Consider the following 144,179-nt stretch of genomic DNA (forward strand, 5'->3'; position numbering starts at 1 on the left):
AGGTCTTTTCCAACCTTTATGATTCTGTGATTCTTTGATTCTGTAACTGGGCACCAGAGAAAACCAGAGAGAGTACCAATACTCCTGATTCCAGCAGTGTCCACTTTGCACAGTTTTGGAGAAGGGCAAGAAAAACTGAACCATAGAGGTCACTTTTTTCCAGGAAAGTTTATTCCTGAGTTAACAAAAATCACTTTTACAGTATTTGTTATTACACAGTATGTCCTTCCCAGCTACTTTCCTTCACATGAGAGCGTGGTACAGGCCTTCAGAAGACTTTCTAAACTCTTGGGGTAATTCAGATGACCAGATTAGATGCCTACATTTAAAGGGCTAAATTTAATCAAGCAGAAAAGACATCTGGGCCATTCAGATGCAATACAGCAACAAGAAAAGAAGGCAGCCTATGATGACTTCATACAGAATGAAATTTGGTTGAGGGTCAGTAAGTTCTCAGGAGAGAAACCAAGATGTTCAGACTATTTTATCTAGATATTGATGGTTTGTTGCCTAATGTGAAGGTGAAACTTGGCTTCAGAAATCCTCCAGCAGCCTCCAGATTCTGTTTCTCTCATTCCTCTCATTTGAAGCCTCACTATACAGAAAAATCTTGTACAATTGGAGTTTATACTATTCATGAGATAAATGACACAAGAAACTAATTCAGAACAAAATCTCTCTTCCACAGAAACTTTTCTCGTTATTTATATATCAAAAAGACAAGTGTCTGTCTCAGTGGGGGTGTAGTTTGTCTAGTCAGATGTTGCAGCAATTTTGGAAGACTGGGTATAAATTAACTCCACAGAATTATTTTCATAAGTGTCAGGATATGTATTTAAAGTTAGGAGATATGCTAGTGTAGAATAAGTTCAGATACTGGTCCATTTTAATCATGACTTACAATGGAATGTTTATGTATACAGATGTATTTTTAAAAAAATAATGCTTCAGAGGATACGATAATCTGTTTCATCTAGCACAGTATTATCTTGAAGGCTTAATTTTAACAATCTCAAAAAGGAAAAGCTTTTTTTTCTGAGACTACACAAGTAGAAAAATATGAATTCTGCATTTTTTTCTCAATTTTTTTTCCTAAATCTAATTCAAAATACAGGATGCATTAGACATGTTCAAAGAAAAAAACTCTCTAAAGGCAGCAGGTAATGAGGGGATCCCAGTTACGTTTTCTGCTGTTCACAGTTTGTTGAATATGCTGAAAAAATTAACTCATCAATTTTGAGGAGACGTATTAGATTTTAATGTCCTCTTTTTAAAACAATCATGAACTAATAGACACTTTTATTTCTGAATATTTGCACAATGGACTAAATCACCAGAGTACCTCTGGTCAATTATTTTGCATTCTGCTATCCACAAAATAGTAAGTTATTTTCAGGAACAGACTACATATTAACGTTTTCATGGAAAATTGATAAGAAGAAAAAGTATTTTTAGATTTTTTTTTTTCACGGCTAATTAATCTGGTTTGAGCAATCTACTTACATAAGTAGGAGGCAGCTAATCACCCTTCTGAAGCAGAAAGTGCAAGTTTGGTAACAGGCATCCACTTGTCAAAATGAACCATGCACCTTTGAAACACAGCCTTATTTTTAAAGCTGACAAGAATCACAGAATCACAGAATCAACTAGGTTGGAAAGGACCTTGAAGATGATCTAGTCCAACCATTAACCTAACACTGCCAGTTCCCATCTACACCATATCTCTCAGCGCTATGTCAACCCGACTCTTAAACACCTCCAGGGATGGGGACTCCACCACTGCCCTGGGCAGCCCATTCCAACGCCTAATAACCCGTTCTGTAAAGAAATACTTCCTGACATCTAGTCTAAACCTTCCCTGGTGCAACTTGAGGCCATTCCCTCTTGTCCAATCACTCATTACTTGGTTAAAGAGACTCATCCCCAGCTCTCTGCAACCTCCTTTCAGGCAGTTGTAGAGGGCGATGAGGTCTCCCCTCAGCCTCCTGTTCTCCAAACTAAACAACTACAGTTCCCTCAGCTGCTCCTCATAAGACATATCCTCCAGACCCTTCACCAGCTTCGTTGCCCTTCTTTGGACACGCTCGAGTAATTCAATGTCCTTTTTGTAGTGAGGGGCCCAAAACTGAACACAGTAATCGAGGTGCGGCCTCACCAGTGCCGAGTACAGGGGTAAGATCACTTCCCTGTCCCTGCTGGCCATGTTATTGCTGATACAAGCCAGGATGCCATTGGCCTTCTTGGCCAGCTGGGCACACTGCTGGCTCATGTTCAGCCGGCTGTCAATCAACACCCCCAGGTCCCTCTCTGACTGGCAGCTCTCCAGCCACTCCTCCCCAAGCCTGTAGCGCTGCTGGGGGTTGTTGTGGCCAAGAGGATCAGAAGAGGGACAGCCCTGAGCCCTCTAACTAAAATACATGAAATTGAAAATAAATCCAAATGTAGTTCACCTAAATAAAGTGTCCAAATCTCTGGAACCCCAGTCTCATCACTTTCTACATCTCTATTACTCTGAAAACTTCCAATTTAAGGAGATCAAACCAGAAATATTTGCTGGTTTTTTAAGAAATGGAAATGTCCATAGCTTATTGCCTAATTTACCATGTAACAGGATTAATGTAGCTTTTTGTACTGTGTAATGTTGACATAGACAAAAAAAGTACATAGATGTATTTATCAGGATTTGAGGGAAATCTCTGAATATACCAACGGCATCTGCCTTCAAGGGGTGGGTGGATTATATTCACAAAAATTACATATGTTCAAGTAAATAAATAAAAATCAGGTTTCACATAAGCTTCTGATTTCAAAAAGTTTTTCTTTTTTAGCTTTCCTGAATTTCTGTACAAAATCCTATTATCACTATGAAAAGAAACACTATCTTTACTCAGAAGGTTTCATGTCTCTTATGTATGGACAGTGAGCGCGTACATACCTCCAACAAGGAAAATGTTTAAGATACCGTGCAATTGGCCAGATAGATATAAAAAGCGGTATGAATTTCAGAATCTGAAAAGCAGAAAGAAATGCTCAACTACCATATACTTTTTAATGTGATCTCCTATATTACAGGTATAGTTTATTGTTTAGCAAATAACTTGTCCGTAACTACAGCAGAAATGTAAAAATTATTAGAGTATTGATGTTTTGAAAAGGGATATTGAGACAAATGAACCCAATCTGTTTGACCTCTCATATACCTGCATCTTACACTGCAGTACCTCTTGCAAATTTAAAACAGTAGAAAAGAGTAATTCTTCAAAACCCAAGTGTATGGATAAAGAGAGTGCCTGCCATCTTAACAGATTAAATGACAGAGAAGAAAGAAGATTGAAAATACTGACTAGAACAGCTGATTCTCAACTGTATTAGAGCTTTGTAAATACTGAATAATGAAGATTTCTGTAGTGAGAACATGGCACCTTTTCTATCCATTTTTCATTAAAAAGTGGTATATGGAACAATTTCAGGGATAACACAATCCCTGTAGCCACAAAGTGTTAAACAATAGCAAGGGAGATTTTTATCTAAACAGATGACTTACGTTGTTTTCCTTAGTGGCCATATCTGATGACTCCAGTGGTATATGTCTTCAACTGCTTAACTTCTGTCGTCTTAACAGAATAGAATTGTTCAGACACTATAGTGTGATATTTGAAACATGAGGCAAGCTGAGTCATACAATTACTAATATACTCCAGGCACTGCCTGGAAAATTTCCTAAAGAAGCCTACTAAATATTTGCCCTTGATTTTGTTGGGTTTATTCTTCTTTGGTTTTCAAAGGGTTTATATGAAAATCTTTTTTACACTCTGCCATGAAATACCTCATTTGCTTTAGACTGGATTTTCTTTTGTGATACGCTAAATGGAATTTGAACAAGTTGTGCATACCAATCTTAAACTTTGATCTTCTTTGTTACAATGATTGCAGATTAAATTTTGAGGGTTTGGGGATGAGTGGCAACTAATTAACTAGTGTAAGTATTGTATTTGGATGCACTGCGAAGTAATATCTGTCAATGACAGGCTTTGATTTGTTGGTCCTGTGGTAGCACAATTTGCATCAATATTGCTCAATAAAGTCCCAACATGTTCCAGAAATACAATTTAGTGAAAATGTCCTTTTTCAAAATGAATCAATCTTCATAAAGTCATTTTTTTTAAACAAATGTTGAATGCCTCGAATTTCCCTACCCTGTGGTATTACTGAATGATGTTCATGCCTTTGTTGTTTTTGGTTTGGTTTTTTTTTTTTTTTTTTAATTCAGTAAAGCCAGAGGTTTCTTTATTATAAAAATAGTAAATGATTGAACTTTGAGAACTTGCAAAATTTGATATCAATATTGGAGTGTGGAAAAGTAGTCATGCAGACACAAATGCAGGTGGGATATAGTGAAATGGTATCATAGAAAAAGGGGCAAGAGATTTCAAATATCAGAAGAATATTTCAGACAAGTCTACTCTGAGTTTTATATAATTTTTTTTAGATAAATAACATAGTATTAAATAACAATCTGTTTAAAGATTTCTGTTCCTAAGTTATGGAAAAAATCAACTAAAACAAAATCTAAAAATTTCTTCCCTCTTTCTTCTAAACATGAGTAATGACAGTTTCCTAAAACCGTGAAGAGATATATAGTTGAATGAAAAACAATGAAATTCTAATAGATTCCCCACTTGAATCATAGTTGTCTGTGATTAAAATATTAATATTTTGTCAAGAATTTTTCCCAAAGGGGAGGTATGAGTTAGTATTATGAAATTTGCATTTGTCCCCAAAACTCTCAGAATTTCTATCAGGAGAAAAAAATAAAATCCTTTCAGAAAAATTAAAAACAATCTGATATGACTTGTTAATGCCAATCAAATAACTTTTTCATCCAATTCAACTTTTACTTCTGTGTTCTGCCAGGTTGAGTTTCATTTACATGCAACACAGGCAACACAGCCTGGAAGTCGTGTCATCATATATCCTCTACTGGATGCTTAATGCTGACGCAGGTACTACACCCAGGGATATCACGTACAACACCCAATGACAATTTTCTTCTGCCCCTTTCCAAGCAGAAAGGATAGTACTCACTTCTCTCATAGCTGCTTTTATTTATCAGAAATAGCTGCCTATGCAATTAGATTTTCCCAGTGTATTTTCCCTAGAAGCAGGACCACATATGGTCTATGTAAGCAATCAGCCGTTATATTAACTAACTGTAGCAGCTAGGACATCTTTCCTTACTGCAATGTAAGTGATCTGGACTGAAGTTTCATTATGTATACAGAATAACCTCCAAATGCCACCAACCTAAGCTACAGTTTTCTTGTGCACTGTTTCCTTAAGGCAAATTCTATCCCACTGTCTTCTAAATAAGAAGGGATGCATGGACCTCAGAAATTTTCAATTTATTGTTGCCTATTTCTAATGGCTTGATTCTAGAACACTGTTGACCAATGTCATGTCATTTCCCCACCATATATGGCAAATGTTTTCAGTTCTTCCACTGACAGAAATTGTTAGGTAGTTCATTTTATAGACAGATAAGAAAGATATTTTATTACTTAGACTTAGTTGTGAACAAAAGTATTTCATTAGGATCATAATCGGAATAAACCACAGTAGAATTTTAGGGGAGAAATGTCTATTCAGACAAAGAAGTGAGCATGATTAATCTTTTTTCAATGCATGAGATCAGATTAAAAGAAGAATGGTTATTGCTTATAACAGACAAACTGCAGATTAGACAGTAAGTGCAGAATCTCACAATTTCCTTCTTCAACAGCTAAGTAAAAATTGAAGAGAACCTGATAGAAAACAGTCTTCTTTATGTTTTACTTTCAAACAAGCAGTTTAATCACTACAATTTATGTATCAAGGTTGTACTATGATTTCACTAACATGAGGAAGACTGAAACAATTGTTCTTCTGTCTCAATCAATGGATGAGAGTAGTTTCAAAAATATAGTTATTTATACATCAAAAAGTACCAATAAACTAAAGTAAATTCAATGTATAACAAAGAGATCAAATGTGCGTTAATGTCCCCCTGTCCCTTTTTGTCTCCTTGTCTAGTTATTGAAGGAACAGATTGCATCTGTCTGCAGTAATGAAATAGGAATACTAGCACACAAGTTAGGCAGTCATAGTCCAAACAAAAGGTCTTTTCAACATACTAAAATGTAAGCATCCATGATGCTTTGCAACTTACAAAGGCAGACTTACCTAAGGAATAAATCTTGTGTTTTCATGCAAAAGTTCCATGACCTTCCCCACACAGAAAGGCACCAAACTAGAAAGTCTCACCTATCTATTGCAGCTAATTCCGGATCGTTGGCTTAACTTTTTAGTTCCCAAGAGCTGTTCTTCAAACATTGCTTTAAAGCAAAACAAAATATATAAAAGATTATTAGATAACCAAGTGATCTAACTTAAAGAATAGTATTTTCTGAACTATAAGCACATTGACCAATTATGCAGTTTAATGAATCTGCCACCCTGCATCAGCATTATTTTCTAAATGAAGTCATATTCAGTATAAAAGCCTATTATTATTCAGAACACTTCTCAGCTACAGCTGTAAGATTTGATTAAATCAGTATGTGCCTACTAGGAACAGCTTGTTGAAGGAAAGCAGTGTGAAAATACATGCAATGTTCACAGTGCAAGAAGAACAAAATGCCAGGCTAAATTCCACTGGTAAAGTCAGAGTATGTATTAAACTCTACCTTTCTGAGACTTTGCCTCTATTACAGCAAAGTTTTTCATGACTATAAACTGCTAAAGCTAGAAAAATTAATCTAAATGTTTGAGATTACTATGCATATATTCCTGCAATAGTCTCTCTGGCTGGTTTTGCTTCTTGCATACCAAAGTATGTAAGGTGATTTAAATTAAAACATAATACGTGACAAATCAGAAGTCATAGAATCATCAAATGGTTGAGGTTGGAAGAGACCTCTGGAGGTCATCCTGAACAAAATCTCTTCTCAAGCTGGGCCATTTGGATCAGGTTGCTCAGGACCACATCCAGACTGCTCTTGAATATTTCCAGGGAGGGAGACTCCACAACCTCCCTGGGCAACTTCTGCCAGTGTTCAGTCACCCTCACAGTGAAAAAGGGTTTCCTGATGTTCAGAGGGAATCTCCTGTATTTCAGCCTGTGCCCGTTGTCTCTTGCCTGGTCACTGGACACCATTGAAGAGATCCTGGCTCTGTCTGGCTTCTTTGCACACTCCCTTCAGATATTTGTACACAATCATGAGACTCACCCCCCAAGCCTTCTCTCAGCTAAACAGTCACAGTCCTCTCAGCCTTTCTCCATATGAGAGATGCTCCAGGCCCTTCATCATCTTTGTGGCCCTTTGCTGCACTCTCTCCAGTATGTGCATGTATTGTACTGGAGAGCCCAGAACTGGACACAGCATTCCAGATGTGGTCTCATCAGTGCTGAGTAGAGGGAAAGGATCACCTTCCTTGACTTACTGGCAACACTCCTCCTAATGCAGCCCAAGATACCATTAACCTTTCTTGTCACAGGGCAGATTGGCGGCTCATGTTCAACTTGGCAACCACCAGGACCCCCCGGTCCTTATTTGCAAAGCTGCTTCCCAGCTGGTCAGCCACCAGCACATGGGGGTGTATGGGGTTTTTCCTCTGCACGTGCAGAACTTTGCACTTCCCCTTGTTCAACTTCATGAGGTTCCTGTCAGCCCATTTCTCCAACCTGTCAAGGTCCTTCTGGATGTCAGCATGACCTTCTGACATATCATCCACTCCACCCCATTTTGTGTCATCTGCAAAAGGCCAATGCTCATGTATGACAGTAAAAGCACACAAAATAAACATGAATTTAGTATGAAGAGACAACAGTTTTTATAAGCACTGTTAGAATTTTATTTTGATCTGCAGAAGTTTTCTTATCATTTATGTCACACATGTTGGGAAGGTGCAGTTTCTGACATTTACTGTACAAAATAGAATTTCAGATCAACAGGAACTACAACATGTATTCCTAAAAGATCAGCATCCACAAAATGGAAGTTACAATTTTGCTAAGAATGGCTTATGAAAGTACTCTTCTAATATGCCTTAGAATCTTTTCCAAACTGGGTATGTATTTTTCCAATCATTATGCAGGCATTGTTATGAAATGGATGTATATTCTTTCCATGTTCACCACTTTTGTGACTCCTCTATTTTACTGTTAAGTTGCCTTACACACTAGAAATTAAAGTCAAACACAAAAGAAACATGGGATGGGTATTACAAATGTCAGATGATAAAGCAGCATCCAACTCCCTACACATAGATAAGATACATAGATAAGAATGTATCTGGAAAAATATTTTTGTTCAGATTGAAAGATTAAAAAAAAAAAAGAAAAATAAAGGAAACAGGCATGATTTGATATTAACATAAATTATACATCAGATGATCACTTTTTGGTTAGTATTTCCAAAGGCCCCATGAAATCCAAAAGAGATTACAACAGCAAATGGTTTATAGCATTTCTAATGAGCAGAGATTGCTGAGATCTGGGAAGTTACCCACAGTAACAGTACAAGTATTAATGAGATAGATGTTCATTGCTTTCCTGCCCCAAGCAAGAGGGTTCTGCGTCAGGAAAAGGAGGTCTTTGGAAATCAATTCAAGATGCAGGATAACACCTTGGCATGGCCTGCTGATGCAGTGGGAGAAGCAGAACTGCTCAGATGCACTACAGACACTGTTTTACGTCATGATTCTATAAATGCTTCACCCTGTTCCTCAGGACATATTATCTGGAGCATTATAAATGCAATAAAGTCAATTAATATGAACTATTTCTAGGTAGACTGCTCTTAAAAATAACGGATTTAAGTCTCACATGATCTAATGTCTACTTTTGCAGATCATGATCTCCTTTGTATCAGAGATAAATAACTGAATCTGACACAAACCAGGGAGTTAGTATTCTATTTTTAAATTCAAGCCTATTTAAAAAATGTAACCTCCAGCAACTCTACTGTCACTACAATCAATGAAAGTGATAGCCTTTGAACTGCAAACAATTTCCTCAGTCACATCTGCTACTGCAATATTTATGAATTGCTTTCCTCATCATAATAATTTAACTGCTAGTGTTATTACAGAGACAATAGGGCAAGAGCATGTCTAACACCAGTTATCATAATTAATATACAAAATTGTTAATCAAATGCAATGTACACATGTGAAAACTATAGTGATCATAAGTAATCACTGCCTCCAAAAAACCCCAGCTATTATCAAAACATTTTAATTGCTCTTGAGTTATAAAACATATGAACTATTTTTAAAGTATGTTACAATTGATTAAACACACACAGGTACATGCACATATATCTATGTGTATTTCTTCTACCAGCTAAAGGTCCATGCCTTTTTTAAGCTAAAAACACTCCACAGTCCTCTCTAATCAAGGAGGATGTGTGCAATGTTGTCTCCCCATTTTACATGTTAGAACAGATGGGAAGGAAAGCAATGCTCTCTGTCATAAACACAACATTTGTATTAACTCCACAATACCATCCAGCAGTTAGGGCTGCCTTCTGGGAAGGACTCAATTGCCTCCAAGCCCAGGGATGCAAATCCTAAATGCTTTGTGTCTGGTCCTTGGGGAGGGTTTCAAAGTCTGAATAGAACCTCCCTCTAAAACACACAAACAGACCACAAGAACTGGGACCCACCTATATCTGGCCAGCAGGAAATGCACAGGGCTGCTCCTAGGTTTCATGCTTGTGTACGTGCCTGACGAGCTGTGAACTAAAGATATGACCAGAAGACATCCTGAGCTCAGAATCCACTCCTGGGATAAACACTTGACAGCTCGGATGTTTTGCAGCATAGTTTTGAGCCTAGTCATCTAAGCTCTATCTAGGTTTAATCTTAGATACATCCCTTTTTTTTTTTTTTATTTCTTGAATCTGTCCATCATTTATTTGCAGGTCTTGGAGAAAACTAACAGAAATCCCACACTGATCTTAGAGCCATTCATGATTTCCAGTGAGTATAATTTCCATTATTTATAAGCCATTTGTGGAAGTATTTACATGCAGTTAGCTGAATAAGAATTTCACTAGAGCTGCCTCTTGCATCTTCTTGTTGGATGTTATTATTTAAACGTACATAAGCAAAACAAAGACTGATCTGTGGCTTAGGCTTCAGTGGAATAAATCGTGGTTAATTCTCAGTGTCATTGCAGCTATTGGACATCTCAGAAAGAACCCAGACAAAGAATGGGCATTGCAGCTCTCTTGTGATCAAATTCACCTTTGTCAGACTTTTGTAAATTATAACATCGAGATCCTATACCTGGATTGAACACAGTTATAAGTGCTGTTAAGACAGTACAGGCTTCAGGCCTAATTTCTTCCTTTTTTAATTTACTCTTATTTCTTTGGAATTGCTTATAGCTACACAGACAGCTTGACTGAAATCCAAAAGAGTCAGTAAAATGACTTGAATCCATACATAAATGTTTCTGTCTCTTTAAAACTTTGATTCCAGTGCTTTAGCTCTAGCCTAACACAAACAATACTGTTGTGTGAATTCAAACAAGAGCCAGGAAGTGAATTCAAAACTTGAGTGCCATCCTCATTATGCTCTGTTCACATGAAAATCATACAGGCAGAGAAACAAGGCTCCCTGTGAGATTGGCTGCTGCACCTGAAGTTTAAACTTGAAAGCCTAAATTTAAGGAGGCTGCAACAGTTCCACTCTTTCTTCTGGGGTTAAGCATATTTAGACACTGATGACTGTCCCTTTGAGAGCAGTCCCTGAAGTACCAGTCTTTTTTCATTTGCCATAAGTAATATGATATGTAGTATGATATATAAATACCACCCTGGAATAATCATTTAGTTATTAAAGTTGATTTCGTATTATCTGCCTGTACATAGGCAAGATCCCTCTGCCCCCAACTTTATATGCTCTTGCTTTTTTTCAATAGATGTTGAAAAGATGGCAGCTTTAAAATCTCATTAATGCACTACGTGATGGAGCCTGAAGGAAGCTGTCTGACAGATTTACCAGTTCATTTCCCTCTCAAGACCTTGTTGAACAGAGAAAAGCAGTCTGCTTTTTGAAACTATGTAACTTACAGTTCAACCAATACGGTAGCTACTACTATGCTTTTATAAACTAGAGAATATTATCTAGCCTAGTCTTGATTCATAAAAAATAATGAGCAGTCATAAGCAGAAAACTATCTCCTTGCTTTTTTCAAGTAGGGAATCTTAGCTTATAATTATTACAAAAATTGTTATGAAATCAGAATGATATGAAGGGCATAAAGTGCACAATGAATATCCCATATAATTATAAATTTACCAAGGAATTGTAAGTTATTTTTTCTAGTCTTTGGGAACAATAAAAGGAAGTTGGTATGTTTTAAAATTTGCACCTGGAAAATTATTTACTGCTTTTTGAAAGAAACGGAAACACATTAAAAATTTTTGCTAGAGAACAACTACTTCTCTGTATACTACAGTGTTCAAGACATAGGCTGGGATTTTTTTAGAACCCTGAGGGAGTTAACTGTACAAATTCCCTTGGAGTTTGTATTTCCATTAATTTTCTACAGCCTAAATGCTTAATGTGTTTCATGTTAATCAGTCTTTCCCATCTGAGACATTTAGATCTTTATTGAAAAAATATGTTTTTACTTAAATTTCATTTGTTATTGACTCTAATGATAATAACAGAAAGGTCCTCTGGCTGATCTGTGTTCTTTCCAGAATCCTATGATCAGTGAGAATGTGGTTTAAAGTTAAATTTCTATAAATAAACCTGGAGATGATTCAAATGCTGCTGTAGTTTAAAGACCCCTCTCGATTTCTTTATGCCAGCTGCAACAATCTGATCTCTACTAGATGTTCAATTTGCTGGTTTGCAATGTCAGGATTCTGTGAAATTTTCTACAATATTTCAATTTCACATTTTCTTATGCTCCTCTAATTCAAGAACATTTGTATGGTACCTGCACAAAATGATCAAAATTGGTCCTTTAAGTTCTGGAAGAAAAGTATACATTCTAAGTAGTTAGTGCTGTAAAGCCAACACTGATATTTCACCACCAAGTACTTACCTATACTAATCATTATAGTGGTGGCAATATTTATAAGATATAATTATAATTTTCTAATTTCTAGAGAGAGAGATGTTTCCTGGAAAACTCTGGAAATCTGCTCTTCATATACTGTGTAGTCATATCACAATCAGACAGAACAAAGAAAAAGAACCCATTTCTCCTCATTTCTGCCTCAGTGCTTGTAAGGAGCTGAAGTAATGCCTCAAACATTCATTGACACAGAAAACCTCAAAGACAAGCTGTGGCCTTTGTGATTAGTCTAAGGAATGTCACCCAAGGAAGCAGGAGTGTATCGAACGATACACCCCTCAATCCCTTGCAGTTGTATTGACAAACTCCTTAGATAAGCCTCAAAGGGGGGAAATGTGGACTGAGTGAAACCAAATGTTTCTCATCAAGCACAAGGACTGCTGATCACTGACTCCATTGTGTACCCAAAGAGGTGACAAGGCCTGACAAGAGGTGAGCATTTCTGCCCCAGAAGCCGGATGATTTCTCAAGAAGCCAGCAAAAATCTATGGGAACAGAGGAAAAAACAAAGGTGGGCAGGGTGAGTACGACCACCAACTCAATTGCACAAAGGGTGGTGCACCCCATTTCCCCCTCAATGCATGTACAGAACACATGCTCCACCTTTTTCCTCATCTGTGGTGGAAATGAGTTCATGGAATACCTGCCCCTCCTCATCTGGTATGCTAATCACCTGATAAGATGAACTTAAAAGACGACAGAAAACTTTGCTGTGTGTGCACCCACCACCCAAGATTACTGGACCTGAGACAATGCTGGATCCAGGGGTGGTGATCTGGATATCTTTGACTCTTTTTCTCTCCTTTCTTTTTCTTTCGTTTCCTTTCCTTTCTTTTCTTTCTTATAGATTTATAAGAGACCGCGTTGCCTATTACCCTTTTCCAAGTTTAAATTGTTTTCTACCACAATTTTAACTGGTTGTTTGGTGTCGTTTCACCTTAATTTAACCCAAGGGGATCACAGAACAGTTGCGACTCGCTGGGCTTCCAGTCCAGGTCACGACAGTGCTCCACATGTCTATTTGCTGAAGACTCATAATAATAACCTTTTGTTCAACACAGTTGACAAAACATTTGTTACCACTGTTGCTAAGTTTCAGCCCTTGAAGAAAGTGATGCCCTAATTCTCTTTTGAAAAAAAAAAAAAAAAACCCAAAAAAAACCCACCAAACCCAAAGGAATGTTAAGTATAATTTTGGGGAAGAAAAATATCAATTGTTATAGAAATACACATCGTTGATAGTATCACTTAAATATCCAATCTTTAAACAGTTATTATCAGAACTTCCAGTGAAGTAACTAGCTCTTCTGCCCAAGACTGAACTAGTTATTTGTTCCTTTGTAGTTCATAATTATATTAATCAATTGTGCTTAATGAAAAGGGAGTTTCTTTACATACCTGCCGTTTTGCATGTGCTCAGTTTGATTGTGATTTGGCAAAGCATTTCAGCACTTTCTTGTGAACATATCCTTATAGTTCAAGATGATCTTTGGCATTGCATCAAATACCTTTTATTTTTAAGCATATTCTGTAAAGCAGTTGTGAAGTGACACTTGACAAGGCAGGTATTCTAATTTAGTGTAAAATTTTTTGGTAGTAATAGTAAACTAATGTTATTTTCCTACATACTTTCAAAAAGGTTAAATTCAGAGTTCTCGTATTTCTAGCTCTTGGCTATTTTGACAATCTTGAAGTATAAATGTCTCAGAAGCCCCAAAAACATGAGTGACCATGCTAGATTTACTAACGTATTTCCCGTACTGATAAATATGGTATAATAAAGCCAGAAAAATGTGATAGGTCATCTAAAATACATACTGAAAATAGAAAATAAATCACCAATGCAAAGACATCAAGCTTTTACTTTCTGTCTTGAATGCCTCAAAGGGGTAAAAATAGTTTTATAAAAGGAAGCGGTTATTTGGGTTACACAAAGATAGAAAGTGTCTGAAACAACTAGTGTGGGGCTCAAGGAAAAAAAAATTAAAATTTAGTTACATTGCTATTTTCTGTTCATCACTTTTTCAGTTCTTACATTCAATTGTTTTTCCTCAGCATGCAGCTGTCTAACACCACTGCTGTCTTGGAGAACACTTTGACATGCAGTATTACAGCCCATTGAAAGGAGCAATTCTGACAATTTTGGTGGCTCCAGAAAAAGAAATACAACTTTTTGTATGCACAGGTAAAAGCAAAAAGTTGTACGTCATCCTTTACTGTTTGTTACATACACATAAATAGATACCTGCAAGGAAACAAAACAGAAATATGAAAGAATGAAATATATGACTTTTTGCTTTTACTGTGCAACTTCTATCTCTTTGCAATATGGAATATCATATACACAGGTGCATACATACATGTAAAAGAAGAGGATTTCTGAACCTACATACTTCACCTCTTCTGTATTGGTATTCCCAGAAAATTTACTGCTAGAAGAGTTAACACAATACAGACTTAAGGTTGAATCCAAAGACACTTTTCCTTCTTTCAATGTTCGTAGGGCACCTAACAAAACACAGACATGTTTAGGTCCACCAGATGCTGTCATAATATTAAACAGAAGCAACTGTTTGTACCATACAATGCAACACCTACTAACAAAAAATCTGTGAAGCAGTTTAGAAAATTATGCAGTGCTATTCCCACCTGACATTTATTTTTTTAAAAAAAAACTTAAAAACCACTGACATTTTCTAATAATGTTTATCTAGCCATAATTTTTAGTTCCCTTTGTCTAGCAACTGTTAAAATGGGAATGCTAAATTTTCAGCTTTAGGCAATTCCATCTGACTTCAAATACAGATATATATGTGCCTGAAAAAAATGAGTCATTGTGCTAAATTTGTCTATCTGATTTCCCCCTGGGTTCAGAGTTCCCAAAACTTGAGAGCGTTCCCTCTCAGCAGTATCTAAATTTAAATTATTTTAATTCTATGGGATATGTAAATTACGAAACATAGAGGTTATTCATAGGTTTTCAGCCTTTATAAGTTTTCCTTTACTGTGAAAGACTAGTTTGAATGTCTATTGTAGAATTTACAGTGATAAAAGATGATTTCAGTCTTGGAAAATCTGTGGTCAATTTGCCTTCCTCATCCTTGTTGGCAGTGACATCTGGGATACTTTCTTTATCTTCCAGAATTAACCTATATAGTTAGTACACTGAACTTGAATCATACATCCTTCAATTGTGAGATACTTTTTCCACCAGCGTAAAAGCTTGCATATACCAACCATCAGCAGATTAAGACTCATTTACCTACCAAGCATAAGACAATTTTCAGTCCCACTTCATGCACCAGTACTTACATATTCAGTTCCACCTGTCATAACAAGACACAGATATATTAATAGGATGTCTGTGAATTATAGCTTTTTGCACAAATAAATATAAACATATATTTTTCTGCTTTCCATGTCAGACTGCTTAAAGAAGCATCAAAATTTATTCCTGGTAAATCAATGAGTGAAGCTAATAGACAATAGTAATAAAAAGTACTAGAACACAGGAAAAGACATCTTCTTTAGCATCACGACATCTAATTGGAAATCACACAATAAAATAGAGGTGTCAAGTCAGTTATGTTTGTAGTAATTTGAAAATTCTTACTACCTATCAGTTCTTGACTGACAATAAGTACAAAATAGAAGAATCGGTATCTAGCATATTATTTTAAAAATATCACACATTGTGTGGATTTTTAATGACATTTAATACAAATTTTCATTACTGTTTTCATGGAAATTTGTGATTCTTCAGTGCAATTAAGATTAAAAATAAAATCCCTTATATTTATTTACTTTTTGTACTCTAATTCAAAAACATAAATGTGAAAATATATTCTTCCTGAACTATGACAATCAAAATATATATCAGCCTGATAAGAATCCTATTTTGACAGTTCACTAATTACATTTGAAATAAAACCAGGATGTGTTAGTTATCAGAGAAGTTACTCTTTAGGTTGCGGTTTGGCTATGCAAATGCCAAAATTAATTACTTTTTGAAAGGTATAGGGGAAAAATTAATCAGTCATGGTAGGTAGAGAGCAACAGCTTCTTCTTTATTTACTAAATTCTGTCATAAATCACTGGAAAGCATTTTCATTTCTTTACAGAAAATCGAGAAACTATGACTACATCTAAGAATTAGGGTATGCTTGTCTTTTCAGAAAACTATCAAACTGTTTTACTTGCCTTACAATCTGAATTGAAGCAGGAGGAATTTGTATCTTTTCCTAGCTATAAATTGTTTCTACATACTACTTTACCAGAGGTTTTGCCACAAGGGAAATAGACATAAACATGAAAGAAATCCCAGCAATGAAACACCTGCTTAACAAATAAGTCATCAAATGCTTTTTTCACCTTTAACAGCATTACACAACTTTTACAGAGACTGCTCCTGAGTAGCCCAGATCCATCATTTGGCCTCCAGTGGATGATAGGAACAGAAATGATAGAGTTTAGCTAAACAAATGTAGAGTTGATTGATAATGGACATAGGTGGTTTGATCAATTTATGAGAAGATGGAGCGTTTGAGGTATCTCAAAAAGAAATATTTTCTGCAAGAAAACTCCAAGTGGTTTACAGAACTGTGAATACTGGGGGCTGTATTTCCTACTGTATCATACAACGGATTTTACAGACATTTTACTTGAAATAGGAAATGTATGGAGCTGGTGCAGAAGCAAATAAAGAAGGTTGCTTTGGAAGTGGCCCATATAAGGATTTTAAAGCTCCTTTCCCTTGTTTTCATATCTATACCATTAATTAAAACATTAAAATTTATCTGTCCAAAACTATACTTTCTGGAAAACTATACAACCACTTTCCTTGTCTCAACACTTCCTTTATCTGACTATCACCATCTGTTCTTTATTCAGCTCCTCACTCATTTAATAATTTTTCAGCTAGTTCCCACTTTCTCCAGCTTCAGAGTAATTTCCTCATATGTCATTACAGTATATATATTTTACTACTCAGACATAGTACTACATACTACATAAACTCTGCCTAGCTGTCTGTGGCAGGTGCATCCGCCCAATGAAAGCAGAGCTTCTTGGCTGCTGAAGTGCAGCAGCTCCTGGCTGCCTTTGTTCTCAGCAAAGATAGTATAAAAGCAAAAATAACAATTTAACACAAATGCTTCCTTGCATATCAAATTCTCATTTTACCTAGCCTAACTGATATGCGATTTCATGAATAAATGTGAGGTGTGAAAATATGTTCTTATAGCCCTCATCAATATGACATGCAGTTAGTTTTTTAGAAGTGTTTTTTTCTACTTACTTTATTTCTGAGGGTTTGATGTATCTCCTTTTTCCTGTTTGACATTATTTTTGTTGGCTGTGTAAAGTTAAATCAAAGAGGGCTTTTAGCCATAACAAGGAGAAAGCAAAGTAATGTCATCATTAGGATCTCTTCAGTCAGAATACTGGAAGTCCTCGGGGGAAATAATCGATGAACCATTCAGTAAGAAATATCTTTCACTAGCCCATTTCTCAAGGTTAGAAAGACCACTGAACTGTTAAAGACCTCATTCTGGAAGAAAATAGAGGGGAATGTGCAGCTGAAAGAGTCACAGTATTGAGGAGTCTGTCTCTCTGTGCCAAGTTAGACAGAAACTGTTGCAACGGTGTGGTACGGAGCTAAAGCCATTTCCCAAGACTTCAAAACTCGACTATGTTGCAATAGGTGATGCCCAGGCTGTATACATCCTATGTACTTTTGGATGAATAAACAGTACATCAATTTAAAAGATGTTATTATGTGTCTCTGTAATTAGTCACATGTCCAAGGCTCCTGAAGAAAAGTGTCTTCTAACATTACACTCTCTTGCAGTCAGAGCATTTCAAACACATCAAAGAACTCCATATCAAGACTGAAAAATTTGTGAGGATCCACAAAGAAAGATTTGAATATAGTAAGAACTGATATCTACAGATTGTTACTTCTTTTAACAAACCACAAGGAAAGAGTACAAAGCCCTTTTCACCCCTAATCAGACTGTGAGGACAAGCAGTGTTATCATCAAGTCATCTCCCTGGGTTAGAAAGTTAACCCTGGTAAGAGAACCCCCAGGACAGAGTCTAGGAGAGAGCTCAAAGGTGCAATTTACCCATAATCAGTCAAAAGCAAAAAAAAAAAAAAGTGAAAAATGAATGATCTGATATGAAATATTTTGACACCAGTGAAATGAAATCAAAAAGAAAAAAAAAAATCATTGTGACACATGCCTGTCAAAAAGAGTATTAGAATTGATGAAGTCCCACAAGATGGTTCAGTTTTCTTTAGAAAATGCAGTTTTGTCAAAATTATTCAGTGTGATACTTTTCATCCAGACTTACAGCTGTGGCAGTAACTTCCTCTTGTTATCAGTAACATTCTTCCATAGCATCTATAAATCTCAAGATGCTTCACTATGATAATAAATATCATCACTAAATAACATCATTTTTGCCCTTGTATTACAGATGGAAAGAAGAGATACATAAGTGGGGACACAGGTTATCTTATTTACACCAGGGTGCTTCATCAGTGGAAACAGGAAACATAATGTATGTGTTGTACCTAGAGGACTAGGACCATGGAGGACTGCCACAGCTGCCCCATGGACAAGCCACCTATGCCACAGAGACTGTTTACTCTGCATGCACCTACACACTACTGTGGCTTCCATACTCACCAGGAACTTAAAGACCTCTGGCTACAACCCTTGTTACATGAGCCAGCTACTCCCTCACTCCTTAAGTAAGGGTACAAATATAAACTATTAGTAACTTTTGGTTTACAAAATAAACAACCTGTTTTCATAATGAGGAAAAGGAAGAAGACATCCTTACCAATAACAGCAAAGGTCACACAGAGACATGCATCATTCCCCTTAGTCCTATAAATTAAACACAACAGAGGAAGTATTGTTGAGATACATAAAACATGGCATCTCCTACTAACCATCTTCCCATCCATCCAACTCTACAATACCCCAAAGGTGAAAACTCCCAGTTACACTTGAGGAGTTCATGCAAGTGCTGGTGGTCAGAGGCTGGGACCACGCTAAGGCCAAGACCAGATTAAATTTCTAACAATTTACCTGTGTGAAAAAACATATAGCAGACCAAGGTGACATCTCCTGGCACTATTTGCTAGTGCAGAGCACAAGAAGAACAAGTTTCTTTCCATACTTCTTTTCTGTTAGAAAAACTCTCTAAAGTCCTTACTTTTCTAAAACACAGTTTATTTGTGGACATGCCTCAGCTTTCCGTGCTGAAATCCCAAGATGGGCTTAATATATCTCTGGTTTTATTCCACTTTTTTCTATTTAGACTGAGCCATGATATGCACTTAAATGGTGCATTGAGCTATGCAAGCCCAAACTCAGCAAAGCCCAACAGAGTTACTTATAATACTATTAGCTATTACTTTGATGATATTGTGTCTTAATTGACTGTATTAAATGAGAGATTTATTTTTTTCTACAAAAAATTATTTTTGTGACCTTTCTTCCAAGGCCCAAGAGATACTTCTATCTATTTCACAAATTTTATGTGTACTAGCCAAACCAGATCAAGATACTGTTTTTAGCAACTCCAACTTTGTTTTCCTCTTGATACCACTGTTTGGTTGATCTGTAAATAAATGTTCTAGCACAGCTTTTCTCTTTGGAATAAAACAAGATCAAGTTTAAACCATATCAGAAGTTTAAAAATATAAAATTAAGAGTATCACATTACAGTAGCTGAGAGTTCTGTTAAAATCAAGAACATGTTATAAATTGTTCTAGAATGTACAATTTTACAATTTCACTTCTCACTGAGAAAAGGCTGGTATGCCATTACTGGAGACAGCAGGAAGTACCAGACACTGCAAAGTAAAAAATGTGGAACAGCAAATAGCAAGACTTCAAATAGCACAAGGCAAATGTGTATAGAAGTGTCAAATGAAACTCCAGAGAATACTGTATTGAATTCTGAATTCTTTAATAGCATGATACCTATAAGACAACATAAAAAAGCATGGGAAAGTTAGACAAGCTAAAACATTCTGGGAGGTAAGGGAGTAAGAAAGATCGTACACTAAATATATTTGACTACTCTTTTCATCTTCTTGATAATATTAATATCTGACAACCTTGTAATTCTTTTCAGTTTATGCAATCATAAAATCTGTTGCAGTAATCATCTTCAGTGAGGACTCTGAATCATTGTCTTTTTGGATGGTGCCATTAGTGTTGGTCTCATTTGTGTCTAGAAATGTTTTGGTTGCTAAGGAATACAATGCGTTAATTAGAAATTCCACTCCCAGTTACAGTGGAAAAGATCTGGTCTTTACTACAATGATTCAGAAAAGAACTTGGAAAAAAAAAAAAACAAAAACCAAAAAACAAAACAGAAAGCAATTAAAAATGAAAAACAATCCAGCATTTCTCAAATTGCAGTTCCTTAAGATCTGCTTTACTAAATTGACTGCTTTATTTTGAAAGGCCTTTCTAGAAGGGCTGAATGCTACATACATCAAAGGACGTGGTGCCAGTTCAGTCAGCATGCCATTGTAGGCTTCTTCCTCACCAGAATCTGCCACAGGCAGCACAGAAAATGCACAAAAGCTGACCTTTGCATCGGGAGTACTGGAATGTCACCCATCACATCTAGGTATCTAAAAAGAAGTTTAGCTGCCTGAAGCATAGTTTCGGCAGAAGGCTCTTAAACAGAAGCTGTGATCTGAAAGCCCCTGTTCATGAATGTCACCAATGCTCAGCATGCACTCATAGCAGAGATCAGACACTGTTTCCCTCGTGTGTTGGAGAAAGGATTAAGAACCTAGGTCTGTCTTTCTCTCTGGAAATCAGGCTGATCACTAGGCTTCAGCATCATTTTCCCTGTCTCAGAAAATCAAATTATTTGTTGAAAAAGGCTCAGTCGTACCAGGATAGTTCAGCTCTTCTGGGTTAGGTTACTCTCCTGAAAGAGAAAATGTGAGTTTTACCTCAGTCAGAGAAGACACTGAATATTCATCTTCCACACCTTGTGGCAATTATGAAGCTAAAAGCAAAAAGTGAGCTCTGGTCAGTTATTTGAAAAATTAGTAAAGGCCTCAATCTGCAACTCTGAGTAGTGTATCTGAGAACAAAAGCAAGATCTGGGACCCATCAGGATAGTCAGCCTGTCTCACTGGCTACTCATGATTGTTACCCATCCTAGTACCAACTACACCAAGTCCTGTTCTAAGAAGCCTCAGAATCTGCCTACATGGGTGGATGGAAGGGAGCTTTGGCTGCACCCTGAGCTCCTCAGACATTGCTTAATTCAGTAAAGCTGCATTATTCCAGTGCTGTGGTGTGTCTCTGCATTACTGAGGCTGAACCAGGACCTGGATCAATCACTGAAAGGTTTCAGTAGAGCCAGACTCAAAGTTATTGTTTCCTTTTTTCATCTCTTAACATTGTGTGTAAGCTCAAGGCATCATCAGACCATCTAGTGGTAGGCAGCACTATTCCATAGTCCATTAGAGGATGTTACTTTTCCATTTAATTAAAGAAATTGAGGGATATATTGCAGTCAGGCTTACTAATCAGTCACTGTAAAAATATCTTGGCTGAAGTCCCATTGCTTAACAAGGGTAATAGGCTTGCTTTCTACATAGCTTCTAGGTTAATTGACAAAGCAAATCTAATAATTTTAATCGAGAAAAAGAAAATTGTTGAAAGTAGTAACTAAAATTTTACCATGGCTGCCATTTCACAAATAACTGAAATATTTTCCTTTTTTTTCCACCATCACAGGAAGCAAGGTTTCTATTTCATCCCTATGCATATGCACAAGCAAGTGGGAATTTTCATCTGATTGTCTGTTGGTCCCCTCATAAGCTCTTTCAAACCTGTTGGAAATCTTAACCAAACTGAGCAAACAGTAATAGACTGAACAGGTACTGGAATTTTAGAGGCAGCAACACAGTGGAAGAGAGTGAGTCTTGCGGGGATAAGCACAGCATAAAATCACCTTCTCTTACATCACATAACATCTGTTCAGGGGGAGACATTCTGAGCGTCCCAAACACAAGGAGAGCTTTGATCAACTGTAACAGACTGCTAGAAGTCTGACTGCAAGACGCACATCTGTCAGACTACACCTTGTTTGTTCTGCTGATGATGAAGGCACAAGCAGACATGAAAACATAGAAGACATGACTGCATGACTGGTTTCTCTCTCTTTCCCCCCTACCCCACCCCAAGGTATAGGCACTGAATGTTATACCACCAGCACAATGCCTGTAATTCCTGAGCTGCGGAGGACTGATGGGAGACAGGGCTATCTGGCTCACTGGGATTTCTAGGAGATTTCCATAGTCACTGAATCAGGTTTCTTGATGGGTTTTCTCAGCCTGGACATAGCATTGGGTGGATGCACCAGTCAGTGGAAGTGGACTAAAAGCTATCAGATCTGCTTTCTCTGAGATGCGTGAGCAGAAGATATGACAGATAAGTTCTTTTGATGTCCACCTCTTGTAGCAAGCACACAGAAAAACAGGTTTTTAATGTACTATCTGCCTCAACAGTTTAGAAAATGCAAAATTCTGAAAATATAGCTGGTTTACCAAGACAAAAACTCATCTTTTCTTACAAAAATTGTAAACAATATTTTTAAAAAAATGCATGTTCTTTCTAGCAACGTCATTTTAAGAACTATGAGGAATATGTGGCTTTCCTTCCCCTTCCTGTCACTTGTCACCACTTACTTTGAGTAATAGAAATTTAGCCGACACTAAAGGGTGAGACCTACAAGCCACACTTGAACAGAGTTCCTTTTGGTATGATTCAATACTTTCCAGTAACAAATCATCTCCAAGGAGAAATTCTGTTGCTTACTGTAAAGAACTTCAAGAACAAAATTACAGTTAGAGTAAAAAACTTTTTTAACATGAAAACTCAAGTTGTTTAATTGCAGTAGAAAACTTGAGAACAGGAAACATAGAAAAGAAATTAAAAGAATGAAAGATTAGTATTTTCTTCCTGGCAGAGCTGATCATTTCAAGTATTGCCTCTGTGGCTGGAAACAGGCTATTAGAGTAGTGTTAGAGAAAATGGTCATTGTTACTGCCTTCTCATGGGATACTTACAATTGCTCAAAATGGATTATGAAACATCCCCAGTCATAACTGAGAAATAATTGCTGTTTCAGTGTTAACCACCAATGTTGTAACCAGCAACTGTAGAACATAAACAAAAAAAGCAGTGTTTCAAAGACCATTTATGGTCAAGTATAAGATTATCCTTATTTAAGAAAAATACTAAGAGATGAATGTGATTTCACACTCACACCTACATTCTATAGCTTGAGGATATCTTATCAGTTTTTACAGCAGGGCAGCTACTTCTATCATCTCATCTATTAGACTTAAATGTCCTCCATGTTCTTAAGGGAACTCTTTGTCTTTGGTAGGCAGATATTTGATATAATCTCATTTGCACAAATCTTCCTCTGAAACTTGTGGGGATTTGGCCATGGTTTCACCAAAATAATAACTAGGCAAAGCAGAGTTAAACCATTCCCTTATTCCCTTCCTGCTCTCACTTGTATGTTTTCTCCCAGTCCAATCCATTTCTCTGCACATATATCCTGTATCATTGATTCCTGTGCAAATTTTTTAATAAACTTGCTCGGGTCACATCCAATTCTGTCTGCATCTTAATAATATCCTGGACATCTCCCTCTTTGGCTGCTGTTCAAAAATAAATGTCACTTACTGATTTTAGCTCTATTAGGTACAGGCCTGAGCTGTGTTGTCTATAGCAGGAAGTTCTGCACAATTTGGTCCAGGAAAACAGTAGCTTTCTGTATTAAGGATTAGTTAATTTTTATTATCTTACACTCCAGGAAGAATCTCTAAATCAATAAATCCTTCTCAGCAGCAATGAAATACTCCACCAAGGCAGCTTCTAAACATGTTTCTTTCACTTCCTATGTGCTAAGAGGTAGCTGGGCTTATTAGAGATGACATCAGACATTTCAGTTTAGCTGAGGTAACAGCCCGCTGCCTCTGAAAGAGGAGGTTCTGTTCCTCTCCCTTCACCCTCCTCACATACTCTTGCTTCAGGAAAACAGTAGAAAACTGACAAACCAACCTGATAGTTAAAAACAGAAATTGAATAGCTTAGCTGATTTACCATGGAATCAGCACAAGAGAAGCAGGCATCTGCTCCTGGAAGTTGGAGGGGAAGAGAAGGTTGCCAGGGAAAGACTGAAAATTCTCTTGAGCTGTTAACTCAGCCTATGCCATGAAGTTATGTTGTGCAACTTCATCCTAAAACAGCAAAAGTTATTTTACTTGGACCATATTGAAAGAGGCACAGTGGGCAGTTTCGGCTCTTTTTCCTGAAATTCTGAATTAATCTGTCCTAGCTTTCATATAATTCCATTTAGAAAGGCAGTAGAGAAAACTGCAAAACGGCATGAACTCACAATCTGGTCAATTTACAGGTCTCTTATATTAGAAAAGGAACGCTAGCAAAAGCCACAAAAACTTCATAAACATGTAACTTTTTCCTTCCATTTCAGTTTAGGTTTACAAAAATTTACATTTGCAGGGATCAAGGCAATGTATATTGCAGACTATAGCTGCATTTTCACAATTCTATATCAAATGAAGTGAACCTTGAAATAGCGCAATGTTTTTATGATCTCTCAAACAATCAGAAAAAAACCCCAAATTCACCAGTGACACTATTACAGTTCTCTGATATATCCCGAGATTGATTTTCAGAATGATAAATGTGTATTTGGAATTTATTTCCGCCTGTAAACAATGCTCTGTCAGAAAGCCTGCACAGTAAAAAATGCACAAGCAGCAAAAGAATCATGAATTAAACAACACATTTTAATTTCTAAAGTCTGAGGAAAGCATGTTATATTGCACACTTTCTCAGTTTGAAAACTCTATGTTATTTTCCTGTAACCTGGACATTAAGTATATCAGCATTATATATATATATGAGAAAAAATAATAGATTGATGGCACCATGGCTAAAAAGCAGAATAATGCATGACAAACAAAAGACTTGGAAACTCTTATGCACTGAACCACATCCACTGAACGCAGTAAAATATTAATATCAAGCTTTAGCAAAACACTATTGTGCATTTGGAATAACTGTTCTCCTTTAATTAACACCTGTGATGACCCTGGTTGCTTTTACAAGCAATGTACACCTTAGTTAAGTTTCCATAGACTGCTTAGATGCAAGAACAGAACACAATTGTTTATAAGACAAAACATTACTAAAAAGGATGGTAGGGCCAGTTAAAATTTCGACAATATATTGCTTTGCTCCATGTCCAAATTATACTTTAGCTGAATTTCAGCAAAGATGCCACTTGTTGCCATGACAACAGCTGAGGCAAGAGGTATTGACAAAAGAGAATTCTGCATTCCACATAAAGGATGAGTTATATGTTAGCACAGACAAAAGAGTAGTAAATGGCCTCTGTCTTCTTCTGTGCTTCGTGAATACAAACACCTCAGAACCAGACTAGAAAAGATAGTTCTGTTCAGAAAAGAGAACAATATCTTTGAAAAGTCTTTGACATTGCAGATCTCCTGTTCTTGAATAGCTCACCCCTCATATTGGATCTATAAACACCATCTGTGTACACTGAAGAAACATTTCCAGAAATAAATGAGTCATATACAGATCTCTTGTCAGTAACACAGCAGACAGATTTGTAGCAAATGGTAAATAAAACAACAATAACCTAATATCCTAGAATCTATCCCAAGACATAAAGTAGTTTCTTACATAAAATGGATAAAATACAAGTGTATTTTCATGCTGACAACCAGTACATCTACGCCTTGCTTGTTTCTTGCTTTACTACTAACCACGGTTAAATTGATAACTGTCAGCATACACCGTTCTTGGATATCATTCACAGTCTCATAATTTGAACATATATTAGAAGACTTGAAAGCTACTTATTAATAAATTATATGCTGTGGCTTTCAAACTGAACAGAGGAAGAAGAAACACAACAGGGAACACCCACTAAACCATGCCAAATCAGAGATTTTTCTAGTTTGCGTAGGTCAAGAGGTTTCAGGATCTAGTGAACAGGAATGACTTGCATCAGTACATCTAGTTCTTACAGCTCATGGTAATTCCTATGACAAAATCACAGCTGAGATAGAAACATCATTGGCAAAGCCCTGCACATGCACATACTATGAGACAAACACTGTGCAAAAGACCTTACAAAGGCATGAACAAGACAGATAAAAAGTGGCATGACAAAGAGACCCAGAGGAGTAATTTGCCTGACAGAACCCATCATTCCTTAAACAGGTCAATCACTTCCTAGCCCCTAAGTAAATGGTCAAATGCTCAAAGGGCCTTTCTGCAAGGAAGCAGTTATGAGCCCTGTGTCCTGGCTAAATCTCAGATGATCATTCTTTCACACCCTGAATTTGCTGACCTGAGGTCAGTTGAAATCTGAGCTAAATATATTTATTTTGTATTGTTTATTTCCTTTAATTGTTTTCTTTGCATGAAACAATTTTTTTCCTAACAAGTATTTCCATGAATACCTTGTTAGATCATTATTCATGATATGCAAGTAATTACATATCATGAATAAAATGCTGCTTTCCATGGGACAGAATGTAATGGCTATTTAAGACTATGCTACACATGTTTAGAGTGTACTTTCCAAATATTAAAGTAAGGCCAGCTTCTGTCTCTAAACAGCATGTATCCTGAATAAGAGAGCTGGAGAAAAGAGTACAAGTCAATCAGAGTACAAGAGTTGATCTCTATTTCTGAGAGTCATAGATGTGTTGTAAAATTCCTGAATAGGGAGTGGCCTTATGAACCAACTCAGAAAAAGGTTTTGAACCATGGAGACAGAGGAATGTATGGAGATGATTGTGTCAGGAACAAAGAATGAATTGATGAGAAAGACATCTTTTACAAATGATGTACAGAGAAACATGAAGAAGAAGAGCTAAGTAGAAAATTGGAGGTGCAAAGTTATGTGAGACTGTTGGAAAGAAAAATTAACGAAGGATAGCATTTTATGCAGTATGAGAAAGGGGAAGGGAAGGTGCAGGAAAAAAACCCCAACATATAGTCAATCAGGTGGCATGGGGAGATGATCCATGAATCTTTGTGTGAATAAATGCCTATCAGTGTGAATACAATATACAAAATCAACAGTCCTTTGCATGAAAGATTCAACTAACCTTTCACCCCCAAGGATAGTGTCCTACTTTCCAGGATAAAGATTATTCTAGGACGAGTAAAAAGTGGACAAGTAAAACTGTGATTCTACTTGCTATGTCAGCAGAATTCACCTGGAATCAGAAAGTTTTGACTTTGGGATCAGAAGGGAAGTGAAGTCAGAGAGGACTGAATTCAGGGAGAAAAAAAAGCATTGGCAATAATTGTGACGGCAAGAATGAAGTGATCAGCAGAAGACAGTAAAACAAATTTAGACATGGTTTGAACAGCACAAAAGTAGAGAAGATAGACATCTGGAATACAAGTCACAGACACAAGTGAATGAGAAAGGCTTCTTATGTTCCCTATTCTACAATAAGGCATGACAAAGGGTTCAAGAGGAAAATAGGGAATTCCATTTTATAAATAATTTTATAAAGGTTTATAAGGTGTGAGTAAAAGTATTACCTGACAAACAGTGAGCAGAACTAAATAAATGACCCAAGAGTTAAAATATGTTGTTCCACATGATACCAAAGTAGACTAGGCAATCACAAGCTACTTTTAAAGACCAGACTTCAGTATCCAAGTCAGACTGCCCTCATCAAATTCAAAAGTTTATCTTCATCAGACAGAAAGTACTATATTCAAAAAGTACAATGTCAGAGTGAGAAACAGCATTCTGTAACTTTACAATATAAGGTTTCATTAATGCAATCTCTTTCACTCTGTGCATAATTACATCTTTCATTGGCTTGTATGGAGTTGAGCTTTTAGACCCTGCTTTTACTTTTCTTAGCTTTGATCTAGAAATGTTATTTTCTGTGCTTCAATTTGATTTTTGTCATTTTTATTACCAGCCTATCAAAATGGAGCAGTCACATTGTTCTGATAGAGCACTTAGAAAGAAACCTATTAGTGAGATGTTGAACTTGTATTTATTCTTCCTGTGGAAAACAGAGATCTAAAAAATCACCTTTATCTTCCAGTTTTATCCTTTAGCAACAACAACCCTTCTACTTTTGAAAGTTCAACAGTTGAAAATGGGGAAAATGGGAAAAACCTGTTTTCAAATTATAACACACAATTTTCTTGATATGGAAGATTTAAGGAGCCTAGTATTTTCTCTCTCAAATGATCACTTAACACTTTAAATTCTTACTCTGTCCTTCACTAGTATCCTTCATCCTTTGTTATCTCCACCTATTTTTGTATCACTGGAAAGCTTAATTTAAGACAACTTCTGCAAGACTGTGAAATATATAGTACCATTAGAAGCTGTTATACAGACCACATGTGAATGTTTTGTGGTACCTATAACATTTGTGGAAATCATACCTCTCTTCTTCTTGCTTTCTGGATTCAAACATGTCTCATCTTGATAGGGACTGCTCTAATCAACAAGCCTGAGGCTAGTCTAAGAGGGCATGTCAAAGTGTTTTCTTAAAAAATGGGAAAAAAATTGAAGATGGATGAGTCATGATAATCAGTGCCTCTTCAAATAATTGTTTATATTTTAATTAATAGCTTACAATTACAAAATTTGTAATTACAAAAAATACATAAATTAAATACATAAAAATACATAAATTATGGAAATATCTTACAAGGCCTCAAGCCTAAGGTTTTTTAATTGGGTAGATATTTTCAGCACTTGGCCTTACTCTTTCTCCTTGGCATAATGAATATTTCAGCATTTGATAGTAAATGTCACCCTGAAGATGAAAGATCTGAGTCTGCCTCAGGGAAAGGGATTTAGTCTTCTATACCTCCTTCTGAACTCCTTGATAAGAAATAAGATACCCTTCCTCCTGTAGCTATGTTTTGCAGGACCCTAATCTACTGGGCCCTATGCAGAAAAGGTTTTGTTTTGGATCCCAAGATAGGTTAGGTGTGAAGCAGATGTTTAACTCTGTCAAAACTGAGATGTTTCTTGACCTGTCCAGAAAAAAATCCACCTCAGTTACTAAGGAACTCTACACTGAAACTGCCCCTGCAGACTAGCTAGCAACTAACTGGTAAGGGTGATCCTGAGGGTCACAGTTTTGGATACAGACACTAGAACTATCATTGATGGAGGAGTCACTTGGAACCACTTAACACTCCAGTAACATATTCTGGTTTTAAAATCAGCTGTAAGATATATATGTATTGTAATGAAAAGAATATATATTTATGGCTATGAAAACTATGACTTACAAGTCTGCATTTTCTCGTTTCTTAATTCAGTATATGTAGAATAGGCAAAAACAACCCTGAGTTGAGTCACTGTATAGTGTTGTTACTCTTTGTCTAGCCAAAAGGAAACTGTTTTGGCTCACCTCATAGAAATGCTGCCTAGGAGTTGTAGGCATCCTCGTTCAATTCCTGATTAATAATGTTCAGCCTGTGCACACAAACCAGAGTTATATCTCCAGATGGGAAGGATGGAGGCTTTACTAATCAGTTAAGTCTGCTCTTGTATCAGTCCATCACTTGGCAGATGTACAATGCTCTGCTCTAAGCTATTCTGCGGTTTCCCAGCTCCTGTAGAATTTACTGATTCTGCAGTTGGCTATTTCCCAGACACTCTTCATTATCTTTACCTGGTGGATCCAGGAATATTTTCAGGCTCTATCCCTCTGAGGCAATCATCACACAGATTAATTACATTGATCAGTCACCTCAGACCTGGAGAATTTAAGTTGATGCATCTGTCTTTAACCCTAAATCAAAAAAGTATCTTGTAATTCAGGTAACAAATATCAATTACATAAACCTCATTATTGCATATATCAAAGTAATTTAATCCTGTGCTATTGTAACCAAGCAGTACACCTTCAGATCAAACCACTATTCTTCGGCTTCACCTAGATAAAAACTTTGCAGCTTTATTTTGTCAAAAATGAAACATTCCTTTCTTTATCTCAAAAGAAGCACTTTGTGTTGTTTCATAGTAGTCCTGTTAAGTAATGTCTGGATTTAGGTATCATATATGCAGCCATCTGTAATTATGTTTAGATTTTCCAGTTGTTTTTTTAATATCCATAGTAAATGTTTACTCAATCAGCAAGTGAGATTGTTATAACAACACTTGAGTCTTTGGATTGTTGGAAGAGGATCAAACAGTCAGTATTTATGCTATCTTGTCTTTATACATTTTAAGAAGGTTCAAAGTCCATATCTGAAAAAGAAGTAAAACAATAAAGATAAAAATGTTATTTTTTTGTTTTCCTCTTTGAATTTGCTCATTGACAAAAAAACCGTCTTAGAACCCGAAGCTCTAGCATCATATAAACAGTTATACTAACCTTATCAGACACTATTTCATAGAGTATGGATTTCTATATTGCAACATTCTCTTGTTCACATGATAAAATAAATTTTTTAAGGTTAGAAAACAGTAATGCCTGAAAGCACTAAGACTTGTGCTGTAATTAGAACATGACTGGATGCAGCGCTAGCCCTTATAGCTAGTGCCAGCACTTGCCAGAAATTATAACACATAAGAGTATGAGAAATACTACAGCTTCCCCCCTGTATAAACTAAAAAGTGAGATGTTGAGTGCCACTCTTAGCAGACCTTGGAAAATATTTACTTTCATTGCTCTAAGTGCACTAATAAATACAAACACACTCTGGCTCTGAATCTTCTGCTGAAATATTCTCAGACACTGGATTCTAAAGGATATCAACCTGATTACACAAATCACCATCCACTTAAAATAGAATTAAGTCCACTATTTCTTCCTCAGTGTTTTATAAAAGCAGAAATGAATGTTGCTTATGAAGAATTTCAGCAGTTAAGTTCAATCCCCAATAAATAACAATAAATTAAACCAAAATCAATTCAGGTATTCTACAGAACTGTATATATTTATTTAACTGTTATTTCATTACTTTGTTTTACTTCAGATACTTTTTTTGGTCTTGTCTCCTCCTCAGTTAAAATAAGGTTAATAGCTACAACATGGGGTAAAGCACCACTGGTGACAGATGGTTGATTAAAATCATGGACACAGATTAAGCAAGAAAAAAGTTGGAGGGCTGAAAGAGGCAATTAAACTGGCAGCTTGCTCAAGAAAGCAGAAGAGAGGTCATTTTTGCCCTTAAGAAATGTATTAAACTATGCTACAGTAATCAAGATTACCAACTGCTCAGTGGGTAGTGACAGAAAATCCAGTCTGTATGTGGGTATTTTTAATCAAAATCCATTCTCAAATTTGATTCCAGATATGCACTGTTCTTTTTTCCAAACTTACAGGAGTAGTTCAGTCAGCTTTTCCAGAAAGACCATACAAGTCCTAGAGTGGTTTTTGCAGTTGTGATGATCCATTTTAAGTACAGGGAGCATCACCAAAATTTGCTATCTTAAGCATTCAAAGGGCACTGCGGTCATCTTGTTTTCTATTTTATAGAGAGCAAAATAACAACTTAATGTGTATCTTCAGAAGCAACCCTATACAGCTATACTTTTAATGACAACATGTTGGGAATATACCAACAAAATGTCTTTGAATGTGACTTTATTTTGCTGTCTAGAAACGTGAAGGATTTGAAGTCTCCACCAGAAACGAAAAAGTAATATATTTTGCTTGCTTACAGAAATTAGGGAAAAAAATAGCAAGAGAAAGAACTAGGGCCAATCTAGGTACATGTTGCTGATAGATACTCTGTCTCATTTCTTTTACTGTGACATTAATTTTTACAATTATTTTCACAGAATCACAGAATTACAGAATGGTTGAGGGTTGGAAGGCATCCCTGAAGGTCATCTGGTCCAAGGTTATTGCTTAAGCAGGGCCACCAAGAGCTGGTTTCTCAAGACTATGTCCAGATGGCTCTTGAATGACTCCAAGGATGGAGACTCCACAACCTTCCTGGGCAACTGATGCCAGTGTTCAGTCACCCTCACAGTGAAAAAGTGCTTTCTGATATTCAGACGGAACCTCCTGTGTTTCAGCTGGTGCACATTACCTCTGGTCTCATTGCTGGGCAACTAAAAAGAGCCTGGCTCCATCCTCTTTGCACCCTCCCTTTGGATATTTGTAGATATTGACAAGATCTCCCCAGAGCCTTCTCTTTCTAGGCTCTCTTCTCTCAGCCTTTCCTCATATGAGAGATGCTCCAAGACCTTTGTCATTTTAATAGCCCTTTGCTAGACACTCTAGTATGGCCATGTCTCTCTTGTACCGGGGAGTCCATAACTGGATGCAGTACTCTAGGTGTGGCCTCACCAGTGATGAGTAGAGGAGAAGGGTCACCTCCCTTGACCTGCTGGCAACTCCCCTCCTAACGCAGCCCAAGATACCTTCCTTGCCATAAGGGCACATTGATGGCTCATGTTCAACTTCTAGGACCTCCTCCTTCTTGCAAAGCTGTTTTTCAGCCACTTGGCCCCTAGCATGTGCATGGGGGTTGTTCCTCCACAGGTGCAGGACTTTGCACTTCCCTTAAATAAGAGTCCCTTAAACAAAATCCACTTCAATAAAATTCACTTCCCTTAAATTTTAAATAATTAATTTTTGTTCAGTTATAAATGTACAATTTCTTTATCATTCATACAGAGTGTGGCAGAGGAGTTTGTGAAACTATGTAGTTTTAGCTGGAAAGGTAAAGACATGTATGGATTTAATAATCCATTTTAGCTGGATTCCACCATGAGCATGTTTTTTCCTGAACTTAGGTGATCTGCTTACACCTTTTCTTGGCTTATCACTTCTTAAGTTTTACAGTGCAAGAAGGAAACCAACAGCCCATTTTCACTTGAAGAAGATGCAAAGTAGGATAACTGGTGGGTAGAGCTTCTGAAATTTGAATTTTACTGCTTTACTTAATACACAGTAAAATCCCACATATTAAAAATAAAATCACTGAAACCTGCAGGGTGCTGCCAGATCGATTCAGTTAGAGTGAAGCAAAATGATAATGTGCACTTTTGGATTCAATATATTCCAGAAATCTCATTAAAAGATTACTTTAATTTGCATTCAGGCTAATTCTATAAACCAGTCACTCAGACGCCATCCAATAAACTCTTGTCATCCCAGACACCTGATGATTTCAGTATTCAATGTCCCTTGTCATTCATGTAAGTAAGCAAATTCTGTCATTTACCAGACTCTATATCCGGACTTAAATTTAAGTCTCCGTTGGATCTTCCCAAGTTCAACAAATGTTCTAGCAGTAGTCACATCAACAGAAAAGACTTTTTGTAAATTGTGAAAAGAAACAATAGACCTGCTTTCCACACCACCAAAATAATTATTTCCACTTTCAAGATGGGGTGCCCTTTATTTCATGGGTCTTTTAAACTTAAATATTTCACCCTTTTAACTATGTTTGTTGCACTGTGCCTGGGCTCAGGTGGAGCAAATTGACATGACCCAGTTCAAATGTGTTTCTAGTTAGAGTACAAAAATGAAACTGCTCTCCAGTCTGCATTTCCATCAATCTTTATCCAAAATATTGATTGGATAAAAGATTGCTGAAAGCCATGTGTGAACACACAGACAGAATTTCAGATATGGTAGTAAAAAGATTCTTCTCTACCACGAAAAATAAGGAGTAGGGAGGATAGGAAGGCTGTGAAAAAGGTATCAAATCCAGCCTCTTAAGCAGAAAGCTGAGCTGGTATTAATAACCAATTTATTTTAAAAAATTCAACAAACATGTAACAAGAATAACACCTCACCTACAGTTCATCAGTTTAAAGTGCCTTTACCTAAAAACACTCTGTGCTACACTATGGTAACATAGCAGTAGACACTTCAGTGAAAAATGCTTTCACTCACCCTTTTAACACCTGAACAAGATCAAGCCAGGGTAGAGTTCAAATAAGATGGACCTACCTATACTCTTATAATATGATGCTGAGGGTTTATGTAAAGCTCCCTCTTATGAGGAATTCAAGATAAAATTAGGTCACTCCTCAAAACAGATTAAGGACAATAGAAGCTGATTATATCTGAAGTCAAAGCTAGCATGCATTCTCAGAGCTAATACAGGTAGGAATCAAACTAACTGGTTTGGGGACAGAAACAGAACCAACTCAAGTGACATCATTTATTGGCATTTATTGGCAGGATCTGTTGCCATTCTTGCAACACCTCATTATTAATATGCTGCCATTTGAAATCAAGTATGTAAGAAAAGCAGCCCTGTACTTCAAAAGTGAAAGCATACAGCCTGTGTGAAACACCAGCTAGATATTATAATTAGAGATGCTGCCAGGTGTCACCTAGCAATCTGTGCGCAGCGTAGGCTAGCTGTCAAGATACGCACAACACCAGGGTTTGAATTGATCCCTGGTATCAGCAGAAAGACTGACTCACCAGACATACAAAAATTTTAAGGTAGGGGTTTTTTTGTAGCCTGACACACAGTAATTGTAGAGAGTGCTTGAAAAACAAGTTCAACACCACTTGCCTGGGATGCCCCAGCCCAGAATTGATGCTGATAAAACACATCACCCCAAAGCAGCACATGTGGGAAGGCAGGTGAAAGGCAGTGGAACTCCCTCTCTTTCTGGACATGAAGGGAAGTGCTGTGGATATGCCTGCTGGACCTTTCATAAAGCAGGAGAAACATCACACTTTGAAACATTTCTTCAGTGTTCAACCTTCCTCTATTGCCTCATGCTCCCTGGAATAAACCAGACAAAGGAAGAGCAGATGCCCATGCATCATGTCTGTATCTTTCGTCTCTCTATGTCTTTACTTCCAATAAAATCCAATGGATTTTAGAGCACTTAAAATGATTGTCTTTTAAGCAATAAGCACTATTCAATCACCATAGCAACACGGCTGCTGACATGCTGTAAGATAGGGATGGAGACTCTATTTCAAGTGTCCATAAAAGCAACTTCAAGGAAGGCACACACTGTGTCTTTGTAACACAAGTTTAAGAAAAGCCTATTTAAATAGGTATGTTCATGTAAAAAAACCTTTTGTTTTTATTTGCATGCCTACCCTTACTCAAGGTGTTACAAAAAGACCAAATTACCCAATGGTTTCACTTCATGTAAACAGCAAGATGTTTGCTTGATGATGACCAAAAAATAGACAGTCTGGTCACATGAGTAACAGACCATATTCTGGATATGTTTTACACTTATGTGTATCTTTTGAGCACATATTTGTATTAAAAACAATGTTTTAAGTAGAAATGCATAAAAATTATTTATCTCTGACCCATTTAAGACTGATGAAGGGAACAAGCAATACCTGTGAAAACAGAGAGAAGCAACTCATACAAAAATTGAAAAAGACAGGAAAGAAAATAGAATGATGCAAAGTTACAAAGGGGGATAAACAAAATTCATCAGAAATCTAATATCCATTAAATTGATTTTGATCTAAGTTCAGAATTCCTCCTTGGAAACATTTGTGTTATCAGAAATAAGATAGTATTAAAAAGATGACATTTTAGAGACACTCAACTTTAGATTCTATCTTTTGTAAATCTTGCTTTTCTGAGACAGGATACAGCACAGGCATTATCTCATAAGGATTTTCAGCAGAGAATTGCTGAATTTAAGTTATCCAATGTAATGGCTTGTTATTTGTTTCAAGTTAAATGTTGGTATGACATTTCTTAATTTTTCAGCATCTTTATCGCACATAGATTGCTCTCTGTCAATGATTCATTCATTCACAACTGCTGTGCTGCACCACGCATTTATATTTCATGCTAGCGCTTTTTCTCTCTGTCTTTTTTCTGTGGTTAAGTTTAATGAATAATTTGTTTAGAATGGTTAAGATTTCTTTCTTCACTATCTAGGAAGAGGACTCATGTAATAAATAATTTTGAAGATATCTGCTTTAAAGTTTTTTTTCTCTGTGCCAACTTTTGAAAAGTCATGAATGTGCTATGTGTACCCTTTTTTGAATTTAGATAGCTTTTTTTTATTAGTTTTGGTATTTTTTACTACTAAAGTTTATTAATCTTTTTTTCTCCCTCTAGCCATATGACAGCTCTAAATTCTGCAATTTGCTGAGAAATTTCTGGGAGATAAATTATGTTTAATTTCGTTTTTATTTATGGAGTATGCAATACCCATTAGGTCATTCAAATTAAGTTAAAGTAAATAGAGATCAAGTTTTTAAAGCAATGTCCAAGTTTGTGACTTCCATTACAGTTATTACTTTGGCAAACACATTAAACACACACATTCATAAAATGTGTGCTCTATCTTGCAATTAATCTTTAGTAGTGCCCCAAATGCATGAATTGATATCCCGTAGACCACTTCAAAATGTGATTGATTAAGCAGTATGAAAGATGGTTCTAATGCATTTTGCTTTAATATTTGGTTTTAAGTGATTGCAAAGGCATCAGAGTGATCAGTTTAGGTGTGGCAGCTTCTAATAAATACACTCAGCATAATGGATTGTCTGCATGACTCGGCTAATTCAGGAATTGATTATAAAATGCTAAAACAGCAATGCAAGGTTTTTTAAACGAAATTACTTATTCTGTTTCCTTTGTGATGTTTAACAGATTTTTCTTAATGTACTGTCCCTTGCTTGGCTGGAACCCATAATGCTGAGTGACTGAAAGGCAGAGTTTGATTCTGCCATTTTGCCCTTACGGGGATCATACCACCTCCCAAGCAATCACTGCCATCAGCTGTGATGAGTAGCATCAGAAAACATGTGTTGGGTTGCTCACCAAACAACAAAAGAATTATATTGTACTTTGTTTAGAAAAGCAAGGTGAGAAAATTTTTTCAGTGCCTTTCCTGCACTCCCTGCAAAAAGCCAGCTATAGAACAGACTATGAAATCCCTGAAGCAGAAGCAATATTTTACAGACTGTGAAGCAGCTAGCACATTTTTGTCAGTATATCAAAAATAAATAAAAATTGTGACCTAACTCATGGTCATAGTAAATTATGCAGTGTGCTGGGAATAGGTTTGGGAAAATGAGGCAATGGATGACCCTGAAATAAACTGTGGTCAGAACAGAAGCATGGTATGAGAAACCCATTTTCCATCTGATGAGAAATGCTTCAGACATCGCACTCAACACTGCCCAGAAGACATCTGTTGCTATACACCCGACATACTTTATTGGCAAGTCTTTCCCAACAAGACCTAATTAATCAAGGTCACCACTGAAAAAAACATTCAACCCGTTTTCAGGTTATCTAGTGTCTCTGGCAAATACACTCATGCTTGAAATTCAGTCCCTTTTCTATACTGTCCTCATCAATGATACTGAAATACATCACAGCATGCTTAGAAATTGTTGAGCATGTCCAGGGTGGCCACAGGGTTGCTGTCTAGTCTATGCAAACATAACAAGCTTAAAGGACTGGTCAGGAGCTTTCACCCCATTACATCACAAGGATTATTTCCATCCTCATTATATTCACAGTTAGAAAATAAAAGGGAAAACAAGACACTGGAATACTTAATTTACCGATGTTTGGTTCTGGAAGAGTAGAAATGTTGAAAAAGAAAGTTGCTAAACAGTGACGTCAACTAAAATCTTAAGGGCAGGGCAAGGTCCAAGCTAGGTGCCTCCACAGGAAACTTCCTTTACTTACAGACATTACTCTTTGTAAACATCTGCTACTTACTGTGTGATTCCTCAAGGAAAAGAAAGACGAGGATTTGCCCATTAAAAAAAAAGAATATTTCAAAAAAGCCTGAAATAACACAATAACCTAATCAGCTTTTGCTTTTTTTTTTTTTTTTTTTTTTTTTTTAATGGGCATAAGAATGTTGTATATACTCAATCGATTCCAAATTGAAAATGAGTAACAGCAATCATGCCAGATATTTTGCAGGTAAAATTTGAATAGTTATATTTTAGTGGTGAGTCATAAGCTTGTGGTAGTCCGACTATTCAGTGATGGCATTCAACATTAGATCCTAGCACAATGCAATGGACAGAACATTAAATGAGACCAAACAAATTGAGACAATGTTCAAGCTGGAATAGTTAATGTAATTCAGAGTGCAAACTACAGTATGGAAATGGTATTGAAAATCAATGAAGAGTTTAAAATTATATAAGGTATGAATCTAGTTTAAGTTAGACTTTCAGGAAACCTTACTTATATCCAACTTGAGTCTATTTACATCAGATCTGAATTTTTAAAATCCCTTTATTTGCCACACAAGTAGAAGCTTCTCTATGACAAAGAAAGGATCTGAATTGTGTGAAAGTAACCAGTAGTACTTTCAGACAGTGTAATTATTACACTCATGACAGCAATTTAAAGTGTTTCACCATCTATTTTGATATGAAAGTAAATGCCCGTGTTTTCATTACCTAAACTTCCTTGCCCAAAGCAAAAGCATGAAGGAGTGTTCTTATGTTAGGTCAGGATAGCAGCTCTGAAATTGTGGGCTAAGTCCTGCCACAGCATTGAAACATGTAATTCTAAAAGTGGGACCACTTGCAAATGGTTAACATGATTGTTAGCATTCACCAGTGCAGAAATGTCTATGTGCACAACACTGTGGTACAGGAAAGGATGGGACTCCGTACAACATCAAAGTAATGATTGGACTTAAATAAACAAGAGAAAATTTCAGCAAGGGGAGTTCAAAAGAAAATGTTAGATTGAAGAAGTAGATTTTAAAGCATTTTAAAAAGTTTTATATTGAATGCTCTTTCTTTGTAAACCTTTTGTTGTCTTTCAAGAGGAAGTATAGAAGAGAACTAAGAATGGAGATCCATGCCTAAGGACAACAATGGATGCGAGTTCTGAGATGGCTATAGAGAAAATCCAAGATCCCCTTGGATGCATATAAAGAAGGTTTGGGGAGGAAAGATGATGGCAGAACTGAGAAACAGGTGAGGGTTTCTTTGTGGACTCTTAAAGCAAGTAAGAAAAATATTATTTAGGAGTCAGTGGAGACTCAAGGTTTAAGATGAAGCTATGTACGATCACTAACATTTTTCCAACAGAATTTGGGAAGGGACAAGAGAAAGGACAAGGAACTGCTATAACAGAAGTGATAGTACAAGCCACACAAGTAAGCTAGAAACCAGCTTTCTAGGAAAAAAAAGATCATGAATATGTTATCTATTAACTTATATTAGGTATAAAATATTCTAGAATAATAATCTCTATTCTAATTATTGATAACATTAGTATGATTAATTATAATATTCTAATTCTAATATCCTAATATAGAATATTCTATTCTATTTGATTCTAATAGGATTCTAACTCATATCCTTCTCTGAATAATCATTTGTCCCTTTAAATTAATTTTAAAGCATTTAAAATAATTTTTATGTTGGATGAAAAGTCCTTCTGATGTTTTCTTTGTTCACACTTAAACCACTTCTCACTTACAGATCTCCTGTCTCTTTTCAGTCCTCAAGGTCTGCATGACATTCTTGTTCTTCAGTAAAGAATTTTTCATTTATTTCAGTAAGGAATTAGGGAATAGAAAGATTTATAAAGGAATGGAAGTGATTTTCATTCTTCCCACCATTTTGATTCTCCTGGTAAAGAGCACAGTACTATAAAAATAAATGCATAAATAAGGACACCTAGTATTTCCTAACTATTTTCAGTACTTAACACTAAAAGATAATATTGTCTATAGGGAAATTCATGAAAACTGTGTGGAGCTTCAGACTTGTAAATGTATTTACCTGGTAAGCCTCTGCTTGTTATTTTATTACTGGGAGTAGAAAGTGTTCCTGTTTTATAGCTCTCTTGAAGGTTCAGAAATTTAAACAAATTGTTTTTTTTCCTTTCTACGACCATATAATTTATCAAGCCAGGGCTTTTCTCAGTTTATTACATTATTTTTCCATGCATGAAAATCCATTTGCTGCTCTGCTTCTTATTGAAAATGGTAATTTCCTGGGTGGATGCACATCTGTTATCATATCAGAGTCCAGTATGATGAGTCTGAGTGCAAAACAGTAACACACCCACCTCTTTTCAATGACACTAGAGCAATGGTAATATTCTCTTTGTTTCTAGTTTAATGAAACAAAACCAAGAAAATAAAAAAAATTAAAACCTTTCAACATTGGATGACATTGAGAATCATTTCCACTCTTTTTTTATGTCTTTAAGTTTCTTTTCAAAGTCACAGAATTGTAGAATCACTTAGGTTGGAAAGAACTTTTAAGATCATCAAGTGCAATCATAAACCAAACACTGCCAAGTGCACCACTAAGTCATGTCCCTAAGTGCCACATCTATACTTCCACTACTCAATCACTTCTCTGGGCAGCTTGTTTCAATGCTTGACAACCCTTTTGGTGAACACATTTTTCCCAATACCCAATCTGAATCTCCCCTGGCATAACTTGAGGTCATTTTCTCTCATCCTATCACTTGTTACTTGGAAGAAGAGACAACACCCACCTCACTACAACCTCCTTTCAGGTAGTTGTAGAGGGCAATAAGGTCTCCCCTGAGCCTATAGTCCCATAGTTATCAAAACTTATTCCTACTTCTATATAGGAAAATACCTGATAAAAAGTTATTAACATACAGTACAAATACTGTGGGGAATGGATTCTGCTTGGCTAATAGAATCAGAGAGTAATTTAGGTTGGAAGGGACCTCTGGAGATCATCCTGTCCAAACTCCTGCTCAAACAGTACCAACTCCAGCAGGCTGCCCAGGGCCTCTCCTGTTGAGTTTTGAACATCTCCAAGAACAAAAATTTCACAACTTTTCTTGGCAACCTTTTGCCATGTTTAACAAAATCATTAAACAAAATCCATAATGCAGTTAAGAGGAAAGTTCTAAATATCTAGAGAAAATAAAAATGGCAACACTTAGAGAAAGTTTCATTTCTCCTAAGTGAGAACCAACCATCTGACAGAAACTAAAGAAACGAAGTGTACTCTGATAATTGTCTAGACTACCTTAATAGCACAGGAAAAGAAAGGAGAGTGGTACTGAGTAGATATTTCATCCTGTCTACATTTTAGCTAGATTCAAAGACAGTATGGCGCAAAGAGTGTTTCTGTCCATGTTTCTTACAGTAATTCCTATCACCTCACTTACGAGGTAAAAGAAAAAAACTGCCCTTAAGTTCCTTTTTTCTCTCTGCCATCATAACACACTCTCACAATACTGTTTCAGGGAGGTCTCTGAGAACATAAAACTTGAATCTTAAACACGAAAAAAATGAGTCAGATTATATACATGCTACATAGCAGGATAATACACCAACACAATAACAGAAGCTCAATGAGAATTTTGTTGTTGACCTTATGGGTAGAAATCCCCTAGCATCAGGGAGAACATGACAAAGAAAACAAAGCTCTTTTTGTATTAAAAATTTGTGTCTGAGAATATGTGTTAGGTGGACAAAGTAAAAAAAAACTTTAAAAAAATTATACCTTTAATGAAACATTTATGTGAGCACCTTTCAGAGTAGAAATATATATATAAAAATAAAATTATTCTTTCTGAAGTCAAGAAAGCTTCCAGATTATTGAAAATAAATGCATTTGTATTTGTAGCGCTACATGAAGTGTTAATCCAGTTTAAAGTTTACTCATGCAAACTTTATTATTTAGTGAGAAACAGTACATTCAAAAGAAAAGTCACCTTCAGTAATTTCCAGGGAATTTTTTAAAGGAGAACACTTGCACCAAAAAGGATTTTCAATAAGTTGAATTTCCTTTCATTCCTTCAGAAAGTCAGAATGACAGGAGAGCCATTTCAAGAGGTTTCTGTACAAAATCATATTTTGTACAGAACATGGAGCTCACAAGACTGTAAGAAGTCATGGGCATGGATGAAAACATCTAGAAAACAGAAGGTTTAACTATCTCAGCTCGTGATTTTGAAGCCCTGCAGTTGCTTTCAGCAACCCACCAATTAGTCTTAATAAGACAGCAAACATCCCATGGGGAAATACAGACAAGAATAATTGACAGCATGCACCTGCTTCTATAGGGAAAAAGAACACCTACCCATACCAAGGAGAATATTAGAAAGCATGTAAGCTAGACTACCGTGTCCCCAGAGCCCATATGTGGGCTTTCGCAGTTTTTGAATCTGTACGACCTTTAATGGATCTTTTGTGCAAATGAACATCTTTCATTTTCTGTTTGATATCAGGTAGCAGCAATTTCCTGCGTGAACGCAGAATGCATTTTTAATTGCTGCAAAGATTGTTTACACTAGGCTAAAAACATTAACTTGCTAACAAGTAGTTTTGTCAATAGTTTTGAACCTAGCATATATTCTAATCCTGATTTCTTAAAACAGTTTTATTCAGAATAAGGTAAACTCATCCTGTGTGATAACGCTGTTTTTCCTCCTACAGCAGAAGTATAAGGAATCCATAAAGAGCTCAGAAAAGTTTATTTTAGACTATATTAGGAAGCCATGAATAACCTTTTCTAAAGTGTGCGAATTTGCAAACCAACCGCTCCACAAGAAACATCAAGTTGTTCTGGGGACTGTAATGCTAACATGATGCAGAGCATCCTCTGTGAAGTATACTGCTTCTGGTTTGATCGAGGTTAGTATTTGAAAAATCACTTCCAATACATATTCTGTCTTCTTTTTGTGAGATGGACTCATGTTCTCAGACCAGGTTCTTCATAAGAAATAACCATGCCAAGAGAATCACAATACCTCTTACATCCTGTGTCAATTATTTCAGGTACACTGGGAAATTAAATTCTTCAACACAGTGTTTCCAAATAAAAGACAGAATATCACCTACTATTCAACACTTGGAAACACACAACTTTGTTCTTTATATGTTCTCTTGTTGAAATCATAACTTTATTCTGACAGACTGATGGGTCTTTAGCATTACACTAAAGAAGTGTGAAGTAAAACCTCACAGCAAAAAAGTATTTTGACAGTATGCTTGAAAAGGTTTTAAACTGTGTAAGTAGCCAGGGAAATACTCTTTCTTCTTTTATTGGTATGTATTTTCTCATTACCCTTGCAATTCACTTTCATTTCACTGCTTGTAAATATACTCCTGCAAATCCTTAGACCTTTCTACTAAAAGACATGAATTCAGGTCATTTTTATTGTAGTATTTTCTATTGGTCTTATTGTAGCTAGAAAAGCACAGAACTTAGCACAGCTTCTTTTATCCTGTTTTTCAACACTCTGTCAAGCAAAGTATAGATGACAATAGTATCTGAAGACTTTATTGAAAGATTAATGGGCCCATCTGTCAGTACGCTTGTTCCCTAGTCACATGTTATCCTGAGTATTGGCATCTACAAAGCATCTGATACACTGAAGTTTATCTCCACTATACACCAAAAACTGCCAGAGAAACTGAGGCGGGCTGGAGGTCCTAAAATTGCAGAGGTGTAAGGAAGGGGATTCTGCTATCATGCAACCAATATAAACCATATATTAAAAAAAAAAAAAAAAAAGTTAAGCTAATTTCCAGAATTGTTTACTAAATCTGGAAGAAAATAACAGAAGAAATCTGAGCAAAGTAAAACATACTATTAAGACCTTCTCTTTCAGGAGTGTTTGAATTGCAGAAATAGACTTTCAGGAAGAGAGAGAAGAAACTAGAAAAGCTGATGCAGTGACCTCTCTGACATACAGCTGAGGTCGTATGGCTGCACAGCCCATCACACCCTGCTCCATGTACAGAGGTCAGCTGTGACCTGCTCTATTCCCTTCATCAGGGGCCAGAGGCAGCAGGAAGACAGAGAGCATTTTAGAAACTGGCATCTTCAAACAAAACAGATACAGCAAAAGTGAAGTATTTTCTCTGCTGCCACATGATTGTTTCGTTATTTCCCTGCAGATCTGCTGAAAGTCAGTAGGAACTGGGAGCCTAATTCTCTCTTTTGCCCTCCAAAGGTGCTCTGCCTTGGGCCATACTGTGTGATTATTACACAAAAAATCACTTTCAGGTCGTTTGCTACAAATTGAACAGACTACAATATTAGATAAAACTTTAGTCTTTGCTAGTAGAATTAGAAAATCATTTTATTATGCTCTATTATACCATATTTCAATGACTTCCTACCACACCTAATAATGAAGTCAGGCAGTTTTGCACATATTATTTTAATTTTCTTTATGGTAGGAAATACTCTAAGAAGAACCCCTTAAACATTATTAGTCAAAAAGAATTATAATTAAAACATAAATATCTGTACAGAGAAAACAGAAAGGTTTTAGTACAGGAAAAACAAACTAAAAAACTGCATTAGCTGAGGTTAATACTGCTGCAGAATTTGCTGAAAAATAAACTTTTGAGGGTCTGACCTTTCACTCTGAAAAAGCAACAGATATAATCCCTGGTCACATATGGCCTTCCATTGCTCTTAAACCAAGCCTTTCAGAAGTGATTTGATTTAGATATCTATTTAGATTTCCTTTTATATATTTATTTTTATTTCCAATATTAATTGTTCATGATCTAAAATGCATACTCTTTAATACCTGATGCTGGTATTTAAATATCTAGTTCCATTTCATAAAATCATAGGGCTAAAGAAAATACCAAGAGGTCAAAGTCCATTCCTCACCAGGTGTCAGGATCAGAATAGTCACATGAACCTCAACCAATGTTTGTCTAATTTGCTCTTAAAGACTATCAGCTCTCAAGATTCCTGTCTCCTCAGTCAGTCCTTTCCAGTTTTTCATCAACTGTAAAAGGTGGCAGGGTGAGAAACCCCTGAAGATTTTCAAAATTTTCTGGACAGCTACTTGAACAACTATAACTAAACTAATCAAAGGTTTCTCTGTAACTGCGTAAATCACTTCAGGCTAAAAGCCTATATATTTTTGTAATTATGTTCAATAATGTGTATCATGCTAATTATCTGAATGCTTCATGATATTCAAGATTATTTTTTTTATTTAGAAGATAAACACCTTTTTTTCTTATGAAAAATTATTTAAATTATATCTCTGTGCAGGAAAGGAAAAAAATTTTTAGGACATCCACACGACCAGAAGACAAGAGAAATCAGGCAATTCTAACACGTTTAACTGGTGCAGCATCCTGAAAAGGTAATTAACAACATTCTAATACTTAAATTCCACTTAATATCAAGAAAAAAATTGTGAGAAAATAATATAGAATTATTATCAACAAGTTGTTTCTACCACTGGAGATTTCTGAAGTCTGATTCTGCCTGTCAAAATCTGATTCCATCTCATTTCTAACGTTAATATCCAGAAATTTCCATCTTTCAACATAAGACTATGATATATTAAATACTGAGTTAAAGCTGGAAGAGCATGGATACCATAATTATGTCAAAGCAAGTTTCATGAGTCAAGGAAATACTGAACTCTTTCATTGTACAATCACAAGGATAATAATAAATGAGAAGGTACAAAGAACTTGAGTGTGTAAACACTCTAGCCTAATCCTGTGTGATATTGGTGTTAGAAATATATATACTATGTAATTTACAAGGTATACATTTTAACATGCACACTCTGAATAGAGGAAATTATTTTTAAAAGTATTTCAGTAAGGGGGGGAAGGGAAAGTAAAGAGTTATTTTACATTTTCTCTTATAATACACATGCTACCCTTTGAATGTGGTACCTTTAATCTCCAGTCCCTCTTCAGGCCAAGTCATTTATGATTAAAAAGACCAAACAGTTCTTGCTGAATCAGCAAGTCCATTGCCCAACTCCTGACACACAAGTCTGATCAGCTCCTCTTGATCAAGTAATTGCACCCAAACTGGCTACTGAGAAAGGTCAATGGCTAGCTGAATTACCTGTTATGGCACAAAATTCTCCAGTAAATAGTATACAACACAGCTGAGACAGGGAGAAAGATATCTATCATCCCAGTGTTCGATCTGGGCTATTAATTTATATACTCTGTCTTCATAACTCTTCATTTATTTTCAGTGGAAAGTGGTAGGGTTCCCCAGAGACATATTCAGGGCTTGTATGTCTGGTTCCTGCTCCAACACACTGCCTCAAGGAACCTCTCGCTCTTCATTGACAGCAGGGGAAGATGAGTCAACCTAACCTTCAAGTTTAGGTGCCTACAATAGACACTGCAAAAAACCTCCTCAAAACCATAAAAATGAAAAATCAGGCTACTTTGGTCTCTCCTATTTGTAGATTATTTCACTCTTACCATCAGGGAACTCTCTCTCCATTTGAACTGACTTCCTTCTGAAGTCCTAGTGTGCCTGTCTGATAAAGCACCTACATACTGGAGCTACACACTTCTCCCTGTTCAAGACCCTCTCCTTGAGTAATAGTTGTTTCTTATTTAGGAATCTTAATTTGGGAGTCCCAGGGGATGGGATCTCATGGACTTTGATACAAAAGCTGGGAACTACAACCAGACTTTTCTGAGCTTCTGCAAGGCAACTTAGCAGAAGTACCTAAAAGACTTAGGCACCTCCAAGTTTTTGCCAACAGAGGAACACCGGGTTTAGAGTATTAGAAGTGTTTGATGCTTCTGAGTGGTGGTCTCCACAATACAGCTTGTTCCATTCCAAGACAAGGATATCCCACATGAGGTATGACAACTTCTCTTTCGGTGTCTGAATAAACAATTTAATATATCTGGTAAGTCACATACCAATACTAGTCTTGTCATACACTAACAAAATTAAAACAAGCAACGCAGCTGTGGACCCTATGATAGAAGCTGTTTCCAGAATCCAGATTTTAAGTTGTTTGGTTTTTTTTTCTAACATCAGTTCCAGAATCTAAAGAAAGTTGGTGTCTATCGTGGAAAGAAAATGGCCTTCCTGAGCAGATCTATTGTGGCTCTTGTCTCACCCAAGATGATACAGAAAGAACAAAAATATCCCTCATAAAGTATATTTGTGAAACTCTGAAAAGTCATTCTAGAATCAAAAAGGAAGTTCATTGTATCCTTCACATGTAACTATTGCTGTGAATTACTGTTTTGAGGGCAAAACTCAGCATTGCTATAGAATGATAAACAGCACTTAACGTACTTTAGAAAATGTTCAATAAGGGGTATTCTATCAGAGAAGTAGATTTATAAAATAACCAATTTTCAAAGAAAAGCATGTTTACGGTGTCTCTCTAATATGACATTGTTAACCCCTAAAGAGAGGAAGTTATAAAGCAAAAATAACTAATTAACATAGTTCTTGTGAGGGGAAGTTGCACTAAGCTATTGGACAGCATGCAAACACCAGACCACATTAATCATGCCTTCAGCTAAAAGATGAGAAAAACAGAAGAAGCAAAGTTCTTGGAAGAGCTACTGGACATATATGTGAGAGATGTTAATAATATCAGTAGTTACCAGTTCATACAGAGAAAGTCCAAGCAGAATTTACCTACTTATTTTGTTTTATATATATATATATAGGGTCACTTACCTTGTTACTCTGGTAACTGTGTCACATAAAACCTAACATGCCTTCACTTACTACTTTACAACAGTTATGATATATGTGCAGCTAGTTTTCAACTTACAGTTTTATGAACTGTAAAGAAAACAATGCTCCAAAAAGGTTATTTTTTCATCATCCTCCTTTTTATACAGGCTTAAACTTCAAAGGCATATCATCACAAGCTTTTAATTTTTATCATGTACTTGGGTGTGGTTTTCTCTTTCACTCAGTTGTTTAGCATTGAAAATACAGTGGCTTTGCAAGTGGAGAACTGAATGACAGTGAGATTTATGTAACACATAGGTATAGAAATGAGTCCTACCAAACTATTTGTAGTCTAAAGAATGAACAGTTTTCAGTGAAGTACTTTGTCTTTAAAGAAATTGAATTGCTTGAAATACAACTGCTTTTATGCATTACACCCCAGATTCTCATCTTTTTCTGGAATGTTTCAGTGGATTCAAGAAAGTTCATCACTTAAAAGATCTGTCATTACAAGTTTGGACATTTTAGTGTAATTTTGGAACTATGTGTCCTGGGATCCTTCATGGCATAATGCTTTTGGGTATTTATTAAGGCTGTGCTCAAGACTGTCCAAGAGACTGAAGAAATTCACAGGAGTGTTATTTTTATACTGCCAGCATTTATCATTTTTCACAGAATTAGTGCGGTAGTCCACCTCCAAAAGTAGTGCTCTCTTATGTTTCACAGAAATCAAATATTTTCCCAATATCTTACATTAAAATCTCATCAAAGATACTGTAAAACCAGTTTGGAGTTTTCCAGTCAAAATGTTATGAAATCCCAGAACAGCAAGTTTGCTAATTATGTGGTATATTACTATGAAAGAAGCGAGAATTGTTGAGAATAAATTACATCACATTTTGTTTCTCTGCTCTGTTGGAATTCTCTTGGGGTTCATTAGTAGATAGTTACAGAAAACAGGCATCCCAGAGAATGTACTGGAGAACATCATTTTCCTTAATTATTCCCTAACTAGCCTGCACAGGTTGAACTTGAGGTGAAGGCAATAGACTTCCACAGCCTGATATTTAAGTAGATATTTTACTTGCTTTCAATTATACTTATGTCCTGACGGTACTAATGAGTAAAGTGTATTATTCATAAAATGCATTTACATTTTGTATTAGGAGGCAACAGACCCTTTCAGATCATCCTGACACAGTCTGGAATTTCCAAATATTCCCTTTAAGCTCTGGTCATTTGTATTTCCAGGAAGCAGCAAGTAAAAACTTGAGAAAATTACAAAAGAAATAAGGGAGGATCTCAAACCTGCCTGTCTCTTTTTCTGAGAAAGATTTTGGTCCAGCCATTATGAAAGAGCCTGAGTGTTCACGTATCAAATCAACAGCAACAACAACTTTCCTAGGGAAGTGAAAGAAATCCATGATAGCTCTTCAAACTACTAAAATACATAAGCATAAGCTTTTAAGCTTACAGTTCATCACTTGAAAAAAAAATTGTAAAGAGAAAAAGATACAGGACAAATAATTTTTATGACTGAACTTTTTTTTTAATGATGCAATTTTATCACATAGGAAGTGTTCTGAATATCAAAATCTGTTGATCAAGCACCTTTGCAGTCAACAGATGGCTCCTATGAAATGGGAAAGTTATTTAAGACTTATAAATTAAATATGGAACTGCTTTTGTTTTCACTGATGATGCTGTTCTTTTCAGTGATCATGAATGAAGTTGAAACAGAGACCATTCTTTTGCTGCAACAACATCTAATTCCATTATGTCCATTATGCCAAACCAAGGGCAGCAGTATCCATTTATGTGCTCAACATATGTCAAGGAACATGTTGCAAACAGTTTTTACAAGGCAACAGATGGAGAACACCTTTATTTCCTTACAGTTCATCTGCCTCCTCTTCTTGTCCATGAACTTACAGTTTTGAATCTGTTAGCTGATAGTATAGCCCTTTGAAACGTATCTATTTGGCACTGTTGGTAAAAGACTGAGAAAATTTTCATTTTGATGTGGTTCAGTATCTATTATAGGAAAGTAATTTTACTTACCCTGGTGTTACTATGAAGGAAATTTTCTTAAGTTTAGATCCTACATGGCAGCATTTTAATAGTGTGACCACAGAATTAAAATTTAATAGCAAGTTCCACTAGAAGATGGAGCTCTGTGATAGACAGCCTCAATTCAACACATCCTATACAAGCCCTCCTCATCAGCTCTGAGGTCTGCATCCAGGTGGGGATTAACTGTGCCATGCTGCAGACTCCTGAGTTGGATCCACGGAAAGCCATCCTGTATCTCAAAGTGAAGTAATGCATGTCATGTATAACCCTGCACTAATTCAAAGTGGCTAAGGCAAAGTCACCTCCAGAGCCCCTGTGCTACTACCTTGAACTCCAGGGAACACGGCAACCAGCACAGGGCCAATTCAGTGTGGCTGACACCCAGTTAGACATACCAAACCAGCCAAAACTAAGTTCACCTCTAATGAAAAGCACTCAGTGGCCTGAGGAACAGAAAGAGCTACTAAAGAAGTTTATTCTTGAACATCCCGAATTAAATCCTCTCTCTCAAAGCTGCTCTGATGATAGGTTCAACTCCATAAAAGTTACCTAAGTCTTAAATAAATGTAGTTCCAAAGTACACTTCATCAAAATCACATGTGAAATAGAAGGGATCCATTCAGACAACAGATAAATATTTGACTCATCTGCATGCTTACAAAACATTGGTACAAGTGTTTAAAGCAGAGCCTATAAGGCAGGCAAAGGCAACTTCTTGCTGGAGGAGAGACAGAAGCTGTGGTAGAATGTGAAACTGTGATCCAGGGTACACACACCTATTTTTTGCATGTCCTGCAGCACAAGCAATAGCACTAGTACATTTCCTTCAGCAGACCTTGTGCAAGGGTGGATTATGCTGAGTATCCTGGTGCAGCAGAATTAAATGTATTGCAGGATTGCCCAGAGTACCCTGGCTATTATAAAGATGCTATATGACCAGTATAGAAGCCTGTCCTCATACGGGTTAACAGTGGGGAGTCCAACATTTAACATTTACTCTGGCAATTTCACAAACAAAAACTATTGAGCTTACACAAGTGTCCTGGGGCTGCAAAACTTCACATTACGGTGCGGTGGCTAATCTGTCCCTGCTCAGAGCATTCGAAATGATGCAGTTTATTACTAACTACAGGGAATGTAAGTGGCTTAGAATATCTGAAATATATGAGAGGCACAGAGTAACTCAGATTCCCTGTCTCTTTTGCTGATAAAGGCAGAAAGGGAAGGGATGCCTGTAATCTCCTCAGCACTGCCTCTCTGCTCTTCCTCACCAGTCTCAAGTCTCCTATTCAAAACACATAGGTGGAATAGCAGAAATGAAAAAGGCTTGCACAAATGAAACAATAAATGAGAAGTGAAATAGTTTTATGCTTTGTTAATAACTATTAAGCAAATTGATTTACATAATTTTGTTCAAAAGATCAGAAGAATATCTGCCAAAATACCAACACACTTACATTATGTTTAAAGCTCAACATTTTAGCTCTCACATATTTGAAAGCACAATAGTTGAAGACAGAGATGAAAGACCATATTGTGTGTCTGACAATTATATTGCCTTACTCATATCAAGTTACAATATTCTATTCAAATTAACGTTTAGTTAAAAAGCCCATCTATGAAAGAAAGAGAAATCAGTTTCTTGAACAGAGGTTTGCAAAGCTTCCTTCCCTCTGAAACCTTCCATTTGGGATCAGTCAGCCAAGATCCTCGCTTCTCTGGGCCTGTCTGGCATCACCTTCTCCTGCCATTATGCACGAGAAAGACACCAGCTAGGGCCTGTCCATTTTGGTGTACAGAGATTACTTTGGTTCCTGTTCTGTCTGTGTAAATGGCAACATACCCGGATGGTAACACAGACACTGGAAATAACTACGCCACAGGGCGTTAGCCACCATCCAGGAGTCAGTGTAGAGATACAGTACTGGCCACTTTTCTCGTTCAGCAATCTTTAGGGTTAGTTGGATCGCTTTTACGTCTGCAAACTGACTTGACTCGCCCTCTCCTTCAGTGGCCTCAACGACTTGTCTTGTGGGTCGCCACACAGCAGCTTTCCACTTTCGATGGTTTCCTACCACACGACAGGATCCATCAGTAAACAGAGCATACCGCCTTTCATCTTCTGGTAATTCGTTATATGGTGGTGCTTCTTGGGCACGAGCCACCTCCTCAGGCAGTGCTCCAAAATCTCTACCTTCTGGCCAGTCCATGATCTCTTCCAGGATTCCTGGACGGTTGGGTTTTCCCAGTCGAGCTCGTTGCGTGATTAACGCTACCCATTTACTCCAGGTAGCACTGGTTGCATGGTGTGTAGAAGGGATGTTTCCTTTGAACATCCAATGTAGTACAGGCAATCGCGGTGCCAAGAGGAGCTGTGCTTCTGTACCAACAACTTCGGAAGCGGCTCGAATCCCCTCATATGCTGCCAGTATCTCCTTTTCAGTTGGAGTGTAGTGGGCTTCTGATCCTCGATATCCCCGGCTCCAAAATCCTAATGGTCGACCCCGAGTTTCACCTGGTATTTTCTGCCAGAGGCTCCATGTGAGGCCATGCTCCCCAGTTGATGTGTAAAGTACATTTTGCACATCTGGTCCTGTCCGAACAGGCCCAAGAGCTACCACCCGAGCTATCTCCTGTTTGATGTGCTCAAAGGCTTGTTGTTGCTCAAGACCCCACTCAAAATTGTTCTTCTTTCGGGTTACTTGATAGAGAGGGCTCACCAGCTGACTGTAACCTGGAATGTGCATCCTCCAAAATCCCACAAGTCCTAAGAAAGCTTGTGTTTCCTTCTTGTTGGTCGGTGGAGACATAGCTGCTATCTTGTTGACAACCTCCATAGGCACATGGCGGCGTCCATCTTGCCATTTTATTCCCAAGAACTGAATCTCCTGTGCTGGTCCCTTGACCTTGCTTTTCTTTATGGCAAACCCAGCTCTCAGAAGAATCTCAATTACTTTTTGTCCTTTCTTGAACACTTCTTCTGCCTTGTTGCCCCACACAATGATGTCATCCATGTACTGTAGATGTTCAGGGGCATCACCCTTTTCCAGTGCAGTTTGAATTAGTCCATGACAAATAGTGGGGCTGTGCTTCCACCCCTGGGGTAGTCGATTCCGGGTATATTGGACACCCCTCCACGTGAAAGCAAACTGTGGCCTGCACTCTTCTGCCAAAGGAATTGAAAAGAATGCATTGGCGATGTCGATTGTGGCGTACCACTTGGCTGCCTTTGACTCCAGTTCATATTGGAGCTCTAACATATCTGGTACAGCAGCACTCAGTGGTGGCGTCACTTCGTTCAGGCCACGATAGTCTACTGTCAACCTCCACCCTCCGTCAGACTTTCGCACTGGCCATATTGGGCTATTAAAAGGCGAATGTGTCTTACTGATGACACCTTGGGTCTCCAGTTGACGGATCAGTTCTTGGATGGGAGCCAGAGAGTCTCGGTTCGTGGGATACTGCCGTCGGTGCACGGTCCTCATAGCAATTGGCACCTGTTGTTCTTCAACTTGCAACAGTCCTACAACAAAAGGATCTTCTGAGAGGCCAGGCAGATTAGACAACTGTTTGACCTTCTCTGTGTTCACACGGGCCACACCAAAAGCCCATCGGTATCCTTTTGGGTCTTTGAAATACCCCCTCTTGAGGTAGTCAATGCCCAAGATACAAGGGGTTTCTGGGCCAGTTACAATGGGATGTTTTTCCCACTTGTCCCTGGTCAAGCTAACCTCGGCCTCCAGTACTGACAGTTCTTGACATCCGCCTGTCAATCCTGAGATCCAGATAGGTTCTGCCCCTCTATAACTTGATGGCATTAATGTACACTGTGCCCCGGTGTCGATTAAAGCCTGGTACTTCTGTGGATTTGATATGCCAAGCCATCGAATCCACACTGTCCAATACACCCGATCATCCCTTTCCTCCTCCTGGCTGGAGGCAGGGGCCCTCTATTCCTGTTCTTGGTCAGAGTATTCACTGTCTGACCCTTGCCATGCCAGGCCGGAAACTCCTTCATCAGGGCCAAGGGAGGTGATCTCAGTCTTCCTGTATCTGGGAGATCGCTGATTACTTTCTTGCGGTTTCACACCAGCTACATTAACAACCTTCTTGGATGTCTTCTTCTTGGCAGGGGTCTTTCCTCACAATTCATGTACACGAGCTTCCAACTTGAAGGTGGGTTGACCATCCCACTTCCTCATGTCCTCCCCCTGGTCACGCAGGAAGAACCAAAGTTCGCCACGTGTCATGCGCCTAGGTTTCCCTTTCCCTCTGACTGGGGTGGAAGAGAACTGATTTCTTGGGGTGCTCCTGACATCTAAGGCACTCGCCCGTAGACATGAGGAGGTACCAAGACTCTCTTCAAAGTTCTGAAGCCAGGAAGAGACTGCCTCCACAGCTGGTGTACATCTTAGTCCTTCTCCCACATCCATTTCTGGATAGTACATCGCAGCCAAGCCGGCAGAATACGAGGATGGTGCACCTTTAATCACCTTCCTCCACATGGCCCGTGTGCACAGGACATCCTCTGGATTTTTAGGGGCTTCATCATTATCTGGATCACTACAGATGACTTCCAGCACTGCTAATTCTCTCAGGTACTGGACACCTTCATCCGCAGTAGCCCACTTCCCTGGAGAGTTGTCCGTAAGATCTTCCTTGAAAGGATATCTTTCTTTAACACTTGAAAGGAGCCGTCTCCACAGACTGCAAATTCCTGTTTCTTTTCCAATTCCCCTTTCAATTCCTCGATCTCTAGCAAGGGAACCCAGCTGTTGGGCTTCCTTACCTTCCAGCTGCTGAGCATCAGCCCCATTATCCCAGCATCGAAGCAGTCAGGCAGCAATCCGCTCACCTGGCTGGCGGCTATAGTCTTTCTGCAGATCTCGCAGTTCTGATGATGTCAGGGACCGGGTAGTTTCTGCCTCCTGTTTGAGTTCTGTTATTCCCTCTTCTGACCCCTTTGCTGAAGGACCCGCTTCTTCCTCTTCTTTCTCGTCCCTTATTAATCAAGGGTATGGACCTGTTGTTCTCCTTGTCCACTGTTTCTTTTTTACTACTGGGGCAATCTGTGCTGTTGTTGTTTTTGTGTGAGTTCCCATTTCCACCACAGTCCTTTGAGAGCACTGAACTGCAGCTCGATAAGCATAGGCCAGGCCCCAGTACAGCGCTAGGAGTTGCTGATTTTCATCGGGATAGACAAGGCACCCTTCTATCAGGTGTTGTGTCAGTTTTGCGGGGTTGCTTGCCTGTTCAGGGGTAAGATCCCAGACTACAGGAGGTGATAACCGTCCTAGGAATCTGCCCAAATCCTTCCACTCCCCCTGCCACCCAGGGACAGGCCGCCTCAGGGCACATTTTGGTATTCTCTCACCCAAAATTTGCTTTCTCTTACACCAAAAACCTAACGAGCTCCACACAGCCCACAATAGGCGAATAGCATTAATGAACAGTATCAAAGAGCTAACATAAGGATTAATAAGTACTTCGGGAGCTTGCAGAATAAAACCACTCATGATGTTCCCAATTTCTTCCAGCATGTTCCCGAGCTTAGCAAAATAAAGCAAAATAAAGATAAGCAGAGCAATAAACAAACCCGTGACCAGAACAAGAGCTTGTTGCTTACTAACTGCTATAGCTATAGCACAATTAATATAAAACTGCCGTTGTCCCACCCCACATTGGGCGCCAAAAAAGACTGTGGTGGTTTGACCTTGGCTAAATGCCAGGTACCCACCAAGTCGCTCTATCACTTCCCCCCTCTTCCTCTTTCTTTCTCAACAGGGCAAAGAGGGGAAAGAAAATAAGATAGGAAAAAAAAAAACAAACAACCCTTGTGGGTAAAACAACAGCAGTTTTAATATAAGCAAAGCGAAGCAAAGGTCCACGCGTGGAAGCAAAAAAAAGAAAACAGATTTATTCTCTACTTCCCATGAACAGGCGATGTCGGGCCTTCTCAGGAAGCAGGGCTCCAATACGCGTAGTGGTTGCCTCGGAGGACCAAGGGTGACTCCACCCCCTTCCTCCTTTCTCCCAGCTTTATACTGAGCAGACGTCATATGGTCTGGAATATCCCTTTGGTCAGTTCGGGTCAGCTGTCCTGGTTGTGTCCCCTCCCAAGATCTTGCCCACCCCGTCCCACTGTGGGGGGGAAATGTCAGAAGGAGCCTTGGTGCTGTGTAAGCACTACTCAGCAGTAGCCACAACACCAGTGTGCTATCAACACCCTACCAGCTCCCAACATAAAACACAGCACCACGAGGGCTGCTACAGGGGAAAACCAATTCTGGCTCAGCCAGACCCGGTACAGTGGGCAGAGAATGTCTGAAACATTATTTATGAAATCTTTGATTCTGAGTTAAAAAAAAATCTAATCACTCTGAGAACAGTAATTTTGGCATGAAGTATGATCTAATGGGCAAAACAAACAGATAATGAGGCCCACTTCCAATGATTTGATCAATTGATCAATTAGCCGAGTGCCCTCAAAAGAAGACCACAAAGAAAGCATCTGGAAAAGATAAAATGTTTTTGGTAGCGAGTATATATACACCCTCATAAAACAAAAAAAACCCACAAAAACCAAACAACCAGAGCTGGTTTTGTTTATTTAAAGAAAAAATACGTCAGCAGAACAGAAACTGGAGAACTCCTGATATTTAGAAAAGGATCAACAGCATTTCTCAGGAACTATACTGTTCGGATGTTACCATACCTCTTCCATAACGTACAATGTGGACACCCTCTACTCAGTGTTGACTGTCCATCTTAAATACCCCCTTCCCAGATCTGAGACACGAATGCCACAGACATTATTCTCCTTAGAGATGCCAGTACTTTTTCATTTCCTCTTTCATTACCTTGCCATGCCCCCTGCCCCAGCCAGTCATTCCTGTGTCACACCCTCAGTAATGGCAGAGCTGCTTTATTACCACCAACAAGCAAAACACAACAGATCCAGAATTAAACTAACTATACAAAACCGGACTGAACAAACAAATTCAAAAATGCCACCAAAAAAAAATATCCAGAAAACCCCAACTTTAGGTCTCCAGTACCCCACTGTCTCTTTATCCCCTTCTGTTGTCTTTCAGTCTAGCTGTCCTTCTCCATTGACAGGCCTTATCTGGAAGATCATAATCTAAATAAAACAAGATGTTCTGATGTTGAGAGCCCTCTCTTTGTGTGCATGAAGCCTGCAAGGTTTTCTGCCCCTGCCCATTGTGAGGTAAAATGTATCACAATCTACAGAGGACTCTTGTCTCTAACACAAGCAGACACAAGGTCTTCAGGGCAGCAGTGTTGTCTTATTCCTTTTGCCACCTCTGAGCAAGTTGAGCATCTACCTGGCAGATAGGAGAGAATAGCAAAGAACAGCACAGACATAATGCTATGGTTTTCTTTATTCTCTGAGTAACCCAAACGCTTCACAGAGCACTTCATGGTGAGCCTCACTCCTTTTAGGATAGTCATCAGCTCTATCGGCATTTTTTTTCTGTAAGGATATTGGAATGTTATTAAGGAGTTCATTACCTGTTCCTACTATTCTAAAGTGGGCTCCATTTGAGGCAATATTTTATCTTTCATAAGAAAAACATGCTTGAATGTGCTTGTTAGTATTAAAGCTATCACATTCATCTGCTGGAAACAATACCCAAAGTCCCAATGTTGGTATTACCAAGTCATGATTTGGAGTATATAAGGATATAAAAAATGTGCTCCTTGATTAATTCATAAATGAAGATGGATAACTGAAGAGAAGTTGACATTAAACAAAGCAATCTTCAGGGAACATCCTGAGTTCTTGTCTGCTCTACTGGGAAATATTCTGCAGGACTCAAAAAACCTTGTTTATCAAGGTAAATATGTCAATAAGAAGTTATTCAGACATAGCCTGAACACAATAAGGCTTTTAAAAACAAGCCACTTAAGGTATTGTGAGGACTCTTCCCCAGAGAAAACCATTCAGGATGTGATACAAACAACAAATAGAAGTAATCAAGCTGTAAAATGATAGAAGAACAAACAAAAACAAACAAAAACAAACAAAAAAAAAAAAAAGAAAAAGACAAGGACAGATACACAATTTTCTTTAGAAACAAAAACATTAGTAAAAACTGGGTCCAGTTGGTCTACCCTGGGACTTTCCTACTTGCCTTCCTACCTCCTTTCTGTCTTGGCAATTCCACCCCTACCTCTGCCATCATTTTGCAGCTCCAGCCTCTCCTTCTTCTCTCCTCCCACACATGATGGGTCTTTCTTTTCCTTGCATCAGTCTTACACCTCCGTCTATACCATAGGTGCTGTCATCTGAATGAGGAAGGAGAGGAGGAACAACCTGAGAATAAAAATAGTCTAGAAAGTCAGGGAGGGATCTGGAAGGCTTTGGAAAGCTATGCTTGCTTCTGTTAGGATAGAGGCAGGTGGGGGTGGGAGAGATGATGCTGGCAGCAATCACAGTTCCACCTATTCCTCCATGGCAGGCGCACTTAAATTTGCCTACCCATGTGCCTACTATCTGATAGGTAGCAAGGGTTCTCAGATGTTCTCTGACTCAGCCAGCCTAAAACAGAGGCAACAGTCAATCATTTCCAGCACCATCTCTGACTCTGAGCAGTAGCCTACTTCACCTAATAGCTAAGGCTATGTACTTAATCCAGATGTTGTAAATTCCTGGATGAAGTTCAACAACTACAGCATCATGCTTGTTACCTTACCAGGAAACCACAACATAAAAGATACTATTTCTTTTTCTGTTTTAATTAGAACATACAATTTTAAATTTTATGACAACAACTGTACAAAATTGACAACACAACCAACTGTCAAGATTGAACAGACACAATGTACAAGCACATGCAGAGATCCTTGCATCTGATTTGATATGCAGCAAGTCTAGAAAATCAAAGCACTAGGATTTGATTCAGTAGTGAGAGTAAAAAAAAAAAATTCAATTCAATATTAATTTCCCCAGTTTTCATATAACACAAACTGAAACAAAGATAGGTGTCATGTCAGAACCTTAAATTAAAGCTAACAGGTTTTTACTCAAACTTATGTTAATTGTCACATTACTTTCCTTAGTCAAATCAGCAGCTACAGCTTTCCCAAAGAAGATTTTTGGCTAGCCAGAGCTGAACGTTTTTTAAATACTTGCTTCTTAATACTTTCATCTTCTTCACTTTAGATAGTCCTATTAGGTCAGCCCAGAACTTTTAGCTAAGTAATCAGACACAACATATGTAAAACAAACATTTACTTCTATTAGTTATTGCTTTCATCACTCAAATGCTGATACAAGCTTTGAACCCAATCCCTCAGAAATCAACACTTTTAATTCCAACAATAAGAGAGACAGCATGCTGTGCACATCCCTAGATGCACAGATCCTACTATGGTAGGATTATCCTCCAGGAAAATCTTTGCAGAAAAAATATTGACATAGAAAACCCTCTATAGAAAGCTTGAGAACTAGTTGATTGTAACCAGCATGATTCAATATGCCCCACTACTTTCTCAGGAAATGGACAGGAATCCAGACAACTTGGAGTAGAATCTAAATCAGAACGACTGTGAATTTCAAAGCTACCCAAAGGACATGCATCTGTGCAGTGGTTCATTAAACCTTTCTACAGTGATAAGAAAAAGGCTTTGGATTTGGCTAGAAGGGAGTGTGGGAGTCTTTTTAATATAAGGCTCCTCCAACTCTCAAATAAAAGGATCATTAGGGCTACACAAAGAAAAATCTGATTTTCAAGCTGCAGAACAATTCTTACTTCTGCTACATGAGATAAAATATGGGTATGAAAATGGCTTCCTTTCATCATCACTTCTTCTGTAGTTCAGATTTAGACTTGTAAGAATGATCTTCCGGGGTGTTTCTTTGCCTGTGAGTTCTTCCCTTCTTCTCAGACATCACATTTTAGAAGCAGTCTCATCATCTCAAATCCAATCTGTTCAAACGTGACCTTTTCTAGCTTAACAATTCCTCTCTTCTGTTTACCTTTTCTAAAGCATTTAACAACTCCACTGCCCTTTCTGTCTCTCAAGATTTCCCATAAAAACAAGCACTTAAAAACTATACTAAAAATCCTCAAGAAAGCTGCTTGGAAACATGACAAAACAGAATTCTTTTGTTTTTCCACCATTATCAGAATAACAGAAAATATGTCATGCTCTACTGCAGGCCCTTATGTCCTTAAGACAGAGTGACATATTCTGGAATCTTGAAAGGTTTGCACCAAGAAAATAATACTGAAGTGTCATCATTAGCACTTACCCTAATTTAGCAAGCCAAAAAGATCGGGTCATATAGAAATTTTGTCATTCTTCTGACAAAAATTAATGCAAAACTCCTTCTCCTAATTAAAAAGTATCTAGCTGTTGTTTCCCATTCACAATAGTTTCAACTGAGAAGAAACTGTTTCTTCTTCAACAGGACTTAAGGGAGTATCTGGCCCCCACCCACAAATATAGAACAGTAATAGCTATTGAAAAAAAAATCTGTATTTGGTCGTTACTATGGAGATTTCCACAACTTGCAGCTACCAGTGGAATCAAATGGATAGATATGATTGCTATTATACTTTAGAAAGTAAGATATCAGCCTTTGCTTCACTAGTCACTAAGTTTTTCCACTTTGTTTCTGTTATTTTTCCTCCAGTTCCTAGCTTCTAAATGAAATTACCAGTTTATGATAATACTGGTTTCTCTCAAGGTACCACCTCTTCTTCTTCCTCTTCTCTGGGATTTGTTTTATAAATAAGGCTTATTCCCTATATAAGCTAGTTGCTTTTTTAAACAGCATGGTTTTCCCTTCCGATTACAGAACCGGGGCTTTTGGGTCATCTAATTAAATGTTCTTAAACTGCTCCCAATTAATATCACCCTATTTCAGTTTAAATTGTCTTCCACCTGAATGGGTTTATAATTGCTTTCTAATTGCTAAATTAGTCCTTTCAAAATACAGAGTAGATATCCATTAATGATCTGAACTATAGCGTATGTGACTCAAGTTAAAACATTGCCTTCTCAAGTTAGGTTTTGCATGTTTCATACTTTATATAGCACTTATTAATTTTCTAGTTTACCTCAGTGTTTTGCTGCAGGAATCAGCTTGCACACTTCATTCATTGTACTATAGTTTTTATAATACTGATCAATGAACATTAATGTAAATAAACACAGCGAGTGTTATTTTCCTACTTATTTTAAGTAGTGAAACTGTGGGTTGAGTAGCAATATAGTCTGTGTTAATAAGAAAGGAGAAATTATAGTTGTCACTGTTTTGTTTTCCAGCTATTTTAGAAGAAGAAAGGGAATTCAGTAGCATATTGTGACACAGAATGAGCACCATTTTAGGGCCATTCAGTCTCTGTTCTAATATTTTCATTTCAGAATAGATGCTGCCTCTCCAAATCCTGACTTGTTAATATTCATTTTCATGTAAGTGATTTTGAAATTGAATGACATACTAAACCACATCATGTATTTTTATCAGCATGTAAGTGAGCAACATAACTGGAATGCTTACTGCCCAGAATGATTTTGGTTACCTTTTTTCTTGCAGAAGAGGACTGCGTTTGAAGCTCTCTTTAGAATCAACAGCAAGAAGTCATCCTGTACTTTCCACAATTTTCATTGATGATACAGAGAGACAATCTAATTTCTTTCTGTGCTTCCATGACCAAATTCTAATGGAGAGATATAAAAATTAGTCCAGAAGGATTCTTCAGCCCTCCTCCAGTTAAGAAGTTTAATAAGAGTTCAAATTATTTAATACACTCTTACTAGTAATTCTTGACAGTGAAATCATTCATAATTTGGACTAATATTAGAAATGGGCACACTTCAAAGGAATAGAAGATTATTTCAGATAAGCACACAAAATCTGAAAGCTCAGGTAGCCATATTAGTGCTGAAAAACTGTCAAATATGCTGCCCAACACTAAAAAACAGGTGTTACAGTGATACTAAAAAGCCTTAGCAGGACAAGGCATCTCTGTTGTAAGAGAACACAGACTGTGGCAAAGGACAGTCCTGGTCCCCAGATGCTTAAGATCAAAAACAGATAGGAAATATCAAGGGGAAAAAAAAAAAAAAAAAAAAAAAAAAAAAAAACAAACAAAGGAGGAGTTAAAGAAAGAAAAGACAAAAGCTAAAATGCAAGTTAACAACCCAAGCTGAGCTGAATATTGCTATGGCTAGCTTCCTTCCAATTCCACAGGTAACTTAGGTATTTCATTCCACAACATACATGTATCTACTGATTTGCTTTATAGTCTTAGATGGCCAGTAACAATAAACTTAGTCAACAGCTGAGCTTTTACCTCATAGCATCATGGGCCCAGTTTGATCATGAAGGAGGCTACCAGTACATGTACAGTGAAAAACATTCAAGTTCAAGATATGGAGCTACTGGAGAGAGTCCAGCAAAGAGTCACTAAGATGATGGAGGCACTGCAGTATCTGTTATATGAGGAATGACTGAGAGATTTATCATGGAGAAAAGAAGGGTCGGTGAAATCTTATCAGTGTATATGAATATGTGAAGGGAGGGTGTAAAGGAGAGAGTCAGGCTCTTTTCAGTGGTGCCCTGTGACAGGACCAGAGTCAATGGGCATCGGTTGAAACACAGGAGGTTCTCTCTGAACATCAAGAAACACTTTTGTACTGTGAGGGTGACAGAGCACTGGTACAGGTTGCCCAGGAATGTTGTTGAATCTCCATCCTTGGACATATTCAAAAGCTGTCTGGACATGGTCCTGAGCAACCAGCTCTAGGTGGCCCTGCTTGAGCAGTGAAGGTTGGACAAGATCACCTCCAGAGGTCCTTCCAACCCTCAAACATTCTGTGGTTCTGTAATATCATCTAAATCCACAGCAGGGAGAAAGAAAGTAAGTTAGGTGAGAGGGAAGATTAGGGGTAAGTGGTGGAACACAAGTACATTTCAAATCCAAAGCATAGCTTCTGCCATTTCAATATTGGGCTCTTTGTAAAACAGAGCGCACTTATGACTGCATGGTTTCTTCAAGTTTTCTAAAATGCATCCTCCATACTCCATTCATATACACTCCATAATTTGAAAATAGGAATCTATAATTCAAGAGAAAATTAAACTTCTTGTTCATTACTTTAGCTACTAGTAGTTCTTAATTTAACATTGTAATACTCTCAGTGTAGAAGACATGTTTACAAAAAGTGCTAAAAGACCATTATTTGCTTTTTTAACAAAGGCAGCCAAACAAAAAACCCTCTTAAAATTAAGTTTCTTAGTCCAGACTTGTAATCCAAAGAGGTGGTATTATTTTCAGCTATAAGATCTGCATGTCTAACACTAAACATGTGCCTACATGCTTTACATAACTACATGGTTTCTACATAACTATTAGCAAAAAAGCTTCCATTACCTGGAATGGAATACAGAATTTGTTTGCAACACTTTTCTGATAACTGTGCTAATTTCCTGAAGCACCAAGATTCCTGATCTCTCAGCATTTGAAAATGCATCTGTCAGCACTGAAGTTAGCTGCAGAATTGATATTAAAGATGTACCTTGAATGCTGTTGAGCAAGACCACGTAAATCTAACCTGGCATTTCACAATTTCTTTAACATTCTCTCTGATGAGACAGACATAAAAAGAACTACTATTATAGCTAAGAGGTGAAAGCAGAATTGTACTCCCAATGTTTCTTAGAAATTTAGGTGGTTATTCACTTCTGTGGAAAGTAGTATGCTGAGACTGATCTACTGAGGAACGTTTCTTTAGTTACATTTGCTCCACATAGTACAGCAGCCGATTTCACTCTTTATTCAAGAAATCTCCCATTTCTCCCATTAAGCACAAGAACATAAGTCCTGTATAAACTGAAGTATGTCCTAAGGCTGCTCTTTTGGATTGACTTGTATTTCAGCATATTACTAATATTTCTTCTGTTTGTTTGGGGGTTTTTAGGTTTTCCCATCACAAGGTTTCCTTTACTCAAATGTTATTAGCTTGCAAGCTATGTCCCCCTAACAATGTTTCAGATACATTATTGCATAAGGAAACAGGAATGACTGAGTCCTAACAAACAATGCTTACATATTCATGTTTATTTCCAATTTCATTTGAGATAGGTGTGTATATCTGAACACAAATAGGACTTTCCAGTAACTAATTGGCACTTTCAGAAACTTTGGCACTTACCAACAAATTCTTCTTACTACAGAAATACTTCAGACTAATTTCTAAGGAATTATTTCTTCTACATTTTTGTTTCAGTCTTCATCTTTCCAAACACTATATGCTGCTATACCTGTGTGTCTGATACAGTTAGGAAAGACCTTCAGCCTTTCTAGTTATGCAACATTCACTAAAAATATTATTCAGGGTTCTCTTAACTTATATACTCTGGTATTTTATTGTCATTTCTACTTGAAAACTGGATGAAGTCATGGACACATTTGCAGTCAACAGTTCAAAAAATCTAATTCACTTAGAAGTAGTGAAATATCAGTATAAGCTAATACAGGCAGATTTTACTTGCAAATTAGTTAATTCATTTTTCCATACAGGAACAATTTTAAAGAAATCTTGAAATTATAAATAACTAATACAGTTTTATTCATAATGATATTCCTATGGAGACTGTTAATTTGATAGAAAGAATCACAGAATCATTCAGGTTGGAAAAGACCCTTGGGATCATCGAGTCCAACCATCAGCCCTACTCTACAAAGTTCTCCCCTACACCATATCCCCCAGCATCTCATCTAAACATCCCTTAAACACATCCAGGGATGGTGACTCCACCACCTCCCTGGGCAGCCTATTCCACTGTCTGACCACTCTTTCTGTGAAAAGAGATTTTCCCTTCTCCTCCATTTGTTGTTAATGAATTTATAGAAACATTTTTTATTATCTTTAACAGCTGTAGCCAAGTTGAGCTCTATCTGTGCTTTGGCTCTCCTAATGTTCTCCCTGCACAGCTTCACTACATCTCTATAGTCTTCATGAGAGACCTGCCCCCTCTTCCAAAGGTCATAGATTCTCCTTTTGTTCTTGAGATCCAGCTAAAGGTCCCTGTTTAGCCAGGCCGGTCTCCTTCCCTGCCTGCTTGTTTTTCGGCACACGGGAACAGCCTGCTCCTGTGCCTTTAAGACTTCTCTCTTGAAGTATGTCCAGCCTTCCTGGACTCCCATATCCTTCAAGGCAGCCTCCCCAAGGGATTTTGTTAATCAGTCTTTTGAACAGGTCAAAGTTTGTCCTCCGGAAGTCTAAGGTGGCAGTTTTACTAACCTCTCTCCTTGTTTCTCAAAGGATTGAAAATTCAATCATCCCATGATCACTGCACCCTAGATGACCTCCAACCTTTACTTCCCCCACAAGCTCTTCCTTGTTCACAAGAAGCAGGTCCAGGAGGGCACCTTCCCTGGTTGGCTCACCCACCAGTTGTGTGAGGAACCTCCTGGATTGTTCCCTCTCTGCTGTGTTGTGTTCCCAGCAGATATCCAGGATGTTAAAGTCCCCCACAAGAACAATGGCAAGTGACTGTGAGATTTCTCCCAACTGTTTATAGAAAGCTTCATCCACCTCACCGCTTTGGTTGGGGGATCTATAGCAGACTCCCACAGCAAGATCTGCTTTATTGGCCCTTAACCTAATCCAAACGCTCTCAACCCCGTTACCACCATACTTGATTTCTGAGCTCTCATAGCATTCTCTTACATACAGGGCCACTCCACCATCTCTCCTTCCCTGTCTATCCCTCCTGAAGAGCTTGTAGCCATCTATTGCAGCACTCCAGTCGTGTGAGGCATCCCACCACGTTTCTGTTATAGCTACTATGTCATAGTTCTCGTGCTGCATCATGGCCTCAAGCTCCCCCTGTTTGTTGCTCATACTGCGTGCATTGGTATAGATGCACTTATGAGCTAATGAATCCAACACCTTTTTGTGAGTGTGGGCCCCATTTCCTACCAGACCCTTCTCAGGTGCTTCCATGATTTCTAAACATCTATCCCTTCTCTCAAATTAAATGGCAGAGGGAGAGCCCTCACTAGTCCACCATCCTTCAAGCCTTGGCATGCTTCCCTTGAGCTTATTCAATGTCCTTTAAATACAATAGGAAAAAATAAAAATATCTGTGTATTAGAAAAGCTCTAAATCTGTTCATTTGAAATCTAAATTTTGACCTAGATTCAAGAAATAAATTTTCTCTGTTACACACTGGTTTCAACAAAACTTTGATAAGAAAAATTTGCAAGTTTTGAGTGTACCTTAATCAGCTTTATTTCCAATATGTTTAATGATAATATGCATTTTTTTATGCTGGTTCATTTTCATTATTTACTATGTTTAATAAGAAACTTAAAATACAAAAAAAAAAACCAAACCAAACAAACAGAACCCTCTCCCAAGCCTTAAAACATCACACTTATGTATGGAACAAAGTAAACCTATTGCAAGTATTTTTCTCTATTCATCTTTAAACTCTGACTCTCTTCAAATATTGAAACTGTATAATTCAATTTACACATGTGAACAAACACACCTACATGATGGGCTATATCACCTAGCTAGACAGAGTTAGCTACACCAAGCCTTCACTGAGGAAACTCTTTGTAAAACAACTAAGAATATGAGTAACTATTCACTGGTGTGATTTGGAGCTGTACACCAAAGAACCAATAAGGACCTCTTGTTTCAGAGAATATGTGGTTCCATGGAATGAGAGTAGAATAGAATAGAATAGAATAGAATAGAATAGAATAGAATAGAATAGAATAGAATAGAATAGAATAGAATAGAATAGAATAGAATAGAATAGATGTGTCCTGGTTTTGGTTGGAATAAATTTAGTTTTCTTCCTAGTAGCTGGTATACTGCTGTGTTTTGGATTTAAGATGAGAATAATGTTGATAACACACTGGTGTTTTAGTCATTGCTAAGCAGTGTTTTTACTAAGTCAAGGACTCTTCAGCTTCTCATACTTCCCTGCCAGCAGAGGCTAGGAGTGCACAGAAAGCTGGGAGGCTACACAACCAGGACAGCTGACCCAAACAAGCCAAAGCGATATTCCATATGATATGATGTCATGTCCAGTATATAAACTAGAAGTAGTTGGCTGAGGGGCGCCACGGGCTGGGCATCTGTCAGTGGGTGGTGAGCAATTAATTCTATTGTACATCACTTGGTTTATATATTCCATTATTATTATTTTCCCTTTTTTTTCTGTCTTATTAAATGACCTTCATCTCAACTCATGAGGTTGTTTTTTTTTTCTTTTTATTCTCTCCCCATCCCACTGCGGGGGTGTGTGTGTGTGTATGTGTGTGTGTGTGTGTGTGAAGTGAGCAAGGGGCTGTTTAACCCCAGCTGGGGTTAAAACACAAGATGGTAAGCCATCTCTATTATTTTTAGCATTCTCTCTCATAGATCAACATTATTCCTGAGGGATCAAGAGGCAGGCAAGAAAGGCATAGCTGGAGATATTTTTTCCATCCTCCTTTGTTATGGGTTTCTTTGCTATTCTTTATCACTAGATGGTAGAAGGCAGCCAAGATTTCTGTTGATCACATGCAGCAGGTTGCAGGTGGAGCCTGGGAGAGGCAGGTGCAAAACAGGAATGCTTTGGGGTTCCCACCTCCATCTCCCTGCTCTCTATTACTATCCTGAAGACTGAGATTCCTTCCCAGGGCTAAGCAGGAGAGGGAAATCCTTGCAAAATACACCAGTCAGGCTAACTGGACTCATATATACCCAACTTCTGGAAAAGAGAAAGAGATGGGTGCTATATTACTGACTCAGGATGACAAGGAATAGCTACTTCCAGTAAAGGAAGATATTTGAGGCAAGAAGATTTCAGTAGTGGATTCAAAAGCAATCATTAAGTGCAGTATTTCCCCAGCACATTTCTTGTCTTGTTACTCACAAAAACCAAATTGACAATCACCCACTACTTGGCATTCAATTTCAGTGAATATTCAACAAATAGGCTTTGAATGTTAATAAAATTTGGTGTAAAGAATTCTCCCATGAAGAAGAGAGAAACCCATTCACTGACTGGTGAGTCCATCCCGACACCTAGGTTTTCACATATTGCATATGAACAACAAGTTTTTTACATATAATTTGCATTCTGAAATGATTGACAGGATGATTCAGGAAACAACACAAGATAGCCAATTTAAATGAAAACAAAACAAAGACCCACCTCACAGACAAATAAAATGATAACATAAATAATTATTAATTTTATGTTCAGATCCTTAAAGGACATGCCATTAACTGGTTCACTTTCAGTGCTAATAGATGTTACTTTTACTCTGAAAGTAAGTACTCACTTTTCACAGACAGAAATTAAGCATATGCTTAAATATAAACATTAAATTGCCAGCTACTGAGCAAAGTTTGAATTACGTTAGCCTTCATCTGTCAAAATCTATGATGCCAAAACATACTGCTAGAATTGAGTGTAAGACTTGATGAGAAAATAAAAATTAAAGCCTTGAAGACCAGTACAGAATATACTCTACAGTAACATGCAAACATTACTTAATGTTATAAATGTTAAAAGCTTTTAAAAGTTACTTTCAATTTGAATGTATTTTTCAATGAAACTTCAAATTTAAAATTTTGAAGTTTCATTGAAAACCCTAAACCAAAGTTTTCCACTGGAAATTTGAATTTCCCAAATTAAAAATACAGGTTTGAGGTATTACCTTGCTAATTCTAGCTTTACAAATTGTAGTTACTACATGAACTATGCTTTTCTCAATAAAATTTTGCAATCTTCTCCTCAGGAAGAACACAGCCAAAAGGTTGTGTGGGAACAAAAACTACATTTCAACTAAAAATGTTTTTGGTTTACAGCTAAAATATTTGAGTCAAGCAACCTGTTGAAACAAATAAACAACAAAAATCCCAGTTCACAACAACTTTACAACATCCCCACCTCACTGAAGATGGAAAAAAATTTTCAACAGAAAATATGTATCATTCCTGAATGATATACATTGCATGTAACTATTTTACACAACTTGAACTCTTGATGGGTAGCTGAAAGGACATTTGAGCATTCTAAAATGTTAAACTTAAGCAGAACTGGTCCATAAGTTACTCCAGAACACACTCTGCCAGAGCATGTTGATAGCTCTTGTTCACAGTCATTTGCTCACATTGTGCACAGAAGGCAGCGACACTACTCATTGCAATAGGTTGCATTATGGAAGCAAAGACAGGAAGTATCTTCATTCAGTTTTCATGAAATTTATCTTTTATACATTTTTACATAATTACATTATCTTTGAAAAAAACACACAACTTTTATTGTGGGATTTAGCATTTCCTATATACTATATGAGAAGATTTATTGCATAGTTTTGCATCTTATTACATATTGTCTTACATCTTCCAAGGAACAATATTCATATACACTTGATATATAAACATATGAAGTACATTTAATATCAGAGAGAAGACTTGTGCCTTTAAAGAATAATCCATTAGAAAACCTAATGACTGTTTCTTTAATTAGACATACTTTTATGTATTAACTATGACACAGTCACAATAACACCAAGTTATGGGAAGGCAAATTAATCATGTGCAAAGGGCATTTGATAATTAAACACTTAATAAGTATTTGCAAAGATTCCAACATTGCAAGATGCCAAATTTGTCAACTCTAATTATTAATTTTAAATTGCACCTTAACCTGCAAGATGCTGAGAGCCATCTGTGTGGGATTGTTTAAGTCATACTTGTGAGATCCTAAGCCTGCTAGCCTCAGGTTTGAGCCTCCATATGAAGCTGGATCTTTGGGATGGAATGGGTCTGGATTTATTGAGGGCCTCCTCTAACTATTGATGGTATTAACACACTTTGCTTTTCTATGAACATCTATTCTTTGTGATATACAGAATAATCATCCCCACTGTTTTAAAATGCATTAAAGTTACACATATTTACTTAGGGGTAAAACTCATTAACATGTTTCATGTCCACTTCAGCAGAGCAATATATTAACATATTTTAAAGATAATAAATGTCTTCATTCAGGTCTATGCAGTAATTTCAAAAATAAATGAAAAACATTCCAAAGATATGTCTAGCAACCACTTTTATCTGTGGATGATGAACAATGAAAGAAAATAAACACTAAAACAGAACAGTAACATTTTCTGAAGACAGAAAATTATGAAGATTATCTACTGTAAAGTAGACAGTTATGAAGTAGACCAAATTTCTTTTAATATCAAGGTTTCAGCATACTCTCTGGCATTTCTGACAAGTGCATGTGCAGGATCACGAATGTTGTCATTTCTTTTTTCCAAAAAAGTAACAATTTTCCTTTGCACAGATTTCTTTAAAATATGTATACACGCATACTCACAAAACAAAAGAACTCCAAGACTCATAAGGCTAGTTCTAGTGCATTTCTCCCTTATGGTGTTGAAAGATAAATAGAAAACCTCAGACAAACAATGCCCCAAACTAGGAGATGAGTAACTGCAATATTTGCAATTGGTGAGACTGGTATTTATTCCTTACTTTTTGTCAACAGCCTAGCCTGACAAGTAAATTAATTCCATGGTAAACTCCCAATTCTTGCTGATGACCACTTGAGATGGTACCAAAAATTTTTTTTAGAAGTAAGGTGGATGTCAAAGCCTGCCTGTTTGCTCTTCAGATAAACACTTTGGATAAATGTTGAATCTTGGAATCTGCAGTGTGATAAATTTCATTGCATAGACACGTTTCAAAATTTCCTAGGCTGCAGCAGATGAAAGTGTATTTTTAACTGATGCATGGAACACAATAGACATGAATATAGCATGATACATTCTGCTAAGGTGCACTTTTATTTCAATAATCAGAATACATTTGGTATGGATGAAAGGGGGCAATAATCCTTGCCTCCTGACAAAGGGCATTGTGTAAAACCTTGAACCTCCATATTTCCTCTACAACCAGTGGTGCTCAGTGAGTGTTTCTGAGGGCCTTCACATTGAGACCCAAGCAAGAGATGCTTCCCTCCCTCTCTTTTGGTCTCTAACAACACTAAATTATCCATCATCTTCTTTCTTTATGAAGATAAATAAGTAGGTGTTTTCACAACATGGAAAATATTTATCTCTTGCCTGATCATCTGAAGGACAAAAAACTCCTCCAATAATGAAAACACAATGTTCAGGCTGATACCTGCCAGAAGAATGACTGAAGTCACGAGTGCCACATATCATGTAAGGCCAACAGGTGGAATACTTTTCCTGAAATCAGACTGGAGTGCTGCCAGATAGAGAGTCTTGAGGTCAAATGGAAAGTTAGGCAAGAACCAACCCACTGTACTGGCTAGTGCACACACAAAGCAGAACTGATTTCATAGATAGCTTTAAGCATGCTTGGTCACATTACTGGAGATATTTCTAGCATTGAAAGGCAAAAAAGGTATTACCTAAAAAATTTTATTGAAAGATGTTTGAATTTTGACTATTCCTGTGTTAGATGCTGGGTTTCAGATTCTTACTAAGCTGCAGAATAGACTCTTACTCATTTTTCTGAGGAACTGATTTCTCCTGTTTGGTTGTTTTGAGACAGTATAAGTAACTTTGGTTGCTGAAGAGACTATATAGTTTGGGCTTTCTTGAGCTAATATTAATGCTGCCATTTTTTAAGCTACATAGTTTAGAAATGTGTCCTACTTGTACACTCAGGTGAGCTTTTCACACAAATCTTTTTTATATCAGACACCTATTTATGGTCTTCGTCACAACACACTCCTGAGTTGAAATTAAACATTTCTCTTTAACTAAGTGCTCCTCAATGTTATATGAATGTTATTTTTTGTTTGTTTTGCTCTGCCTCACCACAATCACTTTGCATAATGAGATGTGGCATTACTACAAGTTCAAACCCCAGCTTGTGGACTGCATGAAAGAAACTGTCACTTGCAATCATTATCAGTAAGAGAGGTTTTTTTATGTGTTATGTGTAGTGATAGCATCTTATTTGCCTGCTTCTATTATTTGCAGAGCTGGTAACTTAAGGTTGTGATAGTGCAATTCATGATAATGCCTAGAGACATTTAGAGAATTCCATTCAAGGAAAACTCCATGATTATTTGTTTGTCACTAATTCACTCATGTACAGAGGCAAAGAGCATGCTCAAGGAGAAAAAGAATAATTGCCCTTTTTTTTCCCAGGGTTGCCATAAGTCTCTTACATCAAATACTATCCTCATAACCATCTAATTTAGGCTTTATGTTGCTAACTAAACTATAATTTTAGATCACTGGGGTATTGAGCATATAATAAAAAGAAGAAATATACAGCTTTTAGCTTATCATGAAGTTTCTCAATATCTTGGCTTTGTTTAGTACAACACTTGAATATGCATTTTGGACTGGCAGCAAGCCAACTATTTGTTCCTTGAGCAGAATAGGCACTTTCACAAACTCCACCCCTCACAGCAAATTAGTTTTCAAATAGCCATTCTCCTTTGAGCAGACTAACTGGAGCAATGCCAAGCTTGATACATGCTGAAAGAGGCTGAGAGAGGGGGGAAAAAAACGTGCAGAGAGGAGAAAACCAGCAAGAATCAGAGAAAGTCAGAATATGCCAGATAAAGAAGGCAGCAAGACAGAATAGTGTAGTGTAGTATAATGCAGCATAAATAATGCTCAGTTTATATGTTGTCTATCAGGTAGAGTGCTTGCACCACAATGCCTGACTACTTCCACTCTAAGATTGGGTTTGCCGTTTCCTATACCTCTGGCACCTTTTCACTCTTCAGACTGAAATACTCCACTTTGAACTCTTTTTTCTGTCTGTATCCATACTTTTACTGACCCTCTTTCTTCTATCCTGTTGGCTATCAGAAAAATAGTAGGAAGACAATATAAAAGTATGAGATTTATTGCAGTCAGAAACTGGGTTAAAATTAGCCTCTAAATAAAATAAACTTCTAACTTCTTTGCTATGAAGATTTTAGCCTTCTACAAAATAGACAAAAAGCCAGACATTTTGTAAGTAGGGAACGGAGATATATTTGTGCCTTTATGGCTCCTTATAAGACATCAGCAATTTACAAGCAACCTATAAGAAGATTGTTCTGGTTTTGGCCAGGATAGAGTTAACTTTCCTTGGGCTGAGAGGGAGCACAGCTAGAGGGGCGGGCCCGGATTGATCATTGGAGTATTCCATATCATGTGACATCATGCTCAGTATATAGGAGGACGTGTGCTTTCTCAGTTTTGGTTTCAGTTTCCCGGTCAGTGGTGGGGTTTCTGTTGCCGTCAGGATCGCTGCTGGGGGCGGGCTGCATGCTGGTCGGTAAGCCACTGTTGTATTTTACCCTTTTGGACTTACTGTTGTTACTGTTGTTTTGTTACTATTACTAAATTATTTTTATCATTCAACCTAGGAATTTATTTTTTTCTTTTTTGTCCATCCCCTATTTCACTGGTGGGGGGAGTAAATGACTGGTCATGTGGTGATTGGCTACCGGCTGAGTTCAAACCACCACAAAGATTTACACTCACACATCCCACAGCACACACTTTTTAAAATTAAGAGACGTCTGATTTTGTTCCTACAGAGTATGCTCCAGTTCCTCTGCATATTACTAGAATATGCCCACTCCATTTTATGAATCTTCCAGCCCAGGCTTGTGGAGATCAAAGAGACCCTTGTCAATGGCCTGCCTTGACTCTGTGGAGACCCTTGTCGATTGTCTCTGCTGATGCCAAGAGCTGAACTCTAGACTGGACTCATGCACCTTCCATGGTTCCCTTCATGATGCTTATGCTGCACACAGGAGGAGTCTGTTTATAAAGAGTGAGATGAAAGAACATAGAAGTATTAAGGGTTGCAGGCATTAAAGAGCAAGTGCTATAGAGAGAGCAACTAGTGAACTCAGAAGGAAAAGAGAGAAAATGAGGCAAGTAACAAAAGAGTGGAAGGAAGACAAGACAAATGAGTGCACAATAGTAAAACCATCTCTAGCTACATACTATGTCCCAACTTCTAACAGAGTTTACATTCAAAATTCCTGAGAAAGTTTATTTGTCAACTGATAGTAAACAACTGAAGAATATGCTATGTCTCCTCTAGGGTTGCTTTGTGGTTTTTTTTTTTCCCTTCTCTAAATGAAAGTAACATCTATGTGCCATGAATTTGTTATGCATTATATCATTTCATGGAAATATTTCTCCCTTTAACTCTCCTTACTCTTTTCTACCACCTCATACATTATTTTTAAAGCAGTCTGGAGATGAAATCTTAAAACCTATGTCTAGTAGGAAAAATACTGCATTATTTAGTAGCTTTCGCAAAGACATTGCAATGAATCTTATTTGGCTCATCTTAGCAACTAGACCAAAAGAAGTTTGCATAAACAAACTTTCTCCTGTCATTTTCCAAAGTTTGGCTGCTTAGGTTTTTGATCTTCACAATTTGTATATGTGGTTTCTTAGACCATGAAGGTGAACTGAGTGATTTGGCTATAGATTCCTGTTCAACTTTCTGTTTAGTGTCCACAAAGCACAATGTCTTTGGGTCACACTCAAACAGGGAGTCTGGAAATGGCATTAAATACCCAGGTTTCTGAAATCTGGGTTCATTCAAATTCAATTTCTGAAATCTAATATGGGCTTGTCTCCCAGTTTCTTTAAAAAAAACCCTAATGAAGCCTTACACAGAAGCAGTAGAGTGCTGTAGAATGAAGTCATTATAGTATTCAGGCTAAAATGCGGATTAAAAAATTCATTCACAATGCAGATTAAATCCCCACCTCATTTTTTCACTACACTTAGCGATTATTACACAAAAAACGTAATATATTAACTGCTGTTTTTTCTTTTTTTTTTTTTGAGAGCAGAGGAAATGGAGCTGTATTTGATGCCCAATCCTGTATATTTTTACTGTTCAGTGGATCACTATTCCTACTCTGCTTTCATGCTCCCCTTTCTTCCTTCACTAGCAAAACAGAGCATAAAAATCGGGCAATACTTATGCAAATTATTTGGTGTAGAGGGAATGACACATGAAAAAATTGCCTACTAATTCACATTGCATGGATATAGTGAAGTAGGGTTACCAATCTCAAGAGGAAAATGGTAGCTGAAAGGAAGTAGGGTTGCCTTGATCACTGCTAGTCCATGGCAGGGTACACTCCACTGTGCTGCAACAAAATCAGACCCAGTCCTGGAAGACATTTGTTGCAGAATGAGGAATGAAACTGCACATTTTCCAAGTGAAGGAGAGAATTGAGGGTGAAGCTGATGGACATGTCCTTTCCCTTCCACAGTTCTATACTTAGACCTCAGCGTTTTCCCTCTATGATAAAACACACAAAATCCCCAGAGAACTATGCTGAGGATTACACACATGATCAGAAGTCTTATGATGTCCCTCCAAATTGAGGAAAGGTAGGGAAGAATCCCTGTAGATGATTGAAAGAGATAATTTGGCTCTGAGGCCAATCGGGAAGAAAGTCAAAGCGACAGAGGGTCAGTTTAGCTTCATAGATCAATGGTGGTTTTTACTGGCTTATATCTCCCAGTCACAAGTTTATAGTTTCTAGGCAGCAAAATCTGGTCACATGTAATAGCCATTTCCCTAGCATCTAGTCAGCCAGAAAACATAGGTAACAGGTATAGGCAGAGATTTGCTTATGAAATACAATTTCAGTTGTAATGCAGAGTTGGTATTGTTTATAGTTTCAAATCTGTGTCTGTTCAGGCTGGTGATCTCTTTGCTAGCTTTTCGTTCAGTATCCTTTATTTCGTTTCATTACTGCTATAACATTCTTTCAAAATGCTTTAAACAATCATTTAACAATAACAAGGTATATTTATCGGCCTACCAGTTTACCTGCAGAGCATCTCCCACAGCTATTTGTAGATGAATCTCATGTCACTGAATTGTCTGAATAACTAGTAATAACACGCCAATCTACAGTGTAGCCAGAAAGAAAACACTGAAATTACATGTTCTAAATATACTCTTGAAGTGCTAAGGCTTGGACCACAGGCTCAAGCCAGAGTTGACCTATAGATGAATCCTGTATATTTTATAACTGATAACCATTGTGCTAGTAGTTATTGTTCTAAGTTATAACAAACCACCTATTCTGGTGTAAAAAGTGAAAGTATTGAAACCTGAACAACAGGCCCCAAGCCAAAGCTGCTAACTTAGTATGTAGTCATTAGTGAAATATGTATGCTTGCTAATGAAAGATGTAGCTTAGATATCATAAAACATGTCTATCCTGAATATATCTTTATCCTTCTTTGTGTGTGGGCAAGATAATAAGGCTATGGAGCCAGTTGTCTGGCCTTGTGACCTGATGTGTGACCTTGCTCATAAATTAATTAGATAAGCAGGGAAACTCCCTTAGCTTCCCCCTTGAGCCCTGGCCAGGCTCTGGGGGAATCTAGTGTGAGAGTGAAACCAGATATTTCCACTTAAAACAGAAAGGTGCCAATTATTCTGGCTTGCTGATTTTTAGTATATAAGGCTGGACCCACTTACAGCGACTTTGGATGCCTCCCTCACCTATGGGTGGACGCACCGCGTAGGATTTCCCACTTGCCGGGACAGGCTCTCCAAATCCTCGCTGTAACCAGGGCTCCCCAGCGACTGCAGATCTGGATGATGGTAACATATGCAAGTGGTGATGGATCTTTCTTAATCACTATTCTCTCTCTCGTGTAGTGATGATTTGATGCATTACCCTGTATTTTCCTATTTGTTTACTTTAAGTGCACTATTCTGTCTTTTCTTACTGTATGTTTTCTGTATTACTCTGTTACATTAGTTATTTCCAGTAAAATACGCCTACTCTTTACACTCTGGTGTCCGAGTTTAATTGGTATTCTTAATCAGCAAAATAACTGTCTAATAAAAAAAGTGGAAATCAAATAGCTAAAGACATAAAGAACAGAATAAGGTGTGGCTGGCAGCACAGTTCAAATATGAGAGGATATGCAGCAAAATAAAACAATATTCTGTAATGACAGGAAAAGAAATCATTGTCATAATAAAATTCACATGTATATAAAGTTCAGATTCAAACTGAGCATGAGAATTTTAAATTCATTGTAGAACATTGCACAAGAGGTGCTCTTCAGGCCCCTGCTTTTTCTCATACCATGGGGCAAAGATGTCCATATAGTAGCTGTGATTGGGGCAAATCAGGAGAACAAAGCTGTTCTGCTTTCAGCTAGTAACAAGGTTTACTAAACATGCCTGGCTAATTCTAACCTAAAACATGCTATTCCTTGGAGTCCCAGAGAAGAGTAGAGAATTTAACAATGATGTCTCAGAGGCAGAGAGACAGTAGCAGTGCTGGTTTAGGTATAAGGATTGCTGAGAGCCCTGCTAGTGCCAGTGGATGTGCTCCATCTTTAGAAAACAACAACAAACATATCACCAGCAACTGAGGCACTCAGCAAGCAATGAAACCGTGTAAGAGACTAGGTCTCCTGCAAAGCACTGTGAGGAAAGTCTGAATTTGACAGTCAGTAATATTTTTTGTCATGATGAAAGCCAAATCCAGAAGCAGTGAGAGAGCTTAAACTGCAACTTCAATTTTCATGAAGACCAGCATTTGGTGGTTGTTATTCCAGCTGTTTTGTCATTTGTATTAGTATATTCAGAGTTCTTTCCCAAGGATAAAGGAAACAAGTTTCTTCATCTACTTCAGAGAGCTCTGGCTGTTAGTAATACTCCAGAGCAGAATGAGGTGCAGCTCAGGCCTAATGCTACTCTGCAGGAGAGTAACAGAGCAGCATCCAGTCTGTTGCTTCACCTTCAGCGTAAAGTGAATTTAGCTGTGCCCTTTGCATAGTCACAGGTCTTAATCGTACCTCAAAACCATCAAAATGTTTCTTAAATTCAGCCCATAAATAGAACAGGTAATGCAAATTCAGTTTTTAATTCTGTAATTCCCTAATAAAGGCCAGTATCTTGCTTAGAATAACACAGCATACCAAATACTGTAGCCTAAAAACTAAACTAGGTTGGCACAATATGATAAGGTATAATCCAAAAAACATCATACTGCTGAAGAGAACTCACTTCCCAGTGCCCTTCACAACACACGCCATACAGAACAGTCAGTACGGGAGTACAGCTAGGTCACCTCAGGAAACGAGGCAACCTTCCATTAGCCATCAAAACACACAAATGTATAAACAGCACCCATAATTAAAAATTCCAATGTAACAGCTAATAATTCAAAATGACAATTAAAGGATGCGCAATAAAGATTGGCCAAAGCTTCTATTATAAACTGCCAAATTAAATACAGATGGAGGGATGAATAACTTGTCAGATTGTTTCTAAGAACCAGCAATATTTTGGGAGAAATTGTTGCAGGAATGTATTTCTTAAACTGAACTTTAGAGATACTAACTATATCTTCAGTGACCTAACTGGCAGAAGTTATATTACAATGGCTGTAATATATTGAGCATTGGGATTCTTTTCTCTTCCCTACTGTACTTAGAACTGTTACAGATCTGCACTATCAGGACCCATGACAAGCTCTGAGCTTGCTCTGTCTATAGTCTCAGAGCACTGGAATCTAGTGGGGTGCTCTGCTATCTGAGCATTTATATGGTAAATGGAAATAAGGTCTTAATGTTTATAAGAAAGAATCATCATTAAAGTTGTGCAATAATAAGTATGCATAATGTAGCAATGTGCATAAATAGAATTAAAATATATTTTAAAAAAATAAGAACATTTTTCCTTAAATAGTCCCAGGAATAAAAATTTTAGGCAACAGATGATATGTGTTTTTGTTGATGTCTCAAGAATCATCAAAGAATTTCAGAAAAACAACTTTCTTCAGAATCCATCATTCAAAATCTATAAACAAAAATGTTGACAGATATAAAAGGTCAAAATGTTTTTTCCTGAGAACAGTTGGAAAGAAAAGATACAACTGACGAAGACATAAGATTAAATTATGAAGACACCCTAGTGCAAGCAGAGATCAATCCACCCTTTCAGAGCATATTGCCACATTTCTGTTTCATGTTTGAGAGCCAAAAATCCAGCATATTTTAATTAAATTGCATTTAGCCTCAGAAAGGGAGTAAAATAAATGTAATAACAGCTCCAAGGGATCAGCTTTATATATGTGAAAATTTTCGCAAGCAAGTAGACTGGGATGGGCGAGAAGTTGGAAGCAGCCACAGCCAGGACAGTTCACCTGGTTTGGCCAAAGGAATATTCCATACCGTGTAACATCATGCTCAACAATAAAAACTGGGATAGAGGAAGAAACAAGGGCGGGCAGCTTCCAAGGTGGTCATTGCTCAATTATGGGAGGTGGTGAGTGATTGCCTTTGCATCACTTGGGTTTTTTTAGCCCTTTCCTTCACTTTATTAAACTATCTTTATCTCAACCCACAATTTTTCTCATTTTTGCCTCTCCTATTCTCTCCACTGTCCTGCTGGGGAGAGAGGGTAAGAAGGAAAAAACGGCTCTGTGGGTGCTTAGCTGCTGGCTGGGGTTAACCCACACCACAGGCGAACACAGATATACCTTGTCTCCCTGTATACTTCAGTAAAGGTCATTAAAACAAATTTTTTATTATGTAGTCATGCAGGAAACAAAACCATCCCAAACATCGTTTACCACTTGCCTATGTTTTCATCTTTTATTTAGGGGTGGGTGTTGTTTTGTTTTAAGAATTCTTGTACAATTCTGTAAGGTCATTATTAAGTATACACATGTGATACACTTAGATTAAAAAAAAAAAAAGTATGATGAAACTGCAAATGAAACAAAAGTTTCACCAGAAAATGCTGTTTTAATGAACCAGATGTACTTCTCTTCAGCCATGACAGGTGAATTTTCTGCTGTGTTCTCCAATGTAGAGTCTCAGGGGATTTCTGAATCTCATCTCTACTGGGTCTAGTCATATTCTGCACCACACCCCAGCCACTAGTTTCCAAACTAGAGACTCACTGGCAGCTAAATCAGTCAAATTTGTTTTGTTTTCATTTGTTGAAATTTAGCTAAGCAGCTGTGGGATTGTGGGACACTTTATTTTTGATGCTCACATTCCCCCTGTGAGACTGTCAGTTTTCAGTTTATATGAGTGGGTAGGTAGAAATGACCTATGGATGAGTTTGGATTGAAACCAAGATTTCATTTAAAAACAAAAAAAAAAAAAAATCCCATGAACTAGAAAAATACTTTTATTCACTCATCTTTATAATTTAAGTGTCAAAATTCAAAATTCAGGCCCCTTTTGTGTATATAGCATAATACAACCTCTACTTAAATGTGCTTACAGCAGTCTTAAGTAGTCTCAAGCTTAATGTCCGTACAAAGGATGAACACCTTTGCAGTTCTTATATCTTTTTTTGAAATCAGGATTAAAAAAAAAAAATCTGAGATTGGATCTGAGCTTGGAAGAAACTGTCTTTCCTTGGGAAGTAGCTGATGACTTATGCAGCCTCAACACCTATTTGTGTAGTGTAAAGGAGGCTAACTGCTACTCTGCTAACTTCATCAGGAGCAGGGAACAGCCTCCTGCAGGAACAGAGCTTGTGTGGGCAATGGCCAAAAATGCAAGCCCTGATCATAGGCCTTTTCACAGAATAAGGAGAAATGGAAAATCTTCTAGTACAATAGCATTCTTTCAGCTTGAACCATGCTGCAAGAACTGACTTAAATACTCTTTTTTATATATGTATTAAACTGAAAATGTTAATTCTGCACGTTTTGCTCATAATACCAATCATTTCATTGGCAGGCTTTTTCATTCTCACAGAAAGTGAAGAAGTCCCCAGGTGTTAACTGTATTCATAAGTTAAAATGCAGTAATTTAAAAGGTAATCTTTTGTACCTTATCAGTACTCGACAATAGACACTTAATAACATGCCTGATCAGAAATGGATTTTAACCTCAGAATTAGTAAGGCTCTAAAATTCTTCAGTGAATAATTCAGGATTTTCAATTCCCTTCTTACAGCATAAGAGCTATTCATTAAATAGTTGCATTTTTCACAGATAGACATGGTATTTAATGGGGTTAGGGACTCAGGGACAAAGCAAGAAAAACATCTGGGAGTCTAAATCTCACTAAACTCACTCTTGAAATAAAAAATGGAGTCCTCCACTATCTCAGTTCTTTCCTAACCTCAAAGCATCGCACCCCATAGGCTTTTTATATTTCAGCATGAAATTTCCTCCAGTGCTTACAGTTTTGCTGGCAGTAAAGTCCAGAATCACCTCCATCTTGCAAGCACCAAGCAGCTTGGTACTCAACCCCTGGCTCAGCTCTGCCAGGACCCAGGAGCACAATGAGGGTATCACCTGGAGGGTTTTTTCTGGTAGGTGTTTCCCTTGTATACAGGTGATAAATCGATCTACTGGTGGGAGATGGAGAGTGATTGCCTTTGTATCATTTGTGGGGGGTTTTTCTTCACTTATTAAACTGTCTTAGTCTTGACCCATGAGTATTTCTTGCTTGTGCCCTTCCAATTCTCTCCCCCATCCTGCCGGGGCGGCAGAAAGCTGGGTGGGGGCTTAGCTGCTAGTTGGGTTCAACCCACGACAGCAAGAGTTATTTAACATTTTTGATGTAATACTACAATTCTCAAGTCATCGAAGCAGAAGACAGAGGACTTTATTCTGACTTCAGAACTTCTGACTGGTAGGTAACAAAGTAAATTTCTTCAGTGCTTACCCCAGTGCATATACTATAGCAGAGTGGCATTTAAAAAAAAAATAATTCACCAAGCTAGCTTCCTCATATCACAGTTATTCTATCTGTCCTTGGGTTATGATTTCCAATAACACATCTGACTGTAGCATTTGAAGCTCACAAATAAGACACCCAGAAAAGATTACAGACCTTAAACCAAAAAATGCACTCCTCAAACCACTGCCAAGCTTGTGGCCACATGCTTTTTTGCCATCCAAATGGTATTTCAGAGCAAGTCCATAACTGCTGCCACACAGGAAAGCCAAATAGCTCCCATCTTAGGCTGAGGACTAAAAGACACTATTCACAGTCAGCAGTTGCCTAGTCTGTATCTCCTGAGAGGTCCAGTCTGAGAACCAGAGTCTTTAATCGTGCTGGACAGAGTGTGTTCAGCACGAAACACAGCAGCTACAGTGATCTCCACAGAAACTCAAGCTCAGCCTGAAGATATTCAGAGCCTCTCTTCCAGCCTTTCAGAAGAGCACTTCAACCCCCCTGAGCTCCTTGGTAAAGAAAAAACATCTCCAGCACCACCCTGCAGCAGAGACATCTCCTTTGCCCTCTGTGCTAGTGTCGACTGTGACAGAGTTAATTTTCTTCATAGTAGCCAGTATGGGGCTATGTTTTGGATTTGTGCTGGAAACAGTGTTGATAATATAGGAATGTTTAAGTTATAGCTGAGCAGTGCTTACACAGAGTCAAGGCCTTTTCTGCTTCTCATCCCACCCCACCAGCGAGTAGGCTGGGGGTGCCCAAGAAGCTGGGAGGGGACACAGGTGGGACAGCTAACCCCAACTGACCAAAGGGATATTCCACACCATATTGATGTCACGCTCAGCATATAAAGCTGAGGGAAGAAAGAGGAAGGAGGGGGTACCTTTGTAGGGATGGCATTTGTCTTCCCAAGTACCCATTATGCGTGATGAAGCCCTGCTTTCCTGGGGATGGCTGAGTACCTGTCTGCCAATGGAAAGTACTGAATGAATTCCTTGTTTTGCTCTGCTTGCATGTGCAGCTTTTGCTTTACCTATTAAACTGTCTTTATCTCAGCTCACGAGTTTTCTCTTTTACTCTTCTGATTTTCTCCCCCATCCCACCGGGGAGAGTTATCGAGCAGCTGTGTGGTGTTTAGCTGCCAACTGGGGTTAAACCACAACACCCTCACATATCAGCTATGCTCAGTTCTGCACTACTTGATGTCGTAGTCACAGGGCTCTGATGGCTCAGGACATGGGCACAGCTGCTGCAAAATACTTTACTGACACATAATGTTTTTAAAGAACTGTGCTTCTGGTCTGTCACCAAATACTAAACCATGTTTAATGCACAGTCTGAGCAATTTTGCATATTGCTGTTGTTTTTTCTCTCCCAAGTTATTAATATTTGTAATAAATGTCACTAACAGGATTAGTTCAGTTAGAAGGTGCCATTGTGTTAGCTAGGACCAAAAAAAATCTGCAAAAATGAGTATTCAAAATCACCATGCAGTTACATGACTATCAAGTAATTTCAGTATATGAGTGCAACTTTGCATTGGATATAACATTGAGTTGTACACAATGAATTGTCCCATCACTTGCAGGGCATGAAAAGCCATACACTTAATCACTATCATTTCTTGAGAATTCTCACTTCCAACATTCATGTTCTATACAGACAGACAACAATATTTGACTATAAATTGTATTTTTTTGAATCCTATGATATTTTTTCCTACTGACAATAGCAAAGCCCCAGCTGCAATTTGGTAGCTGTGTCACACTTCAAATAATGCCTTATCTTTAGGTTTTGAAATCCACTTAGTTTAATGTTTTGTTTATAGTAGGATCACATTCTCACAGTTCACAGAAGACAAACATTTTTATCAGGAATCTTTAAATGCATTCTAGAAAGTCATACTCACTATGGATTAAAGCTGACCTCTGGAGTTACCATTTGCATGATTTACGTTTCTGAAACAAAAATCTTCATGACAGAGTGACCTGTGCAAAAAGAAGTACACTGAAAAAAATTCTAGGAAGTTCAGTTATGCTCATAAATAAACATAACATTATCATTTTTTGACTGATGCTGTCCAGAAAGACCTGAATCTGAGATTCCAAAATAATGTTATTCCAAATTTGCAAGTAACAAGTAACTTTCAGTTCCTGAACTAGTTTCCACCTGGGAACACTACAGTACATGTTATTTTCCTTTTATTAGTTAATCTCATAGTTTCATTTCATTCTCATAAATAAAATTCTGGAATAACAGTAAGACTTTAAATGACTAGGGTTTATTCTGTAGCAGTGACAGAGTGCAGGTACTAGAGATGTAGGAGCTGTCTATTTGTAGTTTTATATACTGAAAGAGATTGTCAGAGATATCTAAAGCTGTAAGTTATTTTAGACTGTGTACTAAAATAAGCTCAGAGGCAGAATGAAAAATCTTTCTTGTATCACATACTCTAAGGTCTTCTGAGGTGTAACTGCACGTTTGTTTATTATAGCCAATACTCTTAAACTATCTCTAACAAAGTCATCTGGTGATTCTCAGTATCACTATCCAAAGATAAAAGAAAAGCAGAATTAAAAGAGAAGTTTTCAGCAGTTCCCGTAAGAAATCTTTACTATGAATCATGTGATGTTGGGAGATATTCAGCTAAAGAAATCCCTGAACTCCAGTAATTCCCAGAGGGATACCTGCTATAACTACTGCTGAAGCTTGCAAATACTGTGTGCAAATATGATATTCTGAACACATTTATACAAAATCCGGTCAAATATATGTGATTCATGATGTTTACACTTTAATTATTTCCTTGCAGACTGAAATACACTGGGGAAATTTACAGCATTCTTGAAGCTGATAGACAACAAACAAAGTAAGAAACAATGGAGTCATATGACAACAAAAGCACCTGATTAAGAAAGATTTCTGCCACTCTAAAGAGTATAAAGCAGTAGCACAGTTTTCTAAATATTTATATCATATATTATAGTAACCACTCAATACATAGTAAGAAAGAATAAATACAATAATCTTTCTTCCAGCTAGGTTTTAAGTCATTTAATTCTGTGATGGTTGAGACACTAGAAACCATATACCTAATTATGCTTATCCTTCTTATCATATAACAAAATGCCAACAAGCAAGTTCAGACTTGTTGACTACTGAGGGATTTATTATAAAGTAAATACAGAAAAACATTGTTAATCCATGTGTTTTATACATGACAGTTCAGTCCCTTTATTTGATGGGTGCATTATTATAATCATGCAACACAAATATTTAATTGCTAACTCCTAACTAAATTCAGAGTTTAAAAGGACAACGTTTTATAATATATTTGGTATGTGTAACAAGATCTCTAAGACTGTAAGCATACATCAGCATGCATGCAGTGTCAACTGAATTATCAAAGATTAACGGGTATCATAATTAGAGTTGCAATGCAAGCAAGTCTAGCATAAAATGAGACTTTTTTTGAAAGGTGATGCACATTTAAGATTAAGAGGCCAAGAATGAGGGGCAATGCACTCATCTGAGAGCAAAGGCTGCAGCTCTGGCTGGGGGATCTGCACCATCTACCCCAGTGATGGCCGATGCCTCCACCCAGATGGAGCTGCTGAAGGGAGAGGCTGCAGTGCAGACCTCAGGCTGCAGGAAGTGCCCAAACCTTTCTCCTGGGGCAGAGCTGTCTGCAAAAGCTGTGCCCAGGTGGAGGATCTCCAGCAGCAGCGGCTGAGCTGCAGGAGGTGGTGAGAAGGCTGCGTAGCATCAGGGAAGATGGGAAGGAGTTAGCTGGTTCTAAGCGCAGCCCGCAGTGGACCCACAGCCCACAACTGACCAACCAGCCAAAGACTCCCCCACCAGCACACACAGAAGGGAGGGGGGCTAATAATGCAGAAGAATAGAAGCTTGCAACGGCAAGGACCTGCAGGAGGAAGAGACGTCCCCTGAAGCCTGAGATGCCCTTGCAGAACCGCTTCACCGATCTGCAGCTTGAAGAGGAAAGACCCATGACATCAGGAAAGGCTGAGTAAGGCTGCCCAGTCTGCTCCCTATATAACAACCAGCAAACTAAGAAAAGGTGACAGGTGATAGTGGTAGGTGACTCTCTTCTGAGGGGTATGGAGGCACCTATCTGAGAGACTTGACACACTCTCTAGAGATATGTGCTGCTTCCTGGGGGCTTGAATCAGGGATGTCACCAAGAGACTGGCAAGCCTCATACAGTCTACTATTATCTGCTGCTGTTGCTTCACGTGGACACCAATGATGCAGCCAGGAGCAGTCTGAGTATAAAGAAGAATTACAGAGCCCTGGGAGCAGTGGTAAGGAACTCTGGAATGCAGGCAGTTTTTTCATCAGTCCTCCTGGTCAAAGGGATGGTGTTTGAAAGTGCCAGTGGAATCTGCCAAATCAACAACTAGTTACGGGACTGGTGCCACAGCCAGGGCTTTGGCTACTTAGACCATAGGGCTTGTTTTGAGAAACCTGGTCTACCCCATCAGCCAGTGGAGTCCATCTGTCAGAGAAGGGGAAGAGCATCTTTGGTCATAGGCTTGCCAAGATGGTGAGGAGGGCTTTAAACTAGAGTTGTCAGGGGAGGGGAACCTCAATCCATCTCACTCCTACCAGCTTGACACCAGTGCCAGCAATAGATGCCCAGAGCCTGGAGAGGGGTCACAGGTCAGCAGAAGAGCACCTGAAGAACAGCACAGAGGAATTCCAGCCAGTAAGTCAGCTTCACTGCAGGCCCAACTTAAATGCCTCTATGTAAATGCACATAGCATAGGGAATAAACAAGAGGAGCTGGAGAAGTGCACACACCTGCAGGGCTGCAATGTTATTGGCATCATGGAGACATGGTGGGATGGCTCCTATGACTGGAGTGTTGGAATGGAAGGATACAGGCTCTTTAGGAAGGACAGGCAAGGGAAATGAGAAGGGGGTTTCACCCTGTATGTCAATGGCCAGCTGGAGTTCATGGAGCTCTGCCTAGGGATGGATGAGGAGCCAACCAAGAGCTTGTGGGTCACGATTAAAGGGAAGGCAGAGGCAGGAGACTTCATAGTGGGGGTCTGCTACAGGCCACACGAGCAGAAAGACTGAGAGGATGAGTCCCTCTATAGACAGATAGGAGCAGCCTCACTTTCACAAGCCCTGGTCCTCATGTGGGACTTCAACCACCCCGATATCTGTTGGAGAGACAATACAGCAGGGCATAAGCAATCTAGAAGGTTCCTGGAATACATTGATGATAATTTCCTTCTCCAAGTGATAGAGGAGCCAATGAGGAGAGGTGCTATGTTGGACCTTGTTCTCACCAACAAGGAGGGGTTGTTCAGGAGTGTGAAACTCAAGGGCAGCATTGGCTGCAGTCACTGTGAAGCAGTGGAGTTCAAGATCATTAGGGTAGCAAGGAGGGCACACAGCAAGCTCGCTACCCTGAACTTCAGGAGAGCAGACTTTGGCGTCTTCAGGGATCTGCCTGACAGAATAGCATGGGATAAAGCCCTGGAGGGAAGAGGGGTCCAAGAAAGCTGATTAATATTAAAGGGTCATCTCCTTCAAGCTCAAGAGTGATGCATCCTGACAAAGAAAAGTCAGGTAAAAACACCAGGAGGCCTGCATAGATGAACAAGGAGGTCCTGGACAAACTCAGACACAAAAAGGATGTCTGTAGTAGGTGGAAACAAGGACAGGTAGCCTGGGAAGGATACAGAGAAACTGTTAGAGCATCCAGGAATAAGGTTAGGAAGGTCAAAGCACTGATAGAATTATATCTGGCCAGTGACATCAAGGGCAAAACCAAAAGATTCTATAGGTACATCAGTGATAAAAGGAAGACTAGGGAAAATAGGAGACCTGGTTACCTGGGATATGGAGAAGGCCAAGGTAGTCAATGACATTTTTTGCCTCACCAGCAAGTGCTCCAGCCACACTGCCCAAGGCACAGAAGGCAAAGGCAGGTACTGGGAGAATGAAGAACCACCCACTGTAGGATAAGATCAGGTTTGAGACCATCTAAGGAACCTGAAGGTTGCACAAGTCCATAGGACCTGATGAGGCATCCACAAGTCCTGAAGGAACTGGCAGATGAAGTGGCTGAGCCACTATCCATCATATTTGAGAAGTCATGGCAGTCTGGTGAAGTTCCCACTGACTGGAAAAGGAGAAACATAACCCCCCATTTTTAAAAAGGGAAAAAAAGAAGAGCCAGGGAACAACAGGCCAGTCAGTCTCACCTCTGTACCCATGCAAGATCATGGAGCAGATTCTCCTGGAAACTATGCTAAGGCACATGGAAAATAAGGAGGTGATTGGTGACAGTCAACATGGCTTCACTAAGGGAAAATCATGCCCAACAAATGTGGTGACCTTCTATGATGGGGATACAGCATTGGTGTATAAGAGAAGACTGATGTCATCTACCTGGAATTGTGTAAAGCATTTGACACTGTCCCACATGACCTCCTTGTCTCTAAACTGGACAGACATGGATTTGATGGATGGACCACTCAGTGGATAAGGAATTGGCTCAATGCTCACACTCAAAGAGTTGCAGTCAACGGTTCAATGTCCAAGTGAAAAGCAATGACAAGTGACATTCCTCAGGGATCAGTATTGGGATCAGCGCTGTTTAACATCTTTGTTGGTGACATGGACAGTGGGATTGAGTGCACCCTCAGCAAGTTTGTCAATGACACCAAGCTGTGTGGTGCAGTCAACACACTGGAGGGAACAGTGTGTGACCCTGACAGGCTTGAGAGGTGGGCCTATGTAAACCTCATGAAGTTCAGCAAGGCCAAGTGCAAGGTCCTACACATGGGTCGAGGCAATCCCAAGCACAAATACAGTCTGGGCGATGAGTGGATTGAGAGCAGCCCTGCAGAGAAGGACCTGGGGGTATTAGTGGATGGAAAACTGACTATGAGCCAGCAATGTGCATTCACAGCCCAGAAAGCCAAACATAACCTGGGCTGCATCAGGAGGAGTGTGGCCAGCAGGGAAAGGGAGGTGATTCTGCCCCTTTACTCTGCTCTGTTCAGCTCTGAGGCCCCCAACGTAAGAACGGCATGGACTTGCTCAAGCAGGTCCAAGGGAGGGCCATGAAGATGATCAGGGTGTCTGGAGCACCTCCCTTACGAGGACAGGCTGAGAGAGTTGGGGTTGTTCAGCCTGGAGAAGAGAAGCCTCCAGGGAGACCTTATAGCGGCCTTACAGTACTTAAATGGGGCTTACAAGAAAGATGGGGAGGGACTCTTTATCAGGGAGTGTAGTGATAGGAGGAGGGGTAATGGTTTTAAACTGAAAGAGGGTAGATTTAGATTAGATATAAGGAAGAAATTGTTTACTGTAAGGGTGGTGAGACACTGGAACAGGTTGCCCAAAGAGGTTGTGGCTGCCCCCTCCCTGGCAGTGTTCAAGGCCAGGTTGGACGGGATTTGAGCAACCTGGTCTAGTGGAAGGTGTCCCTGCCCATGGCAGGGGGGTTGGAACTAGATGGTCTTTAAGGTCCCTTCCAATCCAAACCTGTGTATGATTCTATTATTGTTCATTCCATAGAGGACCTCGAAATCAGTTCAAGGGTGATAAAAAGAAAGTATAGAATTTAAAGAATTTGACATAATATTTTTAAATTTACCTTTAAAAACTTTTCATATTTGTATTTCAGTTTATCCAATGCTTTTATGACATTTTATAAGATAAACTGAGGAGGCTGAAACAAAGTTTCTCAAATCTGAAGGAAGTGCTCTAACCTTAGGACTATTTTATAAAAGGCAAGTACTGTCATCATTTACAGACAGCAGTAACTTCTAATCAACTCCTGAAAGGTGAACTGGTGGTATGCCATACTACAGTTTTTGGATGGGCTTTATTCAGGGCTGCAAGCAGGTGCCTAGCTGTCAAAGGTGGTAGAACATCAGTGACATCCTGTATTTGCCCTTTATCTAAATCTATGTGGCCCTCTTACTCAGAGTACCAACTTCTAGGATCACTTTATTGTACATCCCAAAGCACTGTCTTAGGAGCTGAGCACAGCACCTTCACTCCAGAGTCTGGACATCAGCAGTCAGGTGCCTAAAAGCTCGGCATTTCTAAATTACCTAAACCTAGATTCTCTGCCATTAGCATTTCATAAATTAATTTATGAAAGTCTACACTGTGAAAACTGTTTCTTAAGTGTGCAATCAGGCCTCTAAGTAATAAGCAATTTTTTTCATGGCATTCTTTTCTCCTCTTTGTTCATTACCACAGAAATGAAGCATCATCTCCATCGACCTGCTGGCAATGCTCTTCCTAATGCAGTCCAGGAGGCTGTGGCTACCTTTGCTGATGGAACATATCACTAGTTCACATTCAATTTGTTGATCAGGACCCCCAGGTCCTTTTCTGCAAATGTGCTTTCCATCCATTTGGTCCCCAACATGTATTGGTGCCTAGGATTATTCCTCCTCAGGTGCAGGACTTGGCATTTCCATTTATTGAACTTTGTAAGATTCGTATTTGCCCACTTTTCCAGCCTGTTGAGATCCATCTGAATGAGAGCACATCCATCTGGTCTACCAAATACTCCTCGCAGTTTTATATCACCTCCAAACTTGTTGAGGGTGCACTCTGATCCTTCATCCAAGTCATTAATGAAGATATTAAACAGTACAGGACCCAGTATTGACCCTGGGGTATACCACAGGTGACTAGTCTTCATCTGGACTTCGTGCCACTGATCACAACCCGTTGAACCCTGCAGTTCAGCCCCTTTTCAATCCACTTCAGTGTCCACTTATCTAATTCATGCTTTTTCAGCTTGTCTATGAGGGTGTAATGTATTGGAAATCTTTGCTAAGGTCAAAGCAGACAAGATCCGCTACATCCCTTCCATCCACCAAACCAGTCATGTCATCATAGAAGGCTGACATTGGCTCTCTTGCAGCCCTCAGAAACCTTCCCCACCGCAACCTTTCAAAAATAATCAAGAGTGGCCTCCTGATGATATTGGCCAGCTCCCTCACCACTAGTGAGTCCATCAGACTTATATACACTAAATTTGTTTAGATGTTCTCTAACCTGGTCCCCCTCCACCAAGGGTAAGTCTTTCTTGATCCAGACTTCCCCACTGATCTCGGGGACATGGGATTCCCAAAGGAAAGAAGGCGTTGAGTACCTCAGCCCTTTCCATATCCTTTGTCATCATGTCCCCAGATACATTCAGCAACAGGCCCACATTTTCCCTGATATTCCTTCTGATGATGATAAACTTGTAGAAGCCTTCTTTCTTGTTGCTCTTCCCATTCCTTTCCAGGTTCAGCTCCAGGTGGGTTTTGGCTTTCCTAACTCTGTCCCCATCCATGCTTGGACAGTGGCTCCATATTCCTTCCAGATCATCTATCCCTGTTTCTACCTCTTGTATGCTTCCTTTTTACATTTTAATTTTTTAAAGTATCCTTGTAAATATATATATATGTACAATGGAATTAAAACAATTTACTTCATAATTAAGTGTGCTTGTGTATAGCTTCAATGCCACAAAAAATTCCCAGTGTTAATCAACCCTGAAGTCATAACCCATATATTAAAAACATCCCTTTTTATGCTCCTATAGCAGTATTCAACCACTAACATCAAATTAATCATGTTCTGTGGTGAAGCAATTATGCCGTTCTCCATTTAATCAATAATCAGTGCAACCAATAATCGTTTGCAACCCCAACTTCTGAGGTAGTTCTGCTTCCCCTAGCAGAAAAATCTACACTGCAGAACTAGCCTGATTCATATGCCAGGTCATTCACTTACAACTTTAGAATTGTTGGTTGCCTCACTGAGGTTATATGACCACATACATGTTTGAGTATGTACAGAAAGAACAGTAGAACATCTAAAATGTGCAAATCCAGTTTTCAGAGAAGAGCCCCTTGTGATGATTTTTCCTTACTCATTTTAGGTAACACCTGCTTAGCACTATTCAGAAACATTCACAAATGTTATCCTGTCATAGGAGCTATTGTGTCTTTTTCTTAGACAATGGTTGTAATAACTCTGTTCATAGAATCAGACACGGGTCCCCAAAGGGACCTCTGGAGAGCATCTACTTCAATCCTTGATTCATATCAGTTCCAGTTAGATAAGTTTCTTCAGAGACTTATCTATTTGAGTTTTAAGTATCTCAAAGGAGGGAGATTCTACATGGAGCCTCTCTGGGAATCATGTTCCTACATCTGATCACTCTCGTGGTGAAAAAGTATTTAATATCTAATTGGATTTTCTGTTGTTGCACCTTGTGTCTTCTTCTTTCTGTTAACAGTGTACTTCCAGGAAGGGTCCATCTCCGCCTTCTCTATAACTTTCTATTAGGCAGCTGACAACAGCAGTAAGATCCCTGTTTAGTTTTCTTATGACTAAACAAACCCATCTCTCCCTATTTCCCCATGTACATTATACACTCCATTCATTTTAGTGCCATCTGGTAGACACGCTCCACTACATTAACATCTTCCTCTCACTGGGAATCCAAAACTAGACACAGTACTCCAGATGCAGCCTCACAACTGATGAACCAAGAGAGTAAAGCACTTTCTTAGCCTGCTAATTACACTCATGTCACATTCTAGTTAGTCACCTTTACCTAAGTGACACAGGACTAGGTCTGCCTACTTTGTTTTGCCCTTAAAAGTGCTCCCCTTTCTGCACCTTAGGTGGGAGCATAATGGGATGTAAAGCTAGGTCAGTACCTTAAATTCCATCCTCTGAGGACAGGAGGACTATTTGTCGCATTTGTTTCAGGACTTGTTTATTGTTGCGGGGATGGGGAGTTGTTTTTTAATTCTGTACTTGCTATAGAGCAATCAGTCTATAATCATGCCACAATCTGGACTACTTTCCAGTTCTAAACATTTGAATTATCAACTCTCTTTGTCTTTATTTTTATTACATAATATTTTCCACTATTGGCAAAGACTTGCAAGAGGTTTGAGATAACTATGATGGCAGACACCCTGTAAAACATGTGATGAAGTGGTAAATGAGCTCGCTTTTCTTGGCACCTAGCTGAAGAGTAAGTAATGCCACTATTTTGATAATAAAAGCTGTGGAAGAATAATAATTTATAGTAAAAGTCTGTGATTAGTAGTTGTAGTCAGAAGCCTTGATTTTGTGGAAAAAACACACAGTAGAAGACATGGACCAGAATGAGCATGCTCAATTCAATATATAGTCCAGTATGGGAGGGAGCAACCTGAGACACAAATATAAAGTATGTGTCATAAAAATAACCTAATTTATCTTTGCTTAAATTAAAGTTGAAGGATTCTTTGGATGGCTTGATGTTGAAATTTTAAAATTTTCATCAGTCTATCACAGATTTTCTGAATGTCCCCTGAGGTCTCAGACTCAGTGGAGGAAAATCATGTGCAAGAGGTTCAAGACAGACCTTCTGGAAAGCCACTATAGTAATATAAGGTGGATTAAGAAATTTCTTGCCTATTGCCTCAGTGCATCCACCACACTCAACTTATTTTTTAAAGTCTCAGTGAAACATTATATGACTTAAACAGAAAAACAGCAGTCACCAGAAATAGAAGAAAGAAGTTTTTTGCAATACAGATTGGATGTTAGCAGTTGAATTCAAAAGCTCACAAGCACTGTTTCACACTTCTGGAGTGCCCTACTTCCATAAACGTATTGGTGAAAGAAAGCAGCAGTATGCTCTGTCAGTAAGTAAAACAGGATACACTGGAATATATAAATAACTGTCACACAGTAGCCACTTATTTTAGAGTTGAAAGAAACTAACCCCTCAACTAGCTTTTACCCTGAAGAAATAAAGGTACCCAAGGAAGAGCCATTTGCCATTTTGGCCTAGGTCCAGAACAGCCCTTGGTGAGGCACTGGCACTACACCTGCAAGTGGGCAGGACAAAGTGCTGAAAGGCCAGGAGTGTGATCCTGAACATTATCCCCATTCCTATCCCCCTAATCAGTTACTGCCTGGCGACAAAGAAATTAAATTCAGGAACTGCTTTGATGTCCAAAAGGCACAGAGAATTGCAGTTATGGACCAGGCCAGATGTCTCCCAGCATGGCTGCATTCTTATCGTTCCTCTACGCAACAGCACATCTCACACCTGCAAGCCTGGGCTTTCCACCATCTCTGGCTCCAGAGAACCTCCATGCCATGCAGATTGCATTGCTGGGGACCACTTTCTTGTAAAAGGAGGATGCTAATGGCAAATTCCCTTCATTCTGTCCAAAATTTACTCCTCAGGGACTTGACCCTTCCCTGTCCTCCACAGCCTGAAAGAGTTCAGCTTCCTCTCGCCTCTGCATAGTGCTCAAATGACTGCCTGCAGAGCTGTTTATAGGAGGCTGATGCTTCCCTCCAGCCAAGACAAGCAGTCCATACTTGCACATCTATATGACCTGAAAGGGAGAGTAGCTGGCAGAGAGAGGAAAGGTAGGGAACCCTGCCTCCTCTCACTGGCTCGAGGTCTGTCTCTATAACACAGCCAGTGCCACCCAGTGTAAAATACAACTCTGGCCTTTAGAAAGCTCACCAGGAAGAAAGGAGTATTAATCCCCTCTGGCCAAGGAACTGCTCCACCAGTACTCTACTGCATCTAAAAAGGCACTTTCCTCACTCTTAATCACCTCTTTCACACTGTTTAACAAACAAACAAATAAACAAAACAAAAAAAAAAAGAAAAAAAAACAACAACAAAAAAAAAAAAAAAAAAAAAAAAGAAAGAAAAAGCATTCAAGTTGTTTGGGGGGTAAAGAGATGGGTAGAGAGGGATGTACTCCTGCCTTCACAATAGTTTCTGCCTTCGCTTTTTGCAGCCTTGATAACACCCTGATGACTCCAGCCCTGTGACTGAGCAGAGGCTAACTGGATGCTGACTGCACTCACTCATATGTCTCAGCTCCCTGGCTCAGCATGGTGGCAAATATTGGACTCCATTCCCTTTGCTGTATCACCTCTTACTGAAACTGTATCGGGAGATTAGTTGCTGCACACTTCTACATTGCAGGCCTGAAAGGTCAGTGATTCTGCAACAAATACGCAAGAACTTCTCTGTCACTATTCCCTATGCTTAATACAAACCTTCAGCAAAACATTTAGCATGACAGCAGTCAGCAAAACATTTACTCCTACTCAAATTCCAGCAAAAATCCAAAGGAAAGAAGTCCTCATCTTTCCTTTTTTTAGATTCCTGTTTTATTCTTCTATATTGTCTATCAACATGTTTATCAACAGCTATTCAGATATCTTTGCAACTAAGCCAGAATTCTCAGACAATACCATAATGGAAACGTTAATAGAAATGGATTTATCATTTCAGCAGTGCTGTGTGGGAGTGGCTTCTACTGCATATAGCAAAGAGCCCTAAAATATTTAACACGATTGTAAGAATTAAGTAACATGGTTTCAGAAGCCTTTGTTATATGACAGAAAGGACTGCAAGCTGACCGGACATTCAGAAAAATGAATGCAAGAAGAATATCACTATTTTTCTTGCTATTTTGATCCATCTGCAAGAAAAAATCTTCTTTAAATATTTGGTATGAAGAGAAACCATGCAGTAAGAATAATATATTGGTAGCTAGCAATATCTGCTAGTTAGTATGCAATGGTATCAGGCACAGCATGAACCAGTTTGGGGAATCTGAGCATTCTGTAAGTCAGGTAATGACTAATTTTGTGCTGTCAATGGAATAGATATTTTTGTTATCTGTAATTTGTCTCTTTATCTTTCTGTAAAACTTGTGGGTTTAGAGTAGTAAGTGGGTACAGTTTGACAGTCTCTTTACTTTTATTAAACTCTTGTTACTAGAAATTGCTATACTTGTCACAGAATGCATTAGTATTTTCTCTTAAGCCCTTTATGAATCATTACACTTGCAGATGGGACAGTCATACTATTCTAGCTCTGACAATCTCTAAACATTCTGTATATCTCTATCAAAATGTTGAAGTGTTCACTTGCATTTGTTAAAAAATGCTTCATAGAAAAATATTTTGCTACACAAATACTCAGTAGATGTTTCAGTAGCTGCTTCGTTTAACCCAGTGAATCTATCGTGGCCAGGGGATTCAAAATGGTAACAGTATCTGTTAAGGATCCAAAACACATGTGCTTTGATTCTACAAAATTCAAAACAGAAGTAAAGGTAAATATGCTACAGGTATGGAAATCTGACTAAAAGCACCTGACTGTGATGCTTTTTTCTAAAAATTCAGAGAGGAAAACAAAATAAAAATTGGTATTGATGCACATGTCAGAATACCAAATGAGGTCCAGCTTTTGAAAACAGAGAAACAGATCCAAGTATAAGGATCCATGTGCAGGGATCATATTCTTACAGATTAAGTTAAAGACAGTATAAATCCTGCTTTTACTGAGACTTGATAGTTTTAAAGATTTAGAGAATTCTTCCCACTAGTAGAAATTGCTTCTTGGTTTATCTCAGAAACACATACATTGAAAATTCTGCAGAATTTTAATTAATAAGTAAAAATCAATAAAAAAATTTCTTTTTCCCTTCAGAATTTCTGCACCAACTCAAAACCATGAAATAGAATAATCTTATCCCCTTCAAGGAAGCACACACTATGGGTTAAGCCTAAATCATAAAGAAGCCCATAAGAACATGCTAAAGTTTTATTTGTTGCATAAGGTTAAGTTCCAGCTGGTAGAAAAAAAAAGCATTAGCAGTAGGAAAAATACATTGAGCATTTATCACTTGCCAGCCAGAATTCAGCATCAACTGGCATTTCTGAAAACACTTTGCATTTATGAGAACATGCACACCAAAGAAATTATAGCGCACTCTGCTATCTGTAATCGTTCCTCACCAGATACACACATGATTTGAGTTATAATAGCCATTTCCTAATTATTCTGTAACTGAGTTTCTATTTGGAGCTCTGAGAGGCTTTGCTCTTGCTATGAAAAACATACTCAAGCCATCTCACACTTATTGAGAGCTACTGTTGCCAAGAACTAGGCATGTAAAGCTCTTTCCCATACAGTCAAGAAGAGGGGTCTACCTTTTTAGGACCCAGTCTGCCTGAGGCTACAGAAAAAGGAAACGAGGAAACACAACAGTAGCCAAAGATAAGAAATTAAGTGAGTCAAGATGATGACAGCTAAAGTAGTAATTGCTGCTCAGAAAGTCTATGAATGATTTCCTAAATCTTAGAGCTTTAAACTGAAAAAATTTTAAACATTTTCTGAGAAGATGGTGATTCAGTCCTCAAAGTACCTTTCACAAAGAGCAGTCTAAGGCCCTGAGGCATACGTATGGGAGAGCAAGACACATCACATCCAACATTTGAGAGAATGAAAGGGATGCAGGTGAATAGACTGGGCATTGTTTTCATGGGATATAACACCTCTGGGTAAACAGGGTTTTTTAATGCACTGTTTTGAATTAGCCATTGGTCCCAGAACCCTAGAGAGAAGCTTCTGTCAGATATCTAATTCTGTTTACAGGGTCCAGCACAGAGGCAAGTCAGGGTTTCCCAAAAGTTCAAATGCAGGATGGTACAGGGTTTAGACATAACACTGCAGTTTGCAGATGGGCTGAAAGGCTGCTTATTTACATAGAATGTTTGCAGCCAATGATAAAGATCATCACTCTGTATTACATAATTAGGAGACCTAAAGATATGGCACAGACAGGAGGCAGAGGCTGATGCAGCTAATGTCACAGTTTGTCATTATGAGAACAAGTAATAGAAACAGAAAAATCAGCAAGGGAAATTGCAACAGATATGTTTTTCAGGAACTCAAGATATTATGCATACATGTATATAAGTGTGAGGAAGAAGCTCAAAGGGAAAAAAGGCAGATATAAGCTGACAATGGGCGGGGGGAAGAGAGTGATGGAGCAAAAAAATGAAATAACCATGTAATCAGAAAACCTAAAGCAATGGTGAAGTAGCCTAACTTAATACAAATTTATATATATATGCACATATAGTGTATACATAAAGTGATGAGCAAAAACCCTACTGGAAATTAAAGGAATTTTGCATATTACTAAAGACCACTCATGAAAGATTTGCAAGTAGATGTCAAAGATGGAGACAGCACAGCAAATCCCTGGAGGGTTTGTAAGGTGACATAAGAGGTCAGAGCTGACTATCTTCCCCATGTTAGTATTTATCAGTGTAGGTAAAATGAAAAAGAAATGCAGAAGTTGAGAGTGAAATAAGAAAAACATGAACAAATGAGAAGACATCCAAAATAAAAGACTGGAAATAGGTCTAAAAAAATAGAAATAGAGTAAAATAGAAAAAGAAAGATGAACCTAAATACAGAAATGTGCTAATCTGTTAGTAATAATATAGAAAAGGAAGAACAAATATTCTTAAGTGTATGTTTATACACATATATCATACCTATATATATGATCACTTTGAAATAGAAACATTGTTTATTTTATATATTTGAAATATAAAACCATAAAAGTAGAAGTATGACTTCATGTTTACTGTTAGGTATTACTTAGGATACTTGAGGAAGACTTTAGAAAAACTTAATTTTACCACATAATTTAGAGAAACTGCAGAAGTCCAAATCGTCTAATCAAAACTCATTTCAGCAGTTCACAATCATGCTCTAAGAAGCAGATATTTGCTGTTAGTAATATTGCTGGTACTTCTCTTAGTAGTGATTTTAAGATGCAGAAACTTTCATATTGCCCTCCATGAGATACGAATCTCAGTCATTCTAATGAGAAAAACCTTAAGAGTTTAGAGAAACCAGAAAAAAAAATGCAAGTCTGCCCAGAGTGCCAAAGTCAGCCTGACAAAACACTTGAGATTGAACACTGGAAACATTTTTCTGCAAAGATGCGTCCCAGCCTCACAAAGTTCTGTCATACTGATCACCACAGGGAAACTTCCGTTAGCTTTAAGGTGCTAAATGCCTTTAAAATATGTGGAAGAGAGTTGTAGAGGTCTGCATTGCAAACATCCAAATTCAAATAAAGATGAAGATGTGCATGGCTCTTTCTTTACATATTCAGTATACTGCATAAAGTCCCACAGACTAATCACCTACATTAAGTAGTTTACTTAATTCCTTTTTCTAGAGCTCATATCACATGAAACATGAAACTCCTCTCTATCCAACCTGTCTTCTACGAAAAAGCAGTCCTGAGTTTTCTCCCTGGCTTCTTTTTAAGTGAAAGTCTTCACGCCTCCTGTTATTTTCCCTGTGCAATTCAGATTTGTATAAAACCATTTGACTTTATATTTCATCTACATGATTAATTCCCTACAGTAGAGCTAAAAGTCTAAGCCGAGATAAATAGGTGAATATAACGCACCTCTCTTGTTTTGACAGGAAAAATATTTATTTTGCATACATATCTATGTGTGACTGTACTAAAATATGTTGGTTTGGTAAGTTTGTTGATTTCAGTTTCCAACAACTCACACTTTAAAATGCAACTAGTAATTTTCAGGGCCTAATTTCAGTCTTAATAAATGGCCAAAATTTCACTCTATATGTTCCCCTCCAATAAAACAATCAAGCTATTTTTGGGTTTCCTAGACAAAGTATTCAGAATGTACATTTAAATTACAGAAACATAGGTTGCATCAATCTTGATAACTCATTGTAGAATAAGGTTCATAACAGATCAGCAAGCACAAGTAGTACAGACTGTATTATTGTGAGGAGATACTGAGGCAAACAGGGAACTGAGGTCAGTGAGCTGTCGCTGCCTCCCCATTACCATGGTCCACCATGGCTTATGTGTTCTTTGCCACACAACCAGGTGGCACCAGTGCCCCTACCCAACCCCTCGCTGAAACAGGATTTCATCCAGATAGCAGCTGGCTTTCACAAATCTACAATTCACTTCTTAGTTTCTTAGTTTCATTTTACAATTGTGCTTTCTTCTCTCTCAGCAGCTTCGCCCCTCTCAGTCAGATGCTTTTACATATAGTTTTAGAAAAGACAGATAAAATCTACAGTTGTCACAATGTCCTGGTTTTCGCCAGGATAGAGTTAACTTTCATTGGGCTGAGAACGAGCACAGCTAGAGGGGGGCTGGTCCAGATCAATCACTGGAGCATTTCATATCATGTGACATCATGCTCAGTATATAGGCAGATTTTACAGGTCAGCATGGAATTTTTTTCTGGTGCAGTCGGGATCACTGCTGGGGATGGGCTCTGGTACTGGTCGCCACTCGGTGAGCCACTGCTGCATTTTACCCATTTTGGACTTACTATTGTTACTGTTGGTTTTGTTACTATTGCTAATTTTTTTTTTATTCAACCTACAAATTTCTTCTTTTGTCCCTCCCCTATTTCACTGAGGAGGGGGGCAGGGTGGGGTGTGGAAAGTAAGCAACTGGCCATGTGGCGATTGGCTACTGGCTGAGTTCAAACCACAACACACAAGAATTTTCCTGTTCAAGTAAAATTGCACAGAACTGAAAGAAAAAAAAACAAAACAAAACAAAACAAAACCAAAATTAATTACCCAACAAAGAAATGAGAAGTGTTTTTCTTCAGAAAAGGCAAGGGTTGTATGCCATGGAACACAGAACCTTTTGCTCTCAAGCAAGCTAAAAAACATGCAGGAGACAGGGAGGAAGAATCAGTGGCAGAAATATTTGCAGGGAACAAAAATTCTCCAGAACAGTTTGCTATAGAGTAAAATATCACTTAAAGATCTTCTGTTTCCAAATGCTATAATTTCCCCAGATACTCTATCAAGCTTAATTATCTTTCTTATTATGTAAAATATTCCATTGCCATCTTTCTCTCATATTTTAAGTCGTAATACAGAAAGACATATTGAACTGTCACTATGAGTCACCCAAGAGCCCTTTGACTCATTGTTTTATTAATATCTCTTTTTCATCTCATGAAGCACACAGAAAAGGCAACATGCAGGCTGCAGGAATATTTACTTCTATCTGCATTTAAGTCTTATTAGGATTCATATTTTTTCAGGGCTGTATATATATTTTGGGGGTCACCATTTAACAACTCTTCCTTAAGAAGTGTCCAACTGAAAATAACTTTTCCCCTTTAACTTTGATGTCTGCTTTCTTTTACTTTATTTGTCTCATTTTCAGCACTTCCCAACGGTTAAAATCAAGTTTGGCTGAGCATGTTTCCTGCACTCTTCTTCTGGCTTTGGAGACCGATTTCTGACAGATGTGAGAATCCTTTGACCTCTTAGCTTTAGAATATTTCATGATGAATGATTCAAACATTCTTTTCTAACCTTCCTTACACAAATACATCAAAGTTACTACCTGATGGTGAGAGTTTTATCTACAATGAAAATAAACCATTTATTCTATTTATTGCTATTTCAAGTTTGTTACAATATTCTTTATGGGAAAAAATAAAAGATCATCTATGAGCCAGTTGCCAATAGCTACCTATCCACGATACACCTGTACAAAAGCTCTAGCTGTTCCTGACAATCAGTGTTTCTGAAAGTTTTAGTAAAAAGGAATATGAAAAAACTGAGAACACTTTAGGAAGCTGATTCTGTTCCAATTTACACCACAGGCAGAGCTACCATAATATATAACACTGGCAGATGAGGGCATATGGGTCCCTCAAACCCATGACCCAAGCTGAACAGAATCTCTTTTAGCAATTCATAGGCACATTTAGAAGGCTTCATTGAGGCCAGATAGCAATTTCTTGATGAGGCAGCAAGTCTATTGCAATGATTCTCCTGTAGTGTTCCCTGTAGGGTCATGTTCTGCCTTGGGATAAATCCCCGTCCTTCTTGAAGTATATTTAGAACTTGTTTTGTATTGGACTTTGCACAGTTTTGGTTAAAGAAGCAATGGATTCAAGTCTACACAAACAGACAAGCTGCAGATAGGAAGACTATATTTACTGCCCTTATTTTTGCACACTGCCTCGAAGGAAATCATACATTAGTCAAAGTTCATTTTTTTCCCCCTTAATCCATAGCAGTGTTCCTTTAAACTAGTACAGAGAGAGTAAGTTTTCAGATTTTTCATCTACAGGCAGTCTTCTCACATAGAGCTTCATCTTGCAGTTCACAGATGATCCTCCATTTCCAGAAGCATTATTCCGTGGCCTGTGCACCAGCTAAATACTGAAACAGGGACAATGCTCATTTTATTTCTTCATGGGCTACTGTGAATCAGTTTGATTCTTCACCAAGACTTGGAGAAACAAGAATTGTCCTAACTCAATCTTTCGGTAATCATATTCCCTAAGGACCATTAAAGTAACACAGAATTAGTGGACTGCAAAATCATCAGCTAAGTAGGGTGTTGCAGTAGAAGTACAAAGTTAGTAGGCAGTTGTGGATTTGCAGCCATCAGTTACCATGGTGAAAACACTGAGGCTCCTGTACAGGTTGTCTCTCACTCTTGCTGCTTTGGAGTAGCACACAAAAGGAGAGGTGGGTTAAGGGGGGTGGCTAGTATATAGCATGTCATTTTAGTCTCTTTCCTCTTCTATAATGTTTTATCTAGTTTTCTAGCGAATATCCACATGTAGTCAAAGACAGGAAAGTTTTTAGGTTTTGACATAGAATAGAGAACTAATTTGAAGAAAGTGGAAGCTGTGGCCCATAATGATTCTCATTGTATTAATTGTTAAAACCATAATATTAGCTTCATGAGGTTTACAAGTCAGAAGATTTGATATATTTAACTTCTCTGACAGTTGCAGCAAAACCAGCTCCTACTGGATGTCAAAGGAAATTTATAGAGCAGGTGCAGAACCTATTGTACATCATACCATCATAGAAAAAGTTTAGGTTGGAAAACAGCTGTGGGGATCAAGTCGTTCAACTTCTTGCTCAAGATAGGACTAACTTCAAAGCAAAATCAGGTTGCTTAGGCCTTGTCTACAGGCCCTCTGTACCTACACGCAGTTGGTAGATACCTTTTGATTCAGGTCTGAAAGTCTCCAATGACAGACATCTCACAACTCTCTGAGAAACCTATTTCACTGCTTAACCCACTCTCATTGTAAAATTTAGTCTCATTAGATGATGAAGCAGTGTTTTCTCTACACATTATTTTCATTGTTAAGTAACAAAGGAAGAGGAAAGACAAAGCAAATGATAGTGGGGAAAAAAAATAGTATCATAGAATATTTAGGTTGGAAAAGACCCTTGAGATCATTGAGACCAACCATAAACCTAACACTACCAAGAGTATACCACAAAACCGTGTCCCAAAGTACCATGTCTACACGTTTTTTAAATACTTCCAGGAATGGTGACTCAACTATTTCCCTGGGCAGCCTGTTCCAATCACTGACAACCCTTTCAGTGAAGAAATTTTTCCTAACATCCAATCTGAATTTCCCCTGGTGCAACTTGAGCCCATTTCCTCTATCCTATCACTTGTTACTTGGGAGAAGTGGCCGACACCCACCTTGCTACAAGTTTCCTTTCACATAGTTGTAGAGAGAGATAAGGTCTCCCCTCAGCTGCCTTCTCTCCAGATTAAAAAGCTCCCTTAGCTGCTCCTCACAGGACTTGTTCTTTAGACTCTTCGCCAGCTTTGTTGGTCTTCTTTGGATGCACCTCAGCACCCCAATATCTCTCTTGTAGCGAGGGACCCAAAACTAATACTGCTAATGATCAAACTACTATGTGCCTTGGGACTAGTGTGCAGGGCCAAAACTGTTGCACCAACATACTCTTACGTTTGCCTGATAATGGAACATATATACCATACTGTTTTGCTGATTAGGGATACCAATTAAACTCAGACACCAGAGTGAAAAGAGTAGGCGTATTTTACTGGGCATAACTAAATAATGTAACAGAATAATACAGAAAACATATAGTAAGAAAAGACAGAATAGCGTACTTAAACAAATAGGAAAATACAGGGTAATGCATCAAATCATCACTACCTGAGAGAGAGAATAGTGATTAGGAAAGATACATCACCACTTGCATACGTTACCATCATCCAGATCCGCAGCCACTGGGCAGCCCCGGTTACAGCAAGGATTTGGAGACCCTGTGCCAGCAAGTGGGAAATCCTACGCGGTGCGTCCACCCATAGGTGAGGGAGGCATCCAAAGTCACTGTGAGCGGGTTCAGCCTTATATACCCAAAAATCAGTAAACCAGAATAGCTGGCACCTTTGTTTTAAGCGGAAATATCTGGTTTCAATCTCACATTAGATTCCCCCAGAGCCTGGCCAGGGCTTAAGGGAGAAGCTACGGGAGTTTCCCTGCTTATCTAATTGGATTATGAGCAAGGTCACACATCAGGTCACAAGGCCAGACAACTGTGTCTGTGGCCCTGTTATCTTGCCCACACACAAAGAAAGATAAAGATATATTCAGGATAGACATGTTTTATGATGTTTAAGCTACACCTTCCATACATATTTCACTAATGACTACATACTGAGTCAGCAGCTTCAGCTCAGGGCCTGTTGTTCAGGCTTCAGTACATCCACTTTTTACATCAGAATTGGTGGTTTGTTATAACTTAGTACAGTACCTATTAGCACAATGGTTATCAGTTATAAAATATACAAGATTCCTCTATAGGTCAACTCTGGCTTGGGCCGGTTGTCCAAGCTTTAGAACTTCACATACTAATTCCAGTAGAACTAGGCATCAGCCACTTCATGGTGACAAAGCACTAGACAGATAACTTGAAATCTCCTGCAGGAAAAAGTCTAACATTTTTGGAAACATTATCGGCATGAACCTCCACCATGGATGATCAGCCTTTTCTCAGCTGATTTTTGGGGCTGGGGGAAGTCTTTCTCATTCACATTCTTTCATCTTACAGACAGAAGATTCACCGAATAGCAATGAAAGGACAGTTTCTTTCTCTAATCAGTTCCTCTGTTTAACTCCAGATATGAGCAAGACAGATTAAATGGGATGTGCAAGTGAAGAGGAAGTGGGGCTGTTTGACAAGGCAGTAATGACAACAGCTACAGTGAATATTGTTGGGGAAAGAAGACATAAAGCATTTTTATCTCCTCAGTAGAAATTGCTATGTTGCAATGTTCTGCCTGCTTCCTCAAGACATCCTTTACCAACCATCCCAATAGTTCCTGCTATACCTCTTCTAAGTAAAAAAAGAAAAGGTAGCTAGGAGAAGCAAGTGAATCTGATTTCTCTTTCTGCCAAGTCTGCTTATCTTCCTCCATACCTCTCAACTTCAAGCCCTACCTATAAGACAGTCCTTCAAGGGTGGCAAAGTGATCTAAGCGAGGCACGCAACCTTGGGTAGGTCACAGGAGCAGGTCACAAAGGTTATCTACACCATGATGTTGGTACAGTCTGCAGCAGGCCCCACAGTCTGATCCTCTGACCATCCGGAGCAGAAAACGTGCTCAGTCTCTGAGATTCTTCCCAGGCTGTATAACTCCATTCCCTTTGCACAGAGTAGCCTAAGAGGTTGTTAGAGCACAGGAAGAAGGTAATGGAGTTTTATGTTCTTCTCCTTGAGACTAGAACAAAACCAGATGAGCAGAAATCATGTAGATGACTTCTTGCCAATAAATTCAATGACTAAACCATTGTGGTGTTGAGGCAAAAAAGGGCTTAATTAGCAAAAGCAATCACTTGGTTTCCTGGCCTTCATTTTCCTATAAGAGAAATGGTCTTTCACAGTCTGACAACTGAGGTGGGAACCCGCCCTATTCACATGCCCTTAAATTTCCATGCTCTTTTTAATTACCTCACGTCCCATTTATGTCCATGTTGAGGCCATGTAACTGAACAAGAAGCTGCAGAAATAAAGTAGAAATCCAGATACCAAATAAGTGTGGCTGAATTAAAACGAAAGAAAAATCCCATCTTATGTTGGTGAAAAAGAAAAAAACATTCAGAAAGATCCCTGCCTGTTATAATCTTTATATTGGAAATTGCTCTGAAGCTTCAGCTCCATAAAGGCTATTGACAATTTTTCCACTGGAAATACTGAAAAAGAGTTAAACTTCAGACTCCTGGCTGCAACTGCTATTTTATACCTTTGGTACCTTTAGTCTATTTTAAGTGTATTACATGATGTGCAACACAAGGGACTCCACAAAATGTGCCTGGAATTTTATTTGCATTGTTTTGTGTCATTTAAAAACTGAAATAATAAAATTCTTGCAGCTTATATTTAGAACTTAAGGTCCTTTATTGTAAAATGCTAATTAAATTGCTGCCCTCATTTCCTCTGTATTCATTGGTTACTCTTTTTCTACAGCATAATCCATCATGTAACATCATTATTTTTTTCAGTGACTTTTCTGCTACATTAGAGCTGTTGTGATATCTTTTTCCTAGTATATTTCTCACATGTACAGTGCTTAGCTTTGTTTCACTGTGCTGAAATATGAAAGCCAGAAGAATAATCAAGTGCACAATAAACGTGTTAGATCTTTTTAGGTCCTGACTTTTAGCTGGTTTAAATTGTTACAGTTCTGTGGCAGTTCATATAACCATAATGATTTAAATTAGCTACTAGATTTCATAAATATTTTCTTAAACATCAAAAATATTTTACAGCGTAAAAATAAGGGTAAAATTCTAGTCTCCTACCAGAATTACACTTGTCAAGTCTCATCAGACTCTTGCAGAAGTGCTCAGAGCACAATTCTGACAAGTAGAGCAGGGTATTTCTTACAGATGATGGGCCATGCTGCACTTTTCCATCAGTTTTCTAGTTTCTTACCAGTACTTTTTATGTTCCGTTAAGTCCCTGGTTAAATCTCTGTGAAGGTCACCTTCAGAATTAGGATACTGTGAAGGGGGATCTTCCACACAGGACTGCAGAGACATACTTCTGAATGTTGGTTTTGGTGTGTATGGGTTCTGTTTGATCACAATTTTTGTTCTACATTTATTTAACGAAAGCATGCAAATGCCCAAGGAAAATAAACTGCGGACCAATGTCCAAAATCCTGACAATACAAATTAGTAATCAGATGAAAGGCATTTAAACTCTGATAATTACATCAAATTGGGTAGCTGCAGATATGCCTAATTTCTCAAATCAAGTTGTGAGAAGGAAGGGGAAAACAGATTATAATATTATTCATAAATCTCAGAGTTCACTCTGATTTACAGAAGCAATTTTCTCCTGAGCACTAGTAATTTTTGAGGAAGTGCTATTAAGTAATTATTCAAAGATATTTTAGGAAACTAAAATATACAGAAGTAACTTAAGTAATTTTTTTTAAATAAAGCTAGAATATTCTTAAGGAAGCATGATCTAACAGTTCTAGATGCTATGTAAAATAAGTCAATTACTTTGAATACTGCTCTTGTACTAATTTTATAGAAGAAAATAAGATGAAGTGACTTTTGAATACATATGAAAATAATGGGAAAAGAATTATAATTATTCATTAAATATTCCTATACTAGGGAGCCCTGGTTTTGATCATAACCAGCAAAGATGGATCTGCAGGCTTGATTCTTCAACACAGAACTTAGGGTCTTCTATTAGTTTATGGATATAAGTGCAAAATAAAACTAATGTACTGTACAATTCTGTGAGCAAGAAAAGTTCAATAAACTTTAAATTGTACTTTCTAGAACTGTGGCTGCAAGGAGTCATTCTGTGGGTGTGTGCAGCTAAAAATATTGTTCACTGAAAGCTGAGACAAGGAAAAGGCTGATTAATAACAAAAGCTTTCAGAACTGTTCAACATGCAAGTTACACCTAAGACACTATTAACTTCCTGTATACTTATCTGAGTACAAAGTCAGATTGTAAATCCTAGGTACAGATAATATTATGCTTTACACAAGAGGTAGTGAATGATTCTGCCAATATATAATCAGTGTAGCTACGCTAAAAATAAGCAAACATAATAACAATATAAGGTTATATCCAGACAATATAAAGTCTATCTACGTTTCACTCCCATGCTTCAGATCTCCATCAGGTGAGTTTATTACCTTTTATTAACAAACACACTCTCTTTATTTTATCAATTTATTTTTTTTTTTAATTCACCACTGCCTTGTACTGGAGTACCAATATATATAAAACAAAGCAAAAGCTTTCTGCAGAGGGGCAGTGGGGAAGTAAGCAGATTGTCCACTACACAGAGCATCTTTGTCTACTTCAGAGGTATGAAAACGTGCAACAGTATATGCTTGAAGGAGGTCAAAGAAGGATGAAGCTGTTACAAATAGCTGTGAATCTCCTAAGGTTTTCTCTGTAAAAACAGTCACTACAACTGTAATTAGGGCAGGTCTGTTATTTAACTCTTTGAGGTTCCTTGTTATATAATTTTAAAAGAAATAAACAGAAAATATCAAGATCAGATGATCAATCACATTTGCAACTGCTGTTACATTGGCACCTTTACAAAGCCAAATGTGCTCTTGGTGGATGATCACCTGAACAAGTCAGACTTAGCAACTACTATCAATGCCCATCACTCACATTCAAAAAGACAGAACCTGCTTACTGTGCTATTATTGGGCAGTATCCAAGATGTAGGTTTTTACATGAGTTTAAGACTGCCCTACTGAACTGCTCAGTCCCACCGAAAAGCATCTTCCACAGGTAAAGGTGGATTTTCTTCAGAAAGCTTATTTAAATATGCCACAAATGACCATAACATCTCTTGATGTCCCCCACATTACCCTGTCTGTAAAATTTGCAGAACTGTATAACCACATCTACTGTAAACCAATTTCTCAGAGACAGGCCTTACCTGATTCTTGCCAGAGGGAAGAAAACCAAACAAAAAACTCAAAACAGATTGAGACTGTATTGCTTCCCCACCACCGCAGGTTTTCCACCTTCCCAAAAGATCCTTAATAGATTATACTTTTCATCCAATTTGTTAAAATATCTGGCTGCTATTCTTCCTAGTGCTTTAATAGACAACCAACAACACTTCTTAAAATATGTTTGTTCCCTATCTATGTTAAAAGAATACAGAATGTGTCTAGGAGCCAACACTTTCCTTCACAAAACAGTGTGGTGAGTACCCTCTCTTCTTTTCCCCTTTTGTCTACCAAGAAGATCCAAAGATGCCACTGGTGGAATGATCCATTTTCATCAAGACTGAGAGGAGCAGTGTACATAGATGACTACTTGTGCTGTCTGTCTGAGACGCCCTGTTACCTTCACCCACTACAGGTAACAGCAGCCACCATGGCTGGCAAGAAACAAGAGGAGAACAGAAGAAACAGGGTTCTGTTTTGGGGGTTCTCACACACACACAGTTGGCTTGAGATAAAGTTGGAGACCTCTGAATGTAATACGTTGCTGCTGATGTTGCAACTCTTGTTCTTCCATTTGTGCACTATAAGAAGCAAATAGTTAAGGGGGAAGCTACCTAGTCTGACTCATGCAGCCAGAGATTGAGTTAATTTTCTTTCTATGTTTCCTTACAAAGGTAAGAAACATTCCACAGTGGGGGTGGAAAGTACAATTTCTATATCTAGATTTAGCCATTTAAAAAAATATTGGAATTTAATAGCTTATGGAACATAAGGGGAAAAAAACACAAAAGCTTATGAAAGCCCTTCAGTAAATTCAGTGACACCAGTTTTTACTATACATAATTTAGTTCCTTACAGCAAAGCTGTTTTTCAGAGATGAAATACTTTAGATACCATTCTGTATGTGTTAGATGTGCACAGATGTGTCCCTTTCTGGTTTAAACATTTATAATTTAAAAGAAAAATAAAAGAGGCTAAAAATCCCGTAACTATACAATATTGGTAACACACAAAACCGAAAAGCTAAAACAGTAAAGAAACTTTTGTAGGCAGAAGTCTAAGATTACATGAGAACCTCTGTATCTTCAGGCACATGAATGGGAAGTGTGGTAAGAGTGTGGATTTTATTGAGAAATGGTATTTCCAACATTTCTATCCCTAAATAAAAATGCATCCCTTGAGCTGATCCTACAATATCATCAGCATCAGGATGTAATAATATCTAAAAAACATTAACCCTTTCTAAAGAGTAGAGAAATATACATGAAATAAAACGTTTCTCAAACGCTAAAATGTACCACTGGTGCAGAAATCTCCAGCGGAGGTAGTTTTTTTAAATTAATAACTTCATTTGGAGGCCTCAGTAATTCATTTGCAGAATGTAGTGATCTGACCAACTGAGAGCAACACAAAGATAAGCAAGATATCGGAATGCATCATGACATGAGATTTGAAGCTCAGTTCTGGATGCAGTCTAATCATGTTAACTCAGCTTTGTAACTCACAGCTAACAAGTTATAACTAGTCATGGCTTGTTAACTCAGGTGCACGATTAGGGAATGCAGATGGACCTACACTAGCTTGTACCCAGTTACCTCCAGCAGCTCTGCACCTGCTGCATGGAGGCTCCAGCAGAACAACCGCAGCTGTAACTGCACTTGCCAGGGTGTATTATCTCTGAATGCTCCTTAGAACAAATGATTTCTTGTTACATGAAAGAAGAGAGCCTGATGCAATGAGATTCTTCAAAACACTAATTTAATGCACATAAAACACTATGATTTCTCGGAACGCCATATCTAAGCTGACCAATGCCTTCCTCTTCACTTCTTCATTTTGTCTCATGGGTCTGAATACTTAAATCTGCCTCTGCAAAGAAGCTGCTAAGTAAAACTAGCTGTTGTAGGATGCCCAATCAAGGACAGTAACAGAAAGGTAAAACACACTTTCTTTGAATGTGGAGGAAGAGGTTATAGAATCATAGTGGTTTGGGTTCGAAGGGACCTTTAAAGATCATCTAGTTCCAACCCCCCTGCCACAGACAGGGACACCTTCCACTAAGATCAGGTTACTCAAAGCTCCATCCAACCTGACCTTGAACACTTCCAGTGATGGGGTATCCTCAACTTCTCTGGGCAATCTGTTCCAGTGTCTCACCATAAAGAATTTCTTCCTTATATCCAATCTAAATCTCCCTTCTTTTAGTTTAAAACTGTTGCCCCTTGTCCTGTCACTACAGGCCCTGGTAAAAAGTCTTGCTCCATCTTTCTTATAAGCCCCCTTTGTATATTGAAAAGATGCAATGAGGTCTCTTCTCCAGGCCGAAAAAACCCCAACTCTCTCAGCCTTTGTTCACAGGAGAGGTGTTCCAACCCTCTGATCATTTTCATGGCCCTCCTCCGGACCCCCTCTAACTGGTCCATGTCTTTCTTGTACTGAGGGCCCAAAGGCTGGATACAGTATGCCAGGTGGGGTCTCATGAGAGTAGAGGGGGAGAATCACCTCCCTCAACCTGATGGCCACCCTTCTTTTTATTCAGTGAAGGACACGATTGTCTTTCTGGGCTGCAAATGCACATTGCCAGCTCATGTCCAAATTTTCATCTACCAGTATCCCAAGTCCTTCTCTTCAGGGCTGCTCTTAGTCCATTCATCACCCAGTCTGTACTGATACTAGGAATTGCCCTGACTCATGTGCAGGACTTTGCACTTGGCCTTGCTGAACTTGAGTTTTCCACATGGGCCCACTTCTCCAGCCTGTCAGGGTCCTTCTGGATGCCATCCTTTCCCTCTAGTGCACCAACTGCACCGCTCAGCTTGGTGTCAGGTCGTGCATTTATGTTCTGCAAAATACAGAAGTTACACTAAACACTGCTTCTGTACCTGTGTGGTTCCAAATTGGTCTGGCTATGTCTTCAGCAGGTGCAAGCAGGCTATTTTATAAGCTTACAGGTATAGATGCAATTAAGAGCACTGTGGACTAAGCCTAGTCATCAGGCCTCAGCAGCAGTTATGCATGCATTGTCAACCTTAATTTAATGTCCTGGGGGAATAAGAGAATGCTAATTGCTCTTCTGTATGAACAGCCTAGGTAGCTCATTAATGGAGCTGTACTGCCTGTTTTGTCATTCTGCTCACAGTGCCTTAGGCAATAGTGACAAGAATAAAACTTAAGAAAAACAAACAATTCAGAGAACCTGCCAAAAAAAAATTTACTGTGACTTGTGCGGGGCTGTATCCCATCACTATCAACTATCAGAGCTCACATCTGACATAAAAAAAGGCCAGTAAGTTGGCATGTATCTCAGCCTGGTGAGCAGTCAAGGGCATCAAAATCTTTTATGGTGCCTCACAGTGCAGGTGACCCTAAGATGATAAAAAGAGAAATTGGATAACTAATGGTAAAAGAATAAATCTTAAAACAAAACAAAAATAGACGCAAACCAGTGGGTGAAATAGAGGGGATACTTCTCGAATCTTAATTCTTATGCTTCCCATATTGCCACATTTATTATAGCTGAACTGTGGGAAAAATCCATGAGACCACACTGCTAGCAGCTGCTGTTAAGCTGCTGCACCAAGTCTATAATCATAATTCATCAAGTAATATAAGGCAATTTATTGTTCACTCAGTACTTAGTGTTGCTACTTTTACTTCTAGAAATAGCTTTGGCTCATTTGGGCAACATATTTTATTTTTGATTAAATTAACTGGTTGGGTCCTGATTGATGCAGGAGCTTGAACAGACAGCAATTGCCAACCTGGGTTGCTCATCAAAAGCTGGCATTTAGGAAAACAGTTCATTGTGTGACAAGCTTTTTGCTCTGTGAAGAGCTGTGGTATGTAACACTGTGACTAGCCATGACCATCATTCAGCAAAGACACAAATATTATGTGCTAAAATGGAAGAATTTTAATTACACCAAACTCACCTATAAGGTATCTGTTTCTTGTATTTTCATTCAGGAAAGAGAGAAAGAGTAAGTACTGTAAACAATTATAAAACTCTCATAATAAAACTTCTGAGGAACTTTGAAGGCCAATGTTTCGTAAATTATGGCTGCTCAGAAGCAGGCCACCCCCTGACACTAATTATTGCATTTTATTGTTCATTGATACACTTGGAGGATTATTAGACCTCCTAATAAATTTGGTAATCAGTAGAATTAATTTCTCTCTTGCCCTATGAACTGCTTTTGTAGAAATATTAATGACTGCCAGTGGTGGGGGCCTTCTGGTCTCATATTAAAAACTGAGGTTATAGGGTAGCAGCTAAGGTAGACTAGTACAGCTAGTACATGTAATTTCATAGTACATGTAATTTCATAATAATTACAGATTGTAATTACAGTGCTATTATTGCACTGTTCTATAAATTTCCACATAGCTAAATGTGATTGCAGATTGTACTACACTCTGTAGGTAAGCTCACAGAATTAAGTTTACTCATTCAAGTATTTTAATGTGAGCAGCTCAAGAACTTAAATACACACAAGCCTTTACAGGACTGAGACCCAAGAACCTCATCCTATCACTTATTATGAACTTGGAAAAGACTCTATCTAGATCTTAGGGAAGAGCAATAGGTCTGTCAATAATAAACAGACTGTCCTTTTAAAAAGTGTAAAGACAACAATTATAAACTGAAACAGAAAACAATGAGAGAAATTAGCTTCTAAATGTGCTGTGGCAAAGACTACTTCATTTTACTTCTGTGTGCTCTGATCTGAGGGTGTTTGTGTTACATATACATAATTTAAGTTAGAATAAGACAATATTGCAAGTATTTACTGCAAGTAAATTAAGGTAAGAATTTAATTCAAATTTCACCATGATTTACACAGAAATCTAGTGTATCAAGGAAGTCATATGAGTTATGGGGTCGATTACTGGATTTTAGTATGTATCTCTTCTAAGAAGGTTGATGAACTTGCTCAGTATCCCCTGTACAATACTCTGATCTCTGTTACCTGTGTTAATCCTATTAAGAGAACCCTGCTAAATTCATCAGTTAGGATATGGACTTACAAAGGTTAAATTAGATCAAAGTATTGATTTCTAATTTTTCCACTGTTTGCTGAAAAAAGAGTTACCTATATTTACAGAAAGAAATGGCTAGAGCAAGTTCTATATGCCAGGAAGGTAACATATGCCCTCCTGTAGGAGGAATTTTTAGCAAGAAGCAATTGTAAGTTACTTAAAAATACATACAAAGGAAGTTCAATGTCATGTTGTTATCCTTACAATAGCTGCAAATATAGCCAATGGAAACAGGTATGGCTCAGCCTACCTTAAAGACAACATTTGCTTTGTGACCTATTAACAAAAGAGCTAGAAAAGTAACAAAAAAGGAACCATTGCCTGGCTTACTGCCATGTATGTCAATGATTTTACAGAAAACAGCAGCTGCAAGAAAAAGAATCCTATAGTCAATTCATCACAAGGAAGAAATACAAGAGAACAGAACACATTTTAAAAGATTCGCTCCACCAGTATCATGTTTTAATTAAAGAAAATAAGAGAGACCATAGCAACATACAGCACTCCTTATATACTGTGTAGCTCAGAGGAATTACTGAATGTTCAAATCAATACCTGTCTGCCTTCACAGAACAATGCAGGTGGTTTGACAGAGACTTAAAGTGCTTTCTGTAATGAGCACAGTAGAGCCACTGACACTACTTTGAGAGTTAAAGCTATTTCGGGAGTTCTGACCAGAAACAACTTTGCAGCAGTGAAGAAAAAAAAATAAAATTTTTCATCTCTCCATTCAGTGAGGATGAGGTGTAAAATTTTCCTTTTCAGGAAAACCCTAAAACCCTAAAAACCCCCAACTTCCCCACTAAAATCTGGGAGCAGAACTAACCCCATTCTGAATACATGCTTTAGTTTTCCACACTCATCTCTGGAAACATGACAGAATCAAGATGCATTGGATTACTAAGCAACATCTCTTACTCGTATATTATGACCCCAGTGCATCTGTGGATCTGTTCTGATGCAGCACCTACATGCACTGTACACTCACAACAGATCCAGCCCCATTCCAGCCCCATTCCAGCCCCATTCCAGACCCGCTGGATTCATTGTCCAGTCACACTACTCATGTTTAGTGCTCTGTTGCAGAGGTAGTTGTATCAGATAATCAGACAAATGTGCCATGCTAAATCACATTAAAAGGTACATATAGGAGGCAAAATCTCCCTGTGAAAGTATGAAAGCCTCTTTCTGAATAGGCTTCTACTATTGGCTATCCGAGCCCTGAATTTAGAGATTATGTGTAAATCCCTGAGATCTTAGACTATATTTCTGAATTAATCTGCCCCTACGTGTTTCAAGTTACTATGATAAACAAGATATACCCTCCTAAATCACACTGTTTAGAAAAAGCAAGCAAGCTAGAAAACCACTGCCCTCCAAATAGAAAATAATTCCTGTTTTCCACAACTGGTAACAGTAGGAACTGGGAGAACTACATGATACAGATAAGTGAATGACAATGGAGAGGGTAGGTTTTATTTCTTAATTTGCTTATAATGTAAATTAGAATTTCAGAAAATGTTAATCCATGACACTTGGATTCATAATTTGTTTCCTCCCAAATCTCTTCTTATAGCCCCCCTCCCCTTTTCTAAAAGTAAACAGGGAGGTCTAGCACAAATCTAAGCAAACTACAGATTAATTATTTCAATAAAATATACAACTGGGACTGTCTAGGACTGAGATTAGGAAAAACAAACTATGTCCCCAGCAGCCATAGTGACTATTAAGTTGTCTGTTGAATATTGTCAAGATCTCCCATCCTTAAACCTCAGTGACAATTGAATGATACAGGACGTGTCCACAGGGAGACTTGTAGAAAGACTTATACCCTTTCTGTCCAGTCCTTAGGCCTATCAGATACAAGTCAGCTCTAACCCAGAAGCTATGTAACCATGCCAACACAGAACTGGTTGTGCCCTACTTCTCAACAAGGTGCATTATTTTTACCTCTGGCTCTCCCTCTTGTTAATACAGCCTTTGACTGCCTGATTTGTCTTTTTTCATTCTGCAGGAGAGGAGGACACATAACTGCTGCTCTCAGATTGACACACACTAAGATATTTCTTGTTCTTGAGTATTTTATTCCAGTCAGTAACTAGCCTAGATCCACAGACTGTGAACAACAAACATTTGGTGTTATGGTCTCTACCAATTTCATTGTCAGCAGCTCCAGGAACAAGCCTTAGTAATGTTTTGAACATTCACCTGGTATGAAGAACCAGCCTTTTACAAGTTTTCTTGACAAGACTCTGAGACAGTCATTTTGAGAGAGAAAAAGAACATATGTGTTCATAATCTTACCAAGGTACCATTCATTAGAGAACTTGCATAAGCAATATTTTGATACAGCAAAACCCATTTAATCTCACAAAAAGCTCTCTTCAATTTCATACATTGAAGCTCAAAGGTTAAGAAAATCATGTGCAAAAGACTTTCTAAATTATGAATTGTACATTTAAAAGAGGAATTTTTGTTTATTAGCTACTTGAACATTACAGCGGTAAGAAAAGGTCTTTTGAAAACTGGAGTTTGACCTGACACATCTGGAAAAACTATTTAATGCAGAAAATTAGTTTGAAAATAAATTTTTCTTTTTTGACATGCTTAATAGTAATATAAAATATTGCTTTCCAGTATCTAGAAATGTCCTATACCACATTATTAACTATGAGGATGCAAAAATTAATATTTTTAAAAAAGAAAGATAAAATTTAATGTATTAATATTGAAATTATAGTATTTTTGCTGCAGATTCATTTATCTTTGTTAATTAGACCAAATTCAAGAGGGGAGGCAAATTAAAATTAAAGCAACATGTTAGGGTTCAGAAGTAACTCCTCTAGTAACTCTCAGCATAAACCTTATTTCTGGAAGAACCAAATTGTCCCTGCAAGTGAAAAGAAGAAAAAGAGCGCTTCAAGAGAATAAGAAAAAGAATAAAGACTACAGCCACAGTCTTTAGAGCAAAGTTGTTCAGTTCAAAAACCTCACTATTTTCCATGACAAAAGAAAAGGTATGTTTAAGCCTAGTACATGCCACAGCCAGTATAAACACAAACCAACAGCAACATAACAAATTTAAATAAAAACCTATTTTTTCCCCTAAGAAAGAAGAATAAGCAAGACATTTGAAATGTGCCTGGATGTACTGTGATGAAGGCAGTACAGAATTTGGTTAGGATCAAACGTGGCATTTGCTGTCAATATTCACACAGTGATGCTTCAAACTCTCAATGTTCTCAAGCTAGAGAGAATGCTGTTTGCCAAAGTTATTGGCAATCGTAGTTTCAACACAAGTGGATTTAAAAGTCAGACCACAGAATCATCAGTGAAAGGCTGAGGTTGGAAGAGACCACTGAAGGTCATCTTGTCCAAGACCCTGCTCAAGCAGGGCCACCTACAGCCAGCTGTCCAGGACCACATCCAGACAGCTTTTGAATATCTCCAAAGAGGGAGGCTCCACAACCTCCCTGGGCAAACCTGTGCCAGCAGTCACTCACCCTCACAGTAAACAACGGACCCGCACCCGCACAGACAAACAATACTTCCTTCACCCACCATTTACTGCTGTGGTTGACAGGTGAAAAAATATAGCACCCTTGTAAGATGCATTATTTCCTTGAAATATTCAATATTACCACAAGTCCCTGTTTATCCAGTTTAACCATGTTACCACCCTAGAGAATTTATAATCCTATGGGAGGCAGCAGTGAGCATGCATTTGAGGCCATCACTGATCTTTGCCATTCTGTTGCATGCTTCTGTTTTGTCCCTCCATTTCTTTTGGTCCTGATTTATACCCTTTCGATTTTCCTTCGAGTTACTTGGAAATATTGAGGTTTTCAGGATTTCCAGTACCAATCTTTGACATGAAAGTAGGATTCATATTGCAAAATTCAGTCTTATAAAACACTGATATCTGAATAGTTTCTTTAACGGCTCATCAGTTAGTAGCTAAAAAGTTTTAGCACTTGTTTCCTCCATTATCATCTGTTTGTTAGATTTCTGTATCTGTATGTTTATCACTTGCCTGGTTACTTGTTATACTCCATAGTCCTTAACCAGATAACTTACTGAAGTAGATACTCTCATGTTCCAAATATCATTACAGATTTCATCAGAAACACCTCCAGTTTAAGAAAAATTTCCCTAAATTTCCATCTGTAGTGACCCAAGACAAGAAAATTGCAGTCAAAAACCCCCAAAAAAACACAAAAGTAATCAAATGTAACCAAACCTGGAGAGTACATTTTTAAACTAGCAAACAGAATGGAAAGAAGAGTGAGATACTTGAAACCTGAGGTGACTTAAAGTGTTATTTCAGTTGGAATACTCTTTATAACTGTTTTATTGCTGAATTGTACCTGAATTATGTTTATTTTGATTAATTGAGGGAAAAAGTGTCAGACATCTCTAAAACCAGGAAACAAATTGGACAGCATAAATTCTATTCAGCACTAGAATAATGTGATAAGCAAGGAAAACCCAGCACACTCATTTTTGCAGAAGAAATAGATAGTAGTTCAGCATTTACCATGCAAGAGTTTGAAAGGAATTTGGGTTACTAGAGAATGTAGTTGCTAAAAAATGCAAATCAACCTCTCATTTTTCCAAAACAGATAGATCAAATTTGTCTACATTTTATACATGACTGGTTTAGGTGAAATCTCAAAAGCATTTTAACCATTATACATTTATTATAAAAGTACTCTGCTGTTTCCATAAAATATATGCATTAACACATTGTTGCTCTCATTAACACCTGACTCTGAAACATTTTTCATATCAAATTCTAAGAGACATAAGAATTTCCTGCCATCTTCTATTATATGATCAAAAAACACCTGCTAGTTCTTCTCTATCGAGAGGAAAACAGTACTGTTTTTCTGTGAATACTCTGTTAATCACATGAATTAATTTGGCAGGAGTTGATTTACAGCCTCTAACGTGCGAGCTGCCACCATGTTAATGTACCAGCTCCCATGTTAACATACCAGTTCATATTTGTCTGAACTGAGAAGCTGCCAATTACTAGTCCTTTTGTGTGACTAGCTTTTTGACACTTTTGTCTATTCTACAGTACATGGCATTGATGACTAAAATTTTCCCCGACCATAGGTGATTTAAGTGTAAGTTCTTTCCAAAGATTAAGACAAAAGGATTTATTGGTCAGTTTGAAAGAAAAATTATGAAAACTATCACAACGATCCTAAGAAATTTAAAAAATAGTATGGGTTTAACAAATGTGTGGAGTTTCAAGGTATGTGGATTTCCTCAGCTACTTGGAGCTTTAATACAACAAAAGTTGCTTCTTATTCGTCTACCAAATCACTTTTAAAGACTCTGAACTTATTAAAAAAGATTTTTCTTTTCTATAAAATCATCCAGGGGAAAAAAAAAAGCTTAAAAGGACATCCAATCTACTGTTACTCTGCCTTAGCTGAACAACGATTTTGAAAGTTAATTTACATTCCAATAATTTTCACTTGGTACCAGAAAAAAGCTGGGTTTACAAGAGCATGCTCTTATTACTCCCCTCTTCTACTGATTTATAACCTTCCTTCAGTGCTCAGCAATGTGCCAAATATGATCATTTCCAAGAGCCTACGATGGCCAGCAGTCCATAATATAGAAGTTGAGAAAAAATGACCAAGTTCACCAACCAGCTCCACCTAGTAAAATACTTTCAGATTTCTGTGTAATTTGTAGAAAATTATTCCAAATGCTCCTCCAAATTTAAGTCAATTAATCATTTCTATACTAGGATAGGAATGATTGTGATGGCCAAGAGGCTTTATGCCAAAGAAAAGCTCGGATTCAAACAGAGAAAAATCACAACTCTTTAAAAAGTAATTACCAGCTACTGTGCAGTGCTAAAGCGCTTCCCTTCTATTAATATCCAGAAAAGCTTCACTTTCCCAGAAGTCTCACACAATTGCATCTTCTATATGCTCATTATTGATTTCAGCTGCTCTGAAATCAAACACTCCTAACAATAGTTTCAATATACCATAAGGATGAAACAGATCAAAACGGAAGAACATGATAGCACTAATAAAGATGAGAAAAATACATGGGTGCTATGTATGGATATCTCTGTCTTTTTTCCTCATAATATTCTCTGAAAGACCAACCCTTAAAACTTCTTAAAATAGTAAAGCCTCTTCATAAACTAAGGGAAGGGAGAAGCTGTTCCGAGCAAAACAGAACACATAGGTAAAAATGCAGTTTTCAGTGGTTATTACTCACTGGATTTGCAATATCTGAACCATTAGGGATTTTTTTTTATTCACCAGTGCCTAACATATTTACAAATAAGCTTGTATTTTGTACTTGGAAGACAGAGAATCCAAATTATATTCCTGTATGTGGTTGTGGTTATTCCTGATCTCATGTGCAAATCACTAGACTTTCCTTCCCAGTTTCTTTTTTTTTTTTTCCACAGAATCACAGAATCATCTAGGTTGGAAAAGACCTTGAAGACGATCTAGTCCAACCATTAACCTAACATTGACAGTTAACTACACCATATCCCTCAGCGCTATGTCAACACAACTCTTAAACACCTCCAGGGATGGGGACTCCACCACCACCCTGGGCAGCCCATTCCAACGCCTAACAACCCGTTCTGTAAAGAAATGCTTCCTAATATCCAGTCTAAACCTTCCCTGGTGCAACTTGAGGCCGTTAACTCTTGTCCTGTCACTTCTTACTTGGTTAAAGAGACTCATCCCCAGTTCTCTGCAACCTCCTTGCAGGTAGTTGTAGAGGGTGATGAGGTCTCTCCTCAGCCTCCTCTTCTCCAGACTAAACAACCCCAGTTCCCTCAGCCGCTCCTCGTACGACATGTGCTCCAGACCCTTCACCAGCTTCGTTGCCCTTCTCTGGACACGCTCAAGTAATTCAATGTCCTTTTTGTAGTGAGGGGCCCAAAACTGAACACAGTAATCAAGGTGCGGCCTCACCAGTGCCGAGTACAGGGGTAAGATCACTTCCCTGTCCCTGCTGGCCACGCTATTTCTGATACAGGCCAGGATGCCATTGGCCTTCATGGCCACCTGGGCACACTGCTGGCTCATGTTCAGCCGGCTGTCAATCAACACCCCCAGGTCCCTCTCTGACTGGCAGCTCTCCAGCCACTCCTCCCCAAGCCTGTAGTGCTGCTGGGGGTTGTTGTGGCCGAAGTGCAGAACCTGGCATTTGGCCTTATTGAAACTCATACAGTTGGCCTTAGCCCATCACTCCAGCCTGTCAAGATCTCTCTGCAGAGCCTCCCTACCCTTGAGCAGATCAACACTCCCACCCAACTTGGTGTCGTCTGCAAACTTACTGAGGGTTGTGAGAGACTGAAATGTCCTATGACTGTCTCAAAGCTTGCTTGTGTCTGTGCAAACCTCCAAGACAAGATGCTGCAGCCTGTGAATTGGTCTGGGGGATGTTGCCCAGGGAAGCAGGAGTGTATTGAAGGATGCACCCCCCCACTCCTTTGCGGTTGTGTTGTCCGGACTCTTTAGACAAGCCTCAAAGGGGCAGACTGCACTGAGCTGGCCCCATCCTGTAGCCATTTGTGGCCCTATTGTGTAGGCCAGACCCCATACATGCATTGCTAATGAACTGATAAGAGGCAAGCATTTCTGCACAGAAGCCAGATGCAACAAAACTTGTGGGACCAGAGAAAAAAAAAACTAAAGTTAGGCAGATATGCTAATCAGTGGATAAAATAAACTTAAAAAGGCAACAGAAACTTTGCTCCGGGTGCATCCACCATTGAAGCCAGATCCATGTGCACCCACCACCGAAGAACTGAAGACTGAGGACCAACAGGACGCCACTGGATCCATGGTGGTGACTATTCTTGCAGCCCTATCCTGCATCCTTGCTTTATTTCTGTCTTTTCCTTCCATTCTGTCCTTTCGCTACCCCTCTTCACTTTTTAATAATAAAAACCTGTTTGGGGTATACGGCATTTGACCTTGTTTGTGTCTTAATCTTGCTCTTGGGATCATATCGAAACCTCCCCCAACACTGGATCAGGACAAGGGTGCATTCGATCCCCCCATCTAGATCATCAGTAAAGATGTTAAACAGGAGTGGCCCCAAAACTGAGCCCTGGGGGACACCACTCATGACCGGCCGCCAACTGGATTTAACTCCATTCACCACAACTCTTTGGGCCCGGCCATCCAGCCAGTTTTTTACCCAGCAAAGCATGTGCCCATCCAAGCCACAGGCAGCCAGTTTTGCCAGGAGAATGCTGTGGGAAACGTGTCAAAGGCCTTACTAAAGTCAAGGTAGACAACATCCACAGCCTCCCCCTCATCCAATAAGCGGGTCGCCCTGTCGTAGAAGGAGATCAGGTTTGTCAAGCAGGACCTGCCTTTCCTAAACCCATGCTGGCTGGGCCTGATCATCTGGGTGTCTCACATGTGTTGTATGATGGTACTCAGGATGAGCTGCTCCATCAGCTTCCCGGGCACCAAAGTCAAGCTGACAGGCCTGTAATTTCCCAGATCATCCTTCCAATCCTTCTCATATATGGGTGTCACATTGGCCAATTTCCAATCTGTCGGGACCTCCCCGGTCAGCCAGGACTGCTGGTAAATGATAGAAAGCGGCTTGGCGAGCACCCCAGCCAGCTCCTTCAGCACCCTCGGGTGTATCCCATCTGGTCCCATAGACTTGTGTATGTCTATGTGATGCAGTAGGTCACTGACTATCTCCTCCTGGATTGCGGGGGGAGTTGTTCTCCCAGTCTCTGTCTTCTGGCTGAGGAGGCTGGATTCCCTCAATACAACTAGTCTTGCTATTAAAGACTGAGGCAAAGAAGGCATTAAGCACCTCAGCCTTTTCCTCATCACTCATTACCATGTTTCCTCCTGTGTCTAGCAGCGGGTGGAGTCTCTGCCTGGTCTTTCTTTTGCTGTTGACATACTATAGGAACATTTCTTGTTATCCTTGACTGCTGAAGCCAGATTAATTTCTAGCTGGGCTTTAGACCTCCTGATTTCCTCCCTGCATAGCCTCACAGCATCTTTGTAATCATTGTGAGTGGCTAGCCTCTTCTTCCAAAGGCTGTAAACTCTCCTTTTCTCCCTGAGTTGCAGCCAAAGCTCCCTGTTCAACCAGGGTGGTCTTCTCTGTCACCAGCTTCTCTTACAGCACCTGGGGACAGCCTGCTCCTGAGCCATTAATACTTCCTTCTTGAAGAGCGCCCAGCCTTCCTGGACCCCTATACCCTTCAGGACCATCTCCCAAGGGATTCTGTCAAGTAGGTGCCCAAACAAGACAAAGTCAGCCCTTTGGAAGTCCAGGATGTCAGTTCTTCTGCCCCCTCTCCTGGCCTCTCTAAGAATAGACAACTCTACTATTTCATGATCATTGTGCCCTAGTCAGTCTCCAACCGCCACATCATCCACCAGTCCTCCTCTGTTCACAAAGAGGAGATCCAGCAGGGCACCTTCTCTGGTCGGTTCACCCACCAGCTGCATCAGGAAGTTATCTGCCACATGTTCCAGGAATCTCTGGGACTGGTCCTGCTCTGCTGTGTTGTATTTCCAGCAGATGTCTGGGAAGTTAAAGTTTCCCACATGAACAAGGGCAAGAGATTGTGAGATTTGTCCTAAGTGCCTATAGAATATTTCATCCACCTCTCTGTCCTGATTGGGTGGCCTAGAGTAGACTCCTACTACAACATCTGCTCTGTCGGCCTTCCCCCTGATCCTAACACAAAGACACTCCACCTTGTCTTCACTACACTTGTACTCAAAGCAATCATAACAGTCCCTAACATACATCACCACCCCACCACCTCTCCTTCCTTGTTTATCCCTCCTAAAGGGCTTGTAGTCATCAATTGGTGCACTCCAGTCATGGGAGACATCCCACCATGTTTCTGTAATAGCCACTACATCATAATTTTCCTGTTTCATCAGGGCTTCAAGCTCCTCCTGTTTGTTACCCATGCTGTGTGCATTGGTATACATGCACTTCAGATGGGCTGATGTCCCCAGCACCTTTTTGTATTTAGAGGTCCTAAGTCCGTCCTGACCTTTCACAGGTGTTAGCACAGTTACTGATCCATCAATATCCCTTGCACCTTTGTTGTGCTGCATGTAAATGTTTTTCATGACAGCTAGAAGAGTTCTAGAAGTCCTCATCTTTTCTCTCTAGGTGTTTATTTCCTGACATCCCTATCCTACTGATCTTTGCTAAGATTTAAAAATAATAAATAGCAAGCCATTAGTAGAAAAATCGATTTATTCTTTTTCTAGCAGGTAAATAATGTTTCAGGGTGAAAGAGCAACTTTTAGAAGAGCAAGCACAGGTTTGATGAGATCCTGAGATAGACCTGAATTCATAATTTCCTTAAATAATTTCCTTCATTAACCCAAAAATACCAAAAGATCTGGCTTCAGATCTGCTGCTGCTGTCCTTGCTACAAGCTGACCCTGGGTTTCTCTGTCCAAGCTGCACTGAGTGTGCCTATTTACTTCTGGTAAAGGACTGATTCTCTGTTTCCAAATGTTTCATTTGATGAAATATGCAATAATAAGGGCAAGATAATCAAATAAATTACTAAAAAATGTCAAACAAGCAGTCAAACTAGGAAAATAATCAGCTTTTTTTTTCCCCACAGTAATTATTTTATATTTTTTATCTTTTAATACCAATACCTCTTTGCATGTCAAACAAAAATCAAAACGAGGTCTCTTGCAAGCTGCTTTCTACTTTTATAGTTTTCTCCAAATTTAATGACTCCTGCATTTGTTCTTAAAAACTAAAGCTTGAGAATTTCTATCCCTCACTTGTGACCAATGCAAGTACATGCCTACTATCACCTAGTCTAAATTGCAAGGCTATAGCTTTATCAGGCTTACAGGCATCTAGACTTATCTGACCCTCTTAACTACAAAATGGTATTTTCCTGCTGAATTACAATATTTCTCTTCTCGTGAAGGAACTTTTAACTGCTAAATATTTTTACAGGCCTTTTAAGGTAGCAAGATTTGGTACTTTTCTTTTTCTTCATTATTGTCATTGTATGGAGACAGAGTTAGTTCTTTGTCTAAATCTTTGAGGAGACTTTGGGTTACTATCTGACATTCTCATTTACCTGAAAAACTGAGACACATTTGATTTTCACTAAAGTGAGTACACCACTGCTTCCTCCAATATTTTCCATATTATGGCAACTGAAATCCCGACTATTAAAACTAACCCAGGAAAACTTATCATAAAATCTCCTGTTATCTATTGTGCAATATTTACTATTATTATTTGTTGGTCTGTAGCATTTAGAAGCTCCAAATAGAGATGACAGCTCTGCACGAAAGACAACCTGTTTTCCAAACAGCTTAAAATGCATATTTTGAATTTATTTAAATTTGATATTTTAAACTCTTGGCACAGATCATTGAGACTGTCACAAAATAAAAGACATCCCAGCAGGAGCAGAAAAACAAACAAAAGGGAAGAAACAAGGGAGCCTGAAAGTTAACTAGAAAGTTAAGAGACCAAGCTGTTAAAGAGAGGATAAGAGCAAGAAATCAGATTAAATGAAACAGTGAAGGAAGAATGCACAATGCAGTGAGAATTTCTTTAACTCTGAGAAGCATTCAAACTCAGTACATCTGCTGTAACAGTTTTATATCAGAACAGCTAGGTAGGCAAAACTTGAAGGAATAGACGTTTTACTGATTATCATGATTTATAGTCATTGTCCCCTGCTAACCTGGACTGGGAGACCTGTCAAAATATATTTTGGCTCCTTTTTCCCACACCATATTTTAAAAGAACCAGTAAAAGGGAGAGGAGGATAAGATTACTGAGAGGTGGGTAGACATCTATACCTTGTCCTGAAATGGATCAGGCTCCTAGGTTCCCTAATACACACTGCTAAGTTCAAACCATTATAGATTTAAATTGTCTTATTTAATTTGTATCTGTCAATTTATGGCTGCCTCTAAGTTTTTCCAGGATCAGCAGCTTGGCTGTTCAGGATAGAGCTTGGAGTTATTACAAAGACAGATTGACTACTCAGATGACCTTCAGAGCTTACAGAGATTGTGGTCTTGAGGACGCAAGAGTTGAGACACCCACCCACACATCACGATGCTCTGTTTTAACTACTGGGCTACAACACAATCTGAGTAAGTGATCCTGTTCATTGGCTCACTGTACATGGGTTTCTGAGATGCCCTGGTGTGATGAGCTGTCATTTCAAACCAAGTCTTCCAGCAGTACCTCAAAGATTGTTGTATTTTTCTTAAAATGAACATACCACCCCTAGTTACATGTTACTTTAGTTTTGTATGCTATGACTTGAATTCCATCCTCAAAGTTACTTCCAGGAAAGTATAACCTTAAGTCAGGAGCAGAGATTTGACACTGAACAAGCAGCAGCAGTAGACATGGTAATATGCTTCCCACAATAGCATGAATAATTGAAATTGCCCTATGACACATCATGTACCACTTGACTTCAGGCAACCAGTTCCTTGATTATCAAATCATGGCAATCAGTGCAAGGCCCATTCTTTTGTCTGGTACAGTTTTACAGCGTTTCAGACTCTTTTACTGTTGCATAAAAAGATCAGAGTTATGAAGATGAAATATACTTTTGAGACTTGGCCACTGCTGGCTTTGGCACTGCTATGTAACAAGCACAACTCATTTGAAAGGAATGATCCTTTAGGAAGTAATAAATGTATGATACCTAAAAAAGAAACTCAGTGCAATCTTTTTCACACAGTTATACACACACACAGAAACTTTCCAATACTTTAAAAATAAAATACTACACCAATAATTCTTTCAAGTGAAAGAAAAAAAAAAAAAAAGGTTTTAAAGTCTAAACTCCATCTTTGCTATCATGAGACTATAACATAATCACAGCAAGTAGAATTTTCCTCTCTCCCCCTTCTTTGTTTTTTTGTTTCTGGCTACATCTATATTCCTGTTCCTACTACTTGCCTTTGCTTCCTGCTTCAGCTTGGGAGGAAAAGGAAAGGCAGGCATTATGAATCATATTCAAATAACCCTCAGGTGTTCAAGCTTTGATAAGGTTAGCATGGTATATATTGGCTACTCTGTAAGACAGGCAAATTTGCCATGACCTATAAGGATTTGAGGAAAAAAAGAAGAAAAAAAATCCACAAAGATTTAAAACATAATAGTGTCTACATCTGGGGATAACAGGCAGCTTTCTTATTTTAGACACTGCAGAATGATACTTACACATAGAAGGAGGAAAACCTTATAGACAGACATCTGTGAAAGACAGAAAACATTCAGAAAACACCACTAGCAAAATTACTTTTGAGTTAGTAACAACAGAAATTTCAAATTTCTGACCCTAGATATCCCATAGTTCCCTTAAAATAGTCTCTAGACTGCATACTGTTTGGTTCTTAAAAACATAGGACACATACTCGGACATCCAAAACTTGTGCTTAACTACTACTCACCTGTTTCTCTGGCTTGACACTAAACATAAGGATACCTTGCTTGCCAAAATGGCTTCTGAAACTTTTCAACTTCATATAAGTGCAAGTCTACAAGGTCTTATCCATATCCAGACAAAAAACAGATGTAAAACATTCTGCCTGTACAGGCTTGCCTTAATGCATACACCTTCTTCCACCCCTTTCTCTTCCTTAGGCTCAAAGGACACAGGAATTCCTCCTCCTTTCACCCACCCCTCCAAACACAGACACACACATCGGCTTTCCTGCTGTGAACGAAAAAATCCAGAAAATCCTTCTATCTCTGTGAATCTTCAATATTACCTTAATACAAACTACCAGGCTAAGTTTCTGCATTGTGATAGAGCTATGATATGACACATCAAAAACTAGACTTCCAAGATAACTGTTCCCTCTAGGATGCATTTGCATTGGTGCGATTTCCACAGGAAGACTGCACTGCATTTATTTTGTACTTCTAAGAATAACCAAAATACTCTTGAAGTCTGGTCCAATCGTTCTTTACAGTATCTCTCAGAGTCTGTGATTTACCCTCGTCCCTGTATCTAAATTCCTTGCTTCATTCATTGTACAGCCAACAGAACCTCAGTTTTCTGAACATTTTCCTTCTGTGTTTTCCCTAGTGATTTAAAAACAGTTCATTTTCTACTCTAATGTATCATTGAGCCTTTCATCTCTTAAGGACCATAAGAAAGGCCATATGAGGAAACAAAAAGTCTTTCCTTTACTAATAAACTGTCTTTGACACTAACCAAAATAGCTACTTACAGAATATTAGAACAGCTCAAGAAGTCAATTTTAATTTTGGCAAAGGAATTATCCCTGTATCAGTAGTGTGTATTTTCCGTCATTCTAATGATCTCACATAACAGAAAAAAGCTAATATTTCTCCAAGCTTATCTTTTTTAAACTTAATTATTATTAGATCTTGTTTTAAAAAGCATGCATATCATCTGTATCTTCTGATATTATTTACATTAGCATAGGCAATTAATAGTGAATGTACTCCATTCCCTGCCAAGGAGAATGTTATAATGGATTAGCAATTAGATACGAAGAAATTTGGAACAGTCTAACATGCAAGGAATGATGACAATTCAGAGGACCAGTTTAGCTACTTCCCAGAAAAAGACTTCATAAAAGTTAATTGTGTGACATACTAAGCTGTATCATTTAGAAAGAACTTAGGAGCATTAGATATTGTAACTAAAACCCAAGTTCATTTGCATGTTGGTAAATCAGCCTTTGAAATCCTTTCATTCTCTGTAGGGAGGTCCTACTGGGTAGAAAATACAAAGAATGAGAATTTATGGAACACATCCAATAATCCATGTTGAAACAAGATAATCCTTTCATTTTTACTCCATGCTTTATTACGATCAGCAAATGAAAATCTATCAGGATGATACAATACAAAACATTTAAGACTGATCTTCAGTACCCAAGATTTCAGCCTAACCCCTCTGATGACACTACTCTAGAGATCTTAGAAATCTCAGGTAATTTTGTGATACGCTGTTAGAAGCAATGTTAAACCTGACCCAAGTTATTATTTATAGAGCAACACTGTTTTCTTCAGAGTACAAAGAGTTAGGAAGTTATTAAAGTGACAGGTGTTCTGTCGTAACCATCTTTTTGTAACCTTTGTCTGTAACAAGAAATATCCTTTCTTCAGGGGTAAATGAAGCAATGAGCTATAACATTTTTTTTTTTTTTTTTTTTAAGTCATATAGAGAGAGTGACTTATTAGGGCACTGCAAGCACTTGCTTTTCTGTCTTCCACAGTATAGCTACTACCTAGTTATAATTCTTCCCTGGGGCTGTTGGAAATTTCCCTCTCTAACAGATTAAGAACTCATTCAACAGAAGAAACAAGAGGAAAGACTGTAAGCACGTCCAAAATTTTTGGTATTTATTTTCTAATCTGATAATAAAAATGTTTCCCCTTATCTATTTTGCACACAAATAGACTCCCTGAGGCCATTCTTAACTCTTTGCAGCAAGAAGGCAATGGTCTTTGCAGAATCTAAAAATCCATGGAAGTTTTAACACACTTCAAAAACTTCAATTAGTATCCACCTTGACAAAACCCTTATGCAAAATACTAGTGACTTTTAGGTCAAACAGGCAAACCCCTTTCTTTTCCTCAAAACCAAGGTAAATGCATTATCTCTTAAGTTTGGATGGGATTCAAAAGCAAGCAAGAACAGAGGGAACCGAATGAGCTTTTAAAACATAGATTCTTCAGTTCCACCTAACTCCAGCTGTATGCAATTTTGAATTCATTAGGCGTTTATCTGAGGAGTTCTTGTTATCCATTTTTTGCCATCAACTTCTGTAACCCCATTCTTTAAATTCAGTTTCTTGTTGACATAACTTCATGACCCAGGATCCACCATTCTGAAAGCATATTTATTTTTCCTTGACTCTTCTTAACTATCTTTACTCTAATTTTCTAGCTCTCCTTAATAAATGCTTTTTTAATCAGTAATCGGTATAGTAAAAAAACACTTTTTTTCTAAGAGGTAGAAAAGAACACAGGAGAAACATACATGTATATATGTATATATACACATACATAGCACTGAGTATGTGCACATACACACATAAAATACAATGTAAATTATAAGTTGTTTGATTGTGAACACAGGAAAGTTACAAGAAAATCTCAGCTTCTGAGGAAAGAGTGGGTTGTCCACAGAATGAGAATGCACAATACCGTTGTCAATCCCCATAGTCAGTATTTTTACCAGAACACAAAAGTTAATAATTTACTATGTTGATATCTTATTTGCCTTCTGATCTGCAGCTAAGCAAATAACAGCTCCAGAATCCAGCTAAACTTTTAAATAGAAAGATTTGCCAATTAATCATTTACTCATTACTAAAGGAACACAAATACAGTAGTGTTCAAGCTGCAATTCTGCCGTCATTGACAGCAGATCCGTGCATTGTCATAGCATAAATTTGACTCATGTCAGACAAATATACATTGCATTTCTAATCATGAAGAATGTACAATGCTCTTACAACAACCTCAACTTTTGACGTCATCTGTGCTCACAGCAGGGTAAACCCCCATCCAGCAAAAAGACCAGTATAAAGTGGAGGTGTTTGAAACAGCAGCACATGGTTATATCAGATCAGAGTTTTTTATCATTTTGTTGTGTAAGGAATCCTAAAGCTGCAGGTGCTCTATAACCAACCTGCAGTCTCACAGTGTTGCAATCTACTTCCCCTTGCCCAGAAGCTGAACTAAACTGAACTTACTTGAGCTATCAAAAATAGACATGTGGGTTAAAGAAAATTAACCTTTTTCTCTCCCATGATTTTTCACTACTACATGAGCCATGACCAGTTTGAACAACAGCTCTTAGAAATTAGGAGATACTTTGGTAACTTCTCTGCAGGTGTTATGCTGTTAAACTATTTGTGTAATAATGTGATTTTTCACATCAACAGTGGCACACTTGTGGGATTTCTTTCTGAAGAAGGTAGAAGCATAGCCACTAAAAATCAGGCCAAAAGTTTAGAACAGAGATCATACAAATAGCTTCAACCCTTGATACAACAGAAGGCTATATGAATGGTACACTATTTAGGTTTTTTGTTTCAAAACTAAGGACTTTCCATTTTAGTTCAAACCATGGTACCATTACGTAAAGTCTGTTAGGGAACTGATTTGGGCTGCTTTCATGAAAATCAGCAATTTAAAAAATAACGTCTGTTCATTTAAGGTTATAAATTAGATATATAAGGCAGCTCTTCAACCACCACTGAAGTACAGCCATCTGTTTTATAGTAGGCATTTATACAGAACAGTTTGAAAAATGAAGAAAAATATTATACCAAACTGAGAAGAAAAAAACAGACGTCTTAAACAGAATGCTGAGAACAGCTTCCCTCAAGCAGTCAAGAACTGCACTTCCCAGAGCCCAAAGGCCAATAGCTACAAACTTTGGACCCTAAAAATTAGACACACAAATCTATGTTGAGACAACTAAATACATCACTGTATTTTTAAAGCTGTTGATCATCATTTTTTTTCAAGAGAAGACTCTGTATGTCAGTTCTTAAATATGGACTTAAATCATTTAAGTTTGTTTCCCTCACTCTTTAAAGATGCAACCTTGGTCTGCACTGGCTTTCACTGGGAGTATGGAAGTGTCTATGGTATGACATATGTTGTCCTACCATTTAGTGGCCCAAAGTTTTGTTGTTTATAGTGAGTGACACTTCCAGGTGGTCTCTCATGGATCTTATATGTCAGTCATTATAGCAGACATAAACAGACATCACGTGTTGTGAAGTAGGTAGAAAACCTGCTTTTTATGTAACAGTGTACAAGAAAAGAGGGGTTTAAATTATTTTCAGTATTATTTTCCACATAAAAAGAGATTTTGCTTTCTTTCTTTAGCAATATTAAATAACTTCCGAGCAGCTTGTCTCAGAAACAGATGCTTAGTGTAAAGCCCGATTGAAAATATCCATGAATATACCAAATATTTTTATGAGTACCTAGAATATATTTTTAATAGCATATTAAAAGTTATAACCCAAAAGGAAGACAGTGGGAGTTTAATTATGGATGTCTTAATCAGGAATTTCGTCCCAGTACTTTATTTCTCTATAATTTAACTTTTCCATCTGTTGGATATTACTGTGACATATCAGAATGCCTTAGGATAGGGTAACATCTCCCAGCTTTTAAAATAAGAATCAACTATCCTCTCTCGGCAGCTGATGGGAATAGTTATTCAAAGTAATAGTTTGGCTTCCCTCCATTAAGGGATACATAGGTCTTTCAAAAGAGCAAGTTATCCTCTCAAGATGACTTGATAAATGCCTGGGTGGTCACTGAGAGATTTTGCTGTTTTAGCCAATGGGAAGAAACACACATCCCAGTAAAAAGAATTAAGGACCAAGTATGATGCATAGTATACTTGCTGTATTTTTAATAATAGCATATGTACTGGGTTAACACACTGAGTAACAGTAACAGACTTGTGTATGTCTCTAAATTGGGTCTCAAAGAAAATTTAGAAAGACCCTTTAAAGAGATCACATTAAGCTTAATTGTATGGTTAAATGTAAATAGCTTGTTAGAAAGTTTCTATATTTTTCCTACAAGTACACCATTTGACCTTTCTATATCAGTCTATTTCTTTTGGCATGAATACTTGAGTTCATAGATGTACATGTGCTGTACATATATCAAACTGTTTCAGTGTCTCATCTAATGTAAAACATTTTCAGATAGTAACCGTACAACAGGTCAGACACATTTAAAGACAGATATATTAGTTTAGTGCTGAGAAATAGCATGGTCAGCAGGGACAGGGAAGTGATCTTACCCCTATACTCGGCACTGGTAAGGTCGCACCTCGATTACTGTGTTCAGTTTTGGGCCCCTCACTACAAAAAGGACATTGAATTACTCGAGCGTGTCCAGAGAAGGGCAACGAAGCTGGTGAAGGGTCTGGAGCACATGTCGTACGAGGAGCGGCTGAGGGAACTGGGGTTGTTTAGTTTGGAGAAGAGGAGGCTGAGGGGAGACCTCATCACCCTCTACAACTACCTGCAAGGAGGTTGCAGAGAGCTGGGGATGAGTCTCTTTAACCAAGTAATGAGTGATTGGACAAGAGGGAATGGCCTCAAGTTGCACCAGGGAAGGTTTAGACTAGATATTAGGAAGTATTTCTTTACAGAACGGGTTGTTAGGCGTTGGAATGGGCTGCCCAGGGAGGTGGTGGAGTCCCCATCCCTGGAGGTGTTTAAGAGTCGGGTCGACATAGCGCTGAGGGATATGGTGTAGTTGGGAACTGTCAGTGCTGGGTTAACGGTTGGAGTAGATGATCTTCGAAGTCCTTTCCAACCTAGATGATTCTGTGATTCTGTGAAATCATAGTCAAGTATAAATGCCTGCTCTAGATTCACCTATGAAATGACTGCATGTTCAAGCAAGCTTATTAAAAAAAGTTTACTATCTTAATTTGCTTATTCTTGTCTATATAGTGAGGAATTCCAGATTTATTGAGAAGTATTGAATGTTAAGTTAAACTATATTTTTCTCTCTCTTAAAATAGAGCACTATCTAAGGAGTGTAAAAATTTATCATGCATATATTCTTATATCTTTTAGATGTGTCTTTTCTGCTCAGGACTAGAAGAGTATTCCGTTTTGATGACACTGACACTATTGTTTTTCTTTTACTGGATACAAATGAATGAGTATCATCTGAAGCTTAATATTATGAGTGCAGTCTGATTTCCAGAGTCCTAAATCAGGACTCAACTCATATCTTCAGCTATCTAAAAGATAGTCATCAAGGTTAAGCAAGTCATCTAGGTTTCACCTGTAGTTATGGGACAATCTGATTTTAACACCCATTCTAAATATTTATTTTCAATCTGTATTAGGATCAATTCATTCTGTCTGAAACAAGAAATCTCCAGAGAGCAATCGTTTAACATAGGTATTTCAATGACTATGAAGAAGCTTAAATAGTTTTCCTCCAACTTTTAGGTAAGATTAATCTACCCTCAGGATCCCATACAAGACCCATATAGACAAGTTTTTATCATATCAGTATCATAATTGATCCAACTTCAGCTTGTTCTAATCCCCAATATCCCAGTGGTCTCCTGTATTTTCTATTCTAAGACCAATTACAAAATACTGTATGTAACGAATATAAAATGTACTGTGAAATACAGTCAGCCATCCTGGGAAACAAATCTGGGATTTTAATTGTAGAGATCAATTTCTTTATTGCAAAATTGTAATAAAAGTTACTGGTGTAGCAACTACTATTGTTCCAAATTCAGTTTCAGAATAAGATCAAGCTTATATGCAAGTCTGACCTAAATTAGGCATAGCAAGATCTATACAGCATCATCTTGGTAAAGATGTGTTTTGAATAATTTCCTTTGACTGTTTTCCTAAGCACTAAATACCTAGAAACTGGCTAAAAAGAAAGGTAATATTAACTATGTGAAATAACCAAAACAATGCACTTTCATTCCAATCAATAGTAGCATAGAAAAATACAGCATTAAATTATATTCATCTAAATCTACAGAACTCTGCCAAAAGCAGAAGATTGCCTGATGTTTGTTTTGCTTTGTTTTTTAGCTGATTTGCAACTGTTGGTTTGATCTACCAATTAAAAATGAGCTTTTCATGCTTTTCGTAAATTTTACAAATTTACTACTGGAGAATATTGTTGAGTAGTGATCAGATCTAAAAGCATCTAATATCAACATCTTGCTATGTTAAGGCCATAGATGCTGGAAGGGTGTGATCGATTATCCCATTCTTTGGCAAGCTTACTTCGGGCAATCTTCTATTCTTAGAATGCTGGCTTAATTCAAAAGAATCTCCTGTGTAGCTCCTCGTACTTTGCTTCCTGTAGCTGTCTAAGATGAATACAGTTTAGTTAGTAGTGAGGTAAATGATACTCATCCAGATGTTGTAATAGCTTTTGGCCCTTATTAGATTTATCTTAAAGACAGTTATTATGCATTTGTTATTTATTTATATTGTTTTAAATCATTATCAGAAGTTCAGTGGACATAATAGATATGAAAGCATGAACTTTTAACAAAATATGAAAGCATGCTTTGAAAAGAGCAGATGTTTTAAGAACTTAATGGTGTAAAGAAAACATATCCATCATAAAAACCTCTGCTCAGCCCAAAAGCTCCATGAAATTTCAGGTAAGCCTTTTATGACATTAAATCCTAGATTTAGAAAATTAAGCAGATTCCTGAACCAAATATCTATTACCAGGCATGACAGAGTACCTATTAATTTACCTTTATGCAAACTTGATGCTTAAAAAACCCCAGAGTAACAAAAATCCACCTCAGGTAACTACAACTGCTGATATAAAGGTATATATACCTTTGCATATAAATGTAAGTGACCAGAATCCTCTACTTGTTTCTAGAGGCTCTAAACTTCAACTACAAATTAACATATAGCTATAGAAAAATGACAACATTTTAAAATAATGGTTGCATTTTATGGGATTAAATTTAGGAACTTCACAAAATTCAGTGCTAGCACCAATTTCTGAATGACAACAAAGCATAACTCTACAGAAAATGGGTTGTGATGATGTAACATCAAGCAATTCAAACCTACTTGAATGCACAGAATGGAAACCTGACAGCCAAGCGTACTGACCTATGGTAAATGGAACTGAATCAACTGAGGTAACCACAGACCAAGAAAAGACATAATTTTTATGTCTTAAGTTGTCTTTACAGTCTTTTGCAGATATATCCACACTCACCCTGGCTGCAAACCATGTTGTCATTGGCAACCACTCTCAGGATAGAAGTTGTGTAACCACACGGTTGTGATATTTTGGTTTGACTGAATAAGCTCACTGTCAAAAGTGTTGACTGGCTCAGCCAAAATATTATTGTAACATAGCTATGATATTCCTTACCAAAAGTAAGGAATGACTCAAGGTGACCTGCCTGAATATGGCCAGCTGTAAATTTAAGTCGGTCTACAAAAGAAGGGTATAGAGGTAGCTTCAGAAACACAAGTTAACTCACTCTGGATATATCTTCGTGCTCCTTGGGAAATTACCCATTTTCCAAAACTGATTGAAGGTATTGTAGGCCCCACTAACAAAGTGGTGATGTTATATGAGAATCTTATTAGCTAAGGAACAAAAAAGGCTTTATTATGTGGTATAGCTGGTGGATTTTAGCTGGTATCTCACACTGGATTAGGTCATGGAAAAATCTTCTGATTGGGCATGCATATCAATCGATAATGTTTCCTTTTTAGCAATAGCTGAAAGTAAGGGAACCACACAAATTTAGACCGATAAAAAAAAAAAATCAAACTAAAGTTACAGTCTTTAATTTCTTAAATTCAAAGAGGCAGGAAATAGAAATAGGAAACTTCATTTTCTCCGCTGGGCCTTGTAGTCTTGAAAAGGCTTCCAGCACCACAGAGAGCTCACCACCCTGAACTCGCTGCAAGGCACTCCTGGGTTTGGTGCCCTCACTGGCCTGGTTAAAGGTGAACTTCACTCTTCTTGATCAGGAGCTGATGCCTTTGTAACTGTCCTCACTTCGAAAGCTAGGCAATATTTGAGATAGGGAAGTGTGTTTCTGTCTGGCTATGCATTGTATCACCAGATATGACCTAATTCACCCTGATAACTAACACATGTTCAGCATATAGAAAAAGGAGAAGCACATTCAGGAAACTATTTAGGGTTTGGTTTCATTTGGGTTTGGGTTGTTCTTTTTTTCTTTTTTTTTGACAATTTTATTTTTGGAACAGATTTTTGAAAGATAAACACATTTCAAACTGAACAGAGTAATTCAAAGTTTTTCTCAGAGTTGGTCCAAAACGAGCCATGTATTGGTTTTTATGGACTTACAAAACATTGGATTCTAGATTGAGATATAATTTGCTACAGAATAAAAACAGATATATAATTCTTGTATCAAAATTCTTATAGCTAATTAAGGCAAAAAAGCCACAGAAGGAATAAATAATAGCAATAACTGGAATAACTGTAATTGGGGAATTTTCCTCTGAAAACTAAAAGTTCACATTTCACTTTTTCCCCTGTATACTGCTCTATGATTTAACAGTAACAATAGAACAACTTTATAAATTCAGTACTTTTCCATTTTTCCCATAATCATTTTGCTGATTGCTATAATCTTACATAAAACATAAGAAGTTATATTAAAGTACTAACATCGTTCTATTAAAATGATTAGTTGGCAAGAAGACACACAACATGAAAAAATATACAGGCCACAAAGTGTCACCTTCACATAGGAGGAATTCCCTGCAGTGAAACTGGCAAAGCTCAGCCTGGTCATGAGTCACGCTAAAGATTCATTTAAATTATTGGAGGGCATCCAACCTATTTAAAAGTCTGGCTATAGGGAATAACATGTTGCATTTCTGTCTTAGTCTTGCTGCATTTGAGCATAACTAGATCATCACTTTATTTCTTTTCTTTCCTACCCACTTCTCCCCCAAAGCACACTCAAGTAGTATTCCACTATCAATTCCTCTCCTTGAGTCATTGTTTTGTCTCTTACATCCATTTAATATGTATTCCCCTGAAAATGCTTCTGCTTGGAAGCCTAATGACCCTAACCCCTTTGTATCAGTTTTTTGAAGTGACTTCAGATCTATGAAGATACCAGTCTCTTTCAGGAACATTCAATATTTCCTGGGCATGTGTTTGAAAGAAACAAGAACAACAAAAAAACCCAACCAACATTCTCAAGCAGGCCGTTATCACGACTCAGTAGTACAATAAGAATCTTTTGGACAAAAGTGTCAGTAAAGAGATTATCTGCTGACTGCTATGTGATGTAAAAGTGATTGCTCTGGAGGAAAACAGAAACCATGCTATGAACTACAATAACCAAGACTACTGCAGCTCAATATCTTTATGCTATATCTTTGAAAAGATACATATGTGTTTTGACTCGATGTTAGCTTGTTGTAGCTATCAATTTGTGTGTGTGTCAGTGCTAAAAGAAGCAAAGCCTTGTTTACATGCCCATGATTTCTCACAGCTAAAAAAGGATGGGGCTTCTGAGTTGAACAGAAGAACAGCCTATCTCAAAATTTCTTACTCAATAGTCATAGTTTAACATAAATTTTTTCCCCATGCCTCAAAAATTTCAGCCCAACCATTTTTTTTTTGCCCAAAAAAGAGAACTGTGGCAGACTGAAGAAAAGAAGCATACTCTGCTCCCACAGGGAGGGTAAGACAGAGATATTCAAAGTGTGAAGTGAGAGAAAAACAACAGAGTGATACCATCACCTGATGTGATTGCCCAAAATCCACACAGGCTCTAGATTGCAAACTGCATATTAGAAGTCCATCTATTTTACCTCTAGTAATTTTTCTGTCCTCCCTTTCAGCATCTCTGGAAAGATGATAGACAAGCTCTATCTTACAGCAAAAAAACCTAATAGGACAGAGTGCAAAAGCAAGCATATATTTCTTAATTAACAGCATAAAATCACCAGCAACTCAGTTTCTGGAAATTATTTCCCCAGAGTTACTAAAGTATTGTTCTTAAGAAATAAATGAAAATAACTAATTATGGTAGAACCCTCCTTACATAAGTTTAATCATCTAAAAGTTATGTGCCTGGAGTCTAGCATCTAGCCTAATCAATCAATAGAAAACTATAGATTCATGCCCATTGACTCATCCCCTTGCATCCAGGGGAAATATTTGTCTCTAAGCTAGCTGTGCTACACACTCAACTTGTAGGCAGCCTAAACTTGCTGGGATAAATCCCAAACAAAGCTTTATCAGCTTTTAAAAATTAGAGACAGGAAAACTGACCCCGTGTCTAGAATCCAGCTCTCCTGAAAGTCTTCATTTCCACCAATATTGTGGAGGTAAAAAACAACATTCAGAGTACTTATTAAAATAATATGATCAAGATTTAATACTTTAAATGTCTGATCATTGTTTATGTTTTGCTTCTGTGTTTTTGGCTCTGACCCACACATTATGTTCAAATGGCAGAGTTTTGTTCTAATACAGCAACACCATGTAGTATTCTGACTAGGTCAACATCATGATGTGCCCAACTCTGAACACTCAGAAAAACATCACTGAAAAGTCACTTGACATCAGATTAATAAGGAACTAACAACATCCTTAAATACTTTATCAGTACCTTTTGTACTCAGTTGCACAGTCTTACCAATTCATTTAGTAGATTTATAATGCTTGTACTTGAATCATCTCTCTATCAATGAATCAAAATAATTTTGCAGCTCTAGCAAGTTGGACAAGTAAACTTCATGTGGTGTTCTATTTATAATGGCATATACTCTGAAGTATAACATATATCAGCACATTTTGAGAAGAACACTCAAAACTGTCAATGCTTTTGTTATATACTCAGTGCCATATATCTGAAAACCCTCTGTTTACGCATGTACAAAGGCACACAAAGTCAAGGTTGAGTGTGAAGGTTGAGAAAATTTTTACTTATCATCAGAAAAATAGGTTTAGATTATAGTCAAACAGTGAGTCATCCTAGATGTCACAGAATTCTCATTTACTTCACTGCTCAATATTTAATACTTATTCTAGTGCTAATAGAAGTAGTCATAAATCCTAGTAATCCCTTGGGACGTATTAATGCAGGCTTTTCACCCACATGGTCTTTCTCTGTTGTTCATTCTATTCCCTACATGATCAGAGACATACAACAGACAATGCAATATAAATGCATATCCTAAGAGAGAGAAAATTAAAAGCAAGCATAACAGATGAAGACAGCAAAGAAGTAGAATGGAAGAAGATATATTAAGACCAGAGAACGAAAGGCAAAAGCCCATTCTAAGTAGGCCACCCACACTGTTAATGTAGATAAGTGAGTAATTTTAAGGAGCAGCATAAATGTTAGCATGTTTGTGTTACAAACTGGTAAACGCTCCAGTTACTGCTTCCCAAAATAGTAAGAAAGTGGCACATCTCTCCTCATGAGATCTCAGCATCACACTCGGAGCTATGAAGTAAACTAGGTTACACAGGTTTATTGGAAAGTCTGCTTATTGTCATTGGGAAAAGAGCATTTAATGGACTTGGTTAACAAACTGCAATACTGAAACAGGTCATGTGAATAGACATAAAACATACCTCTCAGTGTATTTCTACCTTCAGTATGACTAAAAGTAAAAATTCTCAGAGTTCCCCCCTTAATACTTCCAGGGGTTATCAAACAAAAATTATAAACAATGAAACCAAAGCAGAAGTCTTTTCAAGATTTGTTTTAAATGTGTAATACTCAATATACATTAAGAATAATTTCACCAGCCAACTTAAAGTATTGTACTCTATTTTCTTCCTCCAGAAAAAATATTTTGAAATTTTGCTGCTGTAGAACAGCTGAGTACATCTGTATTTTGATTGTTGAGCAGCCAGTATAAAAATCAAGTGGTTAAGAATGTAACAATCTCTTTTATTCAGGGCTCATTTGATGAGCATCAATTGTTTGGATGTTCTGAGGAAAACTAACACAAAACCAAACAACAGGTTTTTTTCTTCAATGTCTCTAGCTATATGACTATAATTTCATCGTCCACAGTTTTACCCACCTTGAACAAAATATAGTTCCAGCTGGCCTTTTCAGCACTTTCTTCACATTCCTTCCTTGTGGTCAGATGGACTGATACTTTCCTTGACAAAGGGGGCCTACTCCTAAAGCCAGATGATCACATAAAGGCTAGTTATCTCAAGAATCCTTTAAGCCTTCCTCTAATCAGCTGTAATTCTCTTTCTTTCCTAATGTAACACAGAACCCATCTTCTCTGTTTCCATTGAAATGGGGATGAAATCATTCTTTTCTACCTTCCCCTTGCTACATTAATCTGATAAGACTAACAAATTGTAAAGAATGAAAACTGGTAGTTATGTCAGATTAATGTCACTGTTTGAAACTACTGCAAACCAATCAAAACTATTCAATATCTAAATCCATTTTATAACCATTAGGATAATCAGTCTAATAAAAGGTTGATCATCTTCAGTTTCTTTCAGATTAAATGTCAAAATATTTCTGTTATTAAGTTGATTAAATCATTGTCATCATCTTCCAAATGAGGTGTGTTTACAGTAGAAATAGCTAGCTCTACACATTTCAAGCATAACCCTAAAAATCCAGAATATGGATTTATGAGCACAAAGCTCAGTTCTCTCTCATTCATTTTGCAGCACTGTTACAATTCTGTTGACTTGAACTGAACCTCTTTGATGTAACTGAAAGGAATCCCAAGCTCTGTGGAAATCTGTTCTAAAAATGGTATTGAAATCTTACAGAGCAACTAAAAGTCAGTTGTCAGTTTTTTTCAGGAAGATGTTACTGAGTGTTATATTGCCTGAATGCTTTGATGATGTTCCTAAAACAGAACCTGGGCAGCCTTAGTTGCAACTCTAAGATGAAAAATTAAGTTTCCCTAGAACTGCTTCCTGCTAATTTGTTAAATAATGCCAAACCCCAGAGGAGATTATGTACCTGGAGCTCGTGTGCACTTGGGCTTTGTAGATACATACATTGTCTGTTCTGGAGTAAAATACAAACACTACCTGTTCACATTGAAACTATTCATGAAATCGTAAATAATCAGCCTAATTTTACTGACTTTTAGGTGGCCATATTGATAGTTGTCATGTTGCACCTACCCAGCTCAAGAGTGCACAGTTTGGGAGGGGCTTGTTTGGATGGGTTTTTTAACCTCTCCTCCCCTATACACTATAGTAAAACATTTATCATGGAGCCCAAGCCTGTTTATGTTCCTACGGCTGACACTACAACAAAAGGCAAACTCAGATGTCTGCAGTCTCTAATTCAAAGAAGGAAAATGGTATTTGACTAAAACTGTTTTAAAACATAGTTCTGTTTTCCGGTTGAATGAAAACAAGGGTGAAGCAAGTGCACTTCCACAGATGTACCAGAATGAAGCTTTAAGAAACAAGGATAGTCTCATCTGGCTATTTTAAAACTCTTACTGTGTCTATTAGAGAAGCCTTGAGCTATGGAAAAAGAAGATTTTTGGACAGTAAAGTCCATCTTTCTCAAGAATATTTTTTAATGAACACTGTTCTAGACGTAAAGAGCTAAGACCTTAAAATGATGAAAGCACCATAATTAATATCACACAAGACCATTGAGAAGAAGCTCAAAACCAACAGACCTTATACCATCATGATAAAATACTAGTTGACAGACAAGAGGTGTACTTGGAAGAAAACATAACCTCTTTCTCGCTGTGAAGGGAGGAGTAATATGAAATTTTCCCTTCCCTTCTCTCATTCAAAGAAGAATGAACTGAGTCCTCTTTTTCCTTTTTCCTTTTGTTTCCAGATAGAGCAAGTGAAAAGAATGAAACAGATCCCTGATACCTTTACAATTAGGGGAACACAAATACTAGCAAGCCACAAAAGAATCCCTCTCCTCATATTTTACTTTATGCATGAAACAGAAGAGAAAAGAGGGTAGTGGCAGGACATGACCTTCTTCCATCATTGCTTACACAGCTTTATACACACACCAAAACAGGCACTACCTAGATATCCTGGAGCAAAACTTTACATCACTCATCTCTGCTGTTTCCAGAAGTATATGCCAAGTCAGGCTTAATAGGATAAAGAAACAAATAGTCTCACAGATGTTGCATGTATATTGTGGATAGGAGAATATACTATACTGGATCAAATACAACTATCTTGTTCAATTTAGGAGGACACTCTTTCCATCTTGTTCTATACATAGGAAGATTCCCTGGAAATCCTGTGAAAAAAAACAACCAACTTAGAACAGCACAAGGTTAAAAAAATCCTAGCTAGGTAATCACTTCTGAGGCAGCAAGCAGGAAACTCACTCTGACATTATTTCTGGTAATACAACATTTATAACCCAAGGCTGCTGTAAGTTAGAGACAAGGAAATATTATAGTCTACAATAGTGACCCAGTAAGGTACCACTTTCAACACCTGTGAGGTACAGCCCTGCAACTGCAGAGGAAGACCACAAAATTCTCACCACTTCAGTAATTTTGCAATCATGGTCTGCTACTATAAACAGCTATATGATTACAGGTGATATATTAATATAATAAAGCATGAGGGAAAAAGCACATCACTTCCATCATCACTGCTTTTTCCCATAACATATACAAGGCAACTTCAGGCAACAGCTTCCTACTTAAGCAGGATCTGAAATACAGTACAAAATAGATTCTGACATGGAAATGCATTAAGTGGAGAAAATGCATACTCTGCAAGTCATGGATGGATGCACAGACATACAGATGGAAAACTAATGAGTGTTTTTATTGGCCCCCTGTCATTTGTCAACCAGCAACTAATAAAAGCAACATCAGAAAGGTTAAAAATTAGGATGGTCCTTGGTGCTGTAAAGGTCTTCAAGGGATTCTGAAGAAAAATCTTTGTTCCTTGTCTGGTGTGTTTCTTTTCTGGCATTTTTCACTTAAGAGCTGTCCAAAAAGTTTGTCAGGTAAGTTTATCATCTTCTGCATTTATTAACCTGAGAAAACAGCCTTGTACTTAGAAGTAGAATATCGCTTGGAAACCTGAAGGAAGTGATTCAGTATGCAACCAACACAAGCCCAGACCTGAGAAGACACAGACTTTGCTTTACATAAATTTCAGAAAAGTCATCTATATCATGTTACCCAGTTCCCCAGATGCAAACAGTCATTCCTGCCAATGTACTAAATAAGCTGCTTCACAGACACATATATCACTGAGAAAGATGCTGCCACAAAAAGCTGCCTTCATGAGCAGAAGGGCCTCCTACAGGTATCTTCAGGCTAAAGTAATTGTACACATCCAATGAAAAGCAAAGCTTTCAAAGTACAATATATACATAAGAAACAAACCTGAGAAAAGTCAGAAAAAGCGAGAGCATTTATCTATTCATACGTCCTCAGTTTCTTTCTGCTCACTTTATAAAATGTTCCAGATTGGGAAAAAACCTTATGATGACCAATCTAAAAATAAGTGTGCATACTATTACAGGAACGCTAGAGCAGAAGGCAGAAATTCTTGAGATGGGTAAACTTAATCTGATTCGATACTAATGTCATCTGGGCTGCTGCCAATATTGATAGCCCTGTCATTAGCTCAGCTCTTGTGGCACTAGCAATGACATTTGGAGAGCATGGCCAGTCTGTTACAATGCTCTGCCAGCTGTTTGTGCCTATCAAAGCTACCTAAGGCATATCTAGTAGTCACCCTCTCTTATTCTCTCATCATTTAGTATTTACAGAAGTAAAAAGAGAAGTTTGTACACTTCATCATCATTAACATCTATTTTATTTGCTGTTTACTTCAGAATAAGTCAGTCTGAGGGATATTCCTCATCGATATACAATGTTTCCCTCTTTCAATGGTCTTTCTTACAGAAAGTTGTCAGAAAAGAGATGTAGTTGAAAACATTAGAGGTGTTTATTCAGACACCAGAAGAAGCCTTTCCAACCTCTCAGACTCCTTCAGGTTCAGCTTTTGCTACTGTTAATTTAAAAGTTGGGAAAGAGTAGGTGTTTTTAAACAGTGAGGAAGCCAGGTGCATCAAAAACCTCTTCTGACTGCAGAGACTATTTTGGCTGCTACTCAGAAGTTGCTACCATAATTTAATTCTTTTAGCTCCAGCTAGGCTTCAACATTTTGAAAGAAAGCCTGGAACAGTGGAGAGAAACAAGAAGTGCTAGAATCCCAAAACTCAGATTCAAAGTACAGAAAAAGAATATGTCTCCAATAAAATAAAAAGGAGTTTTACAGCTAAAGCAGGGTTTTAACAAATCTAAAATTCTTGCCCTACTTAATACCCAAGTCATTAGGATGCGATAGATCAGAAAACAGAATTAACTTCTGGATATATATTACTTGAGGTTCTGACTTATAATTTCCCTTTAAATTTCTGAATTTTTCCTGAATCACATTTCTTATGATTTCTGGTTGGGATCTGCTTGGTAGAATAGCATGGGATAAAGCCCTGGAAGGTAGAGGGGTC

The sequence above is a fragment of the Strix aluco genome, chromosome 4 (assembly GCF_031877795.1).
Source record: "Strix aluco isolate bStrAlu1 chromosome 4, bStrAlu1.hap1, whole genome shotgun sequence".
Lineage (NCBI taxonomy): Eukaryota > Metazoa > Chordata > Aves > Strigiformes > Strigidae > Strix > Strix aluco.